The 119,349-nt window shown below is 53.4% G+C and overlaps 2 protein-coding genes across 11 annotated transcripts; both read right to left on the bottom strand.

The window, feature by feature from the left end:
- Positions 1 to 36,258: 36,258 nt before the first annotated feature.
- GPR88 (G protein-coupled receptor 88) lies at positions 36,259 to 40,214 on the bottom strand. 3 transcript variants are annotated; one of them, XR_011468709.1, is made up of 3 exons: positions 39,656 to 40,214; positions 36,874 to 39,300; positions 36,259 to 36,752 (listed from the first exon to the last, which is right to left on the bottom strand). XR_011468709.1 is itself a non-coding variant. In XM_070396829.1 (2 exons), exon 2 carries the CDS (start codon positions 39,225 to 39,227, stop codon positions 38,058 to 38,060), a length of 1,170 nt encoding a protein of 389 aa, XP_070252930.1. In that variant the 5' UTR covers positions 39,228 to 39,300; positions 39,651 to 40,214; the 3' UTR covers positions 36,259 to 38,057. The 3 variants fall into 3 exon arrangements, 2 of the variants coding, with proteins under 2 accessions (XP_070252930.1, XP_070252929.1); XM_070396829.1 differs by having other exon boundaries at positions 36,259 to 39,300; positions 39,651 to 40,214; XM_070396828.1 differs by having other exon boundaries at positions 36,259 to 39,300.
- A 5,752-nt stretch (positions 40,215 to 45,966) lies between these two features.
- CDC14A (cell division cycle 14A) lies at positions 45,967 to 113,303 on the bottom strand. Of its 8 annotated transcripts, none has more exons than XM_070396095.1 (16): positions 113,260 to 113,303; positions 111,174 to 111,264; positions 100,643 to 100,718; positions 93,339 to 93,431; positions 83,276 to 83,355; positions 76,122 to 76,188; positions 75,196 to 75,258; positions 70,418 to 70,505; positions 67,518 to 67,748; positions 63,785 to 63,923; positions 59,558 to 59,717; positions 59,025 to 59,137; positions 58,120 to 58,170; positions 56,827 to 56,949; positions 55,801 to 56,128; positions 45,967 to 47,787 (listed from the first exon to the last, which is right to left on the bottom strand). In XM_070396095.1, the coding sequence occupies exons 3-16, from the start codon at positions 100,682 to 100,684 to the stop codon at positions 47,758 to 47,760; spliced, it is 1,608 nt and encodes a 535-aa protein (XP_070252196.1). In that variant the 5' UTR covers positions 100,685 to 100,718; positions 111,174 to 111,264; positions 113,260 to 113,303; the 3' UTR covers positions 45,967 to 47,757. The 8 variants fall into 8 exon arrangements, with proteins under 8 accessions (XP_070252196.1, XP_070252189.1, XP_070252190.1 ...); XM_070396088.1 differs by lacking the exon at positions 113,260 to 113,303 and adding an exon at positions 113,102 to 113,119; XM_070396089.1 differs by lacking the exon at positions 113,260 to 113,303 and adding an exon at positions 112,024 to 112,552.
- Between the last annotated feature and the right edge of the window lie 6,046 nt (positions 113,304 to 119,349).

Below are 119,349 nucleotides of genomic sequence, written 5' to 3'. Positions count from 1 at the left end.
GAGTGGTGTTCCCAAGTAACAGAGCAGGTGTTGGTCCTGGTGCTGCCTTTCCGCTCCTCTGCAGGGGCAGTCAGACCCTCAGTCTCCTCCTCCAGTGCCCGGGCAGGAACGCCCAGCTCCTTAACAAACGCTGGGATTCCAGGCACACTCGGAATCGCCCTTTCCCCTCCGAAACATATCTCAGAAGAGAAGAGAACTATTCCAGCGTAATCTCTAGAAAAGCTACGCCACACAGCCAACAGAGTCGGTCATTTTTGGATCATTTTCTTTATATTTTAACAATTTCTTACAAGAAAATTCAAAATCTATGTAAGAGCTAATGTAATACAATTGCATGGGTCCCTAGCTCTTCCCCCACCAGCCTGACGTCACCACACAAGTGACCGGGAAGAACATGGACCCAAATGCTGATCTGAGAACGGGTTAGGCCCCGGGGAGGGCAGTGTTTCAGGTCATGAAGCTGGTGGGGGCGGGAGAGAGTGGACATGAGGCAGCACGGAGTTGTCTTTATTCTCAGAACAAGAGAACCAAGAGCTGCTGAAGCTCGTGTACATCGTCACTTTGCTGGCTTAGTGTGGACATGTTATTCAATTAAGCAATTAATCTAGAAATCAATAAAAGCAAGCTCTCTGGAAAGTGTACAAGTGTTTGGAAACTAAGTAACACACTTCTATGTAATCTAATCGGTCAAAGAAGGAATTAATGGGGAAATAAGAAAGAATTTTGAATAGGATGAAATTTACAACATAGTATTTATAGTAGCTATGGTACTAAACACCCAAAAAAAGAGGAAACGTTTCAAAAACCTCATCTTATACACAAGAAACTAGAAAAATATCAACAAATTGAACCCATGTAAACAGGAGAAAGATTCAGAGTAGAAATCAATGAAATAGTAGGAAAACATAAATCTTGAAGAAAAGTTGGTTCTTTAAGACGAGCAATAAAATGGACAAACCTCCAAGACCAACAATTTTTTTTAGAAGCCAGAGAGAGAGAGAAGAAATAAATGACCAGTATCAGGAGTGAAGGGGGTAGCAGTACGCTGAGCTCTGCAGGTATTACAAGACTTTAAAGGGAATATTATATAACCAACTTTATGCCAATAAATCCGACAACTTAGGTGGACAAATTTCTTGCAAGACACAAACCATCCAACATCAAGAAGAAGCAGGCGAAGTGGGTATCCTGATAGTAGCCTGGTGGCTTCACTGGTTCTCTCTGCCAAGCATTTAAAGAAATGATGCCAAGTCTACACAAATTCCTCCAGAAAACTGGAGAGAATAGTTTCTGTTTCATTCTATGAGTTTGGTGTTTCCCTGATACTAAAACTAGAGAAATACTTTACAGGAAAACTACAGTCTAGTATGTCTCATGATCACAGATGGAAATGTTCTAATCAGAATGTCTAATCAGCAAATCAAATCAACAGTCTATTAAGAGGACAACATGTTGTGACAAGTGTGGTTTTATCCTGGAAAGGCAAGTTGAAGGCCATTGCGGGGGTCACCCTGTAAATTAGATGATTGTCTAACCACTATGCTGTACACCTGAAACTAATACAAAATAATATGGAATGTCAACTGTAATTGAAAAATAAAATTAAAAAAAACACTTTAAAAAGTTGAATTATAGGTTAATCACCATAATGCATCCTATTAAGAAACAAAAATGGAAAAAACATATGACAATCTCAAGCAGACTCAGGAAAACCAGTTGATAACATCCAGCAGCCATTCCAGATGAAAAACACTCAGCAAATTAAGAAATGGGGGGAACTTCCTTTATTTGGTGAAGGTCACATTCAGAAAGCCTAGAGCATGCATGGAGGGAAGTAAATAGTAAGGGTAATAAATTGTATGTGTAGATAAACCATGGGAGAAACGTAAGTTTTAAATGGCCAGAATAGAATTTAAGCTAGTCACACAGCGGCAGGAACGGGTTATTTTTAAGGAAGAGAAGGTAAATGGGAGACATGAAATGAGTTAGCAGAGGTGCTTTAGTGTAAGAGTAACTGCAGTAAGAGCGTAGAGGTGCATTCACCAAGACCAGGCGTGAGGAGTCACAGTATTGATAAAGGAAAGGATAAAGAGGGTTCCCGACAAAGGGAGAGAACTCGATGCCGAGACCGGTTTGGCTTAGTGGATAGAGCGTCGGCCTGCAGACTGAAGGGTCCCAGGTTCGATTCCGGTCAGGGGCGTGTGCCTGGGTTGCGGGCACATCCCCGGTGGGGGATGTGCAAGAGGCAGCTGATCGATGTTTCTCTCTTTCTCTCTCATCGATGTTTCTGACTCTCTGTCCCTCTCCCTTCCTCTCTGTAAAAAATCAGTAAAATTTAAAAAAAAAAAAAAAGGGAGAGAACTCGAATTCAAACCTAAAGAAAACCAGAATAGAAACTGTTATATCAAAATAAAACCATCAGAAGAGTTGAGGGGGGATGTTCTATAACGCTGAGAGAATGAGCTGTCACTCGTGCAAAACATCTCCCTTGGTCGCTGGAGATTCCAGCACACCTCCCTCAGAAAACCGGGAAGCAGGGAATTCCTCGGGACTTGAGATTAGCTGCCTGTGGTGAAGAGTGGGGATGGGATGTCAGGCCAAGCTGCCTCATCTCCGTGGGGTCTAGTCCCCAGCCCCGTTCACGGGCCCACCCTGTGCAGGTCACTCGCCTGTGGACGGCAGCGCCCCCCTCAGCCTCAGGGCCCACAGGACCGCACTGACCGACTGTGCAACTCTCCGTTTGCTTCTGATTCTCAGCTTCCAATTTTTAGAGTAGATGTTTTTTAAAAACTCATTTTAGCAAACTCACCGGGTCAGTGAGCGCAAAGCAGAAAATGACTGTGGCGAAATGGGATTTGCCGTAGATGTTACTGTGATTGGTGCGCTTCTTGGTGTCACGGCAATGTACTCTCTGGCTGCACTGTTTTAAAAATTAGGCCGTGTCAGTGTAATGATACTGTCGTGTGTGCACATGAATACAGTATGTTCCCATGCTTTTCACCACCTGAAGGTTAGGTATCTGTGTCCCCACTATAAAGACCATGGCACTGAGGTCCAGAGGTCATGAACCTGGCAGGGTCATCTGGTTAGAAACTCACAGGGACTCTGTCTAACTCATGTCTTCCCAACCCGAGTGTTAAAATAAACATAACAGACACTCGAACCAAACAGTGAGCAGACACTCTGAAAGGAGTTACAGCGAGGAGCGGAAATGGCCCCTTAGCCCTCAAGGAGGCGTGAGGGCTGAGGAAGTCATTGGAGAGGCCTCAGCTTTCCTGGCCCTCAGCGCCCTCAGGTCCTAAGGGCAGGGGGCAGCCGGTCCCCGAGTCCTCGCCCTGCCCCTGGGCGCCAAGGGGCACAGCGCCCAGTCCTCTCACCTGTCCACACGGTGCTCACTTTCAGAGCGGGACCTTTTCCTCTCTTGCCCTGTGGAATTCGCTCCAAGCAAAATGAAACCCGATGCGGAACCAGAGGGATGGCCTTGCTTAGCAGGGGGAGCCAGTGGGACCCTCCCTCCCCCCACACACCAGGCTTCGTTCTTCTCTGGTTTCTAGACAGGGAAGAGCAGCCATGTGCGTGGAGACGAGTCTCGGGAAGGGCCTCTGCCAGGGGCCTCTCTCGGCGCTGGCGAAAGGCCGGACTTGGTTAGGAGTGAGGAGCCGCTGCAGGCCCTGCCTGCCCCACCAGTATTTCAGAACCGCTGGCTGGAAAGGCCCGGCTGCCTTCCCCTTGCAGCCAGCTTTCTCCTGCTTCCGTTTTCCATCCCTGACACCTCAGTGGGAAACCAGAAGCTGTGGTTCTGGGGCACCTTCCGCAAGCTTCATCTCTGGCCGCGGAGGGGAAGCTGGTCACCCCGCAGGCAGCTGCGGGGAGGAGGAGGAGCAGCTCGGGTGGGAGAAGCCGAGGGCCTCTTCTAAAAAAGAGTCTTTAAAAAAAATCTTAGGCCATTCTGTCTCAGTGTCTGTCCACTTCCACCAAAACACAAACCAGCAAAGAAAACCTCAAGGAGGAAAGCAAGCGCCTCTCTTCAGGAGGGGCCACGCGACCACGCCTATGTGTGCAGTCAGCAGGGAGAGCGGCCGAAGGGTGTGCTGTGATCCGTTAGTGCGGGACCCTGACGTGCCTGCCCACCGCAGAGGCTGAATTCATAGCTGTCTCTTTGGCTCATGAATCCTCAACAGAAGCACAGTTTTTTAGTGAGTATTTAGTGGAATTAAACCTGGGCATCTCAACATCCAGTTACTAATCGCACTCTCGTTTCACCCCACGGTTGATGGAGCCAGGCCTGACTCCCAGAGACTGTGCCGAGGCCCGTGAAGTGTGCCGGCCCAAACCACGTCTGAAATAACAGCAGGCTACATACTTCAGACCCACCACTCTCAGGTCAGCGAGGCCCTGGGGTCGCATCATGAATGGCAAAGAGATTTCCTGGACCACGACGACTTCCTCCGCTTGCAAGGTAAACGCAGTGGGCGCCGTATAATTTATTTGTCCAAACAAAGGGGTGATGGATTGCACCCCAGTGAAGTAGGGGATTCAGGAAGAGGAAGATAAATGGGCATTCGTCTCCCAATGGAGACATTCAAACACTTGTGTTTAGCTCACAGGACAGGCCTGTCCCCGTCCTCTGCCCACCGCAGTCTCGGGCTCCAGGAGGGGACAATGCCCAACAGTGTCTGCGTGCACAAGGCATGGAGCACCCTGCAGGCAGCCCAGCCCCCTCGCTGCAGCCAGAACACACAGCCCCTTTGAATCGCTGCCGGCCGAGGGCGCTGCAGGAAGTCCTCTCCCACTGCCATGGGCCTTGCCCCAGTGCTGGGAAGTCAGCTGTTCTGCCTCTCACACACCTGGATTGGGAGGGGCTGCGAGGACAGATGGAAAGGCACAGAGAATGGGAATGAGGGGCTGGTCGGGAAAGACTTCATGGAAAGAGAACCCTCAAGCTGAAACTTCAAGATGAGTAGCTCTTCTGGAATTTTGAAAGAAGGAACAGGCTGAGCAAAGCTCAGAGGGGAGGGACAGCTGGGCATACAAGGCTCAGGTCCCCTTCAGGCCTGAAAACACATCCCAAATTCTTGGCAACTTGACCCAGCACCAAACAAACAAACAAACAAACAAAAAGAGTCAGTGGGAGAAAAGCATGATAGCCAACCATATATGCAAACAATGACAACTTTTCCCATACTTGTGCCATTTACTATACACACACATATCACTAGAAATATTAGCAGTGAACTCAAGAGATGGCTGCTGTCTTCGGAGTCCTTGGCTTCTTTTCCCACAGCATGTTCATAAACCTGCATCCCCTTTGAAAGCTGCTGGTCCAAAAGGCAGATGGGCCTCGGGCCTTGAGACTGTGGGTTTTGTTAACTGTGGGGAAACCTGTCCAGAGTGCACGTAGCAGTGGCTCTCTGAGCTGTCCCTGCCTCCAGAGAGTTCTTTTTTCTCTTTAATTCAAGCACATATGGCACCTTCTGACCTGATAGGCTGAATGGCCCGCTGTAACATAACACTTTTCAAAGGACCAGCTTGATCTCTCACCTGGGAACATGCCACAAACAACAACGTCAGCGATTTCGACCCTCCTAACAAGTACCTCCGTCGCAAAGGGCACAGAGGAAGTGACAGGATGTCCCGGGGCAATCTGCAGCAATGGCAAGAACTCGCCTGAGAGCCTGGGCACGGCGTGTGCGTTCCCCCTGTTCCTTTCTGCCCGCTCATCCTTCTGACACTGTTGTTTTGATTTCCTGACTTTGCTTGTCCTTCGCTCATCTCCGCAGCACCCCTTCAGTCACTGGGCAAAAGGGAACCTGCACCCCACGGGCACCTTATAAGGAAAAAGTGCCTGGTGCCAAGGAAGCAGTAAGAACTTGTCTTTTTTTAACAGAGCCAAGATGGCAGACTGCAGAGGCAGCCGAGAGGCAGCACCACGCCTCCTACAGGCCGCTTTCCACGGGGCTACACTCGCGAGCCCTTCGGGGAGCTGCAGCAGACCGGCTCCTGGCCACTGTCCTTCGAGCAGGGAAGGCAAATCATGAGCCTCATACTGCGCTTTGTTTACACACTTTTACAAACAGGAAGGCACTTGTCATTGGAATACAAAACTCCCTGCATTTCTTCTCAGATGTAGCCACACCTTCCTCTTTTGTAGCTTTTTATATATGGGTAGTAGTTTATATTCTCCTACGTGGCGTAGGGGCCTGGAGTATTAGAACCAAGTTCTGTGACTTCTCGTGGATCCTGGGCAGGGTTATGGCCTTTGCCAGGCTAAGGGCACACACTCAGTCAACTGACGTTGGAGAGAAGAATGGATGATCGGCTTCACCTTAAGCTAATCTCCCCCACAAACCCCACCGCCCCAACTAGCCCGCCAGCCTATTGAGGGCCTCAGGGACATCCTTTGCATCAGCATGGCTACCGAGAGTATAAGTACATGGAGCAGTAACTATAAGAAGGAAGTTATTGAGATTTCAGAGAAACATAGCATATAAGCTTAGTATTAGTTTTCACTGGTTGTTAGGAAAAATAAAATTGCAAGACTGAGATGAGGCTGAGAGGCAGGGAGAAGAAACGGCCATGCCAAGGCAGAATTGAATTTTTTTCCTTTATTTTATTAAATTTATTGGGGTGACATTGGTTACTATGATCATATGAATTGAATTGCACATGGGCACCCCATTAAAAGGAAATCTAGCAATGTTCTTATTTCACAACTGCTCATTAGCAGCATAGAGGCTCGGCTGGACTTCTGGATAAATAAATATTTACACGCTGGGGACTGTATCCGACCATTATTTGTAGGAGATAATAAAAAGCTGACTAATGCATCGTTATCGGGGATACTGACCACTTCCTCATCCAGGAAGATGAGGCTGCTTGGGCTAAGTTTAACCAGCGCGGTGCCAATGTTTTCACAAAGGAGTCGAATGATAATAATAATAACAGCGTGCCCCCAAATTGAAAATGCAAGGGTCAAGACTTTTAAGTCTTAAAGCTAAGAAAACTTGGCTGCAAATACATAAAAGCCCCCCCCCCCCCCCACACACACACACACACATAAGAGCAGACATAGCGGTAACCACATTTCCACCTCTTCCTTTGGGAATAAAATTACTCATTCACTTCTTGGCATACTGTGTTATAATTTTTTTCTGAATTCCTTACATACCTGTAGGTATGTAGTTATAGCATGTAAATTTAGAATCTTGAGGTTTTTCTACTTAGTGTAAGTTTTCAGTCTGTTTCTTATTGTTCTTGAAGAATAGAAAGATGTGAGCATATAAATAATTTAAATATATGCAGCCAAATTGCTTTCCAGAAATTTTGTACCAATTTACCCATCAGCATTGATGACAGTGCCCGTTCTGTTTTATTCTAATTAGCACTGGATTTTTAAAAAAAAATATTTTCTGCTAATCTGAAAAAAATGTAGTTTCCTTCCTATTTTAATTTACATTTATTTGAGTGCTGGGGGAGTGTTAATATTGATGGCTAGTTACACATTTTTCTTATGTGTATGGAAAGTTCGTGTCCTTTGCCTGTTTACCTCTCAAGGTCTTACTGCTTTTATTATCATTGTGTGTGAGTTCTTAATATGTTAAGATTATAAACCTGTCTATCACATTTCTTACAAATACCACACTTTCTTGATTCTAAGTTGCCTCTGATGGGAAGACATATCATTACTTTAATAACAGCTTTTAAGGGGAAAATAAATACTAGAGTCATAAGATGTTGATTATAAGACATCTTGATTTCAGAGATGGTAAAATATTAAAATGCAGAGAATGTTAAAATGTAGTGTTGTCTCTGAATGGATACAGTATGAATGTATTGTGGAACGAAACAAGCTGTATAGTACAGAAGCCGATGACAGAAGCCCGGTGACAGCCTGTTGCCGGGAAGACAGTGGTCCCCACAGAGGTCCTGGTGCGGGCAGGTCCTGGGAGCCCGTGGGGCTGCCACACCCCAGAAGCTCGGGTGCCAACACTGGCTCCAGAGAGCCCGGTGCCCACCCATCACGGGAGCTGTCAGCCGGGAGCTGTAAATAACCACGGAATCTCCTCTCCCATTGGACGAAATTCAAAATATGCAATGGCAGCAAGAATTAAGGTGCCTTTGCCAAAAAGAAATCAAGAGAAACAATGGACGTTGGAATGTTCCCTTGAAGTCTGTTTCCCTCGGGGACTTTTTTGCTTGTTACCTGTAAATGTCTCAGTTCACAGAAAGGATCAGTAACAGAAAAAAAGAATATTGCAATATTCCCCAGTGTCCCAATGGCTACTTACAGAAGAGACCATGAGGTCAGATAAGAGAATTAACTCTTTAAATTCAATTTACTTAAAATATTTGCTTCCTGGATTATGGACTCATAAAGCTTGTGGCCGAGGGGACCCTTGAAAGCAATCAGACTCCATTTTCTCCTTTTAAACAAAAAAAATTTTTAACGAAGGAACTAAGGCCTGGAAAGGAGGTAGAAGCTAGGTCCCCAGACTCTTGTCCTCGTGGCTAGTTTTCCTAAGAGTTTCACAATCGCCCCGAAGCCCTTCAGTGGCCTCATGCTGCCCAACGACTTCATAGCAGGACACTGATGTCAGGAGGACATTTATAAATTCCAATTTCTTTATATATTTAAAGTGAAAAGGACCAAGCAATGGTTTTGAAAATGTCTATTTCAAAGGGATGAAGCAGTGGATTTTAGCTGCTTGGGGCTGGGACCCCCAGACATACATCTGTTCATAGTTGGAGCCTCAGGCACTCTCCGGCAGGATGTGTGTTCCGGTGGAAGGCAGCGAGAAGCATCCACCTGGAGGGGCCGACGCCCAAGGACATTGCCTTTGAAGGCACGTGTGGAACCCTAAGTGGTAAAGCCGAGAAATCATGCTGTTACACGTCCTAACTCAACAGTTCAACAGACACACGTGCCGCACACTGTGTAGGACCTGGCCACGAGGCTCTGCCCTAACGGGAGGCATCAGGTTAGAATCTGTGATGCCTCTGATGAGCATAGTCCCAGCTGGGCTCTGAGGACTCATGGGCGGAGCCTACGGTGATGGGGATGGATGGGGACCTGAGCTTTTCGGGATGAGTAATAGGACAAGCTAGGAAGGGTGTTCCTGTAGAGGAACCAGTCAATCATCGTGCTGTTCATCAGAGATGGTGACTCTTGGTTAAATTCTGGAGCCTGAGTAAGAGCAGGCGGAGAAGATAAGATAAGAGCGATCCTGGAAGAGGAAGCAGATAAATCTTCGAACCTCAGAGCCCATTTGATAAGCTCCTGAAGGTCGGAGGCCAGGGGTGCTGGCCTTCATAGCCCTAACTGCAGCACAGGCCAGGCCGAGCGCAGGGTGCCTGGAAAGGGGCTGCTGAGTGGATGAGTGGGGGCTCGCAGGGAGCAGACCCTCATGGTCAGCCCTCAGCATTCGGCGCCCCATCCCAGTGGGGCCTGGCATCGATGAACCCGTGGCTGGAGGCATGCATCAGGTCGCTGTGACCAGGGGACGCAGGGGCAGCAGCTGTAGGCTGTGAGACATGCCACATAGACAAGGGAAAGGCCCTGCTTTCTTAGCTTTGGGCTCTGCTGGAAAGTGAGGAGAATCTCAGTGCAGAGATAAGTACACGCTGCAGGATAAACCACGCTGTCCCTTCCTGAGAACTGCATGGGGTGGTGGATAAGCGAGCATACTAAACTCCCCCTCACAGAGCAGACAGCATCCCTTTGATGTTGCTTCTGAACATGAAGGATGGCTTTACAGTATCTGGAGGACGTTAGCGGTCCCTCTAGCCACACAGCTGACAGAGTTCAAGAGCAGAGTGGCTAACACTCCACCCCCAGCCCCCCAGACCCTGAAGCTTCTGGGGACTGAGCTTCGGGAGAACAAGCCCATGGTGGGAGGGCCTTGGGCAGATCAGTCATTATGTCAGATATTTTTTAATCTGAAAAGAATACATACTGGTGCGAATTTTTTTGAAACAAAACAAAAGGATAGCAAAGTCAGGCAACTGTTGAACTTGGGTGTTGAGTACAGGGGAGGGGTCATTGTGGCATTCCTCCTGCCTGTGTACGTTTGACATTTTCCATAACAAAAGGTATTTTAAGAAAGAGTGTCCAACCCTCCCCATGGCCTATATCCCTTAGGCCTCCAATTCCACTCTCCAGAGTTAGTGATAATGATTTCTTCTGCATTCTTCCACACAAGCACATACATGCATATATAGAATATATATATAATTGCTTTTAACCCTCACCTTAGGACATGCTTAGAGAGAAGAGGGGGAGAGAGGGAGAGAAACATCGATGTGAGAGAGGACAGGGGCAGCATGTCTTCATATGTTTACTGGTCATTCATATCTCCTGCCTTCGTGGTTAATGTCACCAGCTGTCCCTCCGAGAAGGGCTCCCTCTGGCTCTGCCGTGGGGGCAGCCTCAGAAGGGCCTCCCGGGGAGGCGGGTGCCGATGCAAGACCTGAAGAGTGAGGAGGAGACCTTGTCATTGTTGTGTGTTTGATTACCTTGTTCTCTAGATTCCACATGTGAGTAAAGCCATGTGGTCCCTGTCTTTCTCTGTCTGACTTATTTCACTCGGCATAATACCCTCCAGTCCATCCAGGGTGTCGTATGGTAAGATTTTATTCCTTTTGATGGCTGAGAGTCTGCCATGGTGGAAACGTGCCACCGGTTTTTTACCCACTCATCTAGTGGTGCGCACGTGCTTCCATATTGTGGCTATTGTAAATAACCCTGCAGTAAACATAGGGGTGCCCCACTGCCCCCGTCCTGCAGGAGCCTCTGTCTACATAGTGACTGCATATAAAACGAGGGCTGCTATTTGCCACTCATTGTGAAAAAAGGTTGGAATGCATGACCTCCTCTGAGCCTCACAACCATCGTAGAGGATGGTTCCTCTCTCAGAGGAAGAAACCCGGGCTGGGAGCAGATCTGTAAGATCCCTGGGTTAGAGGCTGCCTTGTCCACCCACTTCGTGTCACAGGGCCCGGTGCTTAGTAGGTGTTCAACCCAGGCAGATACTGAATACATTCATTCTCACCCACTGAAATAAGTGCTTGCCGAATTCTACATGATAACATTCACAGCTTTGGGACCCGGCGTCATATTACTATTCAGAAATTCTCTAGAAACTTAGAAATAATGCTGACCGAGAAGTTTGCCCACGGATCTCATAAATAGCTGGTGTGAGGCCCCTTTTCCAGGAAGCAGCAATCGAGAGGCCTCCCTAAGTGGCCATTAGTCACACCCAACCCCACATTCCTCCTGGGTTTCCGTTGCCCTCCTGCCCCAGGGGCTGGGACTTCTCCCCTGAAACGATTACTTCCTGTGCTTCTGCAAGACCCTCCAACTTGACTTCAGTGTTTTGTTTTCAGCTGCGATGTCTCCATGGCTACTGCTGAGGTCCAATTGACCTTTTATCAGGGTTTCAGAACAGCAGCCAAGAAACAGTGTCTGGTGCTCGGTCACCTTCTGTGAGATCCATCCATGCCATCACCTGTGACAATAGCTTGCTTTCCCCCATCGTTTCATAATACTCTACTGCTGCTCCTTTAAGTCTTAGGTTATTCTGCATAAAGCTACTGTGGGCATCTTGTATATCTGAGGTGGCCATACTTCTCTTGGGTATAGACCTGGAAGTGGAAGTGTTGGAGGATGGAGTCGGCTTTGTTTGGAATCTTGAGCCAATTGGGAAAAGTGGTGGTAGGGGACAGAAAAGCGACCTTTGGTTGACATCTATTGCATTGCTTGACTTTCTCAGGGAGTATTTATAGCTGCAGTTGCCCAACTTGAACAGATGTGCTTCCAGGTAGTCTCAGGAGCCAGTGGGTCAAGTCAGAACACCCTTGAACTGCGTCATTCATATGTATGTGGGCCAATGAGAATTACTTAAGTGATTTATTGGAGCCTCTCAGAAACACTGTTCTTTAAAAACTCTTGGAACGATGAGAACGCTCTAATTAGACACGACTAGAAGACCTTTGAGACAACACAGAGCCATCTAAGGACCCACATAATCCCTGTGAATGGCCTTCTCACGGAGAAGCAGGTGGTGCTCTCGTCCGTGTTACCTTTTCCAGAGGTCACCGTGGGATTGGGGGCTTCCACTTGGGCGTCATCAGTGAGAATGAAAGTATTTTTCCTTATTATTTCAGCCACAGCACCCACCTTCAAATGAAATGTCTTCTCTTTCTCAGGGTTTTTCCTAGGTTTGAGTTAAAGCCTTTGTGTTGGGAATAGATCTGGTGCCAAGTCCACGCTAATAATTAAATTATGCTTGTCCTCTGGGGAAGCTGAAGTCTGATCAACTTCCTCCACATTGCAGATGTGTTTCTATTTCCCTTGAACACTTCCCTGCCCTCCCTGCTTTCCCAAAGCCACCACACATCGGACTGGTGCCCACCTCTCTGTCCCGGTCTCCTTCTGCAAGTCACCTCATTTTCTGTAAAACCCCTCTGATAACTCAGGTCTCCAACTGTCTCCTCACATCCCATGGGCGTTAGATCAGTTGCACAAAGGTTATCTTGGGGTTTTGTCTAGACTTTAAAACAAAAGCATCCTGGGAATAGTTCCAGGCTTTTTGATTAACTGGGCTGTTCTGGAAATGAAGTCTGCTTTGGCCGGTCCTCACTCGAATTACGGTACTCATCACCGGCTATCTGCATCAGGGCGTGCTGCTGGGTTTCTGCTCAGCCCGGATGTGGCAGCTTGGATTCTCATAAAAGTGTTCATTCTGAGGCCATTGCACTCTCATGTATAAACCTTCGGTTAGATTTTTTTTTTTTAATAAATAAATGAAGGAGTCAATGCTAGACCTCTGCTGAAAAAAATATTCTACTAAGTCCTTGTTCCAGCGTGTGGCCCGCAAACATCTTCCTTCTGCTGGTCTTAACCTCTGTTGGTCTAACTGAACTTTGTTTCAAAGGAACTTGGGTCAGAACAGACTCCCTTAGACACGGTGCTGGCAGCTGCTCCTGAAGTGACAAATCTGTCATATGCTGGGATCTACAACGGCTGTCACTTATCCAGATCACTCAGTGCGGTGTGGCCACCTGAGAGACACCAGCCAGTGGAGACTAGCCAGCATGGAGATGGCCAGCTCCACCGCTGAGGGGCGGAAGGCGCTTCTTGCTAAGTGGTCTTTTGCATGTCTTGCCTCTGAAAGAAAGGAAGGAACCAACGTTCATCCAGTGCCACGTGCCAGTCGCTCTGCAAACATTTTACGTGGTTAACTGAAAAGTCTCGATCGCGGGGGTCAGGGGGGTGAAATACCTTCACAACAAGAGTGGGGAATTCCTTCCCCCGCGGGTGACAGATTTTATAGATCCTTGTCCTGCCGGAGGGAAGTTTCTGCAGGGATGACTGGAAGGGGTTGAGCAGCCGGGTTAAAAGACTTCCCCGTCTTGAATAGTTACTGGTTCACCTCATGAGTGTATATTCTCCATTGCTGCTCCCTGCACTTGCAGCCTTGCCCCGTCTCTGTCTTATTAAGTATTTAAAGCAGCTTATTAATAATTGACTTGTCTGCTCCTGTATTGCTCTGTAGCCGCTGCCCTTGGGGATGGAGGTTTCCCTTGAACACTTCCTGGGTACTGGTCCCTGCTGCTGGCCCTCGTCCTGCTGGGCAGCCGCTCTTGCTCTTCCAGCAAGTCCTTGGCAGAGCTCCTGTTTGGCTGCAGATGTCATGCCTACTGACTCCTGCTGGTTCCTCCCACATATCATCTCGACTCCTGGTCAGCTCTGGACGTGTTCCACCTCCAGCTGGTGCCACCCCGCTTGGATTTCCAGTCTTGTGTAACCCACGCTGGAGCTGATGCCCAGGGCATGCTAGGCCGAGGCGCACAGGGTCACCCGCGTCCACTACACCTCCGTGCAGTCAAACCAGATGGATCGCACCAACCAAACCTCATGAGCAGGATGACTCCCGATGGCGGCCATCAGTTCTTTCCCACCTTCCGCGTGCAGGCCACACCTCCCCGAAGGGCTGGAAGCTGGGCTGGCCCCTGCCTGCGTCAGCCCGTAAATATGGTGGAAACCACCTTGCGTGAGTTGTAGGCTTGGCCTGAGAGAGGACTAGAAGCTTGCACTTCCTGCCTCCTGGTGCCCTGACTCCATGTCCGGAGTCTGAGCTCATTTGCAGAAAGGCCGAAGGCGTGCAGGGGCTCCGAGGTGACTAACAAGGCCTCCTGGACACTCACCCGGTTGAGCCCTCTTATGGCTCCCACGTCTCACGTGGCAGCTCTGGGACCAATACAGCAGGAAGGACCCCGGTGAAGTCGGCCCAGGGGAGCTTGCGCAACTTCACAAATTAGGAGAGAGGACAAGACGTCGTTGTCTTGAGCCACTCAGCACTGGTGGGATGGGCTGCAGGGCAATAGGTAATGGGGACAAGTGAGTCCCCGCGGGTCATGATAAAGCAGGACTCCAAACCAGGTCTCCCCGTTAGAGTGCTACCTCGGGATGGCCTCTTCCCCATGCAGCTCACCGCTCTCCAGCTGTTTGGCCCATACTTTTAGTCACAGGTGGGAATTATTACTGTTAAGCCTAAGTCTTATCTGTGTGTGTATATACCAGCGGTTCTCAACCTGTGGGTCATGACCCCTTTGGCGGTCGAACGACCCTTTCACAGGGGTCGCCTAAGACCATCCTGCATATCAGATATTTACATTATGATTCATAACAGTAGCAACATGACAGTTATGAAGTCGCAACAAAAATAATTTTATGGCTGGGTCACAACATGAGGAACTGTATTTAAAGGGCCAGAAGGTTGAGAATCACTGGTTTATACATACACATCTTCAAGTTTGTTTGTAAATTTACTGTAGAAACACACACAACTCGCAGAAGCTATCGGCCCGGCACAGAGTCGGGCCTGGAGATTAGTGGAGGGGAATCCCAGCGGAGATCACCAAACTTCACATGTCAGGGACTGCCTGGCAGCAAGGGCACCAGCTGATGCCTGTGCTTAGGCTTCTCCACGAGAGGATCCCGACGGGAGCCACGCCACAGCCACGCAACCCCAGCACGGCCATTTGCTCCCTGGCTTCCTAGAGAAAACGCCGGCGTGAGCTGTGCGGCCTGCCTTCCAGAAGACATCCATCTCCTGCCAGAACCAGAGACCACGGCAGCCCCTGCCGCGTAGCACTGCCTGCAGCCTCCGCATTCACAGCGTGGCCTCTGAGCAGCAACCCGCCTCCCGCTCAAACTCTGACTCCAGAGCCGGTTCAGGAAACGGGCCTTTGACTTGCTCTCTGTGTCTGAAAATAGGAGAGAAATGTGTGTAAGAAAAAGACGAGCCCACACTCTGTTTTACACTCACGGCGCACTAGGCATTTCCCATGGCTTTTCAGTCATCTCCTGGCCCAGCCGTGTGGGTCTTCTCTCCTCCCCGGTTCTCAGCAGGTGCTGCCTGTGTCCATCGGTTGCGTCATCCCTGGTCCAGTGGCATCCTCCACACCTCTCTCTCCTTCCCACTCTGAGTCAGCTCGTCACTGAGTGCCATCCTGTCTGCCTCTACACCCACCAGATTGTACCCTCTGGATGGGCACGATTCAACACAGTCCTATCCTATGTGAGTGACATCTCAATAAAGCCATTATTTAAACATTAAAAATACGTCTAGAGTCTCCCCACCTCCTCCTCCCCAGAGTTTTGTGGGCACAGATGCCCTTACCACCAACACCTCAAAGTGGCGGAAGGAGAAGTTCACTACCGCACCCTCAGAACAGGCTGAAGACTACCTCCTCCCATAGGAAGGACACTGAGACCAGGTGACGGGCTCCAAGTCACAAAACATCTTCCTAAAATGCCGTCCCACAGCCCAGCCATACATGCTCCAATAGCTACTTCTTGCTTGTGACTACATGGCAGACCCCGCGCTGGACATGAATATATAGAAATAGGAACAATCAAGTCGCTTGGGAGGGTCCTTCAGCTTCTCTTGACTAGTTTTATATGCATCCTTTATAAAAAACACTAACCTGATTTCTTAATAACGCGTAATTATTTTCTTATTTCAAGAAGTGAACCTATTTCTTCTGCTCTGCCCTGGGAAGACCCACCTTAAAGCCACACCTTCCCAGGGGCAGTTTCTCTCTCAGCAGGTCCTCCTCCCACCCTTCTTTCCAGAGCTTCGCCCACTCACAGTACTTAGACGCCCCTCCAGTGACCCCTCCATCATTCGGTCTCTATCATCGTCATTATCAAGTCTCTCAAAAGAGCATCTCCGTCCTGTACCGAGGCGGTTTCCGCGCCCATGCCCAGCTCCCTGCCCTAAGCTCACAGCCCCGTCTGCGCACTCTCACCCCTCTGGCACTCTCTGCAGGATTTGACACTGCTGACTTCTCCCTGCTCACTGGCACCTCCTCCGCTAGGTGGACCGCCCTGCTCTGCTCTCTCCTCTTGTCCCTGCGTTCTCTGTCTCCCTAGAAGCTGTCATCTTCCCCCCGCCGGCCGCAGGTGGGAGCCCCAGGCTCTGCCTGAGCCACTCATCCCTTCTGATACCTCAGCGGCACCCCTGCCGTCAACCGGCACCCTTTGGGGGTCCCGCAGGTCTCTGTCCTCAGCCACAACCACAGCCATAACTCTGGCCCCTCGGAGCCATCCGTCTGGCAGCGCACCTGGCCCACAGGGGACGTGGAGGCGTGTTGACTAGAGAAATGAGTGGACAGCGAGCAGCCAGTCCAGGCTGACGCCTCTGGGTTGAGGAGACCACTTCGGGCGAGTGCAGTGCTCCAGGTGGCAGAGAAGGGCCCTGGAGAGCTTGCGAGTGGGCGAATTTGCTTTCACTCGATGGAATCTTACTCATGGCTCTATTTCTTGTTAGTCATGTGGCTTTTCATATGACCGCTGCCTTTGGCAGGCACCACAGCCAGTTTATCTCAGAGTCAGCAGCCAGCGCCTTCCTATTTTCAGATTTAACCTTCATGAGAACTGTGGGCAGAACCTCCGGGCTGGTACTGCTGAGGCCACCGGGGCTGGGAGAACTCGGTCCAGCAAGTTGTCCAGCTGTCCAAAGCGAGCAGGGCAGCCACCTCCCAGCGTTTTTGGAAGAAATCTCTCCCTCCCTCGTCTGACATGTGCTTGAATGAGTCAGATGCCTTTTTCTTGGGCTCATAAATCACAAAGTCAGGAACTGATTTAGTAGCTTAATCCCGAGCCCGGTGTCACAGACAGGAAAGCATGGAGTGCAGGAGGCGGGCGGGAGGGCCGTGCCTAACCTAGACTGGGCTTGGCACACAGGTCCTCTCCAAGGGCTCTTCCGGTCTGCAATTCCGAGTCCAGGTCGCCAAGCACATTCAGAAAGGTGGGCCTCTGGGGTGTGGGTAGCCCACTGACACTGGATGTTGTTGCAAATGACAGCGGGATTGAGGTGCTCACCGCCCCGCTCCCGTGTGTCTCCTAACTAAGCGGCTAAGCAGCGTCTGTGAAAGGCCAGGCCCCTGGCTACCACAGGGAGACAGTCAGGACCTGGACCCAAGTGCCTGCACTAGAATAATGTCTCCAGGCAATGAAAGCGGCTCCTCCCTGTCCAGGGAGGCCATTCTGTAAAGACAGCATGAGGGCGCCCCGGCTGGGCCTAGGACAGGGTTTACCCTCCACTCTCCATAGCTCCCCCCTGAGCTGGACACACAGCCCTCCTGGCCTGCTCCCGGGGCCTCCGCCCTCATGCCGGTAGGATGCACAACAGCCTCTTCCGGCCCACAGCAGCCTTAGTTCTAAGTTTCCCTGCATGCTGGCTGGTATCCCTGACGCCCTCTTGATAATAACCCAGGAGCTCCCAGTCTGGAAGCTGGCAGTCTCCCCCTGCCCCGCTCCCTCCCCCACGACCCAACTCACTCAAATTCCTGTGTCCACCCAACGCTGACCTCCACCACCCGCTGCTCTTCCAGCTGGCCACTCTCCTAACTGCCGAGAGTGGCGGCCCCTCCCCCTCCCAGCGTAATGAAAGGGTTTCATATCTTCCTTTCTTCGCTGTCTCTGTATGTCAGTGTTTTCGGGCCTAATATTGTCCATGTGCTGTGCAGCTCTCTGGCCTCCGGTTTGCAGAGGAGGAAACTGAAGGACAGGGAGATGGATGATTTACTCAGAGGGGGCACCAGCAGAGGTCAATGTCAGTGCTGAGCTCCCTGCCTTGTCTTGGTCCTGTCTTCTCAGTGGCCAGCAGGACTTGGCGAGGGAAGGCCCTTCCTAAACTTTGTCTGCTGGCCTTAGGGAAAGTGAAAACTCAAAGGAGGTAAGTGAATTGTCCCAGGATTAAATTATATATATATATTAGAGGCCTGTTGTACAAAGATTCACGCAATAGGCCTTCCTTTCCCTGGCTGCCAGCACTGGTTTTCCTCTGGCACCCGGGACCCAGGCCTTTGGTCCGGCCGCAGTGGAGAAGCCAAGCCTCTTCAGTCTTCAGTCTTCGCTCCGTGCCTATATATGCAAATTAACCCGCCATCTTTGTTGGGTTAATTTGCATGCTCATCCCAATTGGCCGGTGGGCGTAGCGGAGTGATGGCCAATTTGCATGTTTCTCTTTTATTAGTGTGTGTGTGTGTGTGTGTGTATTACTGATTTCAGAGAGGAAGAGATAGAGAGAGATAGAAACATCAATGATGAGAGAGAACCATTGATCGGCTGCCTACTGCACACCCCACACTGGGGATCGAGCCCTAACTGAGACATGTGCCCTGACCAGGAATCGAACTGTGACCTCCTGCCTCATAGGTGGATGCTCAAGCACTGAGCCACACCGCCTGGGCCATCGTAATCAATATTTAAACAGAAGGTTTGGTTAGATGGACAGAGGGCCGGGTGTGAGGAAGAGGAACCAGCACGGACAAAGCTGGGAAGCTGAGAGGAGCCTGCCGCTGATTCCACGCTGTTTGGACAACGTCCCCGCACTTCACTCTCCTCCTCTGTGACAGGAGGCGGGGCCACGGCCCACACTGGCAGGAGGTGTCCCAGCCGCTGGAGGCTGTCGCCCAGCACCCTGTCTTCTGCGGGTACACAGCTAAGCTGTGGGGCATGTTCTTTATCACATTCCCACCGAAACTGTCCGCCTTGCAGGCGGGAGCGCCGCTCGCGGCATTTCCCAGAACCAGGGCAGCTTGAGAAATGCCTCCTGCTAAACAAGAGATAAACAGCCAGGCGGCCAGCGTGGGCCCAACGCCCGGCTTCTCGAGGGAGTGGCAGTGTTTATCCCACGAGGCTCTGGGGGTTTAGTCAGCATTCCTTAAGTTGGGACTCCAAGAGCTAGGTCTCCAAGATGCTCATTAAACAGGGTGCTGGCGATCCAGGAAGCCTTTGCCCTTTGGACCGAGTGAGTTGACCTGGTTGATTAAAAGGCTGACCAGGGGCTTTGCATCCCACGAAGGGCCAGCTTGCTTCACGGAGAGAGAGCAGGCCTGCCTGGTCCCGCACCGCCCACTCCACACACTGCTGTGCCATTAAACAACGAGGGTTCCTTCCCGCCCCGTGGGCCCGGAGCGCAGTAGTTGCTCAGTAAATATTTATGGAGAAGCTGAGTGAACACAGCCCCACATGTGTAAACAGAGCACTTGTCATGAAGGATGTGGGGTTCTGTTTTGAAGGTGGGACTCCCTCGAGGCTGCAGCCTTTGGCTCCTTGCAGTCCCTGCGAAGGTGAGTCCCCTTCAGGGGTCCAGCTGCTGGAGGGACCCTGGCGTCCCCCTCAAGGGCCTTTGCTGCAATGATTCCCCCGCGGGGGGCAGCTGTCGGACTGAGGGTCACAGCAGGGGACAAAGGGAGCCTAGTCACCCTGAGAGGACGCTTGTCTGCAGAGAACGCAGGTTCTAAGCAGCAGGACTGCACTCCAAGAGGAGGTCCGAGAGGGGCCAGTGACACGTCCTGGTGCAGAGGACACCCGCGTCCCTGCCTCTGAAACCTGCATGTTCCCCGTCACCTCCAGTCATCAATAGGCCTGGCCAAGTCCTCTCTCCTGGGGAGACAGTCTCGGGGCTCAGGATCTTCCTGTCCGCAGACCCCAGGGACACCTGTCGGAAGCCTGGGCTTTCGGGTGCCCTGAGCTGGGACCAACCCGTTTTGCTCCCGGGCACTTTCCTCTTGGAGTGGCAGCCGAGCCTGGGCTGTTTCCTGGGCAAAGAAGCAGAGAAACCCACAGGAGAATCTGCTCGAATAAGCCGAATGCCTGTCGAGAAATGGAAGTCATCAGCAGCACCAGACACTGTAGAGGCCAACGTCACGTGGGACGTGAAAATGACTTTCAGCAGATTTGACAGATGGGTGGCCGTGGGTGACCTTAGCAGGATAGTTTCAGGGACTAGGAAAAGCAAAGGAAGAAATAAAACAGATCGTAGCAAAGTAGACGGATTGGTAGGGAGAGGGCAGTCAGGAGGCGAGCAATAGAAGGAGGGCTTGTACTTGAAGATGGGTGGGGCAAGGGCTCCGGGGTCCGAGGGCCGGTTGGCATGGAAATCCTCAGCTTTGTTCTGGTCCGGGTCATTCTGAAGAGCCTGAGGGACATCCAAGCACCATCATCTGGTAGTTAAACTGCAAGTAAAAGTTAGAGCCCAGAGGACACAAAACATGTAAACCACTCAGCGCCAGTCCTGGTGCATAGGATGCCCACTCCATGCTGAGTATGACTTCCCGTCGTTTTCATTATAATAGACTAGAGGCCCGATGCACGAAATTCATGCAAGGGTAGGTCTTCGTAGCCCAGGCTGCCTCGCAGCCCCGCCCCTGCCCACTGGTCGTTCTGGAAGGTTGTTCTGGAAGGTCGTTCTGAAAGATCATTCTGCCATCTGGTCTAATTAGCATATTAGCTCTTTATTATATAGGATGTGGCCAGAGGTAGCTTGTTACCGTTGCATGCTGGTATATGTTTGTCCCAGGAGATGAGACTTAAAATACAGTGAAATGTGAGGTGCAGCATGAAATGGGTCATAGCAAGCATTGAACAGGGCCTGTGTGGAATGAGACAGGCTCATGTCCTGTTGCCTCCCCCCTCAGCATCCCCACTCCCCAGTCACCTTGGAAAAATGAGGGTTTATTCTGCACTTATGTGCATTCCCATGTTCAATAACTGCTGCAGTCGCTGTGTGTGTTTTTTTTTCATTTTGAATTCATCTAAACCTAGTGAGAGCTCACACACTGATCCCAGAATGCAGCTCCTTAAAACCCTCATCTATGGCGTGGTTATGCCTATAATATGTGGTGTGCTTTTGTCTGTTTATCTGACGTGCCAGGGCCCCTACGTAGCTTTGCAAGGCAATATTCTTGGATGCAAAATGCAACCGGGTTTTAGGTAGCTTTGTTAGGAGTCTGCATTCTTCGTCAGGTACTGCACACAAGTAGAGCCCTAGCTTAGCCGTGTGGGCGGGAAATTGGGGAAAATGAAGACCTGTCACCCATGTCATGATTTCTACATGAAGCCTTTAGTGAGGAGGTGTCACTCAGAGATCCCTGCCGTTGCCTGAGCGACGTCGGTGTCACCAGCTGCCTGGCACCCTCACTTTGGTGCCGAAACTCGCATTTTCTCCCCATCGGGCATCCCTCCCACTCCTCAGCGGAAACCAGACCAATGTTCGTTCAAACTCAGTAGGAAATGGCGGCGAGCACCATCTCGCTTGGACTCCACGGGAACAGCTAACGTGTGCGTGAGGAGGCGCTGGGGCCATGCTCAGTGCGGCTGCGTTCAGTCCTCCTAGCCACGGCTGGTGAGGGGTGCCCATTGATGCCCACACCTTCCAGGGGAGGCCCCTGGCGCTCCGGGTTAAGCAGTCTGCCCAACCAGCAAGGGGGAGATTTGGAATTCAAGACGGAGTCAGACAGCCACCGGAAAAGGCTCCCCCTGCTGCGTCCTCAGTGTCACCGACAGGAATGCTGTCGGGAGCCCAGAGGGCGGAGGGCCAGCTGCCCTTCTGGAAGCTTCCACCCCAGCCACAAGGCTCTGTGACTTCCTCTCTGCTCCCACTCTTCACTGGCGAGCCCTCCTACCCGGGCCCCCGCAGCCTCCTGACTCCAGCCCGGGCCTGGGGCTTTCTCCAAGGCGTTGGGCCTTCAGCTCCCCCAGGGAAGAGGAAGCTGCGCTCACACAGCACGGAAAGCAACGGTGTTAACTCACAGGCCCTGGGCCTGGTGTGTGCGAGACCATCGGGGTTAGATTCAGCGATCAGAGGCTGGGAGGAGGGGGAGAGGGAGCAGGCTGTGAGGATGTGGGGCAAGAGAAGACTCAGAGATCAATCCGTAGACTCTGGGGCCAAAGCTCACCTGCCAGGTCCAAAAAAAGGCGCCGTGGTGTGCACGGGCCCCTCGGCCATGGCAGGGTCCTGCTGGCTGTGGTGGCGGTGTGAGGACCACCGCCAGGTCGCTTTTGGATGCCCGTCTACTAGAGTTTGCTGTTTTCTCACGATTGCACTGGGGTGATGGGCTTGGGGGCGGAATGTCATTCTCGTTCCATGATATCGAGGGTCAAAGCCATCAACATGCCTCATCGCTGTTCCGACAGCCTTGATCGCCGGGCAGGGGTCTCCATGCAGCTCGTACTTGAGGGCTGGGAGTTACATTCAACGTCCTTGAGGAGGGGGCATCTACGTAAGTTATCCACTCAGATTTTTTAAAGCACATTGTTCTCCTGGATTCTCTTGAATGCCTGTCTTACTCTTGGGTTTCTCATAACCAGTTTGGCCTCTTCTTGGTGGAGTGTTTGGAGTTTGGATAGAACTTGGGTTAAAGACAAGGTCCGGTTTCCTAATTCCCTTTCTAAGGCCTATCCTCTAAACTGGACTCACTGGTTACACTTTAAACTTATGACTTATAGTCTTTATTAACCTCTACAGATAATAAAGAATCCCAGCTGTTCTTTAGGAACAGGAGAAACAACAGACTTGCAGTGTTAATGGTTCAGGGTAGCAGAAAGGGGAAATGATTCATAGACAGGATAGCCGTTGGTTTAATATATCTGGTTAGTGAAGAAAAAATCATTTATTCTTTTTGTTTTTTAATCCTCACTCAAGGATATGTTTTACTGATTTTAGAGAAAGGGGAAAGGAGAGAGAGAGAGAGAGAGAGAGAGAGAGAAGAGAGAAGAGAGAAACACGCCTACACTGGGGATCAGATGAAAACCCAGGCCTGTGCCCTGACGGAGTGGAACCAGTGAGCTTCTGGTGCAGGAGTTGATGCTCCAACCCACTGAGCCACACCAGCCAGGGCTCCTGTTTTCTTAAAGTTGCGCAGATACTTTCTGCCCCTTGAGAACAGCTCAGTGCATTTTTGAGGATTTGTCCTTCTCCCCCAGGCCCCACTCAGCACTGTTACTGCGTGAGCATCTCGATCCAGGCAGAACCGGAGATTCTCACGGCGCCAGCATCAAGGTCCTTGGGTTCATCTACTTCAGAACAAGGCATTGGCCCCGCCCATTTATTCTCTTCTCCAACTGGCCAGTCTGCAGCGTGCACATCTCGTGGCCAAACTTACTGTGTTTATAAAGCCTTTCTCTTTGAAAGAAAAACCCACCTCCCAGAAAAAGCCTCCTGCTTTAGCCTCCTGTAAAAATCAGCTGGAAAACGTGCAGGAAAAGTGGGCCCAGTTGGTAGCTGGCTCATCACTAGTGGTTTCACTGACTCAACTATCTTTTCCCCCAAAACCAGTCTATGTGTCGCCAGGGCCTAACCCAGATCCTGTTGGATCACAGTAAAGTGTGGGTCCCTAAGGACCCCAATTGCAACAGTGAAGACCAGTGAGCTGGCCTGACTGTGACCCCTGGAATCCCCCTAAAGTGCTTTCCCTGGGGCAAAATCTCCCTGAGAAAAACACCACCAAAGAGATGACGTCACCTTTGTTTTTGGAATAGCTGGACGGGTAAGGGAACAGGCTAGCCATCACAGAGAGCGTGTCTTAACATTGAACTTTCCTAAGCACAACTGCAGGGTACTTGTAAAACAGATAGCAAGCCAGCCCTGGGGTGGACAGAGAGACTCGAGGGCTTCTGGGAGACACTATTTGGTTCTGAGGTGACCAACTTGCCCTGGCTGGTGTGGCTCAGAGGTAGAGCATGAGCCCACGCACTGAAGGTCACCGGTTTGATTCCCTATCAAGGGCAGTACCGCTCATGCCTGGTTTGCAGGTTTGTTCCACCAGCATGCAGGAGGCAACCAAGCGATGTCTCCTCTCTCTCTCTCTCTCTCTCTCTCTCTCTCAGTCAATGGGGGGAAATATCCTCAGGTGAGGATTAACAAAAAAGAAAAGCTACAGCAATGAGGTGACCAACTATAAAAGGAATACTGTGTCCACCCAATAATTTCCCCGTGTCCTGGTAGGTGGCCCCGGACTGTCTCAGGCACAGGACATGGGGGCCCACGACACCCAAACTCCGTGAGCGACGGCTGACAGTGCTTGCCACGGGGGAGACGCCCTAGGGCCGTGGTCGCCAACCTCTCGGACCTCACGGGTCACCAGTGTTCTGCGGACCACCGATTGGCCGCCGCTGCCCTAGAGCCTTCTCTGCATCTACATATCCTGGCAGGGAGCTAGAACCACAGCCTGCTGCCTTGGCAAACAGTGTGCCAGGGACCATCTGATTTTTTGGTAAAATACAGACCTACAGTATAAATGTCTATTTGCAAAAAAAGTAAAAATCAGAAAGATATGATTGCAATGCTGACGGTGGTTAGCACTCAGCGTGGTCCTTGCCAAAATGCTGACAGTGAGAACGCGGCTGGTTTTCAGTTTCTTCTTGTACTTTATTATACACTTTCCAGGGTTTTCTAATTGTGCTTTTTAAAGGCTTTTAAAAACCGATATACATGAACATACTTTTCCTCTTTCCGGCTGGCGTCTCCTTTCTCTTTCTCGGTCACATTTCTCCCAACTCCCCACCAGTGCAACCCTCGCATCGCACCTTGGCCTCCGTCTGCAGGCGGCGGAAGGGACTCCGACTGAAAGAATGTGTCGGTGCTGTGGCAGCCGCGGGGCCTGGGATCAGCGCAGGCCACGGAGAAAAAAGCACAAAACTCGCATTCGCTTTCTCCCGGGAAGAATTTCTCGAGGCCCGTAGAGTTGACGTGGCCATCCGGATGTAGGGTGAGTTGTTTCCACGGCGTCTGTTGGCATCAGCGGTCGTAAACAGAACTCGAGTTTTTCCCAGAGAAGGGGCAGTATGCCGTCTCCCTCGTTAACTCACAAACGAAAACCTCGTAATCTGGGCAGATAAGGCCTAGCCGAGGCCTGGCGGCAGGAACGGGGAAGCGATGCATTTCGCAGGCGTCAGTCCCGGTCCAGCGCGGGTCCTGCAGGTCACACATTTTTTGGATTCTGAGACAGAAGTGTCTGAGGCGGCAGGACGGCCCGGCTCTGACTTGGATGGTGTGTGAGCCGCGGAAGGGGGGCGATCACACGGAGGAATGCGCTCTCCGTGTGCCCCCGGCTGCTGCTTGTCCCGCCACAGGCCCTCCCGTCGTCGGGGTCAGCCCTGGGGTCAGCCGCCAGCTGCAGGAGGGATGTGCGCCTGCGCATAACCACCCGGCCAGCTGCACAGTGTCCCGGACACCGCACACCCCACTGAGCGCAGCGCCCTGTGCAGGGCCGGCTCCCAGAGACTGGGCTTCAGGGCCCCAGACTGCGCAGGCGCTGTGGAGGCTGCAGGTCTTGGGACGGCACTTGGCGAGAAAGCAGAGCCCGGGGCCCTGCGGCATGCTGTCTCCGGCCCTCCCTGGCCACGTGCTGTAAACACGGGGGTGAGCCAGTCCTTCCGGGCTCAGTGGGCCCCTCTGTGAGATGGGGTGATAACTGAGGACTGACTGACAAAAGCCATCCCAGGCTCTCAGCTGTTGTTTTCAATGCTCATGTTGTTCTGATGTTTTCTCTAACCTCCCTGATGTAAAACTGAGGAAACTGAGGCCCCAGGAGAGTGAGGGACTGACTCTCCCGGGGCCCCAGAGCTGATGGCGAGTGAAACTGGGCAAGACCCTGGGCTTCTGGCTCCCTCAGGACACCGGCCCGGGACACCCTGCAGGAGCTGAGCACTTCCCTCGGGGCTCAAACCCAGGGCCTTCGCAGGAGGTAAGTACAAAAACAGGCCTCCCCGGGCACAGCACCTCCCCCACTGACCGCCAGCCGGGCGCACTTCTGCCAAGCTGGAAGGGAACATACCGTCCAGGCCATCAGAGGGGAAACCAAGGTCACGCTGCACGAGGAAGTTGTCACAGCCCTCTCCCTGGGGCCTCGCCTGCTGCTAGTGGACACTGTTGACATTGGAGCCATCCCCGACCCTCCGGCGTGGACCCGAGGGCAGTGCGTCCCAGTGCAGCTACTCCCAGGGTGGCCGACCTCTGGCCTGCTGCGCCAGGGAGGACTCCTGTCCTTCGGCTTCCATAAAGTGCAGAGTTCTGCATTTTTAGAATAACACAAGAGTCCTTCTTCCCCCACCCAGTAGACTGTAATGTGCTTTTCAGTAAAGCTGCTGAGAAAGGCGAGGAATCCCAGCCTCGCCTTCGTGTGTGTCTGGCCTGGAAATCAAGGAATCAGCCGAATCGTTTGTGTCCATCAACATGTGCTTTAAAGCAGGGGTGCCCTGGGCTCGGAGCAGTGGCCGGGCAGTGGCAGGACGGGAGTGCCACCTAGCTGCCCTCCTGGGGGACACCGCCCTTCGCTGGATGTTCTCCGTGCCCGAAAGAACCAGACCGGGTCCAACACCCTGCTGGGCTGATGAGACAGAAACAGACGAAGAGGCCAGCATCTCCCTTCCTATCCGTGCAAAGAGCGTGCACATCAGAGGGGGACCGGGAGCTGGGTAGGATCCTGCACAGTCCGGACCCAGCGCCCCCGGCCCTGCCCCACACCACCCCCTGCCACGCATACAAACTCAAGATGGATTGAAGATTACAGAAGAAGGCCTGAAACCGTAAAACTCCTTGCCGAAAACTCCTTGATGTTGATCTTGGCCCTGAAGTTTTGGACTTGAAACCAAAAGCTCAGGCGACAAAAAGAACAGTAAACCAGTGGGATTGCGTTAAATTGAAAAGCTTCTGCACAGCAAAGAAAACAGTCAACAAAATTAAGAGGCAGCCGGTGAAATGAAAAACATATTTGCAAACCAAGTATCTCATAAAGCGTTATATCCAAACTAATCCTTATGTAGAACGATTCGATGTGCAATCTGGGGAGCTTAAGGCCACTGGAAGAAGAATGAGGCTGGGGGCCCGGGGCCTGGGTGTGAACAGACGAGTCCCTCACAAACACGGGGTGTAAGCCCAGAAAAGTGGATGCCCGTGGCAGCGATTTTCTACCTTTTTCATCTCATGGCACAATAAACGCATTACTAAAATCTGCGGCACACCAAAAATTTTATATTTTTTGCCGTTCTGACAAAAAATAGGTATAATTTTTATTGGTTTAAAAAAATAATAATAGTGGTTACCTACCCGTTTTGCTCCAAAGTGACTTTTAAAAAACATCAGATGCCTATACTTGTATATCAGGATTTCTGGTACCAAGAATTAGCCAATCAGATGCCACCTTAATATGCAATGTCACCAATAAGATGCAACTCTTATATGACCTGCAGATTTATGGTTCACGACAGGGCATTCCCACTGGACGGCTATTGTGTTGGCTGTTGTCATTTTTTATTTCACAATCTAAGGAAGAAGGGGCCGGTGCCCCTGACTGAATAGTCAGGTAGTGCATGTTTTAAAAACAATCATGGCCCAGGTGAAAAATCACTACCCTAGAGGAAAAGAATATTTTAGAATAGAAGTAATCCTGTTATTTGCAGCTTTTTAATATTTCCTACACCTTTTGTGCTATTGTACTATGTTAGTACAGTTTGGGTAATATTATTATATTTAAAATCTTTTTTCCTGAAATATTAGTGTTTATTGCATGTAACATTATTTAAAATCGTTTTTTCTAAGGGGAGAGCACAGAGAAAGAAAGAAGAGGGTCTGAGACCGATGCTCTCTGCGGGGAGGTTGATTAGAGGTGAACCCATCAAGGAACCTGAGGTGCTGTGGGCAGTGAGATGGGGACGCCATAAAGCACGAGGCAGGACCTTCAAGCCAGGGGGGGTTTATGAAGAAAGTTGTCACTGTGCCGATGCTGCTGAGACATCAAATGGTCGGGGCGAGTCAGCTCAACTCGGCCACTTGATTCTAGGGCCTCCAGGAAGCTCTCAGCCCTCACAGACACCCCCCTACCCCCACCCAGCCCCGGGATGTATGAAAGTCTGCACTTAAATCTTCATTCCTTTGTGTAATTACATCCAAAGTCCCACAAGTGAAATAGCAAATTAAGTCGTTTCTACCCCCCGGAGAGAATAAGCTTTGGATCCTGGAGATTTATAAGGAAGAGGCGAGAGAGGGAGAGAGACGAGCGGGGGTAGTGAGGGAAGAGAGGGGATGTCAGAGTGGGGGGGAGGGAAGGCAGACACGCTGGGAGACACCAAGCAGCAACTGATCTCACACATTAGCCCGGGGCCAGCTCGCTGCACTGAGTCACTTCTGTTGCAAACTGGTATTCTGGCTGACACTTGATTTCATAAATGCATATGAATCTCCCTCACATCCCCTCAGGGTATACCCACATGGTCTCTTTATATGTGATACATCATCGATAATGAAATTTTTGACACACTCTCTTTACAGCTGTTACATCGCCATCCTCCCTGAGGATGTATTAGAGACATAATTAGGGAAAGTACTCTTATGGTCATATAAACACCACATGACAGCAATTTTCAGCCGGTGTGCCCTGGCATGCTGGTGCACCTCAAGAATTTTTAGAACATGCAATACTTGACTATTGAGTCAGGGCACTGACCTCTTTTCCTTTATAATGTCAAATAAAAAATGACAACAGCCAACACAACAATAGCTGTCCAGTGTGAGTAAATCAAAATTGTACCTTTTTTTGGTTATATTGGCAAAAATATATATTTTTGGTGTGCTGCAGAAGTTTAGTAATTAGTTTATATGTGCCATGAGATGACAAAGGTTGAAAATCACTGCCACATGCTATTTAACTAATGGAGATGTGGTGAATGAAATAGACGTTCCAGTACCTAGCATCTTCAGACCAACCCATACCCAACTAGACCAACCCACAGTCAACTAGACCAACCCACACCCAACTAAACCAAACCACAGCCAAACCAGACCCACCCACACCCAACTAGACCAACCCACACCCAAACTAGACCAACTCACACACAAGACCAACCCACACCCTAGACCAAACCACACTAACTAGACCCACCCACAACCCTTAAGAAGTTCTATTTGTCAGAGAGAGGCCCCCCTTCCTGGCTGGGTGCTGGTGAACGTGGATTCTAGTTGGCATGCTTGAGTTGAACCCATTGGTTGCCCACTTCTTCTTTGTTGGTCTTTCACAGATCCTGAGGGGAGAGAAAAACTGATAAACCATCCATCTTTAATGTCAAATGTTTCCACAGTAAATGAGTTCCAATGACCTGATGGGGGGTAGAAATACCATTCACCAAAGTACTTAATTCTTTAAAAACCCTGCTTCCACATCAGCATGTTCCAAGGAGCAAAACAAAGGAAGTCAGCATCCTCCCCACGACTTGTGGTTAGAAAAATAATGATGTTATGTAACAAATGTCCCTTCACCATAGGAAATTCTACTCAGAAGACTGCACAGTGAGCAAACTAACAGGTTAACGAATGCAGGGGAAAGGCACACCATATGCTGATTCCCGATAGGCCAAGCCAGGTGTACCTCTAGGGAATGTGATTCCTTCCAGACTCGGAGCAGGGCAGGAGCCTGGGAGAGCGGGTTAGAAATGCAGGAAAAGCTACAGGGGCACAAACAAAGAGACCTTGGCCCCTGGGTAACGGGGTGACTATGTTCTCCACACGTGTCCTTGTGGCGTCTAATCGGAAGTCCCAGCCAGTGATTCTCAAATCGCTTATCTGAGGATGAAATTTCCCTGACTGTGCAAAAAGGAGGCAGCGACGGTTTCCCTAAGGAGGTGTTTTTGAAAAGCAAGCATTTCCCCTCTTCAGATCAACCCCTTCGGAGAAGGTTAGCATTCCTGGAGAGCCTCCAAATGGTCCAGAGAGACTCTGTCCCTAGAGGCTGAACAGCAACAAGGAGGAGAAAATTCAACAAAGTTGCTTAAAAGCCAACCAATCAAACAACCACAAAAAAAAAACACTTTTCATGTGGAGGCCAAAGGATTGCGGGGGTGGGGTGGGGGTGGGGGGGTGTTGGGCAGGGGCCCAGGACAGACGCGTCCCTGGGGCCATGGGGCTGCACTAGGACAGAGCCAGGACTGGGATTTTGTTTCAGGCGCTGTGCTAGGCAGAAGGGCTCTCCTTGTTAAAATTCATCAGCGGCATTTTCTACGTCGCCCTAGACCAGTGGTCGGCAAACTGCGGCTTGCGAGCCACATGCGGCTCTTTGGCCCCTTGAGTGTGGCTCTTCCACAAAATACCACGTGCGGACGCGCACGGGCAGTGCAATTGAAACTTTGTGGCCCATGCACAGAAGTCGGTATTTTGTGGAAGAGCCACACTCAAGGGGCCAAAGAGCCGCATGTGGCTCGAGAGCCGCAGTTTGCTGACCACTGCCCTAGATTGCTCTCGATGGCCCGGATGGGGGTCTGCAGCAGCTGTCGGTTGGGTCTGCCCCTTGGGAACGGTGCCTTGGTAAGACTCCACAACCAGACTGAGAACGTGTGTCTTGCCCCCGACTTTCTCCATGTTCTTCTCCCACCTGCAGGAGAGCTGGCCCTCCGCGATCTCCACTGCCTCCCGCTACAAAAATGGGGGCATCGTCTGGGATTATCACTTGTCCCTAATACTTTGAATCAGCAATGTGGGGTAGAGAAAAGAGCAGGAATGTCTGAGAAAACTGGTTTAGCCTCCCACCCCCGCCACTTACTAATTGCTTAATCTCAGGTCCAAGTTCCTGAACTTCTCAGAGCGCTGCTTCCCAACCTGTAAACTGGATCCACACGGGATGGCTGTGAGGGTGACAGAGGTGACACGTGTAAGCTCATGCCACTGTCAGCTCTTGGTGAGCTCTGTAAATGAGGGTTCCTCTCTGTCCCTTACACTGGGTTCGAGGCGACCACAAATGACCTTCCTTGTCCTACACATTCCCGAGTGTGTTTCCCACCTACAGAAGGCCCACCGGGTCCTGCCTGGTCTTCTCGGCTCCTCTGGGCTCTCCTTGAGGGCGTGGGAGTGCGGCGCACAATCTCATCCTCTCTCACCGCCTCTCCGCCCCTTCACAAGTAAGGCCCCTGGGACATCAGCTAAACAAACAAGTCTCTCTCCTTCATCAGGACAGACGGGCAGGACACTCTCCACCTGTGCTTCCTCAGAGAAGGACTGAGAGGTCCGAGGACCCATGAGATGGAGAGAGAGACACCAGCACTGGCTGAGGACCCCCCTGGGCTAGGGTCTCACTTCCCAATATTATGATTTCTCACCCAACCTCCTTCAGCCCCAATTTACAGAGAGGTCCCTGACTCGCCCAGGACTCCCCAGATTATAAGAAGGTTTCAGTGACCCTAATTGACACATTTCTATGTGGAATTATGGGGAGACAGTGGGTTATGTCCGGAGCCCCCGGCAATTATTGCTTTTGAACACGTCTCTATTTTGCCAGTCACCATCCGCACATGACAAAAACAACTGAAAATCCGCTAACAATTTGGTCAACTTATAAAAACTGCCCATTTTTCTTCTAAGGAAAACAATTAAAAAACTATACTAGTAAAAACAACTCCCTGGCCCAGCAGATGTGGCTCAGTGGTTGAGCATCGACCTATGAACCAAGAGATCACGGTTCAATTCCCGGCCAGGGCACATGCCCGAGTTGCGGGCTCGATCCCCAGTGGAGGGCTTGCAGGAGGCAGCCAATCAATAATTCTCTCTCACCATTTATATCTCTCTCCTCCTCCTCCTCCTTTCCTCTCTAAAATCAATTTTTAAAAATTTTTTTAAAGAAAAGCAACTCCCTGGAACCCGTGAGCCCTCTCTCTTGGCTAAAGTTCAAAACCCCGTGGCCACCTTTAGTCTCATTCCAACATCCGTGGCCCTTCACCCACTGGAGAGAGGCTTGTCCGGAGAGATGTTATCTTAAAGGCCAAACTCCGCGCTCAGCAGTCTCGCTCTGGAGTCAGGAACAGTCTGTTTTCCACCCCAGTCCCCTGGGCTTCTCCCGCCAAACAAACGTGGGCTCAGCCTCACACCCTCCCCCTCTGGCAGGCCTGGGCCCAGAACCAGACGACAGGCAGCCTTCCCCGTCTTTCTGCCCAGCAATCTCTCCAAAGGATCCGCATTTCAAATCCCCGGTTTACTCAGGAGGGAGCACCTTAATTAGGTCCCACTAGTCTTTCGCATCTTCTTTCTCCCGCTAACCGGAGGCAACACGGCTCACGCGGCATGAGGCAGCCAGGAGCTGGGGCCCAGGAAGGGGTGGCGTGAGGATGCGGGCCAGCTATCTTTATTTTTTTTGTGGGTCCCGCTTCCCTTCATCATTTGATTCTGCCCTTCAGCCGCATCAAGATCACCCACATCCTTCGACTCCCACAGTTTCACCTGCGTCTTTGAATCTCAAACAAACAGTGATGTTACGGGCCAGTATTTCGCACCCTGGGTCCCAGCCCAGGGGAAAGCTGCCCAAAATATCAATCACGTGTTTAGGTAGAGAACATATTTCTACAAGTCACCTCTGGATTTAACCCCTGGACCAACACGCAGGTTTTAGGGACCAGAACTTCTGCCGTAAGGAAAGTCCAAACTAGAAAGCTGGCCCCAGCGTGGTCCTCAGAGAGACCACGTCCAGCACAGTGCGGGAGGGGGGGGGTGGGGTGAGGGTTATAATCGCACAACTGGAGCCACTGATGGATAATGAATCCCTAACGGATGTGGAGAGACTCAGGGCAGCCACTGAGTCCAGGGCCAGGGGCAGGCTCTCTGACCTCATCTGACTGTCCCGGGCGCTCCGGGAGTTTGCAGACAGTGTCCACGCGAGGACAGGACGCGGCCGCTGGGACTGGGGAGCAGCGCAGGCTCGGGGAGCAGCCCTGCCCAACACGGACATGAAGATAAAAACAAAGGACTGTGGAAACGTGACGTGTTTATTGACATGAAAACTCGATTGGACACCTTAGCTCTGTACTTAATCTCTTTAAAGTTCAAAGTTTCTCGGGGAAAATAGCGACTTGAGAGGGACCAGGTCGCTTGCTGCTGTCACGGCTTCTCCCGGCAGATTTCACGGAGGAAAGTCGGTCTCTCCCAGGGACACACTCTGGAGTCGCCCGGGCCTCGTCTCCGGTTAAGGATGGGAGTCAAGGGAGATGGGGAGCACGACCCTCACCCCGGGGTTTGCAGGTCCTGTTGCCTGGACGGCACCCGGAACCATTGCCCTTCCCTCCACCCAGCTCCCGGTCCGCATCGCCTGTCACCTCCGGGTCATCCTTAGGTCTCCGACGTCACTTCCTTAGGAGGACCTTTCCCAACCCCTGTGGGGGCCCTGAGCAGAGCACCCCACTCGCCATAACGTGCAGACGAGGACACGGCAGTGTTACTTTAAAGGCCCCTTTGCCCTACGCATGCGCAAGCAGTGACTCAGCAGGCGCTATGCGTGCTGCGCATGCGCAAGCAGTGACTCAGCAGTCACACTATGCGTGCTGCGCAGGCGCACCCTCGTGACCCTGCTCACGTCAGTGCGGCACGGGCGCCGCTAATTGGCACGAGGCCGCAGCGGGTATATAAGGTGCACCGACCAGCCGCTCAGGCTGCTTCCGTCGTCATGGGCGTGTTCTCCCAGTTCCCTGCACCCGCACCCCGAGCTCCTCCAGCCCTCCGCTCGGAGATGCCCGCTTGCTCTCGCTGCTGGCCCAGCTGGCACGAGAGAATCCTGTCTCTCGCGTCTTCCTTCTGTGCCCTCTCCTCCCGGCCGGTCCTCCTCTCTCTGCACTCGGCCTTCCCCCGCCTCTGCGTCCTCGGGTCTCAGCTTCCCAGCAAGAAAGGCTGGCTTCCGGGAGGAGCGAGGGGTCTCCGCAACAAAGCGTCCTCCCACCCCCTCGGGGTGCAGGGGGCCTGGGGGCTGTTTCTGTAATGACTTGGGAAATGGCTGCAACCCCGAATGGAACAGTGATGCCTCCCTGACGCCAATGCTGGGTGGGGAGGGAGGGTCTGTCTTTAGCTGCAGCGAATCGCCTCCTCTCAGCGCCAGGTGTTCACCTCCGCAAAGGCGTCCTGGCCTCAGGTCTTACTGAGGAAAGAAAGACTGACTTCTGTGAGGACCGAAGGGGGGGGGGCGTCTCTGAGACAAACAAAGGCCCTCCTTCCCTCTCCGCCCCAATGCCTGGCGGGTGTGTGGGCCGGGCGCCAGCGGCCTGCAGACCAAGTGGGTGCCGCTGAGCCCAGCCGGAGCCCCCGGGCTGCAGGCTCAGTCCCCAGAGTGGGGCGTGCAGGAGGCAGCCAATCCACAACTCTCTCATTGATGTTTCTATCTCTCTCTCCCTCTCCTGTCCTCTCTGAAATCAATAAAAACATGTTTTTTAGAAAATCTGATTTCATCCCCCGCCCAGCCGTTCCCCTCCTAGGCTCAGAGTGGGACGGAAGCGTTGCTCCAGCTCCTTACCGCATTGCCTGGCATCTGCCTCCTTTTCCTTCGTTACTTTTTCTCTGCCGCCTTCTTTTTTTTCCTGGGCTTTGGCTTCGCTCTTTAAAACGTTTCATTATGAGAAGTTTCCCAAGTGGAGAAAGCTGCACCGTGACCCGCGCTCCCCCATTCCGTCCGCATCTGACCCACGCTGCCTCCCCCGCCCCCTCTCCCCGCCCCTCCCGCCTCCTCACCTGCGGGTTAGGCCGTGGTTAACCCGCGTGCGCACCTGCCTAAGGAGTCCCTGCAGGTGGGAGCCGCTAGGAGAGGCTTCCCGAGAAGGTCCTACGGGAGCGCAGAATCGCCCTCAGACTCGGGGAAACTGGGTCCCCACCCGGGTCTCACGCTTTAAAGGGCCTGCCCCCACCTCCCCTGGCCACGCTCCTCCCCATGGGGCGAGGAGGCCCAGGGAAATGTGCCCAGCTGGGGCCCAGAACCTGGGAACTCCCTGCCCAGACGTCTCCAGGCCACGCTGAGCCCTGGGTGCCCTGGTGGATATGGGTGGTGGGTACGGTGCACACTGGGTGTGGCAGAGCTGGGACCTGGGCGCTGAGTCCACACACGTGGGGGGCCCCTCGAAGTACTGAAAGGGCCCCCCTTGTTCCTGCCGACCAAGCCTCCATCTGAAGCCCCGCCCTCGCCTCCCCACCCACAAAGATTTTTCAGCGTCTGAGCAAGATATTGCAGTGTTTCTCAACGTCCCTCAATGTCGTTTAGGTCCTTGGTTCCCCCGTCAAGTCAGCTCATGGGGCTGGGGAGGAGCCGGGCGAGCCTGTCCGGGTCCCTGGGAGAAGGAGTAACAGGTGCAGGTGGAGCAGGAGGCCGCCAGGCGGGTGGAGCAGGTGGAACGGGTTCACTGAGGACATTGTGGACCACGCTCCGCTGGTACAGAGTTTCCCAAGGGCGTCCTGGGTCCCAGAGCTAAAGGGGTCCCTCCCCCACCAGCTCCCCACTCCCCCTGGGTCCTCCTGAAAAGACAGTGCCTCCGTCAGAGTACACTTCCTCCCTCCTCCTGAGCCATGGGCCACTTGCCTGACCTTGGCAATCTCCCCGTAGTGTGTGAAGCAAAACCACACGTGGATGCCTCTGTATAAACCGAATAAGTGTCTGTGCACTTACTTCATTTTGGAAAGGGGAGGGGGGGCTTGTCAGGAAAAACACCCATTACACCCTAGACCTCAGCAAGGGGCAGGGGCAGCTCTGTCTTAACAGGCACATCCCTCAAGAAAAAAACAAGGAGTTTATACGTGCGGCAAATATTTTATAGAAGCATCGGGAGATAGCGTTTGCAGCACCCACAGTGAGAAACAAGGAGAAAGGCCTCGTTAAAAGACCTTTTTGCTACAGATTTAGAAGAGGGTCTCCAGCCCCCTCCCCCAGAGGAAAATCCTTAGCCCTGTCCTCGCTGCAACCTAATCCCCAGTGAATCCCCTCACAGCCAGGAGCCCGCACCCGCGCCCCTGTGCTGGCCTAGGGACCCTGTGTTCTCTAAGGGGGAGGTCATCTTAGAAACTGAACATAAATCCAGCCAGAACGAAGAGCGTGCTTCCTCCACGGGTGCCCTGGGCCACGGTGTCCCTGTTACAGTGACAAGGGGGCATGCAAGGAGACAGGCAGAAGAAAACTCGGAGGAACAGTAGTCTCCACTTTAATCATTTGAATCGAGGAAAATGGGAACAGATGAAACCTTCGTAAGAGAGAAATGGTGCATGCACTACAGGTGGAGGGGGCAGGTAGATTAATAAAACGACTGCTGATCTATCATTAGTGTTGAACATGTTTGTTTTGCTTGGCTTTTCTACAAACACATCCAAGTTTCCTGCAACTCCCATCATTCAAAGGCACGTGTCCCCACTCTCCCAGCTGACAAGGTCCAGAGGGCAACCAAATGTTACCCGGTTCATGGGGGCTGCTCGGCCCCATGGGGGATGTAGGGAGCAGTCGGACTGCTGGTAGCACTAATCGTCTCTTCCGAATCTCATGTTATGAAGTGATTTCACACGATTGCGCCTTCCCAATGTTCCTGAATTCAGCGAGTAAACCGAAGGTGAACATGACAAGCCTCAAATCATTTCAGAGCGACTCCCTTTGAAACTGCCCTCATATAACTGAGTTTGTTCCACCTCCTGTAACAGACACGATATTAATGTTAATGTCCCGGTAACACATTCGAACTACCTAAGAAGCAGTGCTGCCTCCTAACGGGTGGCCTGTCAGAACCCTAAAAGCACAGGCGGCTTCACAGACCTCGTTACTGATCCATCTTGACTGCGGTTCCATCGGCAAGATAAAGTCCCAACCGGGTGCTTTCTCCTCCATCCGGTCAAGGCCAGAAGGACTCTGGGGAGCCACAGGCGTCTCTGTTCTCATTTCAAATAGCTGAGGGCCGCTTCTCCCGGCCTGGGGAGACGTGCAGTGTCCTTGTCTCGCGGTATTGCTTTAGGAGGCCGCACGCCCGTAAGTTCTAGCGTGGAGGAGCATGCAACAGCCGCCGACAGTAGCTATGCAGTCGAGGTATCTTTGGGGCTCAATCACAGCATGTGCACTGAGATATTTTAAATGGTAAAGAAAAAGAAAAAACAGAGGAACTTGCTCTCCTTAGCAACCGTTATAGTACAGAGTTCAAGGCTGCAATCACACCCATTATGCAAGTGAGTGGACTGCAGAATGAGGGGGCTGCTGAGTGCATGCTATGGGGCCCGGGACGCGGGCACCTGAAGTAGGTGAGCCTCCTGCCGTCAGATTCCCGTCAGCACGAAGGAAACGGTTCCACTTTGCCACTCGGTGCCGTTTCTCAGTCTTAGAAGTGCAAAAAGGACTAGAAAATAATGTACCTGTGGTTTTGTTTTTTTCCTCACTGGCTAAGATTCTGTCTCATTCAGGAATGATTTTGCTTCATAAAAACCCTTTTAAGAATAAAGGGCTTGAGGTGTTCATGCGGCGCATCCCGGTGTGCGCCCACCAAGGAGCTTCTACAATGTGTTAAACTCTCATTCCTTCCCCACAACTGCCCGCGGCTTGCGCACACTCAGGGCGCGTCCTGTGTATCAGAAGACCGTGAAGGTGGGGAGGGTCCTCCGTGCCCAGCTCTTTTCCCCAAACTGTTGAAATAAATGAACTGGCTCTGGTTAAACGTCTTTTTGCAAGTCCTGGAAGTCTCTGGTATTTGACTTTAGGATTTCCTTAAACCACAGAAACCAGGGGTGAAAGCCAGGGGCCGCCCAACATGACTTCGGGGACGCCCTTGAGGGAGAGACCTGGCCTCGCGCATCCCCCCACCCTGTTGGGGGTGGAAGGTGAAATCTTCGCACCAAAAATGTCCTGGGCTTCGCGCAGGAGCCTTGGGTCCGGGGACCCTTTCCGAGGGCGCGAGGGGACGGGCACCAAGGACGCCGGGAGCCGCGCTCTCCGCCTCCCCGGGCCCGGCCGGGTCACCAGTGCTGGCCGGCGGCGCCGGCGCCCAGCTGCGCCTGGGACACGGCGGGCATGGCGGTGGCGGCGGCGGCGGCGGCGGCCGCGTCCCCGACGCCGGGCAGGACGGAGCGCACGGAGCGGCGGAACTCCTCGTTCCTCCACGTGTAGAGCAGCGGGTTGAGCGCGGACAGCGCGCAGCACAGGAGCCAGCTGGCCGCCTGCACGCCCCAGGGCACGGGCAGCGCCAGGCCGCGGGCCAGGCTGACCCAGGCGAGCGGCTGCGTGGCCAGCAGGAAGACGCCGCCCAGCAGCAGCACCGACAGCCCGCTGAGCCGCCGCTGCGCGCGCCGGGGCTGCAGCGCGGGCGGCAGGGGGGGCGCGGGCGCGGGGCCGCCGGGGGCGCCGGGGCCGGGCGCGCGCGGGGCGGCGGGGAAGGCGGCGGCGGCGGCGGCGCAGCCGGGCAGCTGGTGCAGCAGGTGGAAGTTGAGGACGCTGACCCGCTTGACGCTGACGCGCACGCGGCGCACGATGCCCAGGTAGCAGTGCAGCAGCAGCGCCGTCTGCGCCAGCAGCGCCGCGGCCGCCAGCAGCGCGGGGTAGTGCACGCGCGGGCCCGCGGGGCCGGGGCCGGGGCCGGGGCCGGGGCGCGGCGCCCAGGGCGGCAGCAGCAGCGCCAGCGCCAGCGCCAGCGCCCAGGACAGCGCCAGCAGCCCCGCCGTGTGGCGCCGCCGGTACAGCGCCTGGTAGGTGGCGGGCGCCCGCGTGATGAGCAGGTAGCGGTTCAGGGCCACGAGGCAGTGGGACAGCAGGGACGCGGTGAGGCCCAGGCCCAGCAGCGCGCCCCGCAGCAGCCGGTAGCGGCCGCCCGCGCCGTCCCAGCCCCCGGGCGGCCCCGCGGCGCCGGCGGGCAGCAGCCCCAGCACCGCCTCCTGCGGCATCCAGAGCGCGCAGACGCTGAGGTCGGCGGCGCAGCCGTTGACGATGAAGGCGTTGCTGGTGGTCTGCAGCTTGCGGAAGGACGCCACGAGGTAGATGACCATGCCGTTGGCCAGCGTGCCCCCGATGGCCAGGCCCGAGTACAGCAGCGACACGGGGATGCGCCGGCCGGCCCACGCCTCCTCGTCCTCGCACAGCAGCAGCAGCGAGCCCCCGGCGGCGGACGGGGCCGCGGAGGACGCGTTGGTCATCCTGACCCGCGCTTCACACCTCGCCGCGGGCTCGGCTAGCGTGGGCCCCGCGCCCGGCCCATCCCGACGCCGCCTGCGGGAGGCCAAGGCGCCTGTCAGCTGCCGCCGCCGACACAAAGGGCTGGAGCCGGAGCGCGGCTGGGGGAGGGGAGGCAGCTCGGGAGGACGGGGGTGGCAGCTGACAGGTACCTGCCTCGGGGATGTCGCCTGGGCCAGGGAGAGGCCTCTGCGCGCAGCGGGCACCAGGGAAGCCCGGGCACAGAGCTGTGTCCCGAACAGCCTCCCTCTCCCCCCAAAACACACACTGGCACATGCACACACTCTCACACACACACAGGAATACTGCCAGGTGGAGCCCCTAGATTCCAGGAGAACGTGGAGGTGTCCCCGCAGGGGGGGTGCCGGGGAAAGGAGTTGGGGTACCTTACTTGTGGGCTCGTCCTTAGCTGGCAGATGCAGAGGGAGAGATGCCAAGAAATGCCTCCTCACTCGCAGCATCTGTGGTCCCCAGACCAGCAGGACAAACTCAGCTGGGACCGGCGCCAGGAGCGAGCCCCCGCTTCTCCCGAGCGGCGTCCACGCCCATGGTCCTGGCAGAACCGGCAGCTGCCGGAGCCTCCTCCACCGGCAGCTGGGCTGGGGCGAGGCAGGCGGGCTGCGGGCCCAGCCGGTGGGCAGGTGGGCAGATGGGCTGGCGGGCGGACAGGAGGCGGCAAGGCTGCCGGGCTGCCGAGCAGAAGCCGCGCTGGAGACAGGCGCACGGCGCTGCGCCCCGAAGCAAGAGGGGCGGCTGGTGGGGTGAGCCCACTCACGCTCTCCTGCTCAGCTATACATCACCGGGGAGGCATCTCCTCCTCGGCATGAATTATTCAACAGCGTCTCACTGCAAGGAAGAAAGACACCTTGCCTGGAAAGTCCTGTAATTAGCAAGTTCCTCTGCCTTGTCTTCTCTCTCCTCCTCTCCTTCACCTCGCTCTTCACCCTGCTTCGTTTTTCTTCGCTGTTGCTCCCATCCCATGAGTGCGAGAATAAAATTCAGTGTACTCCCCCGCCGCCCCAGTGTCATTCATCCCAGACTGATGCGTGCTGGGTCAAGGTTTTTCTGAGGGGCAATATACCCCCAGTCCCCAGGACTGACCTCCTCCATCCCGCGTTTTCAGGGAGAATTCTTTCTATTCGAATTGATATTTATTTTTTCTTTGGTGCGGTGGGACATGGGTAATTATCCCCAGAAAATCCCCGAGTCTCTGTTTAAATCAGAGTTCGGCTTGTGTTTCAGTCATGAAAAGGTTAGAGGGTGAGAATGACAGGGTCAGAGGTGAGAAACGGGAATGGGGGAGCAAGGACCCCGAATACCCGCCAGTGTCCGCACGATGCCGCCTCCGACGCCTGCCCCTGCGGTGCAGCCCAGCGGGCTGGCGGCTGGCGTGGACTCCGGCACAAGCATGCGACTAACCTCATCCCCCAATAAATCATTTTTCACTGGGACGATGATGATTTTGAAAATGTAACTCAACCTGGCAGCGTGGTTTATGGGGAAAAGGCAGGGCGGGGCTGCAGGACCCGGGGCTCTAAGCTGGGCAACCAGCCGGCCTGTCCTAGGTCATGTTCATCTTGTCAGAGAAGTTTCCGCTCAGGGATCCCCACCAGCAGCGCCCGCAACACTTGGGAACTCGTTAGGAATGATTTGGACCCGCTGAGTCAGCCTTTATTGCCGAAAAGAAAGCGGAAACCCAAAGACTGCCAGTGACTTACCCAAAGTCACACACACAGGGACGGGCCGTGCTGTGAACTCGGTTGTCCCATGACACACAATCCAGGTGGCCCCACTGACCCCACTTCATAACAAAATAGCATAACAAGCCCACAGCCTCATTCTCGCCCTGGGAAGTTATATATTTTTTTAAACTCCATTTGTCTTTTTAAAAAATATATTTCTATTGATTTAAAAGAGGAAGGAAGAGAGAAACATCAATGACGAGAGAGCATCATGGATTGGCTGCCTCCTGTATGCCCCCTATTGGGGATCGAGCCCACAACCCGGGCATGTGCCCTTGACTGGAATCCGACCTGGGACCCTTCAGTCTGCAGGCCGACGCTCTACCCACTGAGCCACACTAGCTGGGGCCAACTCCATTGTCTTTCTGGGCTAATTGAGCTGTGCTCTTAAGTCGCCTGCACCTGAAACCACTGGTGTTTCCACAGCTCTGGCCCGGACCCAGGAGTCTGCATTGTAACTAGCTCCAAGGGGGTCCTTTTCCCCATTGGCACGTGGGGGGGGGGGGGGGGGCGGTGCAGAGCGGCCTCGCTCGCATCTGAGTGTCCATCTGTGAGGTCACCAAGGCGCCTCTTTCCTGAGCTGCCTTTTCAACCTTTCCAGGAAAAGCAATTCCAGTTCAAATCGCTTTGGCTGGGTCTCTGTCCAGAAGGGACTTTTTTTTTTCCAGTAAGAGGTTTAATATAGTTGCGTGTGTTTTCAATCTGCTTTAAAAATACTTCTGTCTGAGAGATGTAGGAACTTGATGGAGACAGATTCGTGGTTTTAAGCATTTAGGAATTATTTTCGGTTGTTTCAATGATGAGATCAAATTACTTGAAAAATGTGCCGTGTGTGTGTGTGTGTGTGTGTGTGTGTGTGTTCACATATCACTGATGGGAAAAGGGATCGTACCCTTATAGGAACTTGGCCACAATTACTATCACCCTTAATTACAGGTCAGCAGAGGTGACAGGATCATAAACCAAATAAGAGGAAAACAATCAAAGAAACTGTGTCGTTTTCAAGACTAAATTAGAATAATTAGGGACTAAGTGGCCGGAGCCACAATCTGGTCCCGCCCTCATCGAGGCCATGATGGTGGCCAGGAAACTCTGATGTCCCTTCCCTCTGGGCCCACCCTAGAGGTCAGCCAGGGTGGGTCCTGCTGGGGCCAGATCTCCGATGGCTCCTCGGTCTGGAGGCGGTTTCCTCATTCCTGGCCAGGACGCACGCCGGTTTCCAGTTAGGACAAGGATGCCCGGATCCACTCCCCACCTCCTGCTGCCTTCAAGCCTCAGCACACTCCGCTCCTTGGGGTCCCCCTCCCCACACACTCCCACGTTTATCCGGTTCCCCACGAGGCGTGTCCTGGGGCTGGACGGTCATTGTTTCGTGTCTGTGTCCTCAGAAAACTGTGAACTTGACGGTTTTAACTTCCTGCCTGTGGCTCCTCCGTAGCCTCTCAAACTCTGTTGAATGGACCTCAATCCACCATCTCCATCGGTCCTACGGGTTGTCTTAACTCCTTTCTCGTTGTGACCTTCTTTCTAGACCAGCAAAGACCCCACAGGCAGCGTCCCCTCATCCTTTCTGCCGAAGCTCCACCCCAGTTCCCCCAGCCGCAGGCCGGCCCAACCGGACTTCTCGCTCAGACTTCCAGGCCTAGGGGCTCAGGGTCCTCCCCAGAAAACGAGATCTCTGTAGCTCTTAATTTCTGAAAGACTCCGAGAACGTAGGAAAAAAATCAAAATGAGGTGAAATAAAAGGGCTCACCCTGTGCCCGCGTCGGGGACCTGAGTGACAGCAGGAAGGCGGGCCACCCCAACGGAGGCTGTCACCGGTTCGCCCAGGAGGAAGAGCTGCCCGCCCCACCCCCAGCGGGAGAAGGTCCCGGCAAAGTGGGAGGTGGGCTGGGCGCTGAGGACGGACACGTGTGGCCCTCGGATGAGTAAGCAGCCTCGCCGTGTTCCTCACACGGGGACAGGGCCTGTCCAGCCGCCAGCTCATCGTGTGGCAGGAACGCTGCGCACATTTGTGCAAGAACAAGAAAAGCCGTAGCATCTCCGGTGCTCAGACAGAGTCTGTATTCAGGTACAGAACATGCCTCAGCAAAGAACATGTGGAGGGTGAGGGTGGCCACAGCTACTGCCGGTGAGCGGCGTGAGGGGAGAGGGCGACCTGACCCAGCGAGGCTCTGATTGGTATGAGCCGCACGTTCCTCTCAGAAACAAAAGCGATTCACAGACTCCGAACAAACGGTGCTTTTAATCAAAGATTTTATTAAATCGGGGCCTCATGATACGTCAGGAATATTCAGTTCCAGAGTCCTGGCCAATAAAACCGAGAGAGGAATTGGTCAGGGCTCATTCTCAGGACGCTGTTAAAAGGTATGAAAAAGTCCTCAATTGCCTGTTGATTCGATGCTGCCCTGTGCAGGGAGAAGCCTTTACCAGGGAAAGGCGGCGGGCAAGTTGCTATGGAAACTTCAAACCTGAGCGCTTCTGTGTTCAGCCAACGAGCCTTTTCAACACAGCATCATAACAATTGTAATTTCAAGAATTAAATTCTTTCCCATCAGGTTCCGGGTACCAGTGCTCAGCTTTTTACGATTTTACGCTCCAGCTGAGAACCAGCACGAGGTTGTTAATTTATGGGCACGTCTCTCAGACTCGCTGCCTTGCAACCTGCTCTAGTTTCAAAACAGTGAAACCTTTTAACCCAACTTTTCTAGGCCCGGCAACGTGTGCTCCCACCCAAAGCTTTGAAACGCTGAGTATCCGCTTGCTTGAGGTGTTTCTGTATTTTATTTTATTTCTGTTAATCCTCACCCGAGGATCCCCCCCCCCCTGATTTTTAGAGAGGGAGGGGGGAAGGGACACATCCACTGGTTGCCTCCTGTATGCGTGCCGACTGGGGTGGGATTGAACCTACAACCCAGGTACGTGCCCTTGAGGTACGAGGGAATTGAACCCTCGACCCTTCAGGGCAGAGGCTGACCTCTAACCCCTGAGCCACGGGCCAGGGCTCTGGTATTTTACTTGGATGGCTATTCTTTCACACCAGCCAGGCCCTATTTAACAGGTGCGGTGTGGGGCCAGGTGGGTGCTTGTGTTGTGGGAGGGATCGCTTTGTAACCTCTATGAATGTGTACCCACTACACACCTATCTGAAACCAATACAAACAAGTGTTGAAGGCAAACTGCAGTTGAAAAATAAAATAATAAGAGGCCAAAAAAAGACATAGATTTGATAGACAGTTACCCCTCAATCTACCGCTGAATGTCAGTGCAAACATCACAGTGGGGCTCGTTTCTACAGTCGCCATTTTGTCCTGTTTGCTGTCCAACTTGTTAAAACACGTTGGTCAACTTGCTTTAGACCAGAGGACAGAGAGCAAGCCGTGATCACGTAGCTCACCTCTCTTTGGGTGGCATGCAGGTTAAAGGTCAGTTAGCTTAGTCTGTCCATTTACAACCAGCTCCAAAGCACTGTGTTTTGCATGAAAGGTCGACTTGCAATGTAAGTGTCTACCTGCACTCACCAAAGTTGAGAATTCTCTACAAAAGCTATTTTTCTCCTCCTCAATATGATTATCATACTTCGATCCATAGAGAAGGAACTGGGTAGGAATATATTACCATTTCAATTCAGCTCAAAATAACTTAATACAATTATTCTCCACTTTCTGGGGGATGGGTGCCACAGCCCCGATGCAGCCTGTGTGTAAATGAAGGACTGTTATCCGGTGCTGCGAGGTGCATCTTGCTGGAGCTGGAAATCTCCCTCACTTGTCCCAGAGAGACAGCAGCGACCCAGTTGCTTTGCCAAGGGTTGCAAATCCACAAGGTTCCCCCGCAGCATCCTGACCTCGGCCTCCAGGGCAAGGAGGAAAAGAGCACGTTGTCATATGGCGCCAAACACCAGGGTACGGTCCGGCTCCTGGACCGGGAATTGACTTGAAAAGAAACTTCTAACCTCTCAGCGGTTTAGCCCACAGGCGTAAACGGCCGGTGGAACCATTTGGCCTGGCCCTGCCGAGGCGTCAGGGACGAGTGGATTAAATGCCTGGCCCAGTGTGGCAGGCTGGCTTTTAAGCTGATGCTTCTGTATGGCCCACACAGGAGGTGATGAGTATCCCATGGCCCTCGGCAGAGAACGGGCTCCCACTCTGGTCAGCGCATCACCGAGGAAAGCACGAGAGAGCAATTTTGAAAATGCGTTCGTGGCGCTTACCTTGGGGGAATCCACGTTCCTGCAGCGGCTGGGACCGCAGCTGGCTGTCCACATGCACCCTCTCCAGGGGCTCCGACCGGAGGGAGACCACGTGAGCTCAATGACCCGCAGGCGAGAAATGTGTTGCTACGAGCTCATTGGTTTGTTTGTTGCTTTTGGGGGGAGGGGGGAGAGGGGTCTAAATCTGTCAAAAAAGACTGCCCTTCTAGACATGTTTGCCAGGTTTGTGACTTCACAAGAAAACTGTGTAGGAACCGTCATGACCTCGGCCCCGCTGTCCCGTGCTCTGGACTCAAGAAGTGAGGCTGCCGTCCTGCCCACAACCCTTCCCACGTGTCCTCAAGTTTTTTGAGAGGCAAACAGAAGGGAAGAACCTCAGAGATACCACAACCCAAAGGGGTCCAATCTAGTTGGGGACATAAAGGAGCTCCAACGTTCCCCCCCAACCCCCGAAGCTGATTTCTTCCTGGTGTGGCGTTCGCAGTCATAAATGACCACGCAGAACCACGATCGGCGCTTTCTGAACAGAACGGAGCATTACACAGAGAGAAAGACATCAAGACACCGGCGTTATCTGACGACTGTGACGTTCAAAGATTCCTTAGGGCTCATCGTCATGGATTCCAGGAAATGGAGAACTTGAGAAACTGGACTGAAGGCACCAACCAGACTGGATCAAGTACAAAATTATCAAGAGACTTCAGGACGTTCGTAACTCAAAATCCCAATGATAAAAGCCAGAGGACATGTGAATGGCATAAAACTTTTATTATTTATTAGCAGTGTATCCTTCTACACTTTAAAATAGAACAGAATATCTTTTGGAAGGTAAACTATTCATAACAAAATACATGTCAAACAATTTTTATTGCAGTAGAATTACTTTGCTATATACTTTCTATGTTATATACATACTCTTCTTGGTTTGTCTATGTATGCACATGTGTATTAATAATTTTTAAGACGTACACATGTAGATACATATGACGAGCATACACACATACGTATGAGAAATTTACAGCAGTCAATTTTACAATCATTTTCATAGCTGCACACAAGTTAGTGTTCACAGAACTAAAAGGTCCATGTGGTTCCCTTTCCCACTTCTCCGATGCCCCCTGGATTGTGTCCCACTGATCAGTTTTTTTTAAAAAATACTATCACCAGCCTGTACAATTCACCAGTCAATCTTTTTTTTATACAATAACTCATAATAAAATATTTCACTATTTCAGGTTTAGAAAAAGTATACAATTTAATTCCATAATTTATGATCCCTAAAAACATACCATTCTCTTTATTTTAAAATCACCTTAGTGCAATTATTTGGTACTGTCGTTCTTGAAGGTTAAGCTAACCCACCTGAGTCAAACATTCATTCAAATGCCTGTTTAAAAGTGTAAAACATAAAACAAACCAGATGTTTGCTGAAGCGCGTGTGACAGTCTGGAGGTACCCGTCCTAATAAATACACTATAAATAACTCAATGGGTGAGCAACGGGGAATCGGGATGCAGGCCCTGACTCCCCAGGAAATGAGCCGGCAGACCTCCGAGCGAGGCCCCTGCGGGGTTCTCCCAGGCCAGCTGCGAGCCCAGGGCCCCTGGGCGGGGTGGAGGGTCCTCCCAGGCCAGCTGCGTGCCCAGGGCTTCTCTCTGAAACGCAGAGAACTGCCTAGCAGCACCCTTTCCCACTGTTTCTCTTCCAGGGTTTGGACACCGATGCCTGGCCACGTGCGATCACGGGCCAGCGCTGCCTCGTACCCAGAGCGGCATCCTCCTGGCTTGGGAGCCCTGAGTCCTTTCCCGGGGGAGACCCCTCTCGGGAGCAACACCCAGCGAGTGCGGGCAGCCGAGACGCTCAGTGTCCAGAAAGCCCCGAGGGTGCAAAACCAAGCGGCTCAGCAACAAAAACAAAGGGGAAAACGCGGCCGGAGCCAGGTCCGAGGCTGAGGCTCTCGCGGGAGAGGAACCTGGGACACTCCTGACCTTGGGCCGACGTCCCCGAAAGGAGGACCTGCCGGCCACGTTCCTGGGGGAACAGTCCCTCTCCAAACGGGCCTCCCTCGGGCCTGCCCCCGAGAGGGTGGCGGCTCATCGCACTGAACAGCGTACTGCACAAATTCAAAGTACAAATGAGTTCTTTTTTGGTAGCAAAGAGCAAGAAAACCTAAGTCAAAATATAGTCTAGCTTTTCCATCATTGTAAATATTTATAAATTTATCAAAATAGGCTTTTTACGTTCACAATACATACATCATGTGACACTGTACAGGTACAAGTAATAAGAAAGGATTCCCGCGGTACATGAAAAATAACCCTTCGAAATCACCGAGCCCGCGTTAAAACGGTCTTCAGAAGTGTCGGTCACACAGCCTCAGTGCCTGTGCGTGGTCTGGGCCAGGCAGCGGCCGGGTCCCCTGAAGGTCGCTTTAACCAGAGGGAGGACGGCGGAGGTATCCGTGTGCCGCAGCCGGTCCTGGCGCTGGTCCCGGTGCAGCGGTGGCGCTAAGAGCAGCGGTCCCCCGACGGCAGGGGCTTAGTAATGAACATACTCAGACTGAAGGGACTGCGCGGGGAGAGACACAGAGGGAGGTTAATGCGGCGCACAGAGCCCTCAGCTCATCACACACTCCTTCCCTCCCTCCCTCCCACTGGGGTCTGCTCCTCAGAAGGTCAGCGAAAGCCAGGAGGGGACAGATGAGAGACGCAAAGCACCGGCTAAGGAGGGGACGTGCAATTCCCAGAGTGACGGCATGAAAGGTTTACATGCTTAAGGGCTTGCCTAAGGGCCCCAGCTGGTGGCTCAATGGGCCCGAACACCAAAAGGTTTCTAGTTCGATTCCCGGTCAGGGCACGCGCCTAGATTGCAGGTTGGATCTCTGGTTGGGTGCGAATGGGAAGCAACTGATCTCTCTCTCTCTCTCTCTCTCTCAGAAAATCAATAAACATATCCTCGGGTGAGGATTAAAAAGCCCACTAATTGCCCTGGCCAGTTTAGCTCAGTGGATAGAGCATCAGCCTGTGAACTTAAAGGTCCTGGGTTCGATTCCGGTCAAGGACACATACCTGTGTTGTGGGATCGATCCCCTGTAGGGGGTGTGCAGGAGGCAATTGATCCATGATTCTCTCTCATCATTGATGTTTCTATCTCTCCCTTTCCCTTCCTCTCTAAAATCAATAAAAATATATTTTTTAAAAGTCACTAATTTATTAGTAGTGATGACAAATTAACTATTATTTGAAAATTGGTAGGTAGGGCTCAACTCGCTTCCATGCTTTTGTGCAATAATATTGAATTTTACTCAAAAATATTAAATGACACCTGTAACTAAATTGGGGATTATTAGAATAGACTTTAAGAATATATATAATTTTGAATGCAACGCAATACATAGCGATTGAACGTTAATGCTTCTAATGCAGTAGAATGGGCAGTCACTTAAATAAATTCCTTGAGAATGGGTGAATTTAATACAAATACCTCGAAAATCCTTTCCTTTGGGGGGGGGGGGGGGCGGAACAAAGCACTACAAGCTTTGAACTCTGACCTTAAGTCCCCAAAGCATTTGTGCGGAAGAGTCAGGCAGTCACAGGAAACAGTGGGAAGTTTCTAAAAATGTAAACAGGGCAAGTTCCTCCCTTATCATGTCAGATACTAACATATACAAGGAGCGTGTCGGGGTACGTAACCAGAAAGCACTGATCGGGTCATGTGACCAGAAAGCACTGATGGGGCTATAACCAGAAAGCACTGATGGGGCCTGTGACCAGAAAGCACTGATCGGGTCATGTGACCAGAAAGCACTGATGGGGTCATGTGACCAGAAAGCACTGATGGGGTCATGTGACCAGAAAGCACTGATGGGGCTGTGACCAGAAAGCACTGATAGGGGTATGTGACCAGAAAGCACTGATCGGGTCATGTGACCAGAAAGCACTGATGGGGTCATGTGACCAGAAAGCACTGATGGGGGCTGTGACCAGAAAGCACTGATGGGGGCCTGTGACCAGAAAGCACTGATCGGGGCTGTGACCAGAAAGCACTGATCGGGTCATGTGACCAGAAAGCACTGATGGGGCTGTGACCAGAAAGCACTGATAGGGGTCATGTGACCAGAAAGCACTGATGGGGCTGTGACCAGAAAGCACTGATAGGGGTATGTGACCAGAAAGCACTGATCGGGGCCTGTGACCAGAAAGCACTGATCGGGTCATGTGACCAGAAAGCACTGATGGGGTCATGTGACCAGAAAGCACTGATGGGGTCATGTGACCAGAAAGCACTGATGGGGGCTGTGACCAGAAAGCACTGATGGGGGCCTGTGACCAGAAAGCACTGATCGGGGCTGTGACCAGAAAGCACTGATCGGGTCATGTGACCAGAAAGCACTGATGGGGCTGTGACCAGAAAGCACTGATCGGGGTCATGTGACCAGAAAGCACTGATGGGGCTGTGACCAGAAAGCACTGATAGGGGTATGTGACCAGAAAGCACTGATCGGGTCATGTGACCAGAAAGCACTGATCGGGTCATGTGACCAGAAAGCACTGATGGGGTCATGTGACCAGAAAGCACTGATGGGGGCTGTGACCAGAAAGCACTGATGGGGGCCTGTGACCAGAAAGCACTGATCGGGGCTGTGACCAGAAAGCACTGATCGGGTCATGTGACCAGAAAGCACTGATGGGGTCATGTGACCAGAAAGCACTGATGGGGTCATGTGACCAGAAAGCACTGATGGGGGCTGTGACCAGAAAGCACTGATGGGGGCCTGTGACCAGAAAGCACTGATCGGGGCTGTGACCAGAAAGCACTGATCGGGTCATGTGACCAGAAAGCACTGATGGGGTCATGTGACCAGAAAGCACTGATCGGGGCTTGTGACCAGAAAGCACTGATGGGGTCATGTGACCAGAAAGCACTGATGGGGAAAGTTAGCCAGGAAAAGACAGAGGGAGGAAAACAACAGCCTCACAGTCACTTTTGAGCAGCAAACAGCAGTCAGAAAGCAGAAACACAAATCAATTGAAACATCAACCGAAGTCCCTGCCCGATTCTCCTGCTTAAACGCCGTAGAACACGGTTTGCTTGATTTGCTCACGTGCCCTTTCCTCCTCCCCCAAGAATTCTTTTCCCAGTCGGTCTGCGGCATTTCATGACGAGGTCGTATCAGTTCTGAGGCCGGTCCGTTTTGTTGACGGTACAGGGATCAGTGAAAAAGGAATCTGTCCATTTTCCAAATAATTTACTAAAAGATTCAAACTATCTTTGTTTACCTTTCAAGTCCCAGAATTTTACATCCTAGCCACAGCCACTCACTAAGGAGGTCTCTATCAACCCCGCGAGCCAACAAGTTACGGCCCTGCGCCCTCAAAGGGCCAGCACCACACCTCATACCGATGTAAAATGAAAGACCAAGGAGTCAGCATTTAATGATACAAACTGAGGGTGAGGGTAGCACTGGGTACAAGTGAAAGACCAGGCGAGGGGTGGGCAGGGACGGCTTGGTGGTTGGGGGCTGGGGGTCTCCAGGCTGCAAGTTTCTGGACGAGGGGGAAGGTTAAGAGCGCCCCTAGGAAGAACGAGAAGGGCTTGGCACGTCGCCCTACGGGGTGTGGTTTATGCCAAGGCTTCAAACCAGGAGGTGCCCGAGCCTCAGGCACTGTAACATACACACACCTGGACCCACGGCGAGAATGTGTATCGACATGATTTCCAATAGGGCTGAATCCAAATCGTTCTTGGGACTATTCTAAAAAGACATTTTCTTTATAAAAACACCCAGGATTAAGCATTCTGACTAAAGTTTTCATTATGCTTGGCCAACTGTTTTTATCATTGCCATAAGAAGTAATACCTAATGCATCTTAAGTACTAAAAAAGGAGGGGAAAATAGCAATGAAAATGAAGGGAGGGAGACCTGAGGCATAAATATTATTTATATAATCAAGAGATTTCAATTACTCAAATAGAATATTCGATTTCTTGTGACCAGTAAGTTCAAGAGGGATATACTGAGTTCAGACCAGATAACTTCATCATGAATATATGAAATGCATACCATAAAATTAATAACACAGCCATAATCAACCTGGAAAACAAGCATAAAGTGACCTTAAATGTGCAGCCCCCAAAGTAAATTATGTCAAAATAAAAGAAGTCTTATTCCCTGAAAGCAGATAGATCTGACATAAAACCAAGTGTTAGGTAAGGAGAGCGAGACAATTTGTTCTCCCTGGAACCTGCTCCGAGTCTGCTGGCAGGTGTAGGCAGTGCCTTTAAGTAGTTAGCTGTTCTGTGTGCTTCTTTGTTAAACAGCCTTGTTACCTAATCATGGTAGGAAAACATCCAATGATTATAGCTATAAATACGGGCAGATCTTTAGTACGTAAACCTATACGATGGCCAACAAAAGCAGAACACGGTAAGGAATCGTGAAAGATTATGGTCTTTGCCAGCAAATGAATGAAACTTATCTTCATGTTCAAATGCCTTGGGCCACAGGACCCAGGGCCCGAATGCCAGTCTCCTACGGGTCCAAATCTCGGCTCAAGGTCCCCGCGTGCTTTTGCCACACTCGTTCCCGCCCCCGCCCCCCGCCCGCGCCCATGCCCCCGCCCCCCCCCCCCCCCCGGCCGCACCCCCGCCACTTTCCCAAGTCCCTCCAGGAAGAAAGAGCAGTTCATCGTTACCCTTGGTTTGAGGTCTAACTACAGAGGCAGAAAAGGGCCTTAAAGTGTTTGTTTTACTGGCACTGATCATTAAAGGGGATACAGCACACGCGTGACAATACGTGTCTTATTTCATATTTAACTCCAGTGTTTCCGTTTTAATGAGCAAGTAGGGGGGGGGGGGGTGAACGCTGGGGAGAGGTCATCTGTAACTGCCTCTGCCATCCCGGCTCCTCCTGGCTCTTCCGCGTCTGTGCTGCTTCTAAGGTAACCGCACACGGAACGTGTGGACTGCGCTCCCAGGAGCAGAAAGCACCCGCCTCTGCTACCCAGGACCCTCCTCCAGTGACACCGGCAGAAACTTAGCTCAATAAGGTTTTTTTGGAAACAGTGACACGAAAAGCCTGTGATAAAATGGGCCTGCAGGAGGCTTCGCATCTCTCCGTAGCGTTCTCTAGCCATTCCTGGGGCCCCAAGAGCCAGCCGACTTGGGTTAACTAAAATGCGACCTAAAACATCCTCTCACCTTCCTACATAACTTTAATAGATTCCCCCCGCCTTGGGGGATGTAATCTGCTTTTCAACAATCACAGGAGCTCAATCGTTAGTGACAGGGTGTTGGCACCTGCCTTGCCTCAGCCATTCCCGAGGAAGCGATGGCCAGTGTTTTTAGTTCATCTGGACACCGAGATTACCCTTGCATTTTCACATGAGGCCTCTTTTCTCTCATCCACTAAAGCCACGTGTGCAGGAAGCCGAGCCCCTCAGCTGGCTGCGTGTTAGAGCGAACGCCGGAGCCCGGAGCAGCTTTTCCTGAGTGTTCGGGGAAGGACAGAGCGCTCCTAACCGCCTGCTCCCTTCGGAGATTACGACCAAGAGCTAAGGGGAGGCACCAGGACATGATCTGGGCCCTGGGGGTCAGGTGAGGACAAGCTGGATGCACCCAGCTCGGTGGGAAGTCTCTCAAACAGAAGAGATGGAATATTCACGACAGAAGACTCAGTCATCTCACCTGATAAAACGCTTCCCCCACCCACGCCCGTCACACACCCCCCAGTTCTCAGCGCTGGGAAACACCGCCCCTGCATGGCAGAGAGGGAACTGGCTTCTCACTGTAAGTGGGTCGGTGAGCACCACTCGCCCCTCGCCCGGGCCAGCAGGAACCTCGGACCGGACCAGCCGAGGAGGCCAGAGAAACAGAAACTCGCGGGCCCCGGGGAGCCCTTCCCATCGTCCCGCTTCCTGTGGGAAGAAGCGTTTAGACGGCCCAGGGCCTCGGGCCTCCATCTTTCCGGGGGCTGAGCTGCTGCTCTTAGGAGAGATGCTAATTGCAGCTTCTTCCCTACTAGACGCCCTCACAAGGCCCGTCGCGCCCGCGCCCCAGGGCTTTCTGGGTCTTTCTCCCAGGTGCCGGGAGGGGACGGCCACACAGCCTCCTGTCCTCCGAGGGTTTAAGAACATCACATCCTCAGGAGCATCAGGAGAAGGGCCGGGTTCTTTAGAAAAGAGACCCACACCCTCAGGACAGCTGCACTGGCCCGGTCGGCGCGGCTCAGGGCTTGAGCATCGACCTAGGAACCAGGAGGTCACAGTTTGACTCCGGGCAGGGCACAGGCCCGGGTTGCAGGCTCCATCCCCAGCATGGAGCGTGCAGGAGGCAGCTGATCCATGGTTCTCTCTCATCACTGATGTTTCTATCTCTCTCTCCCTCTCCCTTCCTCTCTGAAATCAATAAAAATATATTTTTTTTTTAAAAAGAAAGAAAAGCTGCAGTGGGCCCACAGGGAAAACCCACAGCCCCCCGCTTAGCGCCTCATAAAGCAGGGATTTCCATGTGCGCCGGCGGGCGCAGCCCCCTCTCAGGGACCGGGTTTAAGGCAGAGGGAGGAGGCAGGGCAGTGACAGCAGCCCGGCTGCCTCCTGGGGGCTGGGAGAGAAACCGTACCCTGCTGGCAGCTCTCCTTAGAAATGCGTTTTCTTTACAAGAAAATGACAACTTTAAGGGGGAGAGGAGGGAGCGAGCAGCCGCTGCCCACACAGACTATGGCTTTAGATTTAATTATTGGAAAATTACCCTATTTGGGCCAGAGAGAGAGAGGAGGAGGAGAAGGAAAATAAGAAAATAGCGACTGAACCCAAGATGAGGTTATATAAGCGGGAGGGTGAGGCATCGAAGGATTCCACCGGCCACGCGGAGACCCAGAAACACGCGCTGCTTCGGGCCCCACCACGGGGCTCTGGGTACCCGCCGCAACCTGGGCGGCACCGGCCTCAGCCGTGACCGGGGCCAGGTGCTCACGGACCGGCTCCACGTCCCACACCCGCGCTGCCAAGGGCAGGGCCTCCCCTCGGGTCTGACAGCGGCCGCCTCCATCAGGGGGTGCAAGCAGGCGGCCTCCACTCCTGGGCAGTGTCTGACCTCGAACCCCGCTGCGCACACGGAAACGCACGACCCCGTCAGCCGCCGCGGTGAGGATTGAGGCTTTGCCGACACGCATGCACCCACAGCGGAGTGGGATTCGAGTCAAAGTTGGGCGGGGGAGGCTGGCAACTGACTGGATCCTGATCGCCACAGGAATCTAGCGATGGGCAACACGCCCCTGGGAGTAAAGTCGGGGGGATATGCGCAGAAGGACATGTGGACGGAGGGGGAGAAACTTTAACAAGGCCTGAGGTAGAGGTGGGCGTGGCCGAGTTCAACCAACACACACACACATGCGCACACACGTGTGCACACTGCACACACATGCGCACTACATACAGGTGCGCACACATGCATGCTGCATACACACACACTCACACTGTATCCCCACGTTAGAAAAGTGGCTTCTGATCTGCCATCTGAGGACGTGGGTCCCACTGTCGCCCACGGGGCCACCGCTCGGCTGAGGGCACCGCACCCGCACGCCCTCTCCTCGCCTGCGGAGCCAGCCTCTCCCCGATAACACGAGGAAACGTGTGGAGAACGCGGGCAGGAGGGCGACCCGGGGGGAATCAGTGCGGCTGCTGACGTTGGCCACGTGCCCTGACCGGTGCGGGCTCGCTCTCCTTCCTTCCCTGTCCTTGTTCCCCCAAATCAGAACTCACACCCGCAGACCTCAGTCCCCATGCACTGGAGTCACGGGTTCGATTCCCGGTCAGGGCACAGGCCTGAGGTGCAGGCTCGATCCCCAGTAGGGGGCGCGCAGGAGGCAGCCAATTGATGTTCCTCTCTCTCCCTTCCTCTCTAAAATCAATAAAAAGGGATTTTTTTTGTTTAAAGATTTACCCCAACAGGGATCCCCAGTCAGGAAAGGGGGCTGGTACCCTGTGGGTAAAGCGTGTTTGGGGAGCTTTCATCCAGTCTCCTGGGGAACGGCAGCTCATTCTGCCCGTCGTCCTGATATCCTGCTTCTGCCTACACCCCAGGGACCCCCATGAGCCTGCCTTATGCTCACCTCCCCGGGCCACCGAGTGAATGCTGGGCCAGTGCCCTGCGGAGGGGATGCGCTCAAGGACCTAAGGCTCCGTCCTGAGAAGATATTGCTCACGATTCACCCTTTAATGCGGCGGAGGAGGAGGTCCCGGCGGCGGCCGCCCGCCCAGCACCCGTCTGCCCTGGGAACCACTCCGGCTTGGAGCAGGCTGGCAGGCTACCGCACAGGGAGGAGAGAAGGAGGGAGGAGGAGCCCGGTGGGAGCTGGGCATTTACTTGACAGAGAGGGGAGCCAGCGGGTGGACGGGATGCGCCCACAGTCCCGGCAGAGAGGGGCGCTCAGAAGGCCTCCTTGGTGCTGTTGAATTTCTTTGGGGGCAGCCGGGGTGAGGGGGGTGAGGAGGGCGAGGAGGGCGAGGAGGGCGAGGATGGCGATGCCCCGAAGCTGCGATCGGGGGTCTGCGGGCCGAGCGGCGGTGTCTGTGTACTTACGGGGATGGACCGGCTCAGGAACCGGGCCGAGGAGGAGGACAGGCCGGTGTAGGAGGCCCGGGGGCTGGGGGCAGCAGGGCCGGGGCCCAGCTCCTCCGTCTTGGCGCTCGGGGGGCCCCGCTGGCTGCTCGGGGGGCTGCGGCTGTACTGGTTGTTGTTGAGCTCGGGGTAGTTTCTGGATGACGCCTGGGAGCTGCCATTGAGGAGGTTGGCGAAGGGACTGGCGGCAAAGCCCACCTTGCAGGGCAAGGTCTTTCTGCTGTCCGGGTCCTCCGTGGCCGCGCTCAGGTTCCCCAGAGAGCTGGCCAGCCGGGAGTTTACGGAGAAGCTGGAGGGACACAGGAACACGACAGCGGCTCGAGTCCAGACACAGCACGGCACTGGAGGTGCCCGGCCGAGAACAGTGCCGGGACACAGGGGCAGATCGTGGTGCTATTGGACCAGAAATCGGGGTGCTGTTGGTCCTGCGATCAGAGTGCTGTTGGTCCTGAGATCGGGGTGCTATTGGATCTGTGATCGGGGTGCTATTGGACCTGCTATCGGGGTGCTGTAGGATGCGAGATTGGGGTGCTATTGGACCTGAGATCAGGGTGCTATTGGACGCGAGATCAGGTGCTATAGGACATGCGATCAGGGTGCTATTGGACGCGAGATCGGGGTCCTGTTGGACTTGCAATCGGGGTGCTGCTGGTCCTGAGGCAGGAAGTAAGTGAACTCTAAGCAAAGAGTGAGAAGCGCAAGCTTTAACTCATAGGTATTTGATCACATGGCTCCATGAACCGTCCCGGCCGCCTCGGGAGGAATGACCATCGGCTGTACCTTAGCACATACAACTCAGCTCCGTTTTCAAATCAGGCGACTACAGAAAGGGTGCCGCCCGCCATCCCTCCGCAGCCTGGTCCCCACAACGCAGGAGGGGACAGGGGCCGGGAGGGCACAGAGCCTTTGTGGTTGCTCTCCCCTCCCCCAAGGGCAGCCGAACTCCCTGCTGCTGACCTGGACCCCGGCCCTCGGAGGGGGAGTTACCTTCTCCCACTGGCGCCCAAGGCCAAGCTGCCCCTGGTGATCCGCTTGGCCGTGGCGGACGGGGACGAAGCCACTTTGCAGATCTTCAGAGCAGACGCAGATCCTTGTGAGGAAGAAGCCAGTCTGTGGGGAGAAAACAGAGCCAAGTGTCACGGGAAAGCTGTGCCACGTGGACACTCAGCCATCGGCGAGGGCGAGGCAAACGCCCGGGGCAGCCGCCACCCAGACAGCGGGCCTGCCGAGCGCTCTCCGGGAGCCTCGGCGCCCAGCCCCCTTTGCAAGTGGCCGTGCCCGGGTCCAACCCGGGACCCCACGCCCTGCTCTTCACCTCCCGCCGTCCTGGGTCCCCTCCCTCCTCCTGTCCTCTCCTCCCACCGGCCAGGCTGGGGCGAGGCCACGGCTGTGCCTTATCCCAACTGCTAGTCACATCTTTGCCTCCGACCCCCTGAGAGTCCACGGCTGCACAGCCTCCGGCGGCACCTGCACCCTCTCATCCTGTGGCTTCGCGGTGGAACCACCTCCTCTTTCCTCGGGGCCGGCGCTCTCCAGGGCCTCCCGGTTCGGGTCAAACCTCTCTCCTGCCCCCGCCAAGCCCTGCACCGAGTCCTGGAACCCCCATGGCCTGACACGACCAGAGAGCACTCAGGGGACTTTTCCCCGAGAAAAACACTAACGTGTCCTCTGCGCGTGGAGGGTAGAGGAGGGAAAACAACGAGAAAATAGAGGAGGGCAACAAACGTGCAAAACGAGGAAGCAGGAATAGCAGGAATGGTGTCCATTTACCGCAAAACCGAGCACCAGCTCCAAAGGGCTGTGGCAGCCAATGGCCTTTATCAGAGACACCCCCCCCCCCCAGCCCCCGTGCAGTAAGCACCGGTCACTGTCACAGCCACCAGCCCCGGGGCCGCTCAGGAACGGAACCCTTTCTCCTGGGGAGCGTGGAACACAACCCCATCGTCACAGAGAGGAAGGGGCCGAAGCAGTGAAACGCGGGGAGCAGCTCATTTTCACCAGTTTGCAGGGGTGGGGAACGTCCGGCCCGTGGGCCGTATAAGACCCGAGAAAACATTTGGTCTGGCCCTGCCCAGGCATTGGGGTGAGTGAATTAAATGTTGGGCCAACCATGGCAGGCTGGTTTTTAAGCTGATGCTTTTGTGTGGCCCTCGAGTGACGTTATAAATGTCCAACGGCCCTGACAGGGCAAAGGCTCCCCCCCCACCGGCTCAGGCCCGGGTGTCGTCAAAGGCGGCGTCATGTGGGAGCTCCTAGCCGGGGGGACTCTGGTCACTGTACCTGAAAGGCTGGCATACCACTGCCCTCGGGTGCCCTTTCGTATCGTCCAACCTACAAAGAGCAGAGACAGGCGCTCAGGGTCCCCTCGCGTCCCTCCCAGCCGAGACCCAGGCGCACGCGCAGTCAGAGCCGTGAGGGAGCCCCTTGGGGACGGGCGTCAGTGTTCCTTCATTGACAAAACAAACCCCAGAGCCAGCAGGAAGTGACTGCAGTCTTTTTGTTTCATCTTGAATTCCATTTTTTTTCTTTTAAATATATTTTATTGATTTTTTACAGAGAGGAAGGGAGAGAGATAGAGAGTTAGAAACATCGATGAGAGAGAAACACCGATAAGCTGCCTCCTGCACATCTCCCACTGGGGATGTGCCCGCAACCCTGGTACATGCCCTTGACCAGAATCGAACCTGGGACCTTTCAGTCCGCAGGCTGACGCTCTATCCACTGAGCCAAACCGGTTTCGGCATCTTGAATTCCATTTAGAGCAAACTGCTTTCTTTGTTTGCTTTTGTTAATCCGCACCCATAGATATTTTTCAATTGAATTTAGATAGAGAGGGAGGGAGGGAGGGAGGGAGGGAGGGAAACATCAATGTGAGAGCAACACATTGATTGGTTGCCTCCCGCGTGTGCCTAGCCGGGGATGGATCCTGCAACCCAGGTTCATGCCATTGACTGGGAACCGAACCCAAGGCCCTTCAGTGCCCAGGCCGATGCTCTAACCACTGAAACACACTGGCCAGGGTGCAACTGATCCATGATTCTCTCTCATCATGTATGTTTCTATCTCTCTCTCTCTCCCTTCTTCTCTGAAATCAATACAAATAGATTTTAAAAAAGGAGAGAGAGGGTTAAATATTCTGTCCACACGTGGCACACACACGAAGGTCGAAGTTTCAAATGCTCTACCTGAACGCGCAGGGCGAGGAGCGAGGCTGGCGCTGGCTCTTTAAGGCACGTAGTTTGTCTCCCTGGGTTATGCTGTTTTTCATTTCCACATCCTCATCCTCTTCTAAGTTGTTCTGGGGGGGAAAGTGCATGTTCCCCAGAAAGGTCATGGTGAACGATCGGCTGTATGAGGGTTTCTTACTAGCTGGCAGGCTCTCTGTGTGTGGGTATATTTCATATGGATCGTCTTCATCGCTTTAATGCACTATGAACTCAGCACTGCTCGCATGTACATTACAGAATGTGAAGTACAGTATAGGGAATACAGTCAATCATAGAGGATGCAGGGTAGAATTGCATACCCCAAACCTATGCAATTTTATTAACCAAAGTCACCCCATCTGACAGCCTCCCTGCGCCCTGTGCACGGTCACCCCATCTTGCTTTGGGGGAGGGGGGCTCCACGCCTAAGATTCTGGTCCTCTCAGCCTCAGTGAGTCCACGTGCAGGACGGGAGTCCTGGGGGGACACCGACGCCTCCTGGGGGGACTCACCTCTCCAAATCGCTCCACGTTCTGTATTTTGGATAAGTTTCCACCAATAGACATGTCATCCAAGTTCGAAAGAATTTTGTTAATACTTTCTTCGCTGGATGGTCTATTTTTCAATTTGGATCGAAAAAGGTCTCCTTGGACCCATAACGATGCTTGTTTCCTGTAGAAAGGAGAGAAGAGCAAAATGCTCTTTACAACAAAGACTGTCATCTCAGGAGTACGATGTCTTGTCGACAAAAGGACGAGCAGATAAACATTTTCAAAGCAGAACAGAGCGAGTACGAAGTCTTAGGACAAGGAAAATAAAGTCCCTTTCTGAAGCCACAGCAAGTTAAATTCTATTTAAAACACAAATGAGCATCTTCTGCTACAGGGCCCGATCGCCACACAGGGGCTGACTGCTAAGGTTCTCAGATGCTCAGAACAAATTCCATCGCAGAAGACTGGGAACCCCTTTGTTGTTTTTAAAAATATGTATTTTGTTGATTTTAGGGAGGAAGGGAGATGGAGAGAGAGAGAAACATCCATGATGAGAGAGAATCATGGATCGGCTGCCTCCTGCGCGCCCCACACTGGGGATTGAGCCACAACCCGGGCACGTGCCCTGACCGGGAATCGAACCTTGACCTCCTTGTTCATAGGTCGACACTCAACCACTGAAGCCACCACAGCTGGACTAAAATCTGCTTTTTTAATCCCCCCGCAAAGAAAGGCAGGTCCGTTGCCTTGTCTCTGGCTTTGAATTGCGAGCACGCGGTTCACTGTGCGGCTGCTTCTGTTTGGAGCTGACCTCCCTCACTCCCTCCGCACTTCCTGAGCCCGACGAATCCTGACCCACAGCATCCCCGCGACTTTCATCACCCTCCAGTCCGGACACGCCCTCCCAGTGCCACCCTCCCTTCCCCGTGTCCACCCAAAGCCACAGTGGTCATGTCGCCTGGACACCCACCCACTTTGTGCCCCACCCAGGCCTGCTGTGCTGCAACCTGCGGCCAGGCCGCCCCGCACGGCTCCCAGCACCACCCCAGGGTGGCCGTGCGTCCAGGGGACGCTCCTGGATTCGAGAATCGGACAAATGAGACCCTCTCACTTGGCATCAGAGGAAGATGTCAGAGAGCGGCGCCCACGACTGGGGAGACGGAGGAGGCGCTAAGCAAGGAGAACTGCTACTTCGTACTGACAGATGTTCCATCGGAAGATGTTTAGGGAGAGTGTAGGAGGGTGTGGGAGAAGGTCCTGCTTCTGCAACACCAAGAAAATGTAGCTAGAAAGGAAAGAAGTGATTTGGGACGTTCCCCAACGAGTCAGCTACCTGAATCTAATTTAGGGGTAGAACCCCTCCGTCCTCGCCCTCAGTCACTGCTCTCAAACCCAAATACAAACTTCACAACGAACCCTAACGAACATTATCTCACCTCTAACCCCTTTCACACAGGAAACAAAACAAGAACCATTCCATGTCCCACAGTAACTGGCATGAGAGTTTCAGGATCAATTCCTGATGCCACCATTGCCGAAACTTCTTCTAATACACGGTCCTTGCTTAGCCAATGGTGTCAATGCCAATGGATTGTCAAGTGAATCAAACGATGGAATAGTGAATATCGAAAAGCAATTCTCAGGTTTGCAGTTGCTGTTCCTGCAAAAAGGTGACTGTCACGCACAGTTTCAATTCAAACCCATGCCGTGTGCTTGTGGCTCCAATAAACCAACCACAAGATTGTCAAGCATTATTTTCCTTTGCTTCTAATATTTCAGATCCTAATTGTTGCTATTTTAGGAATAGCAAGTTCTGAAATCTTTTAATACATTATTTTTAAAAACGGAACCCACTTTCCTTGACCCAGTGCCTGTATGTAACACACCCACACCCTAAAGGCCCACAGGAGGAGTCAGTCATGATAAAACCCCAGCTCTATCGTTAGACACGTCCAGGCATTTTTCCAGCTCGTGAACAGGCGTTCTTCATCTTGTGTTTGGTCATTTCCTGAAATAAAAAGCACTGGTTGACCTATTAACTGCCGATGTCACTCGGTTTTATGGTGACATTGACCAGATGCTGTGAGCACCACAGGGAGCGAGACAGCCAGCGCCGAGACCTGTGGGTGGGACCACCCGCCTCACCCGGGCGCTTGTGAGAAACTCGGGATCGCGGGTCCCACCCGACCTGCTGGCTCAGAAACGAGATCCCCACGGTCCGCAGGCGCCTGAACCTAGAGGAGGTCTGCAGACCCACCGCTACGTTTGCCGGCTGGCAAATACCCAACGGACTGGGCGTTGAGGAAAGAGAAGAATCCCCGAAACCTTGATCACCCTCCAGTCCGGACAGAATGGGGGCCCAGCTGGTGTGGCTCAGGGGTTGAGCGTCAACCTAGGCACCAGGAGGTCACGGTTCCATTCCTGGTCAGGGCACACGCCCGGGTTGCAAGCTCGATCCCCAGTGTGGGGCGTGCAGGAGGCAGCCGATCGATGATTCTCTCTCATCATGGATGTTTCTCTCTCCCTCTCCTTTCCTCTCTGAAATTAATAAAAATATTCTTTTAAAAAAGACACAGAAATGAACACCCGGGCGTGTGTGGTATGAGGACTGGTAGGCATGAGGAGCAGCGTCCTGAGGTCTCGGGGCTGGAATACCCTCCCCACAGGGCTCCGTGGTTCACGTGGAGGAGCACCATCCGCCCCCCGTTCAGTGTCTGACAGATGAAAACCCATCAGGAGACATTTCACCCTCATTTCTTCCCCAAGGAGCGTGTTACTTATTCATGCGTCTGCGTCATCACTGACGCCACTCTCTTCATCTCTCATGTCTTTCGTCCGTCCTCACAGCCTGAGACTGATGTCCTGCAACGGCCCGGGGCCCACCGTCTAGCCCGGGGCCAAGTCCCTGCCCCCTCCTGGGGGACAGTCAGGGGGCTTCTTAGCCTCCCCGACTCCAGCTCCCACACCTGCTGGTGGGAAGCCACCGGACACGTCGCTGCGGCCCCCTCTCCTTGAGGAACATGAGGTCGCAGTGCCTCTACTCTGAACCCCCCAAGGTAGAAATCTGATGAACGCGACTCCTCCCGAACAGCCACGCCCACAGGAGGCCTGGGGTCGCACTGCCCATCCTCCCTGACCCGCCACAGGTGACGACACCTCCACGGGTGCCTCAGCGTCCTGCCTACACGAAGCTGCCGGAACCAATTCCCACGCACGTGGCAGCCCAGGAGAACACGGCACTTCTGCACGGTTCTGGGGTCGGGAGGCCAACGGCAGCTCCAAAGCAAATTCCCTTCCAAACAAAACGCAACGCATGACTAGAAGACTGACCATACCACGGATCTGCACCTCTGTGCAGAAGCCTGAGCTCCCACACCTGCCGCTGGGCACACGGGCGGGGGTGCCTGCCTGGGACCCCCTGGGGGGACACCTGCTGTGGCTCACTGTCCCTCCCAGGGGCGGGCAGCCAACAGGCCGCTGGGCCGACGGCCGGGGGGACAGCCAACAGGCCGCTGGGCCGATGGACAGGCGGATAGCCAGGCCTCTCGGTGCACGGACACACTCACCCACTGAGCCCCAGCGGCCAGGGCTCCTCGTCCCGTTAATGGGCGAATGGCTGGTGATTTCTAAAATGTTAAGGGGAAACCGGGAAGGGTTGTGCGCCTACAGGTTAAGTCTCTCCCCCTTGGGGACTGGGGTTTGACCAAAGCCAGTGGGTGAGCACGGGAAGGAGGGAGGGGTTATAAGGATTCCTCTGGGTCCGTCCGGGCAGGCGGGACCAGCCGCTCTCCCTCCTGCCCAGGCAGCTCCTCAGATGCAGCCACACGCAGCTGCCTCCTTGTCTGGAGCGGCAACCTCGCCACCGTCACCCACCGTCACCCACAGACCTCAGCTGTGTTTGGTTTGTGTGTGTTTCCGGTTCTGCTTATAGACATGCAAACAACAGAAAAGAAGGGAATGACATGCCAGGTGGGAAGACGTAAGAAAATCACACTGAGGCCAGACCACACCCAGGAAACGACAGGGAACCGGCAGGCGCAGGTGGCTCTGCGCCTCCTGCTCGCCTGCCCGGCCCGGAGACCACAGGAGCCGTGAGGAGGCCGGAGCCGTCCCCTGGCCAGGCTCCTGGGGCTCGGCCTTCCCTCCTGATGCAGCCGTCCATCACCCGGCTGCCACGGTCCGGGGGGAAACGGAGGCAGGGCGACCAGGGGCCCGGATGTACCCCGCCCGCGGGGACGACAGACTTACTCTTCCAGGAAGTGCTGCTGGGGCCCGATGATGGAGCCGGGCCGGCATATCCGGATCCAGGAGATGACCTCGGCGTGCGTGAACCTGTAGTGCTTCATGACGTAGCAGGCGATCAGCGTCCCCGTCCTGCCCAGGCCGGCTGCAAGAGAGGGGACGAGCCAGGGATGCAAACCCGCCCGCACCTGCCCGGGCACTGCCTGTTGGAAACGCTACTGACCCCGTTTCATCAGAGGAGGGGCGTGGGGGGGGCGGCCTGTTGGCACCTGAAGCAGGGCCACCTCCTGACCCCAAGGACCTGACCCGGCACCAACGGGCTCGAAAAGAGTGACGTTAATGTGGCCTCCGTGGGCTCTTCTTTAGACGTAGGAGTTAGGACACATTTGTCCTGGCCTCTGTGGAGGTCTGACAAGGCCACAGATCATGTTGACAGAACACAGCCCAGTGGCCCGGAGCAGGACCAGGGCCCAGTTGGCGTCCAGAGCCCCTCCGCTGGCCTCTGCGGGGACACCAGTGCCCCCACGCCCTCTCCCTGGGCCGGGGAGGGGGCCGGGGGGGCGGCGCTCCTCGCCACACACACCCACAACCAAAAAGAAAAGGTGCAGAAAGTGTTCAGATCCCTCTGAAACGTAAGCTGCTTCCCCGTTTCAAAAAGCCTGTAATTTAATCTATAAAAAGAACGTACTTGCACTCTCACCAGGATCGCAGAGGAGAGGAGCGTTCCGCTAGGTTCTAGAAGAGCCTGAACGGTCTGTGAAAGCGTGCCTAGCGAGAGGGCTCCCGGTGCCACGGGGCGAGAAGCTGGATGGGGTCTATTTACCGACTGCCCCACCGCCCGCCTTACAGGGCCAGGCGGTTCCTGAAATCCCTACAGAACAAGCATGTCCAACTCACGGCCCGCGGGCCGCATGCCCTGTTTATTTGGCCCGTGTTAGCCTTTGAGTTTGACATGCTTGCTGCAGAACCTGAGCAATCGCAGGTCAGGACTGCACAGTGCGGCCACGTTCCAAACGATTGTGCTAGAAAATTTCACGAGTCCCCAGCCCTCTCTTCACTCAACCAGAAGGTGAACAGGAGACACTGAACAGTCATAGCGGGTCACACCTTCCCAGCAAACTCGGTTCTGGTTTATTCTCGGGGGGTGAGGGGGGGACCTTTTCCTGCCAAGGGCATCTGGACATTTATAACGTCATTCGAGGACCACACGACATTATCCACTTAATCATCCGCCTGCTCCACTTGGTCAAACAGGTAACACCCCTGATGCCTTGGCAGGGCCAGGCCCAATGATTTCGAGGGCCTTACACGGCCTGCGGGCCGGACGTTCCCCACCCCTGCTCTGCACAGCACTTTGCCGGAGGTGCGTGGCACAGCCGTTCTCTCTCCGCAGCCACCGAAGTTCGTGGGACACGGAAGACTATTCTCGCTGCCTCCTCCTCGCAGTTCAGTTAATATGCTCGAGGCGGCTGAATTCCCAGAAAATTAAGCTGACTTAATTAGGGCGGATGTCAAAATAATTAACGGGCCTCCAGCAGATACCGATGCTATGAAGAGCAGTGGAGCGGTAATTACTCCGAAGGTGTGATCCTTGTAAAAGGCTCCCACGTGTGTGTACAAGTGGAAGCAAATGAAACACTCAGCCAGATGTCGCCACCTGGGAGCGGACGGCCCACACACAACTGACCCTGGGCTTCCGGTCGGGCTGGCGCCTCCCACGCCGATATCACAACCGAGTTACAGAGCGACCACCCTGAGCCTCGCAGACTCGCTGCCCAGTCCTCTGTGTAACAAGGCGCACGTCCAGGCTGCAATGCACTCATGTACCAAAGCTGCAACGGATTATTCTGATGCAAAAACCCACAAAACCAAACTAGACATCAGGCCAAATCCATCCCCGGAAAGACAAAAGTAGTTTGAAAGAGAGCCTGCGAGCGTTTCCTGTTCCCAGGAGCTCCCAGCTTCCGCGGATACGTGAAATGTGTGGAATGCAGGCTTTTTCGTGGGCCTGGGCAATCCTTTCATTTATTTTTACTTGTTTTACTTGCGAGAGAGAGAGAGAGAGAGAGAGAGACATCGATTTGCTGTTCCACTTATTGATGTATTCGTTTGTGGGTTCTTGAATGTGCCCTAACCCAGATCAAACCCGCAACCTTGGCCGATCAGGATGGCGCACAAACCACTGAGCTGCCTGGCCAGGGCGTGCCTGGGCAATCCTGACCAAAATGCGAGGGCGAGGCAGTCAGGCTGCGAATGGGCCACACCGGGGCACACCCGCTCACCCCCGCCCTCCCCCCCCCTCCCACGTGACCTGATGGGAAGGGAGAGCAGCAATCCGCCAGGAGTGAAGGGAAGACCCCTAAGAGGCAGGGAGGCCTGCCCTCAGGCCCCATCCTGCCGGACACCGGAGGGAGGGGCCTGTCGGGGGGACTGGCCTGACGCGGGAGCCCCATCTCAATGGGGGCCGCGTGCCGCTCACCCCCCTCCCGGGTCCCTGCAGAGGCAGCCTCCGTCGCTCTCACATGTTCAGCAAAGTACCTCCACCTACTCACATCTTAAACATAGCAGCGGGCCCGGATGGCGTTTCCATCACTGTCAGAGCCCGAGCAGCTCCCGGAGCACGTCAGCTCCAGCAGCGCCAGGCGCCCGAAAAGAACAGCGCAGCCCCCACATGGACCAGACCCCGAGCACCCAGCTCCACAGGTGCGGGAGCAGCGCCCCCCAGTGGCGCTCGGAGACGCTGCACGTGGGGAGCCGGGGCCCAGCCCAGAGAGGCCAGAGCACTCCCTCTCCGCAGGGACATCACAGACCCGGCCTCCTGTTTGCCGAGCAGCGGGCACGGGCTGCAGGGAACGTACAGCACGTACGTTCCGTGCATATTTGAGACACATTAAAAAAGTCCTCGTCGTTTATCTAAAACAACTTTCACTGGGCGGCCTGCACTGCTCTGTGCTAAACCCTACAACCTGGGGGACCCTGCCCAAGCGTGCCCCCCGCTCCGAGACCAGAGATTCCTTCACACAAGCACGTCCTGCCGTTCACTCAGAGACAAGCCAGCGGCCGGTGACTCCCGTGGGCTGCCGTCCCCTGGCCTCGGGCTGGGAAGACACGCGCGTCCACGATGCAGAGGCCGTGGGGAAAGGCAGGAGCAGAGGGGGCAGGCCCGACAGCTGGGACAAGAGATGGAGCGTCAGCCCAGGGGGTGGGGAGGGAGGAAAGGGGTGGCGGGTTCCAGGAGGGAGAGAGGGCCCAACCAGCCCTCGCCTCCTGAAGGTGTGCCGGCGCCGCCCGGCCGCATGGCTCAGCAGCTGAGCGTCGACCAGGAAAGGAGAGCTTGCGGGTTCCATTCCCGGTCAGGGCACACGCCCAGGTCACAGGCTCGATCCCCAGTGGGGGGCGCACAGGAGGCAGCCGACCAATGATGCTCCTCTCTCGTCAATGTTTCCATCTCTCTCTCCTTCTCCCTTTCTCAAATTCAATACAAACATATTTTTTTAAAAAGTCTTCAAAAATTAGAATAAAAGTGCCCTGCCAGCCTGCAGACGCTGCCCCGGCCCCGCACGGAGGCGCCTGGGAAGCGAGGGGACCCAGGAGGCCACACCGCCACCGGCACCCACATCCAAGCCTCCCTCTCCTGGGAAGGGGCTGTGCCAACAGGCTGCGTCCCCTTTTCGCAGACACAGTGGCTCTGGGGCCTGGTGTGCGGCTTCGGGCCGGCCGCGCGGAGGCGGGCGCGCACCTTTGCAGTGGACGGCGATGGCCCCCTCCGTGTTCTCGCAGATGTTCAGGAACCTGCGCACGATGTTGTCGCAGGGCGTGCTGCCGTCGATGAAGAAGAGGTCGTAGTGCTCGAAGCCCGCGTCCGTGAAGCGCTTGGCCTCGTAGATCTTCTTGTTCAGCCTCACGATGGCCGTCACGTTGTGCTTTTTGAAGTAAGGGAAGTAGGCTTCGGGGGCGTGGAGGGGGTAACCTGGGGGAGAGGGGGCTGTCAGCACAGCGGGGGGCCCCTGGTGGTCCCCCCATTTCTCTCCCTGGGATCCTGGTGGTTTCCTAAGCCTCGTTCCCCCGCCTTCCCCTGGGGCTGGGACTCCCAGCATCATTCTTATCAGTGCCTCTTGGGCTTCATTTGCCAGAGCTGGTTCTTCCGCCTGCCCCCCGCCCCCCCGAGCCGAGGGGTCCACTGAGCCGAGGTCACCCCACGGAGGCAGGCAGATCTGAGAGGCAGGCCTGACTGACCCACAGCCCAGATACACAATTTCTACTTTTGAGCAAAGAGGTGAGAGAGCGTATTTGCTATCTTCCATGTGGAGAAGTGACGCACACAGGCACCAGAGGACAACTGCCTTCCCACTCGGGAAAGTCACACCCGTGTTCCTCGTCGGTTTATTGGCCCAAATCATCGTTCTTTTGAGACAAGGGCACGGACGTCACCAACTATGGCAACAGGACGCTGACGTAACGACAAGAATGATCATCGTAGCCGCCGTGCACTGAGCACTGGCTATGGACCAGGCGCTACGCAAAGTGCTTCACTGAACCTTGCAATTAGCCAGCTGCGAGGCCCGCAAAGGGCCTGGCCCTGCCCACAGCGGGCAGGAGAGGCGGCAGCGGCTGCGCCCTGGAGTCAGGCTCCGGGCTGCGCTGGGGCTGATTTCAGGCCAGAACCAACCTGAGGCTAATTGTTGGGTCTCCACTTCCTAGAGTTGGTGAGCAGGTTTCTCAAAGACCACAAGTGTTTCAGTGAGCTATACCCAAAGCCAGTGGCAATATCCTATGGCTGGGAACAGCTGTTTGGGGTGCTGTCAATGCTCTCACAGTGTTTGGGGTGCCGTCAATGCTCTCACAGCTGTTTGGGGTGCTGTCAATGCTCTCACAGCTGTTTGGGGTGCCGTCAATGCTCTCACAGCTGTTTGGGGTGCTGTCAATGCTCTCACAGTGTTTGGGGTGCCGTCAATGCTCTCACAGCTGTTTGGGGTACTGTCAATGCTCTCACAGCTGTTTGGGGTGCCGTCAATGCTCTCACAGCTGTTTGGGGTGCTGTCAATGCTCTCACAGTGTTTGGGGTGCCGTCAATGCTCTCACAGCTGTTTGGGGTGCCATCAATGCTCTCACAGTGTTTGGGGGTGCTGTCGATGCTCTCACAGCTGTTTGGGGTGCCATCAATGCTCTGACAGCTGTTTAGGGTGCCGTCAATGCTCTCACAGCTGTTTGGGGTGCCATCAATGCTCTCACAGTGTTTGGGGTGCCGTCAATGCTCTCACAGTGTTTGGGGTGCCATCAATGCTCTCACAGCTGTTTGGGGTGCCGTCGATGCTCTCACAGTGTTTGGGGGGCTGTCGATGCTATCACAGCTGTTTGGGGGGCCGTCAATGCTCTCACAGCTGTTTGGGGTGCTGTCAATGCTCTCACGGCTGTTTGGGGGGCCGTCAATGCTCTCACAGCTGTTTGGGGGGCCGTCAATGCTCTCACAGCTGTTTGGGGGGCTATCAATGAATGCTCTCGGGACTGGTGGTAGCGCCATGCACGGCTGCCCTTCTCCGTCCGGCCGCTAGGTGGTGCCCTGGCATCAGTGAAGCAGGGCAGGACCCTGGAGCTACCAAACCAGAGCTTGAGGGCGGAGAGAGATTTAAACATTCGTCTCTTCCCTCATCAGAAGTCAGAAACCAAGGAACAGCAGAGTCGAATGACTAGGCCCCCCAGTCATTATTAAAAGTAAAAAACTGCAAAATGGGCCAATGAAGTAAATAAAATATTAGGCTCATCCGTGATAAACATGGAATCTGAATATCTGCTCCCTAATAAGCACCTATCGTGTGCAGAGCACTGGATGCAGTATCTCTAACCCTCACTGCGCGCCTGCAATGCGCGTTGTCCCCCCTTTGACAGAGGGGGAACCCCGCTCAGAGGGGTGCAGGAGCTCACACGGTGCGAGGGGTGCAGCCAGCGAGGGGTGCAGCCGGCTCCCACCTGCCCGGCTCCCCACCTGCTCTCTCCTTAAAGGGGCAGGCTGACCTTCGGAGAGTGGGACTCCTTGCCTCTGCTGTCTCTCTCTCTCTCTCTCTCTCTCTCTCTCTCTCTCTCTCTGCTTTTGTTCTTCCTTTTTTGAAACATAAATGAGAAAAACATTATCCCCGGAGGGTTCTGGGTGGTTTGGTGTTTTTGTTTTGTTTTGGAAAATTTGAAATCCAGACTATGCTGCGGTCTACCGCTAAATTATGCATTTATCGATTCCAACGTGTTTAACCAAAACACAGTCGGCTCTCGTGTCCCCACAGTCAAAGTGGCCCCAACGTGCTCTCTGTGGCCCTGAGACTCTGCGTCCAGCACCCACCACCCAGCACCCGGAGCCCCTGAGGGGAGCAGGCATCTCTCAGGGGTGACGGCCTGTTTCTCGGGGTCTCCTCTGACACCTGGTCGGGGCAGTGAGCACCCCTCTGACCCCTTGACCATCGGCTAGTCTTACAGCAGCGGCCACGCCTCCACCCCTAAAGGGCGGCATCGAGCACACGAGTTGCTACTATTCCGTTTCCAAATTACGAAATTCTCTGGAGAATATCACCGAAAGGAGGGATCATTGGAGGAAATGAAGGAATTAAAGACGGTCTGAAGCACCTTGTTCGGTGGTAAAGGAAAACCTACCGTTTTCAATTTTGCTTTTTGGATGTGGTCCACTAAATGCTAAGAATTTTCCCGGAACGATCCAGTTGAAGTCACCGTTTTCAACTCGCTGGAGAATTTTGTGAGGAAAAAAAAAAAAAAGAAAAGAAAAATATGTTATAATTCTTACACCACTTAGGAAACCCTTACGGAGAAAGTCGCTTTCATGTTACTGGTTCTAGACTAAACTGGACAGATGTAAAGACAAAGTAACAGTTTAACATAAAAACATGCATCGATTCGCAAAATGGTACTTATGAATTCAATCCACTTCAGAAAAGTGTTTTCCTAGACTGTAAAACTTCAAAAAAGGTTCTTAAATTTGCTTAAAAGAATTTTGTCTCCTGGCCACTCTGCAATGGAAAGAAATCCCAACAAACATTGCCTGTCCCCGCGATAAATAAAGGGAAGGCAGAGAAAACAGGCAATATACGCGCTTTCCATGAACGTGGGATACATACTTTAAGCAATTTTTTAAAATCTATAAATTGATCAGAGTTATGATGCACGCACTTTCGTGGGGCAGCGGTTGTCAACACTGGTTTTTAGAAGGAGGAGGAGGGGGGAACAGACCCTGGTCCCATCCTCAAGGTCACACCGCGACCCAGACTCCGCCAAGGGCTCTGCCGGTGGCTGCAAACCCAACAGCCCCAGGGGCCAGGCAGGAGGAGGCCGGCCTCAGCTCTGGCTAAGGAGCCATCCTGCAGGAAAGCGCCGGATGAGGCCCACCCTCTGACGGGACAGTCACCCGACATCTCTCGTCTTTGACATCTGCCCTAGGAAGGATGTCTTTAGATACCGCACAACCCAACAGGACAGGCCTGTGGGCTGACGTGGACCACCAGGTCTCAGCCCCTGGTCCCCACACGCTAAGGGGGCCTAAGAAAAGGCTGAAGACCAGGGAAGGGCCGAGCCTCCTCCCACTGCCCATGCTCTCCTCCTCTCCTCCCCTCCGCTCCCCTTCCCCGTGGCGTCTGAACCCAGGGACCACTGGGGCAGGGCTGGGGGCACCTGAGGTTGTGCGGGCGATTGGGACACATGTGTGCGATGCATCAAAAGGTGTGTTAGCGCCGCTTCACGTTTGCTTTCTGAGCCCACCCACAACCCCGCCCCCACTGCCCGTCCCAGCGTGGAGGCCCCAGTCCCCCCCGCCCGCTCAGGCCCCCCACAGGGCTCCGTGCACAGCTACCAGGCTGGGGAGGGAGTGTTCTCTCCCGGCCACGGCTCCCCACACAGAAGGCTCGCTCCGTCACTAGGAGGAGCAGACTCGAAGGCAGGGACCTGAGTCCGATACCGTCTGAACCCCTCCGTCTGTGGGGGCTTCTAGTTGTTCAATAAATGGGAGCAGGGCCCTGGGGAAAGCGGGAACCTCTACCTTCGTTACTTACTCTGCCCACTCTCACCCCAGGAAAACCCAACCTTGGCGCTGCTGGGTTGGTGTTTCAAATGCAGACATTTCTCTCCAGTTACAAATGAAGCCTGACAAGACGCCTTATGGACGTCTGAATTGCATTAAACTCGTCGTAATAAACATATTCTCTCTAGAATGCCCTAAGTAAAATCCCCACCATCTCCATGACTGTCAGGGGTACACACACCAAATCTCAAGCATGCCTGTCTGTTCACACCAACTGGATTAAAGAATCTCCTATACGACTTTTTTAAAATATATAATTTAAAGTAAATTTATTTTTAATATAATATTATTAGACTTTATTTAAAATACATTTTACAACTCTTTAGGATGAACATTTTCTTGCTTAAATAAAACAGTCTGGCCAGGCCGGTGCTGCTCAATGGTTGGGGTCACAGTTTGATTCCCGGTTGGGGCACATGCCCGGGTTGTAGGCTCGATCCCTAGCAGGGGGCGTGCAGGAAGCAGCCGGTCAGTGATTCTCTCTCATCCTTCTCCCTTTCTCTCTGAAATCAGTAAAAATGAAAAACAAACAGTCTCCAACTAATGGCCCGCTATCCCTCTCACGTAAGTCTTAAGCTTAAAACATTACTTAAAATTTCAAAATTAAACCTAGGCTCTGATCCTCAAAAGGCTAACACCCATCTTCTGTGAACAGTGGAAGAGAACGGGTTTCTATGTTCACTGTCTCCGTATCCCTGACCGCTCAGCGGGCTGGACAGGACATGGGGCTGTGTGTTTACTTGAGTCGTGGACATCCCTCGGTTAAACAGTAACCTTTCATACCCGTCAGATGGGCAAGACAATGGCCTCACGAAGGTACATTCACTCCCAGAACCAAAAGAGTGTGTTTGCAAACCTGCCCAGCCAAGGAGATAAACATGGGAAATACTGAACTGTACTCAGTGGCCCGGACAGGTGGATGGAAGAAGCAAAGACATTTAGGTCTCAGATCCAAGTCTAAAAGAAAATGAGTAAGAACGTTAACTGACTGGTATGACACAGCCGAGTTTGGTAAGCTTCCAAAATGCACATCGGGCCGTCTTTCGGAGTGAAGTACACATATGTCAATATTTACCACCGTTAGAACAGTTAACGCCACACAAACTGAGCTTTCTCATTAAACAGACACACACACCGCAGCAGAACCTGGCTCACAGATTCCTGCCCGATGCACTCGGTAAGCAACAGCTCAGCAAGGATGAGGCCATGGGGCGAGTTCACCCTTCCGGCCGAAAGCCTACTCCTCCGCTCCGGGGGAAGGCCCAGATGCTCTCAGTGGAAGGACACCCCAAGATAAGGAACGTCTGGGCTCCTGGAGCGGCTGTATTTAGGTGGTTCTTGTCGCGTTGCCATAGAATTCTCCGTCCACGAGGTTCACCCGGTTTCCTCGGAACAGCTAACCCGCCCGGTGCGTTTGAAATGCCGGGGGACTTGAACACTTGAATTTTCACGAGTTCTAGAAACTACGTCTGTGCCCGTGAGGTGGGCCGCTGCTGTGATGGCGGCAAATACATCTCTCAGCCCAAACACTGGGAGGTATTCAGCCTTTCCATAATGGACAATGTAGTGTCCTCGACAGTAAGATGGAGACGCTAGACCTGCGGCTGACAACCACAGGGTTGGTTCCTTACGAACAGGTGTCTTTTCTAAGACAGCACAAGCACCATTCAACCTTCACTCAAACATCTTCGGAGCCTTCGTCATCTATCAAGGACTCTAACTCATACTAAATAACAAAAAGCAATCAATGATTCTCTCATTACGGAGTCTGGAAGCTGTGGGAGTGACAAGTAACAGTAACGAAAGCAGCGGGTACATACCCACCTGTGACTCTGTGCCAGGTGCCACCCAGGTGAAGCAGCTCACTGAACCTCAGGGCAGCCCCCCGGGCAGGTGCTACTGTCGCCTCTTTTTGCTCCATGGCTGGAGACTGCACGTCCCAGGCCCTCGACATTCACATTGCAACCTAACCCCAGTGTGATGGTGCGAGGAGGTGGGGCCTTTAGGGCAGCCGTGGGCAAACTACGGCCCGCGGGCCGGATCCGGCCCGTTTGAAATGAATAAAACTAAAAAAAAAAAAGACTGTACCCTTTTATGTAATGATGTTTACTTTGAATTTATATTAGTTCACACAAACACTCTATCCATGCTTTTGTTCCGGCCCTCCGGTCCAGTTTAAGAACCCACTGTGGCCCTCGAGTCAAAAAGTTTGCCCACCCCTGCTTTAGGGGGAGATCAGGTCGTGAGGATGGGGACTTCGAGAATGGGGTTAGTGCCCTTATAAAAGAGAGGCCAGGGAGTGTCCTTGCCCCTTCCACCACCTGAGGACATGGGAAAGGAGGGCCGTCCATGGCCTGGGGGCTGGTCCTTCCTAGATGCCCAGTCCCCCCTCACCTCTCCGTCCCCCTCCCCGCCCCCCATCCCAGACCTCCAGCCTCCGGAACTGAGAGAAATCAGTGTTTGTTGCGTAAGCCACGCGGTCTATGGTGTTTTTCTTACAGGAGCACAAACTAAGGCACCGGTTAAAGAAAATGCGACATTACGTGTGATAACAGCCATCACCGATGTGCATGCAGGGTTAACAGCGCCACAAAGACTTCTGAAAACCAGAGACGGAACTCAGTCCTTTTTTCTTTATGAAGTACGACTGTCTAACCGCTATGCTCTGCACCTGAAACTAATGCAAAGTAACACTGAATGTCCTGTCGTTGGAAAGAATGCTGACAGTGAGAGAGCGTCCCATCGACACAACACGCCGGGACGAGTGGCACTTGATGAGCTTAAGGCAAAGTAAATATTGGAGGCATTTGGTTAATTAAGTTTCCGCGCCGTCTGGCTCCGAATCATCCGCTCCAGGGTATTAGTTCGGGTTTGCCCTGGACGGGCCCACGCGGGGGAGGGAGGGAGGGGGCGTGGGGAGGGCCTGACCTCCGCGCCTTTGGACTTGTTTCCCCCTGAGCAGATGCGGCCGCGTTTCCGAGTAAAAATGCGTGCCGGCAAAAGCATTACAAGGCAACCGTCCAGGTTTGTTTTCAAAAGAACCCGGATTTTCAAATAAATGTAACTTACAATTTCACTACCAAACCGTGCGATTATTTTTCTCAGGAAGATGGAAAGTAATTGTCAATAAAGATTCGACGGCAGAAGATACAGAGATCCGGCGTTTCCCGAAACCGAAATGATGGCTCCCCGTTTCCCGAAACTGAAGTGATGGCTCCCAGTCGAAGCTGAGAGGAGACACCGACAACCCGGGAAACGCCAGGGCGCTGTCCTCCGCCGGCCGCCCCGCGGGCACCACGTCACCCACACGTGATCAGAACCACAAACACGGACGCGCACCCACCTCGTAGTGTTCGTACTCATCCACGTCGAACGTCTCAAAGTCGAAAAATCCGTGCTGCAATCCCTGGAAGCAGAAGGGGGGTCAGTTTCCACGCTGAGCGGAGGCGGCTCCTGCTGGCGCCGGTGCCCTTGCCCACGCCCCCCGTGCCCACGCCGCCCCCCACCCTCCCCCGTGCCCACGCCGCCCCGAGCCCGCGCACAGAGCCCGGGAGGAGGCCGCTCCTCGAACAGCCTTCGTGCTCTGAGCCCGTCTCACAGGGGACGACACACTCAAAACATGACGGTGTGTCCCGCAGGAGACCTCTCTCGGCCATTTGCGTGACTTGTGTGTAAAATTACTTGTCTCCAACATGCAACATACCAGCAAGGTTATAGCTAAAACATGTCCCCACATTCTCCCATCTTTCAGGTTAGCCTCTCAATTCTACACACCGGGGTGGGCAAAGGCCGGTGAAATGACCAGCCAGACAGTGACTCTCTCTCTCATCACTGACTTTCTCTCCCTCTCCCTTCCTCTCTGAAATCAATAAAAACATAAACATCGAGAGAGAGAGAGCCAGCATGGGGTCCTCCAGGCCAGCAAGGGGGTGGGGGGTGTGGGGAGCAGCTCGGACTTGTGTCTCCCGCCCCGGTCACCAGGTCACCTGGCCGATGGCGCTGATACCCAGGCCCCGCAGCAGACAGACGGGGGACAGCTGCCCAGAGCAGTTGCAATGGGAGGGCGCCCCTTCTGCTGCTGAGAGGAGCGACAGGGCGGCCAGGCCGGGCCGCGACCGCCCTATGGCCTCCATTTACAGACCGATCGTCGTTGGAGCGGAAGCCTTCTGCCCGGACGCCCTCTCCTCCCCGCAGCACACAGCGCAGGGGCATGGTTCCCTTTTCACGTTCGAAACGGCCGTGTGGCCGCAGCCGGGGGAGCTGGGTTACCTTTCTGATCCCCTGCAAACAGTCGAGGATGGTGAGGTTGTACGTGCAGTTTCCGAAGGAAGCGTCCCTGTCAACACAGAAAAGCTCCCGTTAGCCGGACAGTCAACAGCCGGTCTGTGTGCTACGCCCAAGCCCATGGGCACGGGCTGGGCTGGCTCCCAGCGGCGGCCGTGGTCAGCGCCTGGGGCCCATCAGATGCGACGAGTTGGGGACTCACTCCACGGCGTCACCAGGGGGCGGGTGGCCGAGCCCGAGGCCCAGGGGTCGGACTCAGATCCCAACCCTGCTGGGACCTGTGCCAGTTACGCCGCCTCCGTGGTCTCGGCTTCTCCTCTCGACCTGAGAGTAGCAGCTACATTCGTAGGACTGTGGTCGGGTGGCACTTAAAGAACAGGAAGTCCTTCCCGCAGTGCCCGGCACATAGGAGCCACTTACTAACTGTGATCACTACTCCTGTCATTACGAATAGGCATAATAGAACCGGGCGGTTTTATTTATTTATACATGTATATAAATGATTGATTTCAGAGAGGAAAGGAAAGGGAGAAACATCAGTGAGGAGAGAGAATCATGGATCGGCTGCCTCCTGCACACCCCACACTACGGATCGAGCCCGCAACCCAGGCCTGTGCCCCGACCGGGAATTGAACTGTGACCTCCTGGTTCATAGGTCGACGCTCACCCCTGAGCCAGCCAGGCAGGCTGGACTGTTTTATTAAGAAAGATGTTCATCGTCATGAGAGGAGCAAGCACTGCGAGAGGGCAGAGGGGGGGAGAGGGATGCAGGTCACAGAACCCAGCAGCTATGCTCATGGGTGAAATGCCAGCCTCCCTTCCCCCCGGCCTGCCCCCCAAAACCACAGGAAACGACAGCCATGCCTCGGAAGGACGTCCTCCCGGGACCCACGGGAGCCGCTAGCGCCCCCGAAGAGGAGGGGCACCTACTGCACTGAACACCCAGCGCTTCATCCTTTATTTAGGTTTTTAGAGAACTTAGCAGACCTGCCCTCGGAACCTAAAACTCCAGTATCAAGTTCAGGCCAGTGAGCAAGAACTGGCACGGCTTTACCTCGCAGTGCTCCAAGGTGTCCACGGCGAGCAACTTGACCTCGAGGCTCCTGTCTCTGCCCAGCCCCCACTGCTGACCGAGGGGCAGCGCTCAGGCCCTGGCCAGGACTACGTGGGTCCTAGGGCGGCAGGGGTGGGGCCAGGGTGTTCCCAGGGGAGGAGGTGCCCTGTACGAGCTTGCACATAGGCTGACTCTACACCTGAGTTTTATATCACACCAGCCAAGGTAACTTGAACCGATGGTTGCTGAGCCGTGAATTAAAATGCAACGTCGGCCCTGACACGCCCTTTTCTCAGCCTGAGAGCTTTATTTTTTAATTTTTTTATTTTATTGAATTTATTGGGGTGACATTGGTTAATTAATCATCTCAGAATAAGTTTTAAATGCATACAATAAAATACAGAGGAATAAGAGAAGACTCACTCAATTAAACTTATAGTCATCAAAAGCAGTAGAAAAATTAAATTTAAGGAACATCTCCCAAACAGATACAAAGAGAAAGGGCGCCCCTCACTCACGCCCCAGCGCGGAGAGTGGCTGGTGAGTACCAGGAATTGTGGGCCCCATCGGCACTGGTGGGATGTCCACACCATGACGCCCGCAAACCCTTGTTCCTCCCCCCGCCAGGCCGCCAACACCCCCCGCCTGTCACCTGGGAATCTAAGAAATCGCTCGGAGCGCAGCAACCTCGTTCACAACGAGGGGACGCAGCCAGAGAGGAAGGACATGTTCACACACAACAACACGCAAGCGCTTCTGGCAATGACCCTGCTTGGGATGAAGAAAGAGCGGAGGACAGCGGCCGGTGTTCACAGTGTGAACCCCACTGAGGAGTGAGGAGGAGCTGACGATAAGGGAGCAGTGGGATGGCCGGACCCGTCTGTCTCGCATCTGTGATTCTCTGTAACCCTCCGGAGAGCAGCCAGCGGGAGATCCGCAAATACCTGCCGAGCCGCGGGCCGGAAGGCATCATCCCCAGCAGCTCCCAAGCTCGGAGAACCCCAGCGAGCCCCCCAGGCCCTGAGCTGCTCAGGGCAGGGGATGGGGCCACACGCCTGGGTGGCCAGCGTCCAGGACGGTGCTGGGCACATTTCCATGTTACAGATGTTGAATGAATGAATGAATGAATGATCCTTCTACTAATGCCTGGACAGCTCTAGTGGCTGAGAACAACTGACCTTTCAAAGCCAAAGTTTTATAAAACAACCTTTAATCATAGACAATACGCCATATCCAACACAAACGCTAATGGAAATGAGATGCCAGGCACAGCAGAGAGCCGCGGGTGGCGTTTTAAATACTTTCATAACCACATTGAAATTAAATAAAAAGAAACAAATTATACTCATTTTAATAATAATTTTGTATAATCCGACATACCTAAAAGAGTGCCATCCCACATGTAATCGATGCAATTGCAATTGTGAATAATTCTAAATTTTATATCAGATCTTCAAAATCCAACGTGTATTTTAAAGTTAGTCGCCTTCCGTTTAGACTAAACCAGGGCTCCATAGAACACGCCCCTCGTCCTATCAGTTCAGCCCGAGACTCGACTGTGAGAGTCCTCGGGAGCCTAACCACGGCCCCGAACACTCCACACTGTCCCACGGGGCCTGGCTCCCCTCTGGACAAGCCCAGGACATAGGCCCAGCTCCGGGGGAAAAAAAAGCGCCGACTGCTGGTCCCAGCGAGGCCCACGGTGAACATGCGTTTGATAAGAATTCGTGGGCAGAACAAAGCGATCGCCCCCGTCCCCGTCCCCCCTCCCCCCCCTCCCCCCCATGAGAGAGAAAGCCCCGTGCCTTCGAGGGACAGAGCCGGACGCCGACGGAACACGGGTCTCCTGGTGTGGGGCACGTTTCCATGCTGTAGGCGTGAATGAATGAATGAATGAATGAATGATCAGACTTAGCAGAAGGCTACACCCTGCTCGCTCTGCTCATCCAAGAAACAGAGAAAAAGGAAACTCACCTCAGAGTCAGGGCTTGAAAGGTGACGTGCAGTCAGCAGGTAGAATCCCCTCCAACCAGCAACACGGGCAGCGGGAGCACAGGCCCCGGGCTGCTGACTCGACAGCCTAACAGCCCCGCCCCCGTCACAGAAAGGCTTTCTTTGCATCAACAACACGCCGCTCACTCCTGTACATGACTACAGCCCCGTTCCCCACCACCACTGCCCACGGGAACGGCTCTCGGGAACGGACCAGAGAGAGGACCAAGAACGCTGGCCTGGCCCTTCTATAGATGGCTTGGTGACACTGATTGGGGGCCTTAAAAATGTGAATGAAAGCCTGGCCTGTGTGGCTCAGCGGTTGAGCCTCGACCTATGACCCAGAAGGTCACAGTTCCATTCCTGGTCAGGGCACAGGCCCGGGTTTCTGACTCCATCCTCAGTGTGGGGCGTGCAGGTGGCAGCAGGTCGATGATTCTCTCTCATCCCTGATGTTTCTATCTTTCCCTCTCGCTACCTCTTAGAAATCAATAAAAATATATTTTAAAAAATAGGAATGCAAGAAGCAGTCTGATCCCATTTTCGCAGCTCAAACCGCTGAAGCTGAACACGGAGCAGATGTAACTCGTCTCCTTACGTGTAGTCGGTGGCTCCCGAGACCCAGCGCTGTGTCTGTTACCAGGTCCCCTGTCGTGTGCTTCTCAGCCACTGTGACAGGGAACGTCTGACAGTCTGCTTCCCACGGTGGCCCCGCTCAGCCCGGAGGCCCGCCGCCGAGAACCGGCTCCGCGGTGGGGACCAGATCAGCCACGTTTCTGGGTATTTCCCACCCTCGGGGAACTGGCGCGCCTCACCCTTCAAAACGCATGCATCAAAGGCGAGGGTTAGCAAAGACCCATGGGGGTGGGGGGGGATGTGACCCCCCAAAGATCAACAGGGAGGAGCAGAGAGGCAGCCAGCCATCGCTGCGAGAAGTGGAGAAGGAAAGGAAAGCCAGGAGAGAGCGTAAAGTAAGTGTCGCTCCCACATGTTTGAGACTCGAGAGAAAAACGTGGTAGAACCTTCCCTTTGAGGCACAGAGTTAACTGCCTAATGAACTGCAACAGAAAGCACAGGATCATATGCAAGCTAACAAACATCTGTTTCAACATTTGAGGTAAAGAGATATTTTAGCCCTGGCTGGTGTGGCTCCATGGATAGAGCGTCAGCCTGCGACGGAAGGGTCCCAGGTTCAATTCCAGTCAGGGCACATGCCCAGGTTTCAGGCTCGATCCCCAGTGTGGGGTGTGCAGGAGGCAGCCAATCAATGATTCTCCCTCATCATTGGTGTTTCTAGCTCTCCCTCTCCCTTCCTCTCTGAAGTCAATAAAAATATATTTTTTAAAAAGTTAAACACACACACACAGATGTATTTATAATGGCGGCTCACATCTCCCAGCGCCTGTCTGCTTCGCTTTAGAAGGAAGGAGGAGGCAGCCAGTGCCAGGTTCTGAGTGGCTGACCCTCCGAGCCTTTGTGGGACCTGCAAGTTCTGACTCGCCCAGGCGACCAGTCATCGCTCCGGCCACAGGAAGACTCCCTCAGCAACAGAGATGTCACTAGGGGTCATCGCAACCGCAACACACCCTCGAACGCAAACAGGCGGGTGCGTTTCATGCCAAACGCCATTGCAGCAGGGCCGCACGGGAGGCCTGTGAAAGGCTTTCTCCCCCGGAGAAAAGCTGCATTGTTCTCCGTCACTATGAGATAAGCCACCCGTTTCCACGCTCCAGGGGGTCGGGAGCACACACACAGTTCCCGCTGCGATGCCAGCGTGGTGTTCTGACCGCCAGGTGGGTGGTGCTCCACGCGTGCGGGTCAGGAAGGGTGCCCTGGGTGCTTCAGAGCGACGGTCACAGAGATGTGGGGGCGGAGGGGGGAGATTCCGGATGAATCTTTATTAGAAAGAAACATTCAGGATCTTAAAATGAGGAACGTGCTTGTAAATCCCCAAGACAGAGAGCTCTAAGCTTCTCTGATCGCTGACTGTTCCATTATTATTCTTTTCCCGCGGTAGACGCAGAGCGCGTAGCCCTCAGCCTGGCGGCACATTGACATCTGTCGGGAGTTTCCAGAAAGCCCGACACCCAGACCTCACCCCAGACCAATCCTACGAGTTCCTGGGGACAGAACCCAGGCAGCCGTCCTGTTTAACGCTTCCTAGACCTGAAACCAAGGGCGGGAACCAATAGCACCTGGGAAACATCCACCTACCCATTCTCACATCTTCTCCAAAGAGACTACAACAGCCACACAAAATGCACTCCGGGACCAACCGGGGGGAGCGTCTCCCACCTCCACCCTCAGCCCCGAAATAAACCGGCCCCTAAACTCACAGGTGGTGACAACACCCAACACCCACCAGCCCGGCCCCACGGCAGCCCCGCCTCCACTCACCTGGCCCCGCCATCACCTTTCCTGCTGTGCTTTCTGTCTTTGTCTTCAAAACTGGGCTCGGGGCTACTCCTGCCCTTGGAGTCCATTCCCCGCGGGATTTCCCGTCACGGGAAAACGGGGTTTGGCAGATTCACGGACCCCCTTCCACAGTAAAGGCATGTGCCCAGCTGATGCCATGGGCCCGGGAACCAAGACATGTGAAATGCATGGGAAGCACACGGGCTCAGAGCTGAGCAAGGAGACCTCGCCGACGTCTCCATGAGACATAAGGGTTCCCCCAGACACTGTGTGTGAGCACCCACAGAGGCAGGTTTGCAAAACGCTGCTGCTGGCGGCCAGGAAAGCACAGCATCGGCCGGGGTCTCCGACAAGCTGCAAGGAGCATGGCTTTGGGGTGACTGGCCCAGAACACGGACTGAGAGGGGTGTGCACGGGAGGGAAAGAGCCTAAAGGGATCCCTGCCCGGCTCCCAACCCAACTCTGCTGACTCGGGGCCAGGACCCAAAGGTGCCTGCTCCCCTGAAGGTCACCCGCAAAGTCAATGCGGCGACGGATGTACTCGAGGAACTAACGCAGGTGGTAGGGGCCCCTTTCCTCTCCTCTTCAGCCACAGTCGCTCTTGATAAATACGCCGGCTAGCCTCGGGGCAAGCGGCAAGTACAGCTTTGACACAACGGCTTTATAAGGAGTGGAACACGCTGATGCTGCCGTCAGACACTCCCGGGCCCCCCAGACAGGAACGAAGCGTCCTCCAGTCCACACGCACTTAATGAATCAAGGCGGACGGTGAGGCCCGGCGGCATGAGGGAGGCAGCGCTCTACGCACTGATACCCATACTCGTCCAAGATGAAGAAATCAAGGTGAAGAATAGTAATGCATGTGCCACATGCGGGGATAGAAACGGGAAAATAAGAACGTGTATCTTGCCGGGCCGGTGTGGCTCAGTGGCTGAGCGTCAACCTATGAACCAGGAGGTCACAGTTTGATTTCCCGTCAGGGCACATGCCCGGGTTGAGGGCTCGATCCCTAGTGTGGGGCGTGCAGGAAGCAGCGGATCCATGATTCTCTCCCATCATGGATGCTTCTATCTCTCTCCCTCTCCCTTCCTGTCTGAAATCTATAAAATTATATTTAAAAAATAAATAAATAAGAATAAAAAGATCTTCAGTGACACTAACTGTTGTCTCCCAACTCTGGAAGGAAGAGACCGCGGTCCCGGGTGAGAGCCAGATGTGCGGCCGCACCGTGAGTCGGGCCCTGAGCGTCTGCTTCGGGAAGATGCTGAGAGGGTCTGATGCTACCTGCCCAGCCCCCGGCACGGGGTCGGCGCGCAACCATCGCCCGTGAAATGGAAGAATGAATGGGTGCAGCAATGAGCTCGAGTACTGGGCGCTAACGAGTCTTCATACGGTTGTTAGCTCCTAAGTCAGGCACCCCTTGCCCTTAAACAGTCAGGATATAGAAAGGGTCCCAGGGAAAATTAATTCCTAAAAGGAGAAAGCTGTTTTATCTTACTAGATGGGGGGGGGGGGGGGGGGGGGGGGGGACTGGGCAAAAAGAAACAGTAAAAACCACCATCTCGTTTCACTCCCTATAACATCATGGTCACAGTCAAGAGAATTAAAAACAATAACCCGGCCGGACAGTAGCGAGCCGTCCAGCAAGGCACTACGTCCCTCACACGCAGCGCGGTACCTGAATGGAAGGTAGGGGGGGTTGGAGCCGGACAGGAGCGCTCTGTAGGCTTCTTCCGGTGTCTTCTTCAAATAGATGACCTACGGCAGACAAACAGCAGCGTTTAGGTCACGCCCAAGATCGGCACGAAGCGAGAGGACTCCCCACGGGTGCCTCCCCCTCCTCCTCTCTGAGGGAGAGAGTCCTGGTGGGCACGGGGATCTTTGCACAGCAACGGGGCTGCCCCAGTGTCCTGTCCGCCCTGGCCTAAGGGTGGGTGAGGGCCTGGAGACTGAGGCAGACCCAGAGGCCGGCCAGGCTGTGCTCAAGGCACACCAACAGCCACCGGCACGGCTCCATGGTGAGCGTCGACCTAGGAACCAGGAGGATGGGTTTCCCGTCTGGGCACAGGCCTGGGTGGCGGGCTCCATCCCCAGTGTGGGGCGTGCAGGAGGCAGCCGGTCCATGATTCTCTCTTATCATTGAGTTTCTATCTCTCCCTCTCCCTTCCTCTCTGAAATCAATAAAAATAGATATTAAAACACACACACACAGATGTCACGGGGGGCGAGGGAGTCCCCTTCTGGGAGCAGAACAAGTGTGGGTCCCTAACGGTCCTATGTGCTCACCGCAGACCACGGTGGGCCCCCTGTCCTCCCGCCTCGAGGTGATTCCGTGCTGGATTAGACCATTAAAGCTCACAGCCTCCTCAGCAGACAGATCCACCTCCCCCAGGAGCAAGAGGCGTCCTCCCAGGGGAGGGAGGCGGCCACCCGTGAACCGCTCTCCACGGTGCCCCGGGCCCGCTCCTCTTATCTGCATGGCTGAGCACGCACGACCCTTGCTCCCACGGGAAAGCGAGCCTTTGTTTTTATTTTTATCCCGGGCCTCAATTATTCATAAGTGCAAAGTGAAACCCCGCGAGGCCATCGCAATTCCAGGAAGGGGCAGGTGAGGGCAACGGCCTCCCACAACCGCTGAGGGGGCGTGGGAGGGGCGGGGGCTGCTCCAATACAGGAGGGCTTGCTGAGCGCACGCTCGCCGCGGTCGTTAAAACCCCAGGTGCCACGTTTCCAGGGGAAAATGTGTCGTGGATTCTCAGGCCACATCTTCTTAGCTCTGCCTCTGATTAAAGAGAGAGCGAGCCCTGGCCAGTGCTCAGCTGGTTGGAGCTTCGGCCCAAAGGTTCCAGGTTCGATTCCCGGTCAGCACTCATCCCAGGGCTGGGGGTTCAATCCCTGAGGGGCACGTGTGGGAGACAGCCGATCAATGTTTCTCTCTTACCTCTCTCTCTCTCTCTGCCCCCCATCCCTTCTTCCATCTCTAAAAATAAATTTTTAAAAAAGACATATATCCTCAGTGAGGTTTTAAAAAATGAAATAATTCTTTAAAAAATATAAGAGGTGGCAGGCACTACTCTAGGAAAGTGGCTGATTTGTTCCTTAGCCCTTGTGACTGCCCGAGGCAGGAAGGAGGTGAGCTTTGGTCCCCAAATACCTTTTCCTCCTTTTCACCCCGTGTTCATGGGACTGGGACCCACAGCGGTCAGGGTGTCTGACGCCCAGCCCTGAAGACTGGCTGTGCGTGCAAACCCCAACACGTGAGGCCGTGAACATCCCCACGATGGCCGCAGACCCAACCACCCCATGGGCCAGCGCTGAGCGCAGCCTCCTCGGGTTAAAGTGCAGATGTGGCCTCAGCATCAGCAACCCCCAAACCAAGGCACTGGCCGTGTTACCACATCCGTTGTCGAAGCCCAGCGGGTCCCAGGAGGCCCACGTCCCTGCCCAGCAGAGTCACGTGTAGCCAGAGAGCGCGGATGCCAAGCCCGTCTCCCTACGCCAGTGATGGCGAACCCTTTGAGCTCGGCGTGTCAGCATTTTGAAAAACCCTAACTTAACTCTGGTGCCGTGTCACCTACAGAAATTTTTTGATCTTTGCAACCACAGTAAAACAAAGACTTATATTTCTGATATTTATTTTATATATTTAAATGCCATTTAACAAAGAAAACTCAACCAAAAAAGTGAGTTCGAGTGTCACCTCTGACACGCGTGTCATAGGTTCGCCATCACTGCCCTACGCGAACGTCTCCTGAACAGAGCAGGGCGAGCAGGCTGGATGCTCATGGAGGAGGAATTAATGACCCGCCGCCCGCAGAGGAGCCACAGAAGCCCAGGGAGTGAGCATCTAGAAGAGACGCCATGGTCTCCCCGCTTAGGTCTCTCCCACTCCCTGACCTGTCACCAGGGGAGGCCATCAACCCCTTTCGTCCCCTCCTTTGATGGCAATGAACAACACAAGATGAAAAACCGCCGTTCTCCGGAGCATCGCCCCAATATGCTGAGATTCTGCTTCCAGCAACTGTCAACAGTTTGGCTCAAATAAACTCACAGACATTCTTTAAAGGTTTAAAAAAAAAACAAAAACCACTATGTGGTGAGAAATTCGGCAAAGACTTAAAACGTGAAACTTTCATTTTAAAGTCTCGTCCTGGGTTCCCAAGCCTGCGCTTCTCAGACTTCTTAGCATCACGTCCTCGCGGTCGTACGCAAGCACCACAACATGTTTAAATTTTCTTATTTTTAGCCACATTTTTCTTCTTAATCATTTCCTCCCATTATAACCCGTGACTGGGAAAACAATGTCTGTATTCAATTAAAAAAAAAAATAGGAAAAAGGCGACCATTTTTCAAATGCGCGACTGATTCTACTTCTGTTCTAAGGTACTCAGTGGTCAACAATCCCCTGCCAGCTCCATAGGAAGGTCTGACTGCAAATCAGAAACGCAGCTGGATGTTTAGAGCAGCCTGCATTCGACCAGCCTGCTTTTCCCGGCGGCGCTAAACGGTCGGTCAGTGAAAGCCGGACAAGAATGAGTCCCCGTCGCCAACAGTCTAACACGTGTCCGGGAAGGCGAGTCATCCTTCCTGTTCTCCAGACTCGCGTCTACCATACATCACGGCACTCGGGGCCTGAGAGAGGGGTCACGGGGGTCGAATAGATGGTGACGGAAGAAGACGGCCCTGGGCGGTGGGCGCACAAGGCAACGAGCAGAGGATGGAGCACAGAAGTGCAGGCTGGAAACCTGTAAGCCTTGTTAGCCGAGTCACCCCAATAAACTTAACTTTAAAACAAGAAAAAGCACGAGGAAACCAATGAGCCTGTGGATAATACCTCTAGCGTGAACCCTGAATTACTTCCCACACTTGGTGGGTCCTTTCTGACATCGCAGGCACCTTCCAAATGCACCGCTTCCCCCAATATTTGGCACTGTGTTCGGGACTGACTCCCAAGCTGAGGCGTGGCAGGCAGGGCAGCCGTCAAAGGGGAAAGATCTTATTGATGTCAACAGAGAAATAATGGGGAAGAACAGTGAGGGAGACAAGTCAAGACTCTCTGGCCCGGCTGGCGTGGCTCAGTGGTTGAGCATCAACCCATGAACCAGGAGGTCACGGTTCCATTCCCGGTCAGGGCACAGGCCCGGGCTGCGGGCTCCATCCCAGTGTGGGGCGTGCAGGAGGCAGCCAACCCACGATTCTCTCTCACCATGGATGTTTCTATCCCTCTCTCTGAAAAGTCAATAAAAACATTAGAAAGTAAATAAAGAGACTGTCTGCGTCACACAGGAGGAAGGCCTGCAAGCTGGCCGGGTGGAACCCGGCGGGGTGGGGGCAGGGAGGCCGAGGGTGGCTGGCCTCCCGTGGGTCAGGACTACATGCAGAGGCTGAGCCTCTCGCAGGAGGGGAGGGGGGACCAGACAACCCACGTATTCATTTAGTAACTGGAGCATGTTCCCAAGGGGCCAAAAAGAGCCAACGTGTTCCTTTTCAAACTGAAGACGTTTGTAGGTGAGATGTTATCCACACGCCTAAGACGAGGCCAGAGAGCATGGGAACCAATCTCCCGTCTGGACTCGCACAGTGACGGAGGCTCCTCTCCTTTGAGTCGACTCAAGAATAGGAAACCAACAATGAGCCCCCAACAAGGAACTGGCTGTTCCCTCCGCGTGTTTACAGAGCCGTTGCCTGGGTGCCGGCCAGGTGTCTGCAGGGAGGGGCTGGAGCCTCGTGCCCTCGCCCAAAGAGCTCGGCTACGTGCCATGTGACAGAACTTCGAGAACGCTGCAGAATTAATCATTCTTCAGTGCCGATGCACTTTTAGCCTGGCCGGCGTGGCTCAGTGGTTGAGCATCGACCTATGAACCAGGAGATCAGGGTTTGATTCCCGGTCAGGGCACAGGCCCGGGTTGGGGGCTCGATCCCCAGTAGGAGGTGTGCAGGAGGCAGCCGGTCCATGATTCTCTCAACATTGATGTTTCTATCTCTCTCTCCCTTCCTCTCTGAAATCAAGAAAAACACATAGTATATTTCAGACTGCATATTCCATTATAATGACGGTTTTCTCATACAGAGGCAGGTTTTAATTGTTTGTATGTTTTTTTATTATACACTGGCCGGGCTGTACACTTCTGAAAGCAGCAGCCATGTTCCCTGAATATTTCCGTTCACTGATGTCGACACAGTAGAACTGAAACAAGTGGAGGCGACGTCAGCTTGAGGAGAAGCGACCGAAACCCAACCACAGAGGTGTCGCTCACAGACCCCATAAATGCACCAAGACCAGAAGTCTGTCCACCTTCCCCGAGGCTGCTGGGGACGTCCTCCCCGTCCAATCACGGCTGCAGGCAGACCTCGCCGCTTCCAGAAAACACCCCTCAACTCGGTGCACCCGTGAAACAAATGCACAGAGCTTTTCCATGGAGAAAGTCAGTGATTTTTCAAAGCTACTAATACGATAAAATATATATATATATGGTTGTTGATTTCAGAGAGGAAGGGAGAGGGAGAGAGAGATAGAAACATCCATGATGAGAGAGAATCATGGATAGGCTGCCTCCTGCACACCCCCCACTGAGGATCGAGCCCACAACCCGGGCCTGTGCCCTGACCGGGAATCGAACCCTGACCTCCTGGTTCCTAGGTCGACGCTCAGCCTCTGAGCCACGTGGGCCGGGCTCTGAGAGCTTATTTACAGCACAGACGAGGCTGGTTATCAGGACCCAAAGGGAGAACAGAAACCAAAAATTCCTGGGAAGATGCATTTATTCCGTTAAACATGATAAATGCTTCCTCGGATGAAAAGCATTTTCCTAGCCCACAGCTAAACGGAGTCAAAGATAGTGTCGTTCCCCCCACACCTCCCGCCCCCCAGCTGCAGACTCAGAGCTTCCAAATGCAGAGTCTGAATGATTTTAGGGGCCTGACCTCCTTAAAGCACCAAAAATACCGGCCAGGGTAAGCGCCCGTCCAGCCCACTGGCAAGCAATGGTCACAGGCCCGTCCTCGCCGGCCAAGCTTTAAAAGGAAGGAACTGGGACCGGAAGCTGCCCGGCCATGTGCCTCTCCTCCCTTCCCCGGAAAGGCCACAGGCACCGCGCTGACATCTGCTCCGTGGCTGTCTGTAAACTCGGGAGGCAAATGCCTTTTTTTTTTTTTTTTTTAGGTGGATGCTCAACCACTGAGCCACGCCGGCCGGGCTCTGCATTTAATTTTTAAAGCCAAACCAGGGCATGTAATGTAACTGCTCCTCGGACACACGCTCTCCTTCCTTCGGTCGTCACGGCCTGACCCCCGCCTTGATCCCCGTTCGCAGTCTGTGAACTGAAAACAGCACAGTAGCCAGTGAGGACCTGGTCCTGCAGCCGGCGGCAAGGGCCCAGTTAACCCGTGCTTGTAATTTTTAAAGCCACCTTCTTCAACTGCTGTGGGGTTGGGGGGCTCTGGTGACCCAAGCACCCTGCCTGAAGGTGCACTCGGTATTGAGTCCTGGGAGAGAAACACCATGTTGAACTTGTTGGGGCGACACTGGTTAGTAAAATTACACGGGCGTCAGGTGTGCCATCCTACGAAATGTCAAATGCATGTTGCATTGTGTTCACCGGCCCAAGTCACGTCTCCTTCCGCCACCATGTATCCCATTTGCCCTCCCTTCCTCTGGCAATCACTGTTGTCTGTGTCTACGAATCTTTCTCTTTTAACATATATTTTTATCAATTTCAGAGAGGAAGGGAGAGGGAGAGAGAAACATCAGTGATGAGAGAGAATCATGGATCAGCTGCCTCCTGCACGCCCACTACTGGGGATCGAGCCCACTAGCCGGGCGTGTGACCAGGAATCGAACCGTGACCTCCTGGTTCATAGGTCGACACTCAACCACTGAGCCACACCAGTCGGGCATGACTTTCTTTTTTCTTTGCTTTAATCCCTTCACCCTTCTCACCCAGCCCCCAGCCCCTCCCCTCTGACAGCTGCCAGTCTGTTCTCTGTATCCATGAGTTAGCTTATTTTGTTCAGCAGATCCCACATCTATGTGAAATACGATGGCCCTTGTCTTCCTCCGACTGGCTTGTTTCAAAGTTGGTGTCTTGGTCACCTCTGAGCCCTCCAGCTCCGGGAGCTCAAGGTCACGCTAGGGACGCAGAGGTGCTCACGGGGGAGGGGGTTCCCTGTATGCCTGCCGTCTGTCCTGTTCACTGCGCTCTCGGGCAGTCATGGTCACCCCTGGCTGCGGCATCGCCCACCCAGAGGGGTTTGTGGGTTTCCGACTGGGCACCACACCCTCCATTTCATCTCCTTCTTCATACTCATGACGGCCCCGAGGTCAAACATAAGAAGGCCCTCCCCCACTGAGAGGGGAGGAAACAGGAGCACAGGCATGTTTCAGACTCACACTCGCGATCCGGCAGGAAACCACAGCACGGCCCTGGCCCAGGAGGTGCCCGGCTGCCAGGCGATGGCACACCCAGAGCAAGGGCTGTGGCCCGGCCGGTGTGGCTGAGGGGTTGAGCGTTGACCTATGAACCAGGAGCTCACGGTTCAATTCTCGGTCAGGGCACATGCCCGGGTTATGGGTTCAATTCCCCAAGAGGGGGCGTGCAGGAGGCAGCCGATCAATGATTCTCTCTCATTGTTGATGTTTCTCTCTCTCTCTCCCTCTCTGAAATCAATAAAAACATATTTTTAAAAAGAAAGAAAGGAAGGAAGGAAGGAAGGAAGGAAGGAGGAAGGGTCTGGTGGCTGCACCGCACTGTGAATGTGCCTAATTCCACGGCACCGCACACTTAACACTGGTTAGGAATCATCGAAAGAAAAAAGCATGTAACTATGTGTGATGACGTGTGTTAACTAGACTTTACATCCAATTTGATCGTTTTCAGAGTTTTCCTCTGACGTGACCACCCTTCCTGCTTTCCTATTTTGTCATTCCATCTTCCATTCATTCACTAGATGTTTATGAAGCACCTACTATGTGCCAGGCACAGTTCGAAGCTCGATGCTCCGTGTTCAGACACTGAAATAGTCCCATTGTTCCACAGCCTGGCAGCACCCCACCCCTTCCACACTGACCGCACCTCCTCTCTCTCCTGGGACGCCCCCACCCCGGACGTCCCCGTGATTCAGCGTGGCAGGAAGGCTTCGTGGTGGCCAGCGTCCAGCGGAGAATGCCTGGTCCTAACCCCTTGTTGAATATTTTATCACCTGCCACACACAGCAATGCATGAAACCAACAAGGTCCCTGCCTTCTAGTCCAGGAAAGAGATAACCAACAAGTAAATACATACATGAATCAGATAACTCCAGACACGGTGTGACAGAGAACATGAAACAGCCAAGGGCAGAGGGTGGCTGGAGGTGGGGGAGGAGGGAACACCTAAGAGAAGGCTCTCTGGGGAGGGACCATCTGAAGGAACCAGGAACGCAGAGGGCTGGGGTGAAGACACTGCAGGTGCGAAAAGGGCCTTCCGCTGGGAGTACACTCCGGATCCCATGGGTGGAGGGCCACTGGGAGGGGAGCATCTGTCTTTTTAAAAGATTTTTAAATTGACTTAGAGAGAGACAGTGACATTGATGTGAGAGTGAAACATCGGTCAGCTGCCTCCTGCACGCCCCCTGCCAGGGATGGAGCCTGGCATGTGCCCTGACTGGGAATCAAACCGACAACCTTTCCCTGTACCGGGTGACGCCCAACCACCTGAGCCATGCCTCCAGGGCCGACGGGAGGAGGGTGAGCAAGGAGATCAGAGAGATCAGAGGCAGAGAGGCCGGCTCAGCGAGGACCTCAATGGCACCGGTAAAGAGATCAGACTTTACGCCACGAACTGAGCATCGTAGACGGAGCTGAAACAGGGCAGTGACACGATTCCGTTTATGCTTGTGAAGGGTCACTCTGGCCCTGGATAAAGGAAGGAATGTGAGGAGGGGTGTGGGGCGCTGTGCTGGCGTCCAGGTGAGCAGCGGCCGTGGCCGGCTGGCTGACAGCAACAACCATGCGGCAGCGGTATGTTTGGAGGGCAGAGCTGCCCAAACTGATGAGTGAGAAGAGGAAGGAGAGAAATCAGTGTGACAAGTCTCCTCTGAGTGGGCACGCTGCTGATGGTAGTCCACTTCTTTACTGCCCTAGCCGGTCTGGCTCAGTGGATTCAGCGTCGGTCCACAGACAGAAGGGTCCCGGGTTCGATTCTAGTCAAAGGCACATACCTCCACTGTAAACTCCATCCCTGGCCCTGGTTGGGGAGATTGGGGGTAGGGGGGACAACCAATCGATGTGTCTCTCTCACTTTGATGTTTTTCTCTCTCTGTCTCTCCCCCTCTCTTCCACTCTCTCTATAAACCAATGGGAAAATACCCTGGGGTGAGGATTAACAACAACAAAAGGCAAGGACTGGGGAATAAGAGCGTTGTGGTGAGGAGGAGGAACACTCTGAGACGGTCAGTTTCAGGTGAGCTGAACCAGCCCCGGAAGTGAGCGGGGAGACGCCTGCAGACGCGGCTCCCGCACCCCTGGACGCTCCCACCAGCGGCCTGCCTGTCGGGGCTGCTCTTAAAATAAAAGCAGCAGCCTGGCCGGCGCTGCAAATCATCCCAGTCTCCTCGGAATTGGGAGGAAACTTAGAGGCCATCATATCCACCCTCTCGTCTTACAGATAAGAAACCGAATGAAGCCTGGGCGATAGCGGACTCTCCCCAGCACCCCAGAGCCACGCGAGCAAGAAAGCGTTTTCCTGGTTCGTACTCAGGACTCCTCGTACCCACAGCCAGGCTGTGCCCAGAGAGCGGGGGACAGAGGGACCAGGAGGGGCGGCCCGAGGCTTCTGGCTGCCCCGTCAGCGGGCGGAGTTGGCATCTCGGTCCTCGTTCCCAGGCTGCGTCCGCCCATCACCTGGTCACCGTGCTCAGCCTGCACCTGCCACGGCTGGGTCTCCCCCGCGCACGGCTGGGCTTCCCCCCGCGGCTGTGGCCCCCGGGGCAGTGGGGTGTCCAGTAGCCCAGCCTCCCTCGTCAGGGTCTTCAGGAGGCACTGACCCTCCCCAAGGACGCCGGGCAGTGACGCCTCTGTCCCTGCCTTTCCCCCAGCATCTTCCTACCTGGCCAGCCCTCGTCCCTAAAAAGCTATTCGAGGTCGCAGATGTGGTTGAAGTCCGGATGGCTTGTCTTCCAAGATTCTGCCCCAGCCCAGCATGTTACAGAAAAGTCTAGAAATGGTCACATCCAAACTCGGTCGCAGGCACGTTACCTTTCAGTGCTCACAGAGGGCAAAACGTCTCATCCAAATGAGCTCTGGAAAGTTCCATCTAGTTATTGGGAAAGCTGTACTACACGCAGGGTTTCTGACTGGTTTGCCTCCTCGATAGAGGAATAACTGGGCTGGTAAAAACAATGATCATCAGCCTTCCCATTCACTCTAGAATTTCCTTTCATCCAAAAAAGGAACATTTCAACAGCCTTTTCATATAATTTTTTCTGGAAATATCCTCTCTGGGTATTCTTTTTTGTTATAACACCTGCACAGCCCTGGAATCCCAGCCACACACCGCGGTTCCGAGATTCTGCCGTCAGCTACGAAAATAGAACCCAAGAGAGAACAGCCCATCGGCACCAGGTCCACTCTCTCCATCCGCTCAGCTCCCAAGCTGCCGAGAATCCCCACCGCCCCCCCCCCCCACCAGGCCACGGATAGCGGGGCCTGGATCCAGGACAGCGTCAGCACCCCATCACCCAGAGCAATCGCCACAAGTACTTACAGCATAAGCACCTATCAAAAATGCTGCGTTTGCTCTTTTCCGCTGGTCAAAGCAGGTGTAATGCACTATTTTCTTTCTTGATAAACTGTATGACTGGAGAGAGAGGGAAAGAGAGTTAGGGTGGCCGCAGCCACAGGGGGACAGATGCGAGACACACCCTCTTTCACCTCTCCCAGACGGGCCCTGGGGAACCCGCACACCCTGGGTTTCTATGGCGTTTGGACGTGAGTGTCGGGAGTGGAGGGTTCCCAGCTCGGACTCTTTGCAGCTCATCGCGATGGAAGAACTGGCACTGGACCACGTATGTGTCTCCCCAAGAAAGGAGACGCATACATTGGAAATAACTGAGTTACTAATTAGCATCTTTATCAGAGAAACCATTTCTGAAGATTTACTCGGGATCTTCCATGTAAAGTCCTTTTCACATCCCACACACATGCCCAGAACAACGGTCTAGGCCAGCCGTGGCCAAACTACGGCCCTCGGGCCAGATCCGGCCCGTTTGAAATGAATAAAACTAAAAAAAAAAAAAAAGACCGTACCCTTTTATGTAATGATGTTTACTTTGAATTTATATTAGTTCACACAAACACTCCATCCATGCTTTTGTTCCGGCCTCCGGTCCAGTTTAAGAACCCATTGTGGCCCTCGAGTCAAAAAGTTTGCCCACCCCTGGTCTATGCCGTAACATTAGATAGTTGGTTTTGACATGTGCCTGCCAGTCCATTTCCCCCTTTAACATGTGCACGTGCCCACGTTAACGAGAGCACCGCACTCATGCCTTCCTTCTAACGTGTCGTGTACGAAGCCCCTCTTCATGATCTGGAAATAAATGGTCAATAGAAAAAGATGAGCCATCAACAGGATTCTATCAGCAAACATCTTAATACAACAGCCATGTATTACATTCACGGGTTCAAACAGGTATTGGGCACCTGCTGTATGCCAGGCAATATGCTGCATGCTCAAGCATTCAGCTAAACCCAAAATAAACAACATGGTGTGTGTGCACACGCCAAACAGGAAAGGAACTGTGCAAATAAGAGGGCCTGTTAAAACGAAATCAAAGTATTAATCAGAACTCAAACATACAACGTGGAGCTCAATAACATCCTCAATTTCCTCATATTTCCAACATGATAGTATTTTTTGTTGTTGTCAGTTCTCACCAGAGGATATTTTTTCCATTGTTTTTTCAAGAGAGTGGAAGGGGAAGGAAGCGAGAGAGAGAGAGAGAGAGAGAGAGAGAGACGTCGATGTGTGAAAGACACATCCACTGGCTGCCTCCCGTACACACCCCAACCAGGGGTGAGGAGCAAACCCACAACCCAGGTCTGTGCCCTTGACCGGGAATCAAACCCAAGACCCTTTAGTGCAAGGACCAACGCTCTAACCACTGAGCACACCAGCCAGGACCCAAAGTTATAGTATTTTGACGAACGGTTTTCACAGTACAGACACATAAGTAACAATACTTATCCATAAACTCACACTGACGGTAAAGCGGCTTGCGATACCTTGCACACTGACCACCGCACACAGAATATCTGCGCTTAGAGACCCCTTGGGGATGGAACGGAGCTCAGCAACCTGCCTGCCTCATATACAGCATATAAATATGTATGGTGACATATTTATGCATTTTGGTTTTCTATTGTATGTTTTGAAACTTTAGTTGCTCTTTTTTCATATCACTTCAGATGATTTTTTTTTTAACCATTTCTTAGGGATTTCTTCCTCATACTTCAACGTCCTTTCGTTCTTTTGTTTTTCTCTCTCATGGATGCCATGTTCTTTGGAAGCTTGTTTAGACCAAGTTCGTGGCCTTCTAGGCTTCCTCCACGTGAACAGGAGCTCACTTTTTGAATAATGAGAATTCTGTGTCATGTGGGGGGGTGGGGGGGGCATCAGGGTTTTAGAGATGCTCAGGTGGGGCGTGGCCACACAGGCTGGGAGCCACTGCATTAAACACTCGGCGGTGAGCACGCGGCGCAGGGCTGGGCAGGCCTGTGGTGCAGATACCTCCTCTCCTGGACACATCTATGTTCCCACAGGACAGCGGAGACTTGTCCCTCCACCAGCAGGTCACCAGCCAGGCCCAGGTCACCACGACATGTCCCTCCAGGGGCCTAAAAATCCCCCATAAGCACCTACCTAGAAATGTTAACTACTTTAGAATCTCTCCTATTGTGCGCTGCCTCCCGGGGGGGGGGGGGGGGGGGGGGGGTGGACGACGTACTCCTAGCAACTTTCAAATATACAATACAGTGTTATTAACTATAGTCACAACTGACCTTGCAGTAACTGACCTGTTTAATAAGTTTTCTATCTGACTCTTAGGAATAGTTTTGAAACTGCTAGCATTTACCTTGCTTGGACGTTTTTGGAATTCAGGTGTTTTTCTCAGTTAATCTCAAAAGCACTCCAGTCGAGAAATATCTGCTCTGTGAAGCCAGGCCAGTATCTCCCAGGTCAGACCCGTTCCTACTTGAGGAACGCAATCCAACTCCCGGTGAACGGTAACGGGGAAACGGCGTGAGCTGTCTAACTTCCCTCCCTGCCCCAGCCAGGCCTCCCTCTCCTGGGTCACCCTGCCCCAGCCTTACACCAGCAACACTGTTCAGCAGACGGTCTGGCACGAGAACGACAGTGTGCAGGCACAACAGAGCTCCTTTTATCACAAAACATTTTGCCAGTTGCAGGTTCAATCCCGGGTTGGGCACGTACTGGACGCAACTGATCAGTGTTTCTCTCTCACATCAATGTTTCTCTGTCTCAAACACACAAACAAATAAACTGCTGGTGTTGAGCATAAATTCAAATTTTTTAAATAGCACCCATGCCCCCAAAACAGGTCTGTGGACTGCACGCAGCCTGGGCACCCGTTTGCTGAGTCTGGTGCGGGTTAGGGGGGCTGAGGGAGGTCGTGCTTGCTCTATCAGTGAGAGCGGGGCCCGAGTTGTGTGTGAAGCACAGGCTGAGAGTGGTAGCAAGGGGACCCCAGGCACTAGCCTCGCAGCGCTCCGTCTGATGGATGTCTGATGCTCAGCAAGGGGAAATACAGCCAAGGCTACCACAAACGGACCAGCAAGGGCCAGTGGTGACCTTCATGACAGGTACGGTCATGTTCAACAAGGGAAAGAGCCCTAGCCAGTTTGGCTCAGCGGATAGAGCGTCGGCCTGCAGACTGAAGGGTCCTGGGTTCGATTCTGGTCAAGGGCACATGCCCGGGTTGTGGGCTCGATCCCCAGTGGGGGGCGTGCAGAAGGCAACCGATCCATGATTATCTCTCATCATTGATGTTTCTCTCTCTCTCCTTCTCCCTTCCTCTCTGAAATCCATAAAAATATATATTTTCTAAAAGAGTAAAGAACGAATACATAAAAGGTGGGACTTGGTATTGCCTATCTATCAATTCACATCCTGAAACCTCCATTCATCCCCACACCTGCACTGCTCCCCTGAGCGAGAGGCAGAGCTTCAGCGCTCTCCTGGGAACCGGACAGGCATACACGACGGCACATACACGCTTAATGGCACTTGTAAGCCAAAGTCCCATGAGGGCGAGGACAGAACAGCACAAATCAAGGTGGAGGCCTCGACCCCGACAGGCACTTCCTGTCTCGGGAAGGAGAGCCTGTGACAGGCTGACAGGCCGCGTCCTAGTGGAGTCACTCCTGGTGGAAAACCAGCCCCGGACTCCGCGACGGAGGGCGAGGCGGGCCACAGGCCGCACGATCGCAAACGGCCCGGCCGTCCTGGGGCGCTGGTGACATGCACACACCATGCTTGGCTCAGGAGGTCACAGACCATGAGCCGTTCAAAGCCTAAAGGTGAGGGAGGCGATGAAGCTCGAAGCCAAAACGCAAGAACAAAGGACTGAGAGAAGCGGTGTCTTCCCTCGGGGAAGGCGCTTGCGTGCGGGAAAGTGAAGGCTTCCTGTCGTTGGGTGAGGACACCGTGTTTCCTTACGCCGTGCCTCAGCCTGGCTGCGCTGAGGAGACACTAGCACGGCCTGGGGCATCTGCTCATAAACTAAAACGCAGCCATGCAGCCCACACAAGCGAGCTCAGCCGGAGACGGGGTCAGGTTAAGTGGGTGACAGCCCAGGGCCCGGTGACCAAGGCGTCATTCTCTTCCAGGTGACCAGGCTAGCCCAGCCATGGCCGCAGCCATCAGCGTCCCCATAGCAACAGCAGTCATCTCTCTGCAAAAGCCATCAAATATGCTAACGGGTCCCCCTGTGCGCAGCCAGCGCCTCTACACGGTTTACCTCCAGCTTGCCCAGGAAAGGGATGTTCTTGAACATTTTCTTTGGCTGCACACAAAACAAAACACGGTTTACGTCTTCACGCGGCGCTCCCAGGCAACAGGGTGGATGGTTCCAGCAAAAAGGAAAGGGTGGCCCATTTCGTTCCACACCCACTCCATTAACGTCGGAGTCAAAAGATCAGAGAACAGCGGCTCATGGACATCACGTGAGCAGGCTGATCCTACGGTCCACGGCACGTGGGGATGCTCTATAAAGGGCGTTCCTCTTGTCCGGCCGGCGTGGCTCAGTGGTTGAGCGTTGGCCTATGCACCAGGAGGTCACGGCTTGATTCCTGGTCAGGGCACAGGCCTGGGTGAGTTGCAGGCTCGATCCCCAGTGCGGGGCGTGCAGGAGGCAGCCGATGGATTATTCTCTCTCATCACTAATGTTTCTCTCTCTCTCCCTCTCCCTTCCTCTCTGAAATCAATAAAAATACTTTTAAGGAAGTTTCCTCTTGCTGGAGATTTCAGAATGGCCATAAGGGTCCCAAGTCTTGCAAACTCCATGGGAGCTCCCTACCACGTGAATTCATGCTGCCTCGAACCCCTGACACCTCTATAATCCACAGGAACTGCCTCCAGAAGGTAGCTCACTCCCCCCCCCCCCTCGGCCCCCAAAGCCCATGACCTGAGGCAGAAGATAACCTGGTGAAGAAATCTCAACATGTTTTTGTGGTTGTACTGAGAGGGTGGTCTGATCATTATATCAAAAGGGCTTTTGTGTGCAAGCACCCGATACGGGGGGCGGGGCCCGGCTCCCAGCTAGGATTACCGCGCTGATTCACTCAGCATCGGGGACATGCACCGGGCCCCGCCATCTGCCAGGTACCTCTGTGCTTCAGCACAATCGCCCGTTTCACCAGCCCGCCCCTCCTCATTCTACCCTGAGAGGGCTCCTGGGCTCTTTTGTACACTTACCATTACATTTCTGTCAATATGCTTTCAGACCTTCAAAAGCAGTCCTCAGGAGCATTGTAATTGGCCTGTGGGGTCATCAGACCAGGTTTTCGGGGTGTTTTTTAAATCACCGCCCGAGAATGTCCCCTTTTTTCAGTAATACTCTTAGATTTCCCCTCCACCCCCGGCTAGGGTTTTCTTTTTCTCCGGGGAAAAGTGGAAATCAATAGTTAACTGTATTGACTATTTTAGAAAAAGCTGGTTGAGCCATATCATGTTTATAAAACTTTCAGATTATTGAATCGGTAACAAAGATTTTCTTAAATGACTAAGTTTGAAGGAGGTTCTGTTTTTTAAAATACCACTTCTGCCCGGCTGGTGTGGCTCAGGGGTTGAGCATTGACCTATGAACCAGGGGGTCATGGCTCAATTCCCGGGTTGTGGGCTTGATCCCCAGTGTGGGGCATGCAGGAAGCAGCCAGTCAATGATTCTCTGTCATCATTGATGTTTCTATTTCTCTCCCTCTCACGTTCTCTCTCTGAAATCAATAAAAATACATATTTTTTAAAAACCACTTCTTAGTCCTCTGTGAGTATAGTCTACTCTTTTACAAGCCCTTATACTCTAGCCCAGCGTTAACACTGTCTGTGCAAACAATCCCTTTCAGAACCTGTCGGAAAGCTGTGAATGCCCTCTGAAGAAAAATGTAAATGCACGCAACACTTAGCTTAAATTTCAGGAATTTTTGAATCCCTTGGAATATCAGATTAATAATGGCTGGTCTAGCCTACCAATCATCGATGACATTTTTACATTAAGTAATATACACAGATTTACAAATTGTTCTCATTTTAATAAATTTTCCCTCTTCTATTTCCCTCATTATGGTAACTATTGACCAGAAATAGCAAACTATAACCCATTACTACTTAACTCTTGTACTTACACTTTTTAATGTCTAGTTTAAAATAAGAAACGAGGGGGTGGGAGGTGGTTTTGTTTGTGATGGTGGTTTCTAGTTTTTAGTTTTTTAATCTAAGCCGATGTTGGATAGAGAATTTTCTATTCTAGTCAACATAATTAAAATGAAGGCCATTGGGAATAAAATGCCTACTAACATACACACACAACAAATAACAAAAGCCCTGGCTGGTGTGGCTCAGTGGGTTGAGCACCATCCCGTGCACCAAAAGGTCACAGGTTCTATTCCCAGTCAGGAAACATGCCCAGGTAGCAGGCTCTGTCCCCAGTAGAAGGAGTGCAGGAGGCAGTTGATCCATGATTCTCTCTCATCATTCATGGTTCACTCTCTCTCTCCCTCTCCCTTCCTCACTGACATCAATAAAAATATATAAAAAATATGGATCAGCCGAAACCGGTTTGGCTCAGTGGATAGAGCGTCGGCCTGCGGACTGAAAGGTCCCAGGTTCAATTCCGGTCAAGGGCATGTACCTTGGTTTCGGGCACATTCCCAGTGGGAGATGTGCAGGAGGCAGCTGATGGATGTTTCTCTCTCATCGATGTTTCTAACTCTCTATCTCTCTCCCTTCCTCTCTGTAAAAAATCAATAAAATATATTTTTAAAAAAATATATAGATCAATGTTGACTATATGACCCAAATTCCGTGATGATTGCCAGTTCATCACTCTTACTTGGCTGTTAACTCTACCGAACGACATTCAGGAGAAATTGAACTCCTGATCAGACAGGAAAACGTAGGCTCCAGAGCTCTGCCGAGCAACGCCGAGCCCCTCCACCCGTCCCCGGGCACCCAGGCTAGCCCAGACGCGAGGGCTCGGAGCATCCACCCGGGAGCCAACCGGATGGGCTCAGAACGACACCGAAAGGCTGGGTGCTTCCTTTCGCAGATCCCTGCCCAGTGACTTCCTTCAGCTCCGGTGCCAATTCATCCTGACACATGAAAGAGGTCAGCACGTCCTTCGCGGGGGACCCATTTCAACTTCTGCGGGAGCTTCTCCCGTAACCTTCCAAAGACCAAGCTCACCGCCCGACGGGTGCGCGCCGCACTCCATCGGTCAGAGCTCACAGTTCAGGGTGTTGAGACCAGAGGAGAGACAGCACCACGATACTCACTTTCAGCTTCTTGTTCAGCTTACAGCAGTATCTGTACACCATCGCCAAGTTCAGAGGTCCGAAATCTGCATAGAAACTGGGATTAAGACAAAAACGGAGTTAATACACATGTGATTGTCAATCACACGTGTGCTCATTTTCTTTTCATTAAAGCTGCAATCGAATTTCAGTTATCTTCAGGAATAGGGTCAGTTTATAACGGATTCATAGAAATCCAAAGGACTAGCGGTTTCAGCGCACAGGCACTCAGGTACCACCAGTGTCGCGTTAGGGAGCCAACTGGACAGCTCTGCGTCCCCCTCCCTTTCTCTCTCTAACCTGCCAGGACTTTCACCTGCCAGGCAATGAACCCCCCGAACACAACTCGCATGTGGCCTCCACTTGCCGCCGGGTGTATTTCTTTATCACCCACTGAGTCACAAAGCTCGTGGGCTCCGGGTTCCAATTCCAAAACCCACGCAAACCTCGCTCTCCATTCATCCAGTGGCCTCTGTTCATTCTCCCTGGCCTCTGTAATGTGTGACTCACCGGCTCATCGCCCTCTCTCCACCCCCTGACATCTCCAGGACACGGTCATCAGTCCGCAATCACCCATAACCCCGAGGAAAACGGCTCCTAACCTGACGCCAGCACCCGCCTTTTCCATCTTCGACTCCCTGCCCAGCCTCGCACCTACAGGTGCTCCCACCACCTGTGTGAGCAGCACCAAAAGCTAGCTCACCCGGCCAGCGTGGCTGAGTGGTTGAGCATCGACCTATGAACCAGGAGGTCCCAGTTCAATTCCCCGTCAGTTCACACACTTGTGTTTCGGGCTCCATCCCCATTAGGGGGCATGCAGGAGGCAGCCAATTGATGATTTTCTTTCATCATTGATGTTTTTCTCTCTCTCTCCTTCCTTCCTCTCTGAAATCAATTTAAAAATATATGTTTTTTAAAGCTAGCTAATAATAATAATAGGAAGAGGGCAAAGGGGAGGCCAGACATGATCAGCATGGCCATCTGGGCAGCTTCCCCAGGAAGCTGCAAGGTCACACTCCCCAGGGAGCCACCGGTCCACTCCCCACAGATCACTGGGGAAGGGGTCCAGCAAAGGGGGAGGCGGGCGCATGCGCAGTGAAGTCAGGGTGACGCAGGGGAGGTGCTTGTCTGTCAGTCTAACCTGGGAACAAAGATCATTGGCTGGAGGGGCAGAGGCCCTGCAAGCACGTGAAATCCTGAAATGGTCATTGGTTACGCTCTTAATTATAACCCCAAGACAGAGTTCTCCTTCCTGCTCCTTGTGCTCACTTCCCTTCCACGTGAATGAACGAGTGAACAGACGGCCCTTACCTAGTTGATGTTGTGTTGTTGTTTTTCACAAACTCTAGTCTAAGCGGTTCCATTCCCGGAGGAATCATTGCTTAGAGCAGGGTGGTACCTTACTTCCCATCCCAGAAGTTCTGTCAGAAAATGTTCAACTCCTCAGCCAAAGGACAAGCTACATTCCAAACAACACTCATTCATTCAACAAAATGTACACCCGCCAACTGAGCAAGGCAGTGCCAGTTCGCATGTATTTATTGAATTTACTGGGGTGACATTGGTTAATAAAAGTGTATAGGTTTCAAGGGCCAGTTAACATATTAATCCAAGAATGTTGACAATACAAAAAAAAAATAAGTTTAACTGCTTTATAAATAGATGAAAAACAAGGCACGCCAGCTCTCCAGTGTCTTCCCAGCCCGGCTGACGTTTGTCTTGCTCGCTCACTCGCTCCCTCGCTCACTCGCTCACTCACTCACTCACACACTCATGCGGGGTCTTTACCGAAAGCAGGCTGACCACCCTTCCCTTACCCACAAGGCGCTCACCACTCAAGGACACGACAAGCCAGTGTATCGTTCCAGTGCGACAACGCCTGAGCCGCAGTGGCCTCCGACGCAGAGGGGCGTGACACCCGTGTAGGCGCGTGTACATAGAAATCGTGGCTGACATTCACCCGCCCGGCCCTCTGGGCCACACACACCGCCCAGTAGTCTCCCTATCACCGGGCGATTATCAGCATCCCTCCGGTCAGACAATAAAGCTCCTATACCTGCTGAGACTCAGAACAGTCAAGTTTCAAAAAAGCCGAAATTGCTCAACGAACACGGACCTAAGATCAAAGCACCGTCCGAGTTTTGCCGGAGCCCTCCCAGTGCAATAGGTCGCAGGGACGCGGGCCCCCGGGGAAGAGACTGCACGTCTAAGCAGTGCCAGCCCCACACCCGTCACAGAGATCCCAGAGGGAAACTGGGAAGCGAGGGGTCTGGTCCCCCCTGGGTGCCTCGTGTCCCTGGGCTGGCGTCTCTGCCTGTTGGGCCTCCACATCCTTACCTACCAAATGAGCTGCTGAATTCACGGCTTCTGAAGTTCTCTCCTGACATTAGATGGTCTTACCCGCACGATTTCTATTCTACCGCGTCACATCGCCGTTCTGGCCGCTGTATGTATTTCGGACTATTATATATGATCGAATTTAATTTACACATCACATGGTAGGTGAAAAGGAGGTTCTATGGAAAGTAGCCGCCCGAGCTGATCTGATCATAAATTCCTACCTGGGCAGGTCCTGGAGGGCGGTCACGTCCCAGACACGGAACGTTTTTAGTAAAAGGTTTCTCTTTGCCTCCAGCAAGCCCTGTCCCTTGTTCTAGTGCCTCTAGGCCAACGTGCCTTTGAAATAAGTGAAAAACCACCGTCCAGAGAGCACAGAGGTTACTGTGACTATCCTGGAATTCCAGCCCACCTCGCTTTCTCCCACCCTCCTGGGACCTGCCTCCCTCCCTCCGGAACTCCGAACACACAGCTATCTTTCCCTGCAGCATTTCAGACCTTGCTTCCCGCACTGCCATCTGTGTGGCTCCAGGACATTCTTGTAAAAATCCTCTCCAGGTCGGGACGTTTCGTGACCCGGGGCAAGCAGCGGGGCCGCCTCAGGCTTCCGCTGCGGCTTCTGCACGATGGGTTTGGCCTTCAAAGCCAATAGCAGGTTCAATGGTATCCAGGAACCTCCGGGCACCGGGTCTGCGATTCTGTGACCTCCTCCTGGGAGCAAGTCAATTAATGACAACCCGCTTGGAAGCCGAGACAGTGAAAACAAGGCTCCAGGAATGCACGGGGGAGGCTCCATTCCCTCCCACGGAACATTCTCAGGCGGCGTGGGTTAACGCCTTCGTCACCGCAGGATGGAAGGCGAGTGGGCCACGCAGACGGTAGATGAGTGGCTTTGGTACAAAACAGATTGATGAGCTCGGCTTACGTGGCTCAGAGGTTGAGTGTCGACCTATGAACCAGGAGGTCAGGGTTCGATTCCTGGTCAGGACACATGTCCAGGGTTTCGGGCTCGATCCCCAGTGTGGGGTGTGCAGGAGGCAGCCGATCCATGATTCTCTCTCATCATTGGTGCTTCTTTCTCTCCCTCTCCCTTCCTCTCGGAAATAAAAAATATTTTTTTTAAAAAAGAAAAGAAAAGCACTAAAAGACACAAGATGTTTAGCAAACAGACACAATCTGCTACATAAGCAGAGAGCCCTGATTCTTTGGTGGTCCTGAAAATATTTAGTTGATTAATAAAATTCAATGTTTTAAGTAAATCAAAACCAATGCTCGAAAGTCTGTCTTTCAAGAAGCCATGCATCCGGCGTAGCGAGCCCAGCTCCATCTGGGAGCCAGAAAGGAACCTGAGACCAAGCGGCCCACCCACCTCCCCAGACTTTAAAGCAAGAAAGTATCTCAATATCCCGGCCAGCATTGTCTATTTCCTGCTGCAAGACCACAAAGGACACAGATCCTCTTTGCCTTTCATTATAGACACACACACCCTCTTTATTTTGTCTTCCTCTCCCCAAAATCAAACAAAGCAACAAAACATCCTTCTGATGTGCATACAAGGCCTACATTAAGGTGCCACTTTCTCCCAATCACCTAAAACAGAACCCCTAAATTTACCCTCCATTCCTCCTCCTCCTCCTCCTCCTCCTCCTCCTCCTCCTCCTCCTCCTCCTTCCTGGTCATCTGGTCAACCCATCCTTTCTAGCCCCTCCCCCACCTGGCCTTTCTGTTCCCGTTGCTACAACCTAAGGCACCCCACCTGCCGGTCACCACCCCGCCTGCTGGAGTGCTGTGCTGAAGCCCAGCTGTGGTCAGTCTCTCTGCCACTCAAACCAGCACAACCGAGATCCAAACGCCTTCCCCTAATGCAGTCCCAGTCTCGCCTGTGACCCCTCTGCATCCAAATATTCCGCCTCCCCTAACAGAATCTCGCTGTTCCCAAACACTGACTTCTTTTTCTTTCTTTCTTCCTCGCTCCCTCCCTCCCTTCCTCTCTCCCTCCCTTCCTTCCTCCTTCCTTCCTTCCTTCCTTCTTCCTTCCTTCCTTCCTTCTTCCTTCCTTCCTTCCTTCCTTCCTTCCTTCCTTCCTTCCTTCCTTCCCTCTCCCCTTCCTTCTTCACTCACTCAGTCATTCAGCTAACATTTCCTGAGCACGTCTGTGTGCCAGGCACTGTGCTGGGTGTAGGGAGACAACAGTAAGCAAGTCGGGCAGTACTGTCCCCACAGAGACCATACAGAGACCCTTTGCTCTCCCTCACCCTGCAAGCTAGTTCAGACGTCGCTGTGACGTCATCACGCTGGCGGTAGTCACCTCTTCCTCTCTCAGACTCCTGCCCGTACATTTGCAGCTTCTGGTGTTTATTGCCCTGTGCTTGTGTCCACTTCCTTCTCTCTGTCTTCGAGTGGCCACAAAGCAATGGTGTGGTGCTCTGCAGGGAAACCTCTCCATCTTGATTCAGTGTCTTCTGTAGCAGTCCGCAACCACTCACACGTTTTAAGGCAGCAGTTCTCAATCTGTGGCTCGCGACCCCCTTTGGGGGTCGAACGACCCTTTCACAGGGGTCGCCTAAGGCCATCCTGCATATCAGATATTTACATTACCATTCATAACAGTAGCAACATTACAGTAATTAAGTAGAAACGAAAATAATTTTATGGTTGGGTCACAACGTGAGGAACTGTATTTAAAGGGCCAGAAGGTTGAGAACCACTGTAAGGGATGCTTTTTTTCATGTCCCATAAACATGTGTAAGTGTTTTTGTTTTGTTTTTCATCACAAAGGCGTATGGAGCTGTGGCTAAGTAAAATTCATTGACTTTTGGCTCTTGAATGTGTTTATGAACTTAAAAATGAGAACATCTTACATCTTAGGAACCTACATCAAACAAAGAGCTGCCCTGTGGTGATGTGGGCGGGGCCAGCTCCCCCTCCCCCCCCCCCCCGGCCCCCCCTCCCTTGCAGCCCATGTGGGGCTCCCTCAGGCTGCCTGATTGAGACCAGCCTCTTTTAATGGAGCCCTCAGCACCTCAGTTAAAATCTGCCTTTTCACCAGCTCTGTGGGAAGGGACTGATAAGAATTTGTCCCCCGAGGATGAGAGACCCACTGTGAGTGCCAGGGGCCAAAGCAGCAGGTGTTTGCATAAACCAGGGTCCAGGCAGCAGCCTCTGACTCCAGCGGGTCCCAGACTCAGGCACTGCCTTCCTCGCCACCTACCCCAGCAGGCAGACAGTCACAGGCACAGGTGCACACCCACAGGCACACGCCTACAACTCGGTGCGTGGAACAGCATGGACAAAAGTGGCCCCGAACAACATTTCTGGTTATCCTTGCAAGGCTCCGTGTTTAGGGGGCTCCTTGGGGGCCCAGGTGTGCTAGACTCTGCTCTGATTTTAATCCTGATCTGCAAAATCCTGGCCCGGGGAGATAATGGGTTGCTTTCTTAGCCACCCCATTTTACCGCATTTTACTGCAACCGCTCGGGTCTGGATAGGAACATGGTAAGTGCTCTTTACAAAGGGAGCAAAAAACTCAGGCTTTCGTGGCTAATGAATCGCCTTCTGTGCCCACAAGGCCACTGTGTGACCTTTTCTCCACCCACTTCTCAGGCCACTTCAGTCCTGAGAACTACCATCCTCCCTCCCCACCTGCACAGAACATGGCCGCGCCCACAACACCCACGGCCTCAGAGGAGGCCCTCTCCTTCCAGGTTCACAAGTAACGGCTGTGTCTCCAAGTGGCCATCGAGCCTCTCGGGCAGCACTGCATTAAACCGGTGGTTCCCACGTGGGGCGCACGACCCCCCCCCCCCTGCAGGGCAATGTGATGTTTAAGGGGGGCAATTCGAGAATGAGTTATTCACAGTGAATTTTTGCATTTCTTATGGTTCTAGGGGCCTCATATACAGCATATAAATATGTACGGTGACATATTTATGCATTTTGGTTCTCTATTATATGTTTTGAAACTTTAGTTGCTCTTTTTTCATATCACTTCATATGATTTTTTTTTTTAACCATTTCTTAGGGATTTCTTCCTCATACTTCAACGGTCCTTTCGTTCTTTTGTTTTTCTCTCTCATGGATGCCATGTTCTTTGGAAGCTTGTTTAGACCAAGTTCGTGGCCTTCTAGGCTTCCTCCATGTGAACAGGAGCTCACTTTTTGAATAATGAGAATTCTGTGTCATGTGGGGGGGTGGGGGGGGCATCAGGGTTTTAGAGATGCTCAGGTGGGGCGTGGCCATACGGGCTGGGAGCCACTGCATTAAACGCTCGGCGGTGAGCACGCGGCGCAGGGCTGGGCAGGCCTGTGGTGCAGATACCTCCTCTCCTGGACACACCTATGTTCCCACAGGACAGCGGAGACTTGTCCCACCACCAGCCAGGTCACCAGGCAGGCCCAGGTCACCACGACATGTCCCTCCAGGGGCCTAGCGGTCTCTCTCCTTCTCTGCTTCCAAGAAGAGGTGGCGCCAACGAGCCGGACCCCACTATCTGTGTCCTCACCCTGTCTCCTCCCTCCCCGGGGTGTCTGTCCTCTTTCCCTCTGTCCCCTCGCCCTGGCCCCGCCGGGAAATGCACACGCTGATCAAGTCTTCTTCCTCCCTCCCCAGACCTCACTCCGTTCTCACTGCGTCCTCCTCTCTTCGGGGAACACTCCCGAACTTACGAACTTCAAGTGTAGCGCCCGGCCGGCGTGGCTCAGTGATTGAGGCCCGACCTCTGAACCAGGAGGTCACAGCTTGATTCCCGGTCAGGGCACATGCCCGGGTTGTGGGCTCGATCCCCAGTGGGGGGTGTGCAGGAGGCAGCCGATCCACGATTCTCTCTCATCATTGATGCATCTATCTCTCTCTCTCCCTCTCCCTTCCTCTCTGAAATCAATAATATATATATATATATATATATATATATATATATATATACACATATTTTAAGCCAAATGAACTAACAGCTGGAAGCACCCAAGGCAGACAGCACCTGTCACACGTGTAAACGCACCATAAACGCTGCTGTATTCGCAGTGAACGCAGACCAGGCGCACTGGGACCTGCCAGAGCCTCTGGGACACGCGCCTCCTCGCCTGGCACTCCGTCCGCCCCCAGCAGACGTTCCGGTTGCAGACTGCACACCCCACTGACCTGCATCCACACCAGGCAAACTGGAGGGCGTGCCGGTCCCTGGGCAGCCTCCTCGCCCTCGCTCGTCTCCCTCCTGGGGCCTCTCCTCTCACATCTGGGTCTGATGAGACTCCACCGGCCTCCCAGCCAACCTGGACGCCCTGTGAACCCCGCCCCCAGGTGTGCGTCCGCCCCCGCCGCCGCCCGGTGAATTCCTCCCAGCCCAGGGCTCAGTGCAGGCCCCTCATCCTCCCTCCAAGCTCGGAGCGCCTGGAAGGTGATATGCACATTCATCACTGCTCGCTCCTCCTCGCTGCGCTGACAGCGTCCAGCCCCTGCCGTCCAGCCCCTGCCCTCCGCTGCGGTAAGACAGAGTTGCAGGGGCTCAGGAACAGCCACCGCTGGGCCAGGGCAGCTGAGCACGTCACGCCCAACGGGAAGGCTCTGCCGTTCCGGAGGCCTCATCCCAGTTCCCACTGGCATCAAACCTCACACTAGGGCCCTGGCCGGTGTACTCAATGGTTAGAGCTTCAGCCTGTAGACTGAAGGGTCCCAGGTTCCATTCCCATCAAGAGCACATAACTCGGTTGCAGGCTCGATCCTCAGCCCCCGTCGGGGCACCTGCGGGAGGCCACCAATCTATGGGTCTCTCTCACATCGATGTTTCTTTCTCCGTGTCTCTCCCCCTCCCTTCCACTCTCTCTATAAATCAATGGAAAAATATCCTGTGATGAGAATTTTTTAAAAAACCTCACACTATCAATGGATGGTCTCCCTGCAAGTCTTTCTTTAGGAGGCAGCAGAAATAAATATGAGAGGGGTGTTGATTTGTAGCCCTACCCTAAAGTTCCAACATGAAGATCACACCAAAAAATTGGCCCTCGTCCACCGGCCCTAGAATCAGAAGCCCACTGAGCCGTGCGTTTAGTTGGCTCAATGCCGTTTTCTGCTGGGCCCACCGACTGGCAATCCCAAAGGAAGCCACTCGGGCCCCAGCTCCTTCAGATTCACCACCTCCGGCGCGTAAGTCACTGCGGAACTGGCCATAATGGCGCGTGCACAGTCCTACCCTCAGACGCCCAGGAAGTGCCCAAACCCTGAACTCGCCAAAGGAAAGCCACAGCAATGCCCCATCCCAACAGCCACCCGGTAAACACTGCAGGCAGGGCCATCACCAGGTACGCAGGTCGGGAACAGGCCACCTCCCGGCTCAGCGCAGGAGCCCAGCTGCAACTTGACACCAGGCCTCATCCCTTGGCTGCAGCCACCGGGGCATATTCACAGGCTCCTTCATGCCCAGCTCCTTCATGCCCACTCTCACCCCAGCGTCACAGAGCACCCTGCTCCCGCCCCTCTGCCTCAGGGAGACGTCCCCGAGACACCAGGTCCGAGCATCCCAAATGCACGTTTGATTTCCCCTCAGATCACAGACAGGCTCCTGAAGGTCAAGGATATTCACTCTCGGGATGCAGGGCGGTGCCCACAAATCCTTGGGCAGAGCTGCCCAACTCCCTCTCAACAGGACGAGTCCTGGGAAGCTAACTACAGTGACCACGGTTCATTTAATGATGCTCGTCTCATTGCGCATGTAGGTACGACAACAGGAAAGTAAAAGTAAGTGTTTCAGTTGGAATAGATTAGACGACAAAATATATGAAACACCAGCTTTTTTTCCTAATTTTTAAATTGATTTTAGAAAGACAGGAAGAGAGAGAAACACTGACCTGTTGTTCCACTCCTTGGCTGGTTCTTGTCTGTGCCCTGACTGAGGATCGAACCTGCAACTTGGTCTAGTGCAGCGGTTCTCAACCTGTGGGTCGCGACCCCTTTGGGGGTCGAACGACCCTTTCACAGGGGTCGCCTAAGACCATCGGAAGACACATATATAATTACATATTGTTTTTGTGATGAATCACCATGCTTTCATTATGTTCAATTTGTAACAATGAAATTGGGGGTCACCACAACATGAGGAACTGTATTAAAGGGTCGCGGCATTAGGAAGGTTGAGAACCGCTGGTCTAGTGGGATGCAGCTCTACCCCACTGAGCTACCCTGCCCAGGGCTACACCAACTCTTTCAATAAAAGGACATACTCAAGTCCATTCAGTCTTCTCATTCCTTATTATCTGTTGCTTTTATTGAAGAGAGGTTTATCTCTATTTAAGTTGTTAGTATACTTATTATTTATTAAGGTATCTTTTTCCGGCAGGTCCTTCACAATAAACAGGTCCACACTCTTATCTTACACCCTCAAACCCAAATTCCAAAGCAGCAAGGTAACCAAAGAAAGCAAATCACACCCCTCTACCCTCCGCAAAGGCAAGGCGAGGAACACTGGGAGGCTCGGAGCACCCAGGAAAATAACTCCCTAAATCAAATTAAAAAAAAAAATCTCCTCACACACAGAAAACACTTGAATCCAGCTCAGCGTGTCCCACTTTCCAAAACAACAAGCCGCACCAACAAAAACACCCTGAGCGCCAGCGGCAGCCTGTGGCCTGCGAGGCTGAAGCCCCGGGACACACACTGCCCCGGCCCCCACTCGTCCGGGGGACGGCCGCCAGGCCATGCCAGAGTCCGGCAAGGACCGACGGCGGTCTCCCTGGTCCTGCTCTGGGAGTGTGAATCCCCAGTTGCAGTCTGTCCTGGTGGTCAGAACTAGTACAGACGGAAGGTGGAAGGACTGAGGTGTTGACAGGTTCCCTTTATCTTCACTTTCAGCCCTGGCTGGGTAGTCAGGTGGTTAGAGCACCCTCCCGCTATGTCAAGGTTGCAGGTTCGATCCCCACTCAGGGCACATTGCATAAATAAGTGGAACAACAAATCGAGGTCTCTCTCTCTCTCTGTCTGTCTCTCTCTATCTCAAATGAATAAATTTAAAGATAAAATAAAGGTATGTTCACCTCTCCCCAAGCACCTGAGCCTTAAAACAACTGGTACTGTTACTTGCACCACTGGGGGAAAGTGACTCAAACAGCCATAAAGATAGTAGCGTTTCCTCACCAAACTACATGGTTGAGAAAAGAGGAAAAAAAGAAGAAAAAAAGCAGAAACTTACTTTTCATAGACCAGCTCCTCATCGATGGAGAAATAGTGGATATGTACTGTGCTTTTTGGTCTATTCCTTAAAGTAGCAAAATATAAACGATCTGAAAGACAAGTTTAAAAGACGGGAGAAACGTATGAGAAGTGGGGAAGCTGGCGGTGGGGCGGCCACACACACAGGAAGATCAAAACAACACGCGCTGCCCATGCCTTAAGGCCCTCAGCACGCGGGCTTCTTGCAGAAACCTGATCTCGCCCAGAAAGCGAGAGACCCAAGGGCACGGCCGCCCCAGAGGCACCCGGAGCACCTGAGGGAGGGGGGGACTCTGCGGGGGGCAGGGCACCCCGTCGCCCTCGGGTCCGGCCAGCGGGGAGCGCCCGGAAGCCGGGGTCCCCGCAGAACTGGCGATGCACGTTGGGTTCAGAAATGTGCAGCCGCAGGAAGGGGAAGCGAGGCGAGCCTCCCCTGCAGCTCCGGGGACTCGAGAAGAGGAAGGGAGGAGAGGCGCGGGGTGTGATCGTGGGGGGTGGGGGGGCTGAACACAGAGGCCACCCAGAGTGAGATCCCGGCGCCCCAAAGGGTCCCCGCAGCGGGACGCCCGCCCCCGCGGCTGCGTGCGGAGCGGGCAGGAGCCGGAGCTGTCCCGGGACCGGCGGGAAGGCCACCGGCGGGAGCTGCGGAGGGACGAGGGACGCCAGAAAGACAGAGAAGCCGGAAGCAGGGGGTCCTGGGGGACAGGACCGGGGCGAGGGGGGCTGAGCGCGCGCGCCGGCTGCAGGGCGCGGGGGGCCCGGAGAAGTCGGGGCGACAAGTGAGGAGTTGGGGGGGGGGGGGCGGAGGAGGCGGGGCGGCTGCTCCTCACCTTTCATGAACTCGCAAGCCCCGATTAGTTCCCCTGACTCCGCTGCCATCTTAAGCGAGAGACGCACGGGGGAGGGCTGGGTCGTGGCCCGCGGAGGACACCCGCCCCCGGGCGCTGCCCCCGTGCCCCGGAGCCGGGGGGCTGGCGGTCCCGAACACCGAGCCCGACCGCGAGGGGCGGCGGGCGCCGAGGGCGGAGGCGGCTCGGGGGTCAGCGCGCCGGGCGCCCCGGGGACATTCCGTGGGGAACCCGAGCCCGCTCCGCGCGGGGCGCACACGCCCCGGGCTGTGGCCGCTCCGATCGGGACCCGGCTGCCGCCGCTGCTCCGCCGCCACCGCCGCGCCTGGGACACGCAGCGCCGCTCGCACGGCCGGGCCGAGTGTCCTCCCGGCTCCCGGGGCGATCATGGAGGAGCCGCCGTCTGGCCCCGATCGCGCCCGTGGCTCCTCGCGCGGCAGCGGGCAGGACTCCGGTGCCCGGGGCTGGCGGCGGCCGCCCCGGCTCCTCCTGCGCCGCCTCCTTTCAGCGGCAACTCTTCCTCCTCCTCCTCCCCCCCGGGCCCGCCCCCGTCCGTCCTCCCCGCCCGCCCTCGGCCCCTCCGCTCTCAGGGCTCCGCGGCCATCCCTTAAAGGGACAGCCGGCCGCGGGCTGCGCGCCGCCCGCGCCCGTCGCCAGGCGCCCCGCGGGTCACCTGGAGCCCGTTGCTAAGGCTTTGTTGCCGTCCGCCAATTGCGGGGCGGGGAGCGCCCGCCGGGCCCGGGGCGGCCTCCAGACCTGCCATTTATGAATGAAACGGGGGCGCGGGAGGCGGCGATGCGCAGCGCCGCGGGCTCTCGCACCCACGTTCTTCTGAACTCTTGCACGCGCGCGCGCACACACACACTCACACACACACGGAGACACACACACACACTCACACACACACGGAGACACACACACACACACACACACACGGAGAGACACACACACACGGAGAGACACACACACACACACGGAGACCTCGGCTCCCCGGGCCCGGCCCCGCCTCGGACGCACCTCCCTCCGTCTGGACCGTGAACCCTGAAAGCAGACGCGCTACCTCCGAGCTCAGAACACCTCGAACTGGTTTCCTCTGCGCATACCGCGCCCTGGGAGGACGTGCGCTTTGTTCTCATGGGGGCAAACGTTCCCATCCGGGGCCCCACGCGCTCAGCCTCAGGCCGCCCCTGGGGCGCAGAAAGCATCACAAATGCCCACCTTTACTTCGCGCCGGGGCGGGGCGGGCGCCGGGGGGCGGGGACCGGGACCGGGACCGGGGGACAGGCCGGGAGGGGCCGCGTGTCTTCGGGGGACACCAACGGAAGAGTGTCTTCCCGGCGCCTCGGCAGAAGCGCGCGGGGGGCGGGTCCTCCCGCAGAGGCCCCGGCGGGTTTCTGGGCAACTTTCAGGCCGGGTGTCCCGCGGCCGTGCCCCGGGAGAGGACGGGCTGGATATGAAAATGGCGCTCCGGACCATCGTCAGAAGAGCATGCGCCCTGAGTGGTTTGTGCAGAAACGCAGCGGGGCCGGCGGTGGCTCCCTTACCCACCCGGGGAGGAAGGGGGCGCGCGTGGCCCCAGCCGGCTGGGCGGCAGCGCCGCGGGGCGGGCGAGTCTAGCTGGGCTCTCGCTGGTCTCAGCCCCGGGCAGCTCTGCTGGCTGCACAGAAGCTAACAGGCCCGGCGATGATAGAGGGACATCGCTTCGATATTCAGAAGAAGGGGTCAGAGCATCTCCTGCGAATGGCACATGCCTTTGGAAGAGTGAAGAGGACACCCTACCCTAACATCCGAATCTCTAAGCTCTAAGGCCAGAATCCCACCAGTTGGGAGCTGGAAGAGTCACTAAAGAGCACCTTTCACCATCCCCCGGTCTTCACAGGAGGAAAACTATCTCAAAAGACTTTTTAAACATGTGAACGTCCTAAAAGGAGGCGTTGTGAGGCCGGTTCCACTCTGTTGAGACGCATTCCCTGTTTTAGGGGCCAGGGGCCCATGGCTCTGAGCTCAGAAAATGCAAACATCTCTTAAGCACGTGGTCCACAGCCACACAATCAGGGAATTTTGCCTGATGTTTATTCCCCCAAATCTTGGTGTCAGCAAGCACGTTGGCCAATTCACATTATGTTCTTAAAAAATTCTCATTGAGATTTGTATGTGGAAAAGCCAAGCATTCAAATGTGTCAATAAACGTACCCACTCTGTTGGAAAGGCTAAATTAATTCAATGATGGAGAGCTTTATCCAAATTTGCCAATTTAAAAGTTATGTAGAATCTAAATTCGCTTACCAGATTCCTTAACAATTTTTCATCCCTGTTTTTTATTAGAAATGCTGCATTAGAAAAAGAAGTTGGAGTTCTCATTCAATGCGTAAACTTTACATTTCTCAAAGGAAATGGTCTAATGAAAAGAAATCTTAACACTACGCTTTCAGAGAAGGCAGACTTCATTGAACACCCTTTTGTTGTTTTTTAAATTGAATTTACAGAAACATGTTCTGTCCTATAATTCTCTTGCTTAGAAATTTGGGTCATGAGGAGTGAATCATGGCCTAAACAAATAGACGTCCTTCAAATTAAGCCCTCAGAATGAAAGGGTTTCTTTTTCCTTAGCACATGTGCAATATGAACATTATAATGAAATTTTTGAAGTTAAAAATATTCATTTCGAAGACTTTAAGTAAGTTTTAAAATTTTTGCATGAAAAGAAAGTGATTGTCTGAATGATCAAAGCTCTCAAGCAAAATCTTCAGAACCTACATGGCATAGGAAAGTCTACAAGAAAAATCAAGACAGTGCACACAGCACACATCCAAGTTCTAACGAGATCACAAACACGATTCTCTCAATTATGAAGTCAAAGTTCCCAGTGGTTGTAGTTTCGTAATGAAGTCATGATTTCCCCATCTATGGAGGAGGATCATGGAAGACAATCCTTTCCAATCACCCAACTTCATATAAAAGTAAGGAATTTGCTTTTAAACAAACAAACGAAAAAGTGTTTCACACAAAGGAAATACTGAGAGAACTAAGATGTCACTCAACTGCAGGAAAGGGAGTCAATGTTATTCATAGAACTTTAATAGCAGAGAAGTGACTGGAGTTTGAAAAGACCAGCATTTAGTCTAACTCTGCAAATGCCATGTGAGTGCTGCCTGTGACGCCCAGAGAGCAGGCCCAGGCTTTGCTTGTGACCAGCAGAGCTGGAAAACTCGGAGCTAAAGGCAGCTCCAAAATACGTCGCCACTCCCGGGTCCTAATTCTGCCCCTTGAGGCTGTACTGATCACCTTTAGTCACTCTTGAGCCTAACAACCCTTCCAAAATGCAAAGGCAGTCTGGTTGAACATGGCCCTATGAACCAGGATGCCACGGTTCAATTCCCGGTCAGGGCACATGCCTGGGTTGTGGACTTGGTCCCCAGTGTGGGATGTGCAGGAGGCAGCCAATCAATGATTCTCTCTCATCATCGATGTTTCTATCTCTCCCTCTTCCTCTCTGACATCAATAAAAATATGTATATTTTTTAAAAATGCAAAGGCGCTCTCTCAGACCACGTCTTCCTCTTACTCTTTCCCAGATTAAGTCCTCCCCCCTCCCCCTTTTATTTCAGCCTTCTCTTAAATTCCATGCCCCCCCCTTGCTGTCCAGTCATTTTCTTCTCGAATTTGTCTATATCCCTCAAAGTGTGTCCCAGAATGAACGTAGGCCAGTGGTGGCCTGGTGCCGCCAGCTCTGATATCAGAAGAAAGCAGTGAGGGGAGATTCAGATGGGAACGAAAGCCATACAAAACATAAAGAACTAATGTTATTACTTAGCTGCAAGAAAATGAGAAAATATCTTCTTGCAAGAAAAAAGCACCCCAGGATGGTCAAAGGCCTGACAGCTGTGATATCTACATCTTGTATCTGTTTAAAATCATCATCATTTCTCAGAATGTGTCATCGGAACATGCACTTTTAGTTCATGTCATGATGATGGGATCCAAACAAGTAAAAGAAAACATAGCACACATACTCTGAATTCTCTTTAAAAGCAATTTTCAGTTTAACTAGGGAGCCAGGACTGCAGAACCCCGCACTGCTGAGGAATTTGAAATCCAAGGTCATGTGAATTGTTTGGATGTTTGAGAACTAATTCCTTGCCGGATGCCAAGAATAATTTAAAGCAGTTTTTAGTAAAATATACATACAAGAAATTATTACAGTTACAAGAAGAATACCAAAAATATGTATACAGTGTGGCTCCTGATACAGCTGCCCATGATGCTGAGACCTGGGCCTACTTCCGCCACATCCTGCACCCCACTAATCACCGATGCGTTTAAGAATTCCAAACCAGAAGGAAAGACAGCAGGAGCCAGGCAGGACCTGGGACATCAGCTAGTTCCCGTGTTCAAACAGACTTCCTGGAGTCCAAGGAAGCAGCGGTCCCACCTGACTAGGTTTTACCTGTTTAATATATTTCATTTGTGAAAGATCATGTAATGACAGAGGAAAGAAAAGAGAAGGAGCTGAGGTGCAGAGTAGGGAACGGGTTTCCCAAAGTCACATAGCTGATCGGGGGTAGAAACAAGACCAGCATTCATCATTTGGTCTAATACCAACCATCTTTTCTCCGTTTCCTCCTAATTTAGCTTATTTTACATTGTTTAGCTCACCGGTTCTTAAACGTTTGAGACGATAAAGTATCGAGTAATATGTCTATGCACAATATCTTAACCATTTTCTTCAAATTTTAGAGAAGATATTGAAATAACTCAAGTTCAGAATGAAAAAAAGTAGACGTGGTATTGTCTGCCATTGCTATTGTGGTCATGTGGCTTCTATACAAATCTGAGTTATTTTTCCACTCCTGTGATTTGTTAATAGCATAACAGCATTCTATAGAAGATAGTTGAAGAAATGCTAGTTTAGTGAACATTAAATAAAACAACTCAATCATCATTCTTGACTGCTGCAGCCAGTAAAGAATGATGTAGTCTTAGGTCTAGCCAGGTAGCTCGGTTGGATTCGATCCCCAGTAGGGGGCACACACAAGAATCAACAAATTGATGCTTCTTTCTCTCTCTCTAAACAAAAAAATCAATCAGTAAATACAAATTTAATAACATTATAAAATCAATAAGCTAAAAATTTATATTAAAAAAATTTTAAATAAAGTATTAGGAGGAGATGAACTTATGTGAATCATTGGATATATAAGTCAGTTCCTTTGTAGCCTGGAGTCACAGAAAAAAACAGTAGATTTTTTCATCAGGAGCCCAGTCTTTAGGCATCGCTCTACCGCCAACTGCATGCATTTTCTTAGATCGTTTCCTCTGCCGTTAAGTAGGAATTATAATAATTTCTAACTCATAGGAATAATAGTCGAATTAAAGGAGTGTGCCACGTTGTCATGCCATTGTACACAAAAATGTGTTACTAATATAAAAGCCTATATTAAATACTAAATTATTTCCAAAATATGATTTTCACACACTTCAACTTATTGTATCTATCTGAATGTAGGTATTGTTACTTAACGTCCTCCTACTTAAACACATAAGCGCAATATGCACTCACAGAGACGCTCTACTTATCGGCTGAGGACAACTCCACGGGCACAAGGGCGCCGTCCTTCATTTCGGATTGCCTGTGGCCATGGCGCTGTCTCTAGAGGGTGATGGTGTGATGGGGGCCGACGACGCCCCCCACGTCCCTGTGCAGGCGTCCTCAGGGGGTTCCTAAATTGCCCTGCTCTGGTTCGCCTTCCTTTGCTCGGTCTGTTCCAGAAGCCTGGGGCACAAATGTTGTTCCCGGCAGTTCCCATGGAAACCCTGGATGCCCCTTTGGAACTCTAGGTCTCCTGACCAGAAACTCCGGGAGAAAATAACACATTCAGTCAACTAATGGGGACCTTCGGTTTCCATTTCTCCCATCAGCATGCTGTGCAGTTATTGGACAGATGCCTGAAGGTTGCTCTGACTGCTGTTACTAACCCCTATCATTGTATAGTACTGACTCTCATGGGAAAAACACACTTGCATGTACCACGCCTTCCTGCATGAGGGTTCTATGTTCTCCAGATTAGACCTAAAGTAGAATTTGAATTTGTTGGTGTAGGATACGCGTGGTAGGAATAATGCAATATGCACACAAACAAAAATAATTTCTGCTTTTCCTAAAATATAGATCTTAGGTAAAATGCTTCTCTTCGTCACCATGGTGTGTTTTCCATAACACGAAATAGCCATGTGCTTTCCACCTGTGCCGCGTGCATTCAGCAAGTAGTTGCTGTCTGCTATGTGCCTGGCACTGTGCTGGGTGCTAGGGTTATCATCGGGAACCAGGCAGAAATGTCCTTGTTCTTAAGAAATGTCCGTTCTAGAAAGGGACCAGATAGGCAAGCAGGCTGCAGAGGAAGAAGGCGGAGGGTCGGAGTGAAAGGGAGCGAGGCGGGGAAGGAGTGGGCGTGAGGCCTGAGGGCTGAGACGGTGAGGCCCCGCCGCGCTTCCTGTACGTGGTTGTGGGGAAGTGAGACCCTTGGGGTAGAGAAGAAACTCCATGGTGGGCTCTGAGCTCCGTGCAAACATTTCAGCAAAGGCCCTGACCTGTTAGTAAGCATCGACCATCAGCGATGAATGGGCTTGTAAAAGGCTTCGTTGATGAAAAGGCCGATGAAAGCCTAGACGTCAGGGGTACCCTACAATGGCTTCCACGGGAGTGAAAGATTTCAATATTTTAAAAATCAAGCCATTGATTTCATTGTTTAATTATTGCCTGTTTATCCAATCGCTTCAAATAAAAGTGACCTCCCAGGAAGCGCGTAGGGAACCAGAGGGGCAGCAAACCCGAATCACCCCGGGGAATCCCACCTGACATTCCAGGGGGCAGGGAGAGAAGGGGAAAGGGGAGCTTCAGAGGCAAGAGGATTCGGCTTAACCGGTGCCAGAGTCTCCTCAACTTAACGGCAGGCTCTCAAATGATGCGAGAAGCATTGCTTTTGAATGTTCTGGAAGAGGAGAGAAAAGGAAAGTGTGTGTCTAGCTACATTACAGAAGATCTCAGAGGGAAGGGGGTGGGGGTGGGGCGGGCGGTGGAGATCAAGCAAAGACCTGGTATGCACATATGCCTAGCCCATGGGCACAGACAATAGTGTGTTGAAGGCCTGGGAGGTGGGGGGGTTTATGGGGGAAAAGGTGGACCATCTTTAATACATTCGACAATAAAGATTAACTTAAAAATAAATAAATAATAAATTTAAAAGATTTTAAGAGCGGAATCTAGTCCACTCTTCCTCGTTATAAAGAAGTCTAACATGTTCAAAGCTG

Source organism: Myotis yumanensis, unplaced genomic scaffold, assembly GCF_028538775.1.
Source record: "Myotis yumanensis isolate MYYU_CA2020_CCGP unplaced genomic scaffold, mMyoYum1.0.hap1 SCAF_17, whole genome shotgun sequence".
In the NCBI taxonomy this organism is placed as follows: domain Eukaryota; kingdom Metazoa; phylum Chordata; class Mammalia; order Chiroptera; family Vespertilionidae; genus Myotis; species Myotis yumanensis.
Note: the sequence above shows the minus strand (reverse complement) of the source record. Positions and strands in the feature narration are given on the sequence as shown.

What these genes read in the sequence shown, in the direction of transcription:
- CDC14A (XM_070396087.1), bottom strand. Translation starts at nt 112,072, where the DNA reads ATGGCAGCGGAGTCAGGGGAACTAATCGGGGCTTGCGAGTTCATGAAA. An exon ending in GAGGAGCTGGTCTATGAAAA is followed by an intron (nt 100,719 to 111,173) that starts GTAAGTTTCTGC and finishes TCTTAATCCCAG; the next exon opens with TTTCTATGCAGATTTCGGAC. An exon ending in CATCGCCGTCCACTGCAAAG is followed by an intron (nt 63,924 to 67,517) that starts GTGCGCGCCCGC and finishes CCTCTCTTGCAG; the next exon opens with CCGGCCTGGGCAGGACGGGG.
- GPR88 (XM_070396829.1), bottom strand. Translation starts at nt 39,227, where the DNA reads ATGACCAACGCGTCCTCCGCGGCCCCGTCCGCCGCCGGGGGCTCGCTG.